At 47.2% G+C, this 143,486-nt stretch overlaps 2 protein-coding genes across 10 annotated transcripts in view; both read right to left on the bottom strand.

The window, feature by feature from the left end:
* Nucleotides 1-22,107: 22,107 nt before the first annotated feature.
* Nucleotides 22,108-78,563, bottom strand: LOC137419530 (15-hydroxyprostaglandin dehydrogenase [NAD(+)]-like). 9 transcript variants are annotated; one of them, XM_078769980.1, is made up of 7 exons: nt 78,347-78,563; nt 67,776-67,896; nt 56,854-56,959; nt 45,525-45,609; nt 39,468-39,548; nt 22,714-22,871; nt 22,110-22,434 (listed from the first exon to the last, which is right to left on the bottom strand). In XM_078769980.1, the coding sequence occupies exons 3-6, from the start codon at nt 56,893-56,895 to the stop codon at nt 22,741-22,743; spliced, it is 339 nt and encodes a 112-aa protein (XP_078626106.1). In that variant the 5' UTR covers nt 56,896-56,959; nt 67,776-67,896; nt 78,347-78,563; the 3' UTR covers nt 22,110-22,434; nt 22,714-22,740. The 9 variants fall into 9 exon arrangements, with proteins under 9 accessions (XP_078626104.1, XP_078626105.1, XP_067961656.2 ...); XM_078769981.1 differs by having other exon boundaries at nt 67,835-67,896; XM_078769984.1 differs by lacking the exon at nt 39,468-39,548 and having other exon boundaries at nt 22,111-22,434.
* Nucleotides 78,564-117,091: 38,528 nt separating this feature from the next.
* The window catches only part of LOC137416672 (15-hydroxyprostaglandin dehydrogenase [NAD(+)]), a 53,314-nt gene continuing 26,919 nt past the window's right edge, over nt 117,092-143,486 (bottom strand). Inside the window, exons 4-7 of the mRNA XM_068102304.2 lie at nt 138,036-138,120; nt 137,685-137,761; nt 118,207-118,367; nt 117,092-117,562 (exon numbers count right to left, since the gene is read on the bottom strand). Of these exons, the coding sequence (XP_067958405.2) occupies nt 117,439-117,562; nt 118,207-118,367; nt 137,685-137,761; nt 138,036-138,120 (447 nt within the window). The 3' untranslated portion in view covers nt 117,092-117,438. The remainder of the gene's footprint in view (nt 117,563-118,206; nt 118,368-137,684; nt 137,762-138,035; nt 138,121-143,486) is intronic.

Genomic DNA, 143,486 nt, shown 5'->3' with positions numbered 1-143,486 from the left:
GTCTTTTCGGAGAGACATCGTAAGGGTGTGAGATTTGTCAGGATTGAAAGACATGTTCCACTTGTTTGACCAGTCTGATTTTGTCCAGGTCTGCAGAGAGTGAGGAGGCTGCAAACTGCCGATCTGAGGGATGAGGAATGGAGCGGCAGAGAGTGGAGTCATCAGCAAAGAGATAGAGGATTTTCCAGAGAGTCGGGGAGATCATTGATGAAGACAAGAAATAACACAGGGCCCAGAACACTACCTTGGGGAACTCCAGCCAGAACAAGAAGGGGAGATGAGAGAAATCCATTCAGGGCCACAGTTGACTACGACCAGAGAGGAAGTCCGCAAGCCATGAGTGGAGATTTCCATGGATACCATAGGAGGAGAGTTTGGAGAGCAGAGCTGTATGCCAGACCGTATCGAAGGCACGTGATATGTCAAGGGAGACAGCTCTGATTTCCTGTTTGGCATTGAGGACCTCCATCCATTGTTGAGACAGCAGAAGCAACATGTCCAGAGTAGAATGACCTGGTCTGAATCCAAATTGATGATCGGAGATCAAGCCATTGGAGAAGAGGAAGGATTTGATATCCGAAGCAATGATGGATTCCATGACTTTGCTTATAATTGGGAGCAGGCTGATTGGTCTGTAGTTGCAAGGATCTGTTTTCGCACCTTTTTTGTGTAAAGCGGTAATGTTTGCCGATTTCCAAGATGCTGGCAGATGACCATGAGCAAAAGAGAGGGTGAAAATAACAGAGAGAGGGTGAGATAGAGCGGTAGAGCAGGAATTTAGGACCCGCGGGCTGATGCCGCCTGGTCTAGTTGCAGAATCAGAGTCAGAGTCGAGGTTTGACAAAAACTTCTCCACCTTGTCAGGAGAGGACACATCTGGGCGCAGAAGGGCTTTACATTTTGAGATGCTTTCCAGTTTTGTTTTGTAATATATTTAGGATTTAAAAGTGATCAGATTTAATTTTTTGCAATTTCCCTGTCAATCAACCCCAATTTAAAATGCACGGTGCCATGTGGGTGTCAGAGCTCGGGGTCACACACAAAAGCGAAGGGGTGGGACATAGCACGCCAGAGCTCTTGAATACTAGAGTTTGGCAAACTCTGTTTGAGCAAAAACAATCGTGATTGGAGAATATGTAATCACTTGACCACAAGGCGCCATCTTGTTATTCATCTTCGCAGAGCGAAGCGCTAAATCGTGTGCATCTGTGTGGACTCTGTCTTATTTACATCTTGTCATCGTAATTTTTCATCCTGAAGTCTGTTTTTGGGTGTAAAAGACGTTGCTGTTCAGTTCCAATCAATCAGACAGTGGAAGGACGATGCATTTTTATCCTCGTGATCGAGAAAGGAGTAAAATATGGTAAAGTAAAAGTTTGTCGTGTGGAATGGAGAGAGCCAACAATGACTCGTTTCTTTGTGTGGTGATGAGAATAATTCTGTTTCTGTTAAAACAAGTCAAGTATAAAATCAGGACTAATAAGAAGTAAATAAAGTAAATGTTGATGGAGCCGTGGAGAGAGAGAGGGATTCCCCGTTAGATTTCCCTTCTCTCACGGCAGATCAATTACCTGTGAAAGTATTTACTTCTTATTTGTTTTAACTCCTCTTCCCACCCAAACAGTTCGCTAATTTTGTGCCTAAATTATCGATTACACACCAAGTAGAATCATGAGTTGTACCCTGTGATATCCAAAGTAATGACAGTATGATCTTATAATGGACAATCTCTTCTGTTATGAATGGCCTCTCACTCACTCACCACAGGCAGGTTTGGTGGTCTTTCCGTCTTTTACCGACTCCTCTCTGGCCTTGCCCCCCCCAGCTCTCTCTGGGCTCTGTCCCGCAAATATTCCTACAGGTCGCACAAGATCTGCCTGCAACCCTCTTATGGTTAAACTGCCAAAATCAAGACTCTCTGCTCACCTTCACTCCTTCATTCCTCTTTTCTCCCGCCTCTGGAACAAACTCCCTCACTCTCTTCAATCCCACTCCACCCTCCAGGTCTTTAAAACAGCTGTTCACCACCATCTCTTATCCTCCCCCATACAAAACCTTGATCTTTTCTACCCCCGCTAATTTCACCCAATTCCACTTTTTTGAATACCAACTTCTGTCCTGGAAGTCCTTGGTGTCCTTGTGTTTTATACTTCTCCCCCCCCCCCCCCCCCACCCCCGTTCCCACGCCTCCTCCCCCCAAGGCCCTCTCCTCCCACACATCTCCCTGCTCTCAAATGTTGTGTTTGTGTGCTCCCCTTCTCTCCCCATCTTGTCTTCCGCTCCCTCTTTTTATATATTTTGTTTGTCTGGTTGATTTGTTTGTGAAGTAAATGTTAGCTCTTTCACGAGCCTCGATTCAGTATACCAAAAAAATAAAAAAAATACAGGTTGGGGTCCAGATAATTAAATTATCTGTACGTGCCGACATACATGTGTCATTTAACAATAAATGTTATTAATTATGTATATGGGACCAAACAGAATCACGAGTGGATCATATATTACATGCATGAAATCAATATTAGCACGCACTATAGAAACCATGAAACGTCACGGAATGTGACGTGTCACTGTGATGTTTTGTCTCAATAAAGGCAAGTCGAAATATGAATAAACCTTGTCTGTGACCTGGCATGCCTGGTGCATTCAAAGTGTTCATCGTAAGTTATGAAACTAGGGTCATAGCAAAGGGTCTTGAGGGTATAATGTGGTCTTAAGGGTCGTGGAGTTATGGTGTAAAGTCTAACAGAATTGAGGGTATTGCAGAGTTAATGGGTCTGCAGGGGTCTTTCAATAAGCGTCTAAAGTTAAAGCTTTGAGTGTTTAAGGGGTCTAAAATGTGTTGGGTCTGAGGATGTAAAGTCAAAGGTCTGTAAAAGGTCTGGGCCTCGAAGGTATCTTAAAGGTCTCAAAGTTACGTTACAATAGCAGATGTATTAATGCAACCCGCATGTGAGGAGTAACAATATGGTGCCTAATTGTTAAGATTGCCAAACTCCAGCATTCTATTATGAAGGCGGGTGAGCATCGCATGCAAAAGCGAAGAGGGGGAGAGGGGGGGTGGGGGGGATCGCACACAAAAGTGAACAGGGGGGGGGGGGGTGTCGCATGCAAAAGTGTGAAAGCAGGGGGAAGGGGTCACATGTTTAAGCGAAGAGGGGGTGGGTGGGCATCATGCAAAAGCAAAGGGGGTGGGTGGGCATCATGCAAAAGCGAAGGGGGGGGGGCATCATGCAAAAGCGAAGGCTGCATCATGCAAAAGCCCCATGCAAAAGTGAAGGGGGGAGGGTGGCATCATGCAAAAGCGAAGGGGGGGGGGTGGGCATCATGCAAAAGCGAAGGGAGGGCGTGGGTGAGTGGGCATCATGCAAAAGCGAAGGGGGGGTGGGTGAGTGGGCATCATGCAAAAGCGAAAGGGGGGGTGGGTGAGTGGGCATCATGCAAAAGCGAAGGGGGGGTGGGTGAGTGGGCATCATGCAAAAGCGAAGGGGGGGTGGGTGGGCATCATGCAAAAGCGAAGGGGGGGTGGGTGGGCATCATGCAAAAGCGAAGGGGGGGTGGGTGGGCATCATGCAAAAGCGAAGGGGGGGTGGGTGGGCATCATGCAAAAGCGAAGGGGGGGGTGGTGGGCATCATGCAAAAGCGAAGGGGGGGTGGGTGGGCATCATGCAAAAGCGAAGGGGGGGCGGGTGGGCATCATGCAAAAGCGAAGGGGGGGTGGGTGGGCATCATGCAAAAGCGAAGGGGGGGTGGGTGGGCATCATGCAAAAGCGAAGGGGGGGTGGGTGGGCATCATGCAAAAGCGAAGGGGGGTGGGTGGGCATCATGCAAAAGCGAAGGGGGGGGTGGGTGGGCATCATGCAAAAGCGAAGGGGGGGTGGGTGGGCATCATGCAAAAGCGAAGGGGGGGTGGGTGGGCATCATGCAAAAGCGAAGGGGGGTGGGTGGGCATCATGCAAAAGCGAAGGGGGGTGGGTGGGCATCATGCAAAAGCGAAGGGGGGGTGGGTGGGCATCATGCAAAAGCGAAGGGGGGGGGTGGGTGGGCATCATGCAAAAGCGAAGGGGGGGGTGGGTGGGCATCATGCAAAAGCGAAGGGGAGGTGGGTGGGCATCATGCAAAAGCGAAGGGGGGTGGGTGGGGCATCATGTCAAAAGCGAAGGGGGGGTGGGTGGGCATCATGCAAAAGCGAAGGGGGGGTGGGTGGGCATCATGCAAAAGCGAAGGGGGGGGTGGGTGGGCATCATGCAAAAGCGAAGGGGGGGTGGGTGGGCATCATGCAAAAGCGAAGGGGGGGTGGGTGGGCATCATGCAAAAGTGAAGGGGGGTGGGTGTGCATCATGCAAAAGCAAGGGGGGGGTGGGTGGGCATCATGCAAAAGCGAAGGTGGGTGGGCATCATGCAAAAGCGAAGGGGGGTGGGTGGGCATCATGCAAAAGCGAAGGGGGGGGTGGGTGGGCATCATGCAAAAGCGAAGGGGGGGGTGGGTGGGCATCATGCAAAAGCGAAGGGGGGTGGGTGGGCATCATGCAAAAGCGAAGGGGGGGGTGGGTGGGCATCATGCAAAAGTGAAGGGAGGGCATGGGTGAGTGGGCATCATGCAAAAGCGAAGGGGGGGGTGGGTGAGTGGGCATCATGCAAAAGCGAAAGGGGGGGTGGGTGAGTGGGCATCATGCAAAAGCGAAGGGGGGGTGGGTGAGTGGGCATCATGCAAAAGCGAAGGGGGGGGTGGGTGGGCATCATGCAAAAGCGAAGGGGGGGTGGGTGGGCATCATGCAAAAGCGAAGGGGGGGTGGGTGGGCATCATGAAAAAGCGAAGGGGGGGTGGGTGGGCATCATGCAAAAGCGAAGGGTGGGTGGGCATCATGAAAAAGCGAAGGGGGGTGTGGGTGGGCATCATGCAAAAGTGAAGGGGGGGTGGGTGGGCATCATGCAAAAGCGAAGGGGGGGTGGGTGGGCATCATGCAAAAGCGAAGGGGGGGGTGGGTGGGCATCATGCAAAAGCGAAGGGGGGGGTGGGTGGGCATCATGCAAAAGTGAAGGGAGGGCATGGGTGAGTGGGCATCATGCAAAAGCGAAGGGGGGTGGGTGAGTGGGCATCATGCAAAAGCGAAAGGGGGGGTGGGTGAGTGGGCATCATGCAAAAGCGAAGGGGGGTGGGTGAGTGGGCATCATGCAAAAGCGAAGGGGGGGTGGTGGGCATCATGAAAAAGCGAAGGGGGGTGGGTGGGCATCATGCAAAAGCGAAGGGTGGGTGGGCATCATGCAAAAGCGAAGGGGGGGTGGGTGGGCATCATGCAAAAGCGAAGGGGGGGTGGGTGGGCATCATGCAAAAGCGAAGGGGGGGTGGGTGGGCATCATGCAAAAGCGAAGGGGGGGTGGGTGGGCATCATGCAAAAGCGAAGGGGGGGGTGGGTGGGCATCATGCAAAAGCGAAGGGGGGGTGGGTGGGCATCATGCAAAAGCGAAGGGGGGTGGGTGGGCATCATGCAAAAGCGAAGGGGGGGTGGGTGGGCATCATGCAAAAGCGAAGGGGGGGTGGGTGGGCATCATGCAAAAGCGAAGGGGGGGTGGGTGGGCATCATGCAAAAGCGAAGGGGGGGTGGGTGGGCATCATGCAAAAGCGAAGGGGGGGTGGGTGGGCATCATGCAAAAGCGAAGGGGGGGTGGGTGGGCATCATGCAAAAGCGAAGGGGGGGTGGGTGGGCATCATGCAAAAGCGAAGGGGGGGTGGGTGGGCATCATGCAAAAGCGAAGGGGGGGTGGGTGGGCATCATGCAAAAGCGAAGGGGGGGTGGGTGGGCATCATGCAAAAGCGAAGGGGGGGTGGGTGGGCATCATGCAAAAGCGAAGGGGGGGTGGGTGGGCATCATGCAAAAGCGAAGGGGGGGTGGGTGGGCATCATGCAAAAGCGAAGGGGGGTGGGTGGGCATCATGCAAAAGCGAAGGGGGGGTGGGTGGGCATCATGCAAAAGCGAAGGGGGGGTGGGTGGGCATCATGCAAAAGCGAAGGGGAGGGGTGGGCATCATGCAAAAGCGAAGGGGAGGGGTGGGCATCATGCAAAAGCGAAGGGGAGGGGTGGGCATCATGCAAAAGGGAAGGGAGGGTGGGCAGCACACGCAAAAGCAAGGGGGCGGGGGTGACGTCACGTGGGGGGAAGCGGCATTCAAAAAGAAGGGGAGGGGGCAGGGGGTCACGTGCAAAAGTGTAGGAGGTGGTCGCACACAGGGGCAACATGGAATGCAGGAGCGAGTTTTGGTCTCGAACTCGCTCATCGCTACCCGGGAGCTGGTTTGCTGTCTGGTCCTCCCGACATTTCCAACACTCACAAAGCACTTGAACATCAATGCATTTATATTCATTTATTTCCCAAATATCTCTAACTTGTGAATAAAACTGTCGAACATTCCTTCGTCCTTTCACAATCATAATAAACCCAACACATACACACTGCACCTGCAATTTACGCTCGAAGAACCGGAAGAGATGGTGATTGGTGAATGACGTCACATCCGACACATTTTCTTTCATCACAGTTTTAACATCTATTATTCAATTGCCTCATAAGTTACAATGGTTTATGTCCTAAATTTATATCGTTACATTTCTAATATTACAAACGATGGCAGATTTGCGTTCGATGCGACCTACCATAAACAAATATACAGTCATTACACCGCCCAATAGGCCATTTTTTGTTGTCGAAGATTCGTTTACGCTTTCAATTAGCAATTCACTTCAGCCAAATCGTTCTATTTTTAACATAGATTTTTTTTTTGACGAACAGCTCAGCAGATATGTCAATGAAAGATACACGAGTACAAATTGGGATTACAAGACACAAAAATAAACCTCCCAGGCTGCGAGGGATCTCCACAGGGGTACGTATATTTATTACGTACGCAAGTAGAATGTGGTGAAATTGAGAATTTTAAAATAGAGAAAAAGATCAGCAAAGAAGGAAAGAAAGACGAGGTTGAGGCAGTGTGAAAAGAGAAAGCAGTGTGGCAGGAGTCGAGAGAAAAAGGAGAAAACTGTAGGAGAAAGGGGAGGAAAGGGTTTTGAACAAACAGGGGTGAGGTGGGGTGGGGGCAGAATTCCAATATTGTCAATTTTCCAAAATTTGGGGGCAGAATTCAAGGATTGTCAATAATTCTGCCCAAATACCCAAAAAGGGCAGAATTCCAAATGAACAAATCAATTTTACTAAAAGGAAATATAATAATGTGGCGGACACATTGTTAATGGGCAATAATCCGCGCACCAGTGGGTGGCGCGAGCGTCCGGGCGTGGAAGCGCAGCTCGGGCCACGCCCGGAGCGAAGGCGTCACGAGGCGCAGGGTGGAACTGAGGACATGCCCCGCCTTTCGGCCGACCGGCAACGCCTGGGGGCAGGGCGTGGCCTCGGGACATATATGCGGGCTCGATAGTCGAGCCCGCTCAGTGCTTACGTGTGAGCTGTTAATAAAGCATTTCAGCCTGGTGGCCTACCTTCTTGGCAAACGAATCGTGTGTGCACAGCACCACACTGGCGAACCCGACTGGTTCAGCCGTAGCTGACCCCCGAACGCGCCATGGCTACCAACGCTGTCGCCGTCAAACTCCCGGAGTTCTGGGAAGTGCAAGCCGACATTTGGTTTGTGCAGGCCGAAGCTCAATTCCAGCTCCGGGGCATCACGGCAGACGAGACCATGTACTACCATGTGGTCGCCGCCCTCGGGCCCGGCACTGCTGCCCGCGTCGTGTCCATCCTTCGGCGCCCGCCGGGCGACCACAAGTACGCGGCGCTCAAACGTCTCCTCCTCGCCACGTTCGGGCTCACGGAGGTCGAACGCGCTGACCACCTCCTGGACCTTCCCGCCCTCGGCGACACACGACCGTCCGTTCGGATGGATTTTATGCTGTCCCTTCTTGGATACCAGCGCCCGGATTTCCTGTCCCGAGTGCTTTTCCTCCGCCAGCTACCTGTGCAGGTGCGGCTCGCGCTGGCCGGTTCTAAATTAACGGAACCCCGCCACCTGGCCGGAGAGGCCGAAAAAATTTTCGCGGCCTGCGACACGCGGTCGGTGTATGGTGCTGCCGTAGTGGATCCCAGTGCAGAGGCTACAGCACCCCCTGCTTCCCTCGTGGCCACTGATACGCCCCACCCACTACTGCCGCCGCCACCACCACCGCCGCCGGCATGGCCGATGCGGCCTCCACCACCGCAAACCTGGTGCTACTATCATGCCAGGTTCGGCCGCAAGGCTAGAACATGCCGCCCGCCGTGTTCTTTCGACGGGTCGGGAAACGACCAGGCCGGCGCTCACTTGCGGCCATGAGCGTCGGCCATTCCGGCAGCCTCCTGTTCATCACGGACACCTCGTCTGGTCGTCGTTTTCTGTGCGACACGGGAGCGCAGGTAAGCGTCCTCCCTGCCTCCGCGTACGACAAGCAAGCCGCGGGCCGGGGCCCCGCTTTGCTCGCCGCCAACGGAACACCCATCCGCACATTCGGGAAGCGTTACCTCTCACTGCGGTTCGGAGGGCAGCGCTTCCAATGGTCTTTCGTCACCGCCAGCGTGCCAATGGCCCTGCTCGGTGCGGACTTCCTTTGTGCGCATGGGCTGTTGGTGGACATTAAGCGTTGACGTCTCATCCAGGCCGAAACCTTCACCTCGCTCCCTTGTTCGCTGAACGGCTCGTTGAGCAGCTCGCTGAGCGGCTCACCGAGCGGCTTGCCAAGCGGCTTGCTGAGTGGTTCCATCCCGGCGAGGTTAGTCTGTACGCTTCCGGCAGCGGACGAGTTTACCCGCCTCCTCGACAGTTTCCCGGCACTCACGCAGCCCACCTTTTCAGCGGTGGCCGTCAAACATGGGGTGGAGCACCATATCCCCACTGTCGGACCACCGGTCTACGCCCGGGCGCGCCGCCTCGACCCCACGAAGCTCGCCGTGGCGAAAGCGGAGTTCGCCATGCTGGAGCGGCTGGGCATCGTACGGCACTCCAACAGCGCATGGGCCTCTCCTCTGCACATTGTGCCCAAGCCAGGCGGCGGATGGCGGCCGTGCGGTGACTACTGCCGGCTCAACGATGCCACCACCCCCAACCGCTACCCGGTCCCGCATATTCAGGACTTTTCCACCCGGTTGGCAAACACGACCATTTTCTCCAAGGTGGACCTCATCCGGGGCTACCACCAGGTCCCCGTACAACCGGACAATGTACCAAAGACGGTCGTCATCACCCCTTTCAGCCTCTTTGAGTTCCTGCGGATGCCTTTTGGGTTGAAAAATGCGGCCCAGGCGTTCCAGCGGCTCATGGACAGCGTCTTGCGCGACTTACCTTTCATCTACGTCTACCTGGACGACATCCTAGTCACGAGCGTGTCCCGGGAGGAGCACCTGCTCCACCTCCGCGCGCTCTTCGAACGCCTGGGCCAGCATGGCCTGATAATCAACCCCGCGAAGTGCCATTTCGGCGTCACCGCCATCGACTTCTTGGGGCACCGCATCACCAGGCACGGGGCCATCCCTTTGCCGGCCAAGGTGGAGGCGGTCAGGAGTTTCCCGCACCCCCGCACGATCAAGGGGCTCCAGGAATTCCTGGGCATGGTGAATTTTTATCACCGCTTCGTGCCCCGCGTCGCCCAGCTCTTCCGCCCCTTGCACGACGCCCTCCGGGGGAAGCCGGGCAAAGGTGACATCGCCTGGACGGAGCCGATGGCCATGGCATTTGCGAGCGCAAAGCTGGCCTTGGCCAACGCCACCATGCTGGCGCACCCGGCGCCCGATGCACCAATCGCCCTCACCACCGACGCGTCGGACTACGCGGTGGGCGCGGTGCACGAGCAGTGGGTGAGTGGTGCTTGGCAGCCGCTGGCGTTTTTTAGCCGGCAGCTTCGCCCGCACGAACGCCGCTACAGCACCTTCGACAGCGAGCTGCTCGGGCTCCACCTGGCGGTCCGACACTTCCGCCATCTGCTCGAGGGCCGCCTGTTCACGGCTTTCGTCGATCACAAGCCCCTTGTGTTCGCGATGGCCAAGGTCACCGAGCCATGGTCGGCCCGGCAGCAATGTCACCTCTCTGCCGTGTCCGAGTACACGACGGACATCCATCACGTCGCGGGTAAGGACAACCCGATGGCGGATTGCCTTTCCCGGTCCGTCGCACTCGCGGTCCACCTCGGGATCGACTATGCCCGGATGGCAGAGGACCAGACCGCCGGGCCCGACGTCCAGGCCTTGCGGACCGCCGTCACGGGCCTCCGAGTCACCGAGGTGCCGTTCGACGTCGCGGGCACTGCCCTCTTGTGCGACGTCTCCCTCGGCCGGCCTTGCCCCATCGTGCCCACTGGTTGGCAGCGCCCGGTGTTTGACGCCATCCACGGCCTGTCCCACCCGGGCATGAAGGCCTTCCAGAAGCTCGTCACGGCGAAGTTCGTCTGGCATGGCCTCAGGAAGAACGTCCGTGACTGGGCCAGGACGTGCCTCGCGTGCCAGCGCGCAAAGGTCCACCGCCACACCCAGGCCCAGTTGGCCCCGTTTACGGTGCCCGAGTGTCGGTTCGACCACGTCCACGTCGACTTGGTGGGACCTCTGCCCGCCTCGCGGGGTTTCACCCACCTCCTCACCATGGTGGACCGCACCACCCGGTGGCTGGAGGCCGTGCCATTGGCGGCTGCGGCAGACGTCGCGCAGGCGTTCATCGCCACCTGGGTCGCCCGGTTCGGCGCCCCCTCGGACATCTCGTCCGACCGCGGCCCCCAGTTCACCTCGGAGGTCTGGGGAGCGGTGGCACAAGGGCTCGGCGTCAAGCTGTACCGCACCACGGCCTACCACCCCCAGGCCAACGGCCAGTGCGAGTGCTTTCATCGCTCAATGAAGGCCGCGCTCCGGGCCAGCCTCCGCGACGGCAGCTGGGCCGACAGGCTCCCCTGGGTCCTGCTGGGCCTCAGGACGGCGCCCAAAGACGACCTGCGCACGTTCTCAGCGGAACTGGTCTTCGGACAACCGCTGCGGGTACCGGGCGAATTTATCCCCGACTCCACGGCTCCTTGGTCCGCGGCACAACAGCGCTCCACCCTGCAGGAGACCGCCAGGAGGTTCGCCCCGGTGCCGACGGCACACCACGGTTTCCCGTCCTCCCACGTCGCCCCGGAGCTTCGCACGGCGGAGTACGTTTTCGTCCGGCACGACGCCCACCGGGCACCGCTGCGGCCCCCGTACGACGGGCCCTTCCACGTGCTGGAGACCGGGACAAACATTTCACTGTGGACATCGCCGGTACTCCGGATCGTATCTCCGTGGACCGCCTCAAGCCGGCCCACCTCGATCTGGACCACCCCCCGCAAGCAGCTCTGCCTCCGCGTCGAAGCCGCCCCCCGGCGGTCAGACCCCCGGCACCCCTCAGCCCCGCCGTCCCGCTACCCCCCAGCCCTGCACGCATCGCCAGAGGGCGTTTCAGCCGGGTCATCCGGCTTCCCCGCAAGCTCACCCTTCAGGTGCACGGGAATTCTGGGAGGGGCGTGTGTGGCGGACACATTGTCAATGGGAAATAATTCCGCGCACCAGTGGGTGGCGCGAGCGTCCGGGCGTGGAAGCGCAGCTCGGGCCACGCCCGGAGCGAAGGCGTCACGAGGCGCAGGGTGGAACTGAAGACATGCCCCGCCTTTCGGCCGACCGGCCACGCCCGGGGGCAAGGCGTGGCTTCGGGACATATATGCGGGCTCGATAGTCGAGCCCGCTCAGTGCTTACGTGCGAGCTGTTAATAAAGCATTTCAGTTTGTACAATGCGTGGGGGCCTACCTTCTTGGTAAACGAATCGTGTATGCGCAGCACCACAATAACCTTCTCTGGAATGTTTCTGGTAGCTGGTATCCCCACCCAAGTCATACTCTCCTCTTCAACTACAGTATCAAACAAGCCCAGAGACGCCGTTTAGTGGGGCAACTTAGCATAACAATTGTGCATTTTATGAGGAAAGCACCAAATTTGGCACACTAGTAGACGATCCTATTATGAACAGATTTGGATATTGGGCCATCTCACATTCAGACCCTGATGGCTGTGGCAGCCATTTTCCAAAATGACACCTTCAGCTTGTTCCGACGAATTGCATCATCAATTGGCTTGGTCCTTTCCACCAGGCATTCTCTGGTGAAAGCCTGGAACTGCTCTTGGCCAATCTTCTTCACATTCCTGACAGTCTCAACTGCAGCAGGACCTGCAATTTCCTTTGTGTCAAGGACAACCAGATCCATGCTCTCTTCCTCAAAGGAGTTGCAAAGCTCTTCTATGACGCTGACAAGGGCGTGGACATCCTTGGCGAAAGAGGTCTGCACACTTGGTGTCTGGTCGTGATGACGTGTGTCCTCTCGCCTCCCCCAGTGTTGATGGCCATCTTGGAACTCTTCTATGGCCCTGGCAACTTCTGGCCCGGCAATCATCCAACGCCGCAGGGCACTTGGGTTGTCAGTGAGGCCGACTGCTCCACCATCTCCTTTGATGCAGGCGTTATTCTGTTCATGTGCCGTGTCGATTGGGATCGAAGAGAACACCTTCTTCGTCTTCTGTGCAGTGAAGTTGCCAGCCCTGAATTATCTGGCTACATCTGGGTGCTTCATTGGGAGTGCAACCATGTCCCTCAGGTGAACAGGGACCCACCTGGCATAGTGTGTGTGGTCTAAGGCATGGAACCATGGGACAAGTTCCGTCAGGGCATCAAGGTACATCGTGAATGAAGCCTGCTGCAGAGAACGCACGTAGACCAGTACCAACATCTCTTGTTCCAGCACAGTTGCCCAGTACTGAAAGTTGGGAATGTCTTCTCCTCTCTGGTGACACCAGTCTTCGAACTCAGGCAGGTCTTCTGCATCATCAGCATATGTCATACAGTGGCGTTCATACGCACGGTGTTGCAGGATGTGCAGTGCCACTGCAGTGATTTGATGAGCTCCTCTTGTGCGGGTGATGTGGGCAGCTCGCAGGAAGGAGTCAGCCGTCCCTGGCGTTGCAATCTCAGCTTGCAAATCTGCAAAATCTGCAAATCTTGCAAAAATCAAATCTCTGAATCTGAGATGGCCCAATATCCAGATCTTTTCATAATATGATCGTCTACTAGTGTGCCAAATTTCGTGCTTTCCTCACAAAATGCACAATTGTTATGCTATATTTAGCTTAGCTGCCGGACTAGTTGTTAGACTGTCGGTCTTGTTTTTGTATGCATAGTCAAGGCTCGTCTAAGAGCTAGAATTAGTACACTAAACGGAGCAGGACACAACAGGACAAAAGGCACAGTTTAGAGAGGGGGAGGGGGGGAGGACACCAATGGCAGAGGTGAAGGGCAACATAGAGGAAGCCTTGGACAAACAATGGGTGTGGGGAGGAATGGGGGCAGGAGGATGCACAGGGTGGACAAGATGGATACAGAAGGAACTGGATATAAGAATGAGATTGAAGAGAATGTGGAAGTTGGCTCCACTACTGGGTGAAAGAGGAAAAAAACGAGTGGAGGTGAGCAGTGATTCTGGATTTAGGTAGTTTAACCAGAAGGTGCTTGATGATAAAGGTGTGCATCCTGCAGAAACCTGGGGGGAGGGGAGAGACAAAGCATGGAAAGAGCAGAGGGTGAAAGACCAGACATGAGGCGGTAGAAGACAGAGACCACCTATGTGTCTGTGATGGTGTAGTGATAGACCCATAGACTCAGCTTCATGGTGGGAGATTCCAATAATCTGGAAGGCCTTGGTTTCCACGACGTCAAGCTGAGCAAGTTGTGAGGCAGTGGGGCCAGGACAGAAGGGAGAGCAGTACTCCATGAAGCTGTGGATGAAAGGTTGGATTTTGAGGACCTTTTCATGGATGTACTCACTGATGGCAGAGACAGTGACCTTGAATGAACACCGACAGGATTCATCGGTGAGATCCTGGTGAACTTTAAACTGAACTCAGTTCTAGGCCTCAAAGGGTTGTGGGCCTCTTATGTCCTGTTACCTTCTCATGGTGCTCCGGAGTTCAACCGAGTGTTGTACGCAGCCCAGCAGGCCTTATCAAATTGTAAGCCAAGCGGTCTCCAACCTGTGCGTTCTAGTCACCGGCAGGACCTCTCCATGGTTAGCCAAGGCTCGTGCAATATTGAGGCCATGTGGGCTCGTTCCCGACCAAGACCATTACCAGTTGTGGAGGGAGTCACCGGCCTCCCCTTCTTTTTCTCGCTTTCTCTATCTTTCAGTGCCTTCTATCCATAGGAAAAGGGTGTTATACAAATGAAATTAGTTTTATTATTATCATTGTAACATTGTTCCCAATGCAAGTTGCAACATATTATATTTTGGGTTGCATTTGCTTGTTTGACAAATTTCACACAACTGACTGACAAATTGGACAAACAATGATTGACAACAAATGACAAGTTTAAAATGATTGTCAGTCACAACTGACAAAATCCGGTAACAGGATTTCTGGATTTCTCTGATTGAAAATTGAAAATGTTGAAAATTGAAAATCAAATTGAAAAATTTGAAATAATAAAAAAAAAAGAAAAAAAATTTGAAAAACCGAAATGGATTTCTCTCATCTCCCCTTCTTGTTCAGGCTGGAGTTCCCCAAGGTAGTGTTCTGGGCCCTGTGCTTTTTCTGGTCTTCATCAATGATCTCTCCGACTCTCTGGAAAATCCACTCTATCTCTTTGCTGATGACTCCACTCTCTGCTGCTCCGTACCTCGTCCCTCAGATCGGCAGTCTGCAGCCTCCTCACTCTCTGCAGACCTGGATAAAATCGGACTGGTCAAACAAGTGGAACATGTCTTTCAATCCTGACAAATCTCACACTCTCACCATGTCTCTTCGAAAAGACCATCTGGACAACCCTCCCATCTACTTTCTCAACAATCCTCTCCAAGAAGTTCTGTCACTCAAGCTTTTGGGTCTCACTATTTGCCATGATCTTTTCTGGGAAAAACACATTTCCAAGCTGGCCTCCAAAGCCAGTCGCCGACTGGGCATCCTCCGTCGTGCGAAGCCCTTCCTTGGCACACCTGAGTTCCTCACCGCTTACAAGGGTTTCATCTGCAGCTCAATGGACTACTGCTCTCCCCTCTGGGCTGGTGCTCCTGCCTCACACCTCGCTCGGCTTCACGCTGTTGAAACCAAAGCTTTCAGAATCATTGGAATGTCCTGCGATGAAGCCGATTGTGAGGCCTTTCACTCACTCACCACAGGCAGGTTGGTGGTCTTTCTGTCTTCTACCGACTCCTCTCTGGCCTAGCCCCCCTAGTCCTGTCTGTGCTCTGTCCCCCAAGTATTCCTACAGGTCGCACAAGATCTGCCTGCAACCCTCTTATGGTTAAACTGCCAAAATCAAAACTCATTGCTCACCTTCACTCTTTCATTCCTCTTTTCTCTCGCCTCTGGAACAAACTCCCTCACTCTCTTCAATCCCACTCATCCCCCCAGGTCTTTAAAACAGCTGTTCACCACCATCTCTTATCTTCCCCCATCCAAAACCTTGATCTTTTCTACCCCCGTTAATTCACCCCAGATCCACTTTTCTGAAATACCGACTTCTTTCCTGGAAGTCCTAGCAGTGTCCATGTGTTTTTTTTCCTCTACCACCCCCACCCTCCTTCCCACACCTCCTCCCCCCAAGCCCTCTACCTCCCACAGATCTCCCGATGTCCCTGCTCTCAAATGTTGTACTTGTGTGCTTCCTCCTCTCTCCCCATCTTGTCTCCCGCTCCCTTTATTTCCTATTATGTGCCCGTTTTTTTTGTTTTTGTTTTTTTGTCATTAATGTTAGCTCTTAAACGAGCCTCGATATTGTATACAAAAAATAATAATAACAGGCCAATTTGAAAACGGGCATTTAAAGCAACTGCACGATTGGGAAACGCACATTTAATGTTCTATTAAAAGATTAACTCGACACCTCTCATTCATGACAGCCTCTTCCATAGTTATATCAGAACCAGCTGATTTGTCGCACAGCCAGTGATTGTTTAACCCCAATATGGGTGTAGGTAAATTGTACTCAAGTAACGACCCAGGAGTAATTGCATTCATTGTCCACTGCACGGCGTCTATAAGATTCTGGACGCGGAGCTTCGTAGGGCAGGCCTGTGATATTCATTGCGTGTGTTATTCATGCTAATGCTTAGAATGGTAAGGAGAATCGCATCATATATTGCTTGCTTGCCTGCTTGGATGGCACATCTATTCCTGCTTGTACGATTGTATTGTACTGACATCATGCTTGCTTATTTCCTCCTAGATCCTACTGGAGATTTATTTTGATAAAACTCACGATTGAGACATTGTTGTAGTCTCATTTCTACAACACTTAATCAAAAGCCTCTTCTGTCATCATTCGAGATCGAGATGTCTCACAAAATCCTGCAGCTTCCCACCTTCGGAGGGGACTCGCAATACGCGGACATGCTGAGCCAGCTCAAGCACTGGTTGAGCCTGCTCACGAGCTACCTGAGTAATCACGCCGACACTGAGGATGAGATGACATGAGCTGTTCTCCATTCCCACCTGACTCACACTGTTCATGATTACATTTCTCATTGTGAGACATATGACGCAGCCATATACATCAAACATTGGAGCATTATCTACTCTCGGTACCAGCTCGCCACACGACGACAGGATGCTTCGGAATCCCTCGAGCACTTTGCCCACGAGCTACCTGGCCTAAGCAAGGAATGCTCATCCGAGGTCCGAACTCACAAACAGGTGTGTGATGACCTCTTGCGAGACGCGTTCGTTTCTGGCGTTCATTCCCCATCAATTCGGCAATGATCGCTGGAAGAAACGACTGACTTTCACGCAGGCATACGATAAAGCTCTTGTACTTCAACGTGCTCAGATGCAATCAGAAGCGTACGGACGCCCTTATGCCACTCCTTATGTCACGGCCGGTCTCGCTGGGGAGAGACGCCTCGAAAACGATGCTACTGAGGAGCGTCCTGATGCTGAAAATCCGCCAGAGTCGACGGAGACTCTTGGAGCCGAAGGTACGAGCCTAGCTGCAACTGTCTCAGTTGCGAGTAACACTAAGTGCTTCTTCTGCGGGAACCGGCACCATTCCCGATCGGCGTGCCCAGCACGCAAAGCGACATGTCATTCCTGTGCACGGAAAGGCCATTTTGCAAAATTATGTCGGGCCTCACGAGGGCGACGTTCCCGCACCACTCTGGCGAGCATTTCCTCCACACGCGAGGCTCGCCCGCCACCTCGCCCGGCACCCCGAGAGGTCCCGACCCGGCCCGGACCGCACGGCTTGTCCAATGCTGCCATCCCAGTACTGATTGAAGGACAACCATTGAACGCACTCATCGACACGGGATCGACGGAGAGCTACGTTGACATGGACCTCGTTCGCCGACATGGCTGGCCGATCCTAGGACCTTCGCGCTGGATTTTCATGGTATCGCAAGCACTTTGGATGCGCACTAAGGGCGAATGCCATGTAAAGCTAGTGATTAATGGCACATTCTATCCGGATGTTCACCTAATGATCTTGCCTACATTATGCGCTGAAGTACTGTGGGGGGGCACGATTTTCTCCGACGCCATGGCCGTGTAGAGCTGATGTTCAGGGGAGACGCGACACTCTCAGTCTGTGCCTTGGCGGGAATGCTATTTGAACCGTTGTCCCTATTTCCGAATCTAACTCCGAATTGCGCCCCGGTGGCAATTAAATCGTGACGCTATTCCAGGGCTGATGCGCAATTCATTGCGGAGGAAACGAGCCGACTCATCAAAGAGGGCATAATCGAGCCCAGCCGATCGCCTTGGAGTGCGCAGGTTCTGGTCGTCCGGACAGAAAATCATCGCAAGCGCATGGTAATCGATTACTCACAGACCATAAATAGATTTATGCAATTGGACGCCTACCCACTTCCGGGTTTGGATGCTTTGGTCCGGAAGGTTGCTCAGTATGCGGCGTCTAGCACTCTCGATTTGCACAGCGCTTATCATCAGATCCCGATATGTGCAGCAGACCGAATCTACACAGGGTTCGAATCCGGTCAACGACTGTACCAATTCACGCATCTGCCATTCGGCATCACAAATGGCGTCGCATGTTTTCAAAGAGCCATTGATGACATAATCACCAGGGAAGGTTTAACTGATGTTTTCGTTTACCTCGATAATTTAACGGTTTGTGGGTATGATCAAGCCCATCATGATGTTAACTTGCGACACTTCCTCCAAGTTGCGCGAAAATACAGCTCGACTCTCAACGAGGCCAAATGAGGTTACTCTGCCAGGACAATAGACCTTCTAGGGTACACAGTGACCCAGGGTACGATAACCCCGGACAAGGAACGTCTGCACCCCTTGCTCGACATGGCGCCGCCGCACGATCATGCATCCTTGAAGAGGGCACTCGGCTTGTTCGCACATTATTCGAGGTGGGTGAAAATTATTCTGCGAAGATTCGTCCCCTCGTTGAGTGCAACACATTCCCTATGTCTAACGCCATCAACGTCGCCTTCCACTGGCTGAAGTCGGACATCGCTGGCGCCGCTGTGGCATCCATTGATGAAAACATCCCTTTTGTTTTGGAAAGCGATGCGTCACATCACTCCATCGCTGCGACTCTCTCTCAAGGGGGGAAACCTGTGGCCTTCTTCTCAAGGACTCTCTTCTCCTCGGAGAAGCATCATTCTTCTGTCGAAAAAGAAGCGTATGCAATAGTCGAGTGGATTAGGCGATGGCAGCCCTACTTGCTTGGCAAACAGTTTGAAGTCAACACTTATCAGCAGAGTGTCGCTTTCATGTACGATACGCGCCATGCGCAGCGTATTAAGAACGAGAAAATCACTCGGTGGCGCATAGAATTAGCTGATTACAGCTACAAGATCACGTACCGCCCGGGATGGGAAAATCTAGCTGCGGATGCTCTGTCCTGCCCGGGAGTATGCGCGAGTCTCACCTCCCACGAGGAGGATCTCCGCGTTCTTCATGAGACATTATGTCACCCCGGCGTGACTCGCCTGGCTCATTACATGCGTTGCCGCAATTTGCTTTACTCGGCCGAGGACGTCCGTCGTCTGTGCCGTGCTTGTCCCGTTTGCGCTGAACTCAAGCCGTGCTTCTATAAACCGAACATGGGTACTCTGATTCAGGCTACCAGGCCGTGGGAGAGATTGGCTATGGACTTTAAAGGACCTCTACCGGGCAGCCCCGATCGTTACCTCCTCACGATTGTGGATGAGTTCTCGAGATTCCCGTTCGCCTTTCCGTGTAGGGACATGACCGCTGCCTCGGTTATACATTGTTTGCAGCTCTTGCTCGCCATGTTCGGGAATCCGGGTTACGTGCACACTGACAGAGGAGCGGTATTCTTGTCCCAGGATGTGCGAGCATTTCTGCTACAGCGCAACATTGCCTCTAGCTACACTACTCCGTACAGCCCACAGGCGAACGGGAAGGTGGAGAGATTTAATGGTATCATATGGAAGGCCATTACTCTGGGCCTTAAGACCCAGGGACTAGGACCAGACAAATGGACCTGGATGGTGCAGGTGCTCTAAACTCGATCCATTCCCTGCTGTGCACCGCAACAAATGAAATTTCTCATGATCGTTTGTTTCGCTACTCGCGTCGTTCCGGTGCTGCTCGGCTTCTGCCTGGATGGCTCACTGAGCCCGGCCCGGTCTTTCTCAAACGAGCGGGCCGCCCAAGTAAATATGATTCGCTCATTGACAAGGTCCGCATTCTCCAAACTAATCCCGAACATGCTCGGGTTCAGCTGCCGGACGGACGCGATTCCACGGTATCAGTGCGTCATCTCGCTCCATGCAGGGATTCCGCTGGGGCCGAGCTTAACTTGGGGGATCTGACTATGGGGATTCCACCGACGGTCTCGCCCTCTCGCTTGCCGGATTTGATCGGTATTGCTGAGCCGCCTCCATCTCCTGGGATGGAAGATGGCCTCTCTGCTGAGGATGTTTTGGAATCCACTGATGATGCCCCGATGTGTATAGAACTCACACAGGGAGGGCAATCCACCGCCCTGATCGTTATGGCTGGTCTTGAGATGAATTTCTGACCCTTGCATCTCTTGTAACCATCTGTTTAATATAGATGCACGCTTACCGCTGTCTTGCATGTTAGCCCGGCTTAGTTAGGGTTTAAACCTGGGGAGAAATGTAGTGAAATTGTACTCAAGTAACGACCCAGGAGTAATTGCATCCATTGTCCACTGCACGGCGTCTATAAGATTCTGGACGCGGAGCTTCGTAGGGTAGTCCTGTGATATTCATTGCGTGTGTTATTCATGCTAATGCTTAGAACGGTAAGGAGAATCGCATCATATATTGCTTGCTTGTTTGCTTGGTTGGCACATCTATTCCTGCTTGTATGATTGTATTGTACTGATATCATGCTTGCTTATTTCCTCCTCGATCCTACTGGAGATTGATTTTGATTAAACTCACGATTGAGATATTGTTGTGGTCTTATTTCTACAACAATGGAGCCGTTCAAAAATGATACAATGCTATTTTTTAGGGAGGCGCATCCTGTGTATGCTGACGGGCTTAATTAAACCTTACAAATAATTTTATTCGACATGTGATTAGATATTTCAGGGTCCCTCATCCTGAATAACACTTGACCCAAACAAAGCCAAAGGAAATCTGACGTAACAAAGCCGGGCAGTGTATAATTAGCAAAGAACTAGAGGCCTGATGTCTTAGGTTCACCAGAAAACCAAGATGGCGGCCATATTTCATCTGGGTGCCATGATAGGTGAAGTCAAGCGATAAATGTGGGTGGGGTCCGACAGCTGTTTGACCAATGGGTGCACATTTCAAAAATCGACCCCAAACAAGATCCCCAACAACAGCAACAACAACCACCCATAGCTTTTATAGACCTGTGACACGTTGCAGGCAAAAACATTTCTTTATTGTGATAATAATAAAAATAATTATTTAAAATATCATTTTGTTTTGCATGTATATGGCAACTACCCATTCTGGTAGTTGCCAGATTCCCCCCCCCCCCCCCCCCCACCAAATGTGATTTGGACTGTGGCCTGAGTGATTTGTTTGATTTGGTGTTGGTGTAGCACAGGTATGATAGACCGAATGGCTTCCTCCTGTCTCAAAGTTCCTTTTTGTGTTTTGCCTCATAGAGAAACGTAGGCCCAATTGCTCAACTTTGTGGGATTCAAAGCCTATAACACACTCAGTTCGACTCGGGTTATTATGACTGAAATCATCCTAATGTATACAATCATTTCCGTACTTCCCTATGAACAGGCCCTGGACAGAAAGTCGAAGCAACCAGGAAGAAGAAAACATTGGCTCAAATAACAACCAAGTACAACTCAAGAGAGTGAAACAATTTCACTCGTAAAGGAAACAGAAAAACAAGAACAAAGAAAGCTTCCACTCCTGTGAGGCATAAAACTTCTGGCCGAGAACCTGCATCGTGGGATGATGACAAAAGCCAATATGTAATCAGCTTGTTCTTCTCACATAATCAACTCATCCACCAAGTTTTGTTATAATCCATCTACAACTTTTTGAGATATCATGCTATATATTGTTTTTGGCCCCATCTCTCTTTCCCCCACCTTGCATACATTATAAGTAACAAGAAACACCTACTCCCTTCAGGAGCAGCCTAGGGGAGCGAAGAAGGAGAGTGCGGGCAGGGTGGCAGGGATAGTGTAATAATAGGTGGGGCAAATATATTTTGGGTCAGTGACTAATAATCCACCCTGTTTGCAAAAATTGCAACTCATCTAACTCCCCCCACCCCCTTGGGGGATCTTCTGTCCCCATGAACTGACCCTGGGTGCTTCCAACATGTATGCAATTTATTTGATTATGTTATAGCAAAGAACACAAACAACAAAGATAAATGCTATCAATGGTGTCGTTAGTGGCTGGGCATAGATACACTTGTTCCAATATATATTGTTATGAATTTGGGGTAGAGGAATATCTAGATCCAGGTAGATCTGCATAGGTAGGTATCCAGCTGTCATGTTAGCGAATCTAGATGTAATAAGTTCTGTAGCCCGAATGTCGGATAGTCTTGTATCTTTGTCCCCACCACCCCCCCCCCCCCACCCCTTCCCACGCCTCCTCCCCCCAAGCCCTCTCCCTCCCACACATCTCCCTGCTCTTAAATGTTGTGTGCTCTCAAGTGTTTGTGTGCTTCCCCTTCTCTTGTCTTCTGCTCCCTCTTTTTATATATTTTGTTTGTCATGTTTGTTTTTGTCAAAAATAAAAATAAAATAAAAATCATGTTGTTATTGTGAATCAACTATGTAGAAATAAAGCTTTCACTCTCAGGAGTCATGTGGATTAAAAGTCAGGGAATTGCACCAACTCGGCTCTTGTGGAGACCTCCACCTTCAAAGCAGATCCATTCAGGCTCTTATCCTCGACTAACCTCATGCAGGCCTCAGCTACTGTTCTTGGCCTGTCAGAAACATGTGGATATTAAATAGCCAGCAATGTCACACATTGGTTATCCATCACACTCTGGCAAATTCCAAATTATTGTGCTACGTCTCAGAAATAAAGGAATGGATTGATTCTCGAATTCCTGGTCCAATATGCATACAAAAACGACGACGAGGCAATAATTTGTTACCAGATGTCTGCTTTAGACGTGAATAACAAATACTTCCAAATTCATAAATAACAGCAGTCTTTTGCATAACAGTCATTGCACTCCATGGAACAATTGGTTCCTTACTCAAGTTTTTTATTCCTGAGAAATTGTTCAAAGCTGGGCAGAATGCCGAAAGTAAATCCAAGCCTCTCGGCTGTGAAAGAGTTTATCATGGGGGTTTCTGCCAGTGAGGGGCAGATCACGTTGACACGCACTTTGACGCCTTGCTCCTTGTTTAAGGCCTGCAAACAAAGCATTCAAGTTAACAACAATTTTAATGTAAAACATTAAAAAATAGGGGCAATACTTCTGGGCACTCACCTGGTGGAATAAAGCAGTACACTACACTGACTAAAGGTATTTTAAACAGTATCAAGTATTTCAAAACAATTTCAATGGTTGCTAGAAGACAGGGAACATGTAGCGTTAGTATACTAACGCAAACAAACCCCCCAAAAATACCTATTTTGGGGGGGCAACTGTCCCCCCCCCCTCATAAACCCATTCAGACCCCAATTTTTCTGATGCCTTGAACAAATATTGATACATCAGCAGTGATGAAGCTTGTGGTCAAGTTTCATCGAAATTGTGTGTGTAGTTTCTGAGAAGAAAGCAAATACCTATTTTGGGGGAGTGGGGGTGAACCTGGACCCACTTTGACCCCCCGGTGAACCCCCTTAGACCCAGATTCTTTAATGCCATAAACAAATTTGAGTTGCAACATACCAAATATCATTTTAGACAAGTTTGGTCACAATCCTATCAGCAGTTTCCGAGAAGGCATTACATTTTTTTTTATGGACTGACGAATTGATGACGCGCATTCCCATAAGCTCCCCGAAACTACATTCCAGGTGAGCTAAAAACAAGACCGATAGTCTGCAAAACTACAAATGGGGAATCCGCGAATGTTATGGATGGAAACCCTTACATCATTTTCTCATTCTGCTTTAAACTCAATATCTCGATATTTTCATTCCAAACAGCATCATTTATCATTCCAATCACAAATGAATACGATGGTATAAATATATCAAAATACAATGTTAAATCACGATTGTATTGAGATATTTATCAAACCAGCGAACCGTCGTCATCTATTCACTTCTGGATGCAGGAGCAGGGTCTGTGTCGATCGCATTTCAAAATCATAATTGGATTGAGGAATTTCTGAAACCTCCTAGCTACCTTACGACACCCGTTGGGACCCCAAAACGTTCCATCTATTTAAAATTGATCTTGTGAAAAATGCCAAGGGCATAGAAAAGGCCCCTTTATATGGGATGTGCCATGTGGCAAACTATAGAAAAGAAGGGATATTCTTGGGTAAAATGCCAGGGGCATAGAAAAGGACCCTTTATACAGACTTGGCATTTAATATGGAATATTTTTTTTTTCTTGACTTGGGTTTCCTTTCTGAACTCAGAATATCAATCTGGTGAGTTTCTTTTACGCTTCGGTGATTTCTTTGTTAAAAGAACCATGTCACTGATTGTCTGTCACAGCAAGAAGTCAATAACAGGATTATATCACAGGTGGCGTGACAAAATGTACGGACAGGTACATTTGACGATTGGCTTCACAATCGGGTATATAAGGGTTGTTGCGTTCTGTATTAGTGGAAAACAACTGCTGAACGTCTACAAAAGTTATTGCCGCTTCCTCTGGAGATGGTCCGTCAACTCGACAATGCTGTTTGTCATGGAGGGGTGGCTTTACGAAATTCCGGCATGAAACAGTGTGCTATTGCTTGGCAGTATGGCATCACTCAAGGTCAGGTGTCAAAGATCCCGAAACGAAATGCTCAGAGGGGTGTCCCTCCTACAATATCGAGGCCAGGACGTCCCCGCAGAACCACAAGGAGGGATGATCGCCAGCTGCATCTGTTAGTCCGCAATGGCCGTACCAAGTCAGCTAATCGGCTTAGGGCTGAGTGGCAGCAACTGACAAATGTGCCTGTATCCAGAAGGCTCGTCAACCAACGACTGGTTCAAGCAGGCTATCGTGCCAGGCGTCCCCTGAGAAAGCCACGCCTGACAAGACAACACCGCCAGCGCCGATTGCAGTGGGCCAGAGAGCACCGTCAATGGCAGCCAGGACACTGGAATCACGTGATCTTCAGTGACGAGTCTTGATTTCTGGTCTATCGTCAAGATGGCCATGTCCGAGTGCGCAGACAAGTGCATGAAGCCTACAATGAAGATTGTATAGTGCCAAGAGTCCAAGCTGGAGGTGGTGGGGTGACCGTTTGGGCTGCTTTTAATGCAGGGGGTAAAACTGACCTGGTTGTTCTGAATGGAAACCTGAACCAGTTCAAGTACAGGGCCATTCTGGAAGAAACATTGCTTCCATTTGCTCGTGTAGCCTTTCGAGGAAACTTTGTCTTCCAAGAGGACAATGCATGGCCTCATCGTGCTCGCGTGATCCAACACTTTCTTGCTGACCGTGGTGTAGAGCATATGGAGTGGCCTGCCATGTCCCCGGATATGAATCCGATAGAGAACTTGTGGGCAGAATTAACGCGTCAAATCGACAACTTGGACCAGCAGCCTACCTCTGTGCGTGAATTGCAGCAGGCTATTGTCACTGCATGGCAAGCGATTCCTGTCCAAACCTTGGCAAATCTCGTGAACAGCATGCCTCAACATGTACGTGCTCTCCTGAATGCTCGTGGGGGTTACACGACGTACTGAACTGTAATTTTACTGTCCGTAATCCCAGTTGTAATTTAACTTTTGTTTTTGTTAAAAAATTTTTTGGCTGATGTGCAAAATAAAGAAATACTTCTGGAAAACGTACAGAAGTTTAACACAGTACTGTCCATGAATTGAGTTCAATATCAGTTTACATCACTTTCAAGGATCAATATATTTGCTTTGAAATGTCAAATGTCCACGGAAATCCATGGAAGTCCATGGAAATCTCCACGCATGGCTGGCGGACTTCCTCTCTAGTCGTAGTCAACGTGTGGCCCTGAATGGGTTTCTCTCATCTCCTCTTCCTGTTCAGGCTGGAGTTCCCCAAGGCAGTGTTCTGGGCCCTGTGCTTTTTCTGGTCTTCATCAATGATCTCTCTGACTCTCTTGAAAATCCTCTCTATCTCTTTGCTGACGATTCTACTCTCTGTCGCTCCATTCTTCATCCCTCAGATCGGCAGTCTGCAGCCTCCTCACTATCTGCAGACCTTGACAAAATCACAGACTGGGCAAACAAGTGGAACATGTCTTTCAATCCTGACAAATCTCACACTCTTACAATGTCTCTCCGAAAAGACCGACTGGACAACCCTCCCATCCACTTTCTGAATAATCCTCTCCAAGAAGTTCTGTCACTCAAGCTTTTGGGTCTCACTATCTGCCATGATCTTTCCTGGAAAAACCACATTTCAAATCTGGCCTCCAAAGCCAGTCGCCGACTGGGCATCCTCCGTCGTGCGAAGTCCTTCCTTGGCACACCTGAGCTCCTCACCACATACAAGGCTTTCATCCGCAGCTCAATGGAATACTGCTCTCCCCTCTGGGCTGGTGCTCCTGCCTCACACCTAGCTCGCCTTCGCGCTGTTGAAACCAAAGCATTCAGAATCATTGGAATCTCCCGCGATGAAGCTAACTCCAAGGGCCTCTCACTCACTCACCGCAGGCAGGTTGGTGGTCTTTCCGTCTTCTACCGACTCCTCTCTGGCCTTGCCCCCCCAGCTCTCTCTGGGCTCTGTCCCGCAAATATTCCTACAGGTCGCACAAGATCTGCCTGCAACCCTCTTTTGGTTAAACTGCCAAAATCAAGACTCTCTGCTCACCTTCACTCCTTCATTCCTCTTTTCTCCCACCTCTGGAACAAACTCCCTCACTCTCTTCAATCCCACTCCACCCTCCAAGTCTTTAAAACAGCTGTTCACCACCATCTCTTATCTTCCCCCATCCAAAACCTTGATCTTTTCTACCCCCGCTAATTTCACCCCAATTCCCCTTTTTGAAATACCAACTTCTGTCCTGGAAGTCCTTGGTGTCCTTGTGCTTTGTACTTCTCCCTCCCCCCCGCCCCCCCCTTCCCATGCCTCCTCCCCCCGGGCCCTCTCCCTTCCACACATCTCCCTGCTCTCGGATGTTGTGTTTGTGTGCTTCCCCTTTTCTCCCCATCTTGTCTTCCGCTCCCTCTTTTTGTGTATTTTGTTTGTCTGGTCGATTTGTTTGTGAAGTAAATGTTAGCTCTTTCACGAGCCTCGATTCAGTATACCAAAAAAAAAAAAAAAAAAAAAAAAACAATATGTGGTTTTTGTTTCTTTTAAAGGTCACATTAACAAAATCTAGAATAATTTCAACATAATTCCAATGAACTTTTGGTTCTAAGTCAACTTGAAAAGTAAGTTCACCCCCACAAAAAAAAAATTCCATATTAAATGCCAAATCTGTATAAGGGTATGTGCCATGTGGCAAGGTAGAGAAAAGAAGGGACATTCCATAGCTTTTTTTTTTTTTTTTTTTTTTTTGTATACAAGATCGAGGCTCGTGAAAGAGCGAACATTAATCACACAGAAAGACAAACCGACACATAAAACATATAACATCGGGAGCGGTAGACAAGATGGGGAGAGAGGGGCAAGGACACAAACACAACATTTGAGAGCAGGGACCGAGAGACATGGAGACATCGAGAGATCTGAGAGAGGGCGAGGGCTTTGGGGGGGGTGGGGCATGGGAAGGGGGCGGTGGGAGAGGTATAAAACATATGGACACTGCCAGGACTTCCAGGAAAGAAGTTGGAATTTCAAACAAGGTGGATCTGGGGTGAATTAGCGGGGGTAGAAAAGATCAAGGTTTTGGATGGGGGAAGATAAGAGATAGTGGTGAACAGCTGTTTTAAAGACCTGGAGGGAGGAGTGGGATTGAAGGGAGTGAGGGAGTTTGTTCCAGAGGCGGGAGAAAAGAGGAATGAAAGAGTGAAGGTGAGCAGAGAGCCGAGATTTCGGCAGTTTAACCATCAGAGGGTTGCTGGCAGATCTTGTGCGACCTGTAGGAATATTTGGGGGACAGAGCACAGAGAGAGCTGGGGGTGCAAGGCCGGAGAGGAGTCGGTAGAAGACAGAAAGACCACCTACCTGCCTGCGGTGAGTGAGTGAAAGGCCCTCAGAGATAGCTTCATCGCGGGAGATTCCAATAATTCTGAAAGCTTTGGTTTCAACAGCGTGAAGCCGAGCTAGGTGTGAGGCAGGAGCACCGGCCCATAGGGGAGAACAGTATTCCATTGAGCTGTGGATGAAAGCCTTGTATGTGGTGAGGAGCTCAGGTGTGCCGAGGAAGGACTTCGCACGACGGAGGATGCCCAGTCGGCGACTGGCTTTGGAGGCCAGCTTGGAAATATGGTTTTCCCAAGAAAGATCATGGCAGATAGTGAGACCCAAAATCTTGAGCGACAGAACTTCTTAGAGAGGATTGTTGAGAAAGTAGATGGGAGGGTTGTCCAGTCGATCTTTTCGGAGAGACATAGTAAGAGTGTGAGATTTGTCAGGATTGAAAGACATGTTCCACTTGTTTGACCAGTCTGTGATTTTGTCCAGGTCTTCAGAGAGTGAGGAGGCAGCAGACTGCCGATCTGAGGGAAGAGGCATGGAGCGGCAGAGAGTGGAGTCATCAGCAAAGAGATAGAGAGGATTTTCGAGAGAGTCAGAGAGATCATTGATGAAGACCAGAAAAAGCACGGGGCCCAGAACACTGCCTTGGGGAACTCCAGCCTGAACAGGAAGAGGAGATGAGAGAAACCCATTCAGGGCCACACGTTGACGACGACTAGAGAGGAAGTCCGCCAGCCATGCGTGGAGATTTCCATGGATACCAAAGGAGGAGAGTTTGGTGAGCAGAGCGGGGTGCCAGACCGTGTCGAAGGCACGTGATATGTCGAGGGAGACAGCTCTAATTTCCTGTTTGGCATTGAGGACCTCCATCCATTGTTGAGACAGCAGAAGCAGCATGTCCAGAGTAGAGTGACCTGGTCTGAAACCAAATTGATGATCAGAGATCAAGCCATTGGAGAAGAGGAAAGATTTCATATCCGAAGCAATGATGGATTCCATGACTTTGCTGATAATTGGGAGAAGGCTGATTGGTCTGTAGTTGCTAGGATCTGTTTTTGCACCTTTTTTGTGCAAAGCGGTGATGTTGGCTGATTTCCAAGCAGATGGCAGTTGACCTTGAGCAAAAGAGAGGGTGAAGAGAACAGAGAGAGGGTGAGATAGAGCAGCAGAGCAGGCTTTTAGGACCCGTGGGCTGATGCCGTCGGGTCCAGTTGCAGAATCAGAGTCGAGGGTTGACAGAAACTTTTCCACCTTGTCAGGAGGAAAGGACACGGAGTCCAGGAGCAGCAGGGTACGACTGGGTATGGTGGGTACAGAGAGGGATGGGTTTGGGACACAAGATTTAGAGGCAAACACAGAGTTGAGGCATTCAGCTTTTTCACGTGCGGAGTCAGCAGTGTAGCCGTTTGAGGTAAGGGAGGGGATGGAGGGGGAACAAACACCAGAAACGGATTTGACCAGACGCCACCAGGATTTGGAAGAGGGAGACAGATAAGAGAGTTCGGTCTTGAGAACGGAGAGATATTGTTTCCTGGCTCTCCTGAGGGTGGACACACACTTGTTTCGGGCTTTGTGAAAGGAAATGAGATTTCCTTCCGTTGGATTTGCTTTCCAGGAGACAAAGGCAAGTTGTTTCTGGGCAACAGCCTCACCACAAGATTCCGTGTACTATGGACGGGAGGAAGGGTATGACAACTGAAGACGAGATGGGATAAATCTGTGCATGAGAGAGAGCAATTTACTTTGGAAGAATTCCCAGGATGAGTTGATGTCAGAGGTGGTAGAGATGGGAGACCAGTCCAGATGATTGATGGCTGCTTGAAGACCGTGCCAGTTGGCCTGAGTGAAATGCCAGACTCGTCGACGCTGAGCAGGCTCCCTGAGGATGGTCAGAGAGATGTCCACTTTAACAAGGACATGATCAGATGATCCGATCGGAGCAGAAGAAGAGCAGCAGACATTTTCAGGGAAGTTAGTCATAACCAAGTCCAGAAGAGAAGATGTTCCGTTGACTGAGATCCGGGTCGGGAAATTGACAGATTGTGTCAGTCCCAGTGAGTCGCAGAAGTCCTTTGCTGAGGAGCCATGGCTGGTGAGAGAGGTACCCACACCCAGCCAACTGGCATGATGACAGTTGAAATCACCACATATGAGGAAGAGAGAGTTGGGATGAGTAGATAGAAGTTGGTCCATATCATCAGACAGCGAGATGTAGATGGAGTCATCAATGTTTGGTGGACGGTACAACACACATATGAACAAGAGGTGAGAGCGAAGGGGAAGCCGTAGCCAGAGGTGTTCCTGGGGGTGAGGTGGAGAGAGTGCAGTGCAGGGCGAGTGAGGAAGAGAGTTTTTGATAAAGATAGCAACCCCGCCTCCAGGACGAGGCTCAGGTCTATCATACCGGAGGAGGGAGTAGCCCGGGAGAGATACTATGGAATCAGAGACATCATAAAGGAGGAAAGTTTCTGTTAAGCAGATCACGTCTGGTTTGACAGAAGCAACCTGTATGGAGAGATCAGTTAAGTTTGAACGAAGGCCCCGGATGTTTGAGGTCCATACCGTTAATGAAGAGGAAGGGGGAGCATCAGATACAGAACAGGGGGGAGGAGGGGTAGGGTAAGATGTGGAAGAGGTGGAAGAGGTAGGGAGAGCTGTTGAAGGTGTGTCAGAGATTTCAGAATAGCTCGGAGAAAGGGAAGGATGGGGCGGACAAAAGGTTTGATGGTGATTGGGTGAGCCACAATGAGGTGTTATTTGAGGAGGGGGAAGAGCGAGGCAGAAGGTTGGGGGAGATGGAGTTGAGAGTTTGAAGGGGGAAGAAGCGGGGAGGACGCTTTGAGGAGGGGGAGTGAGAGGGGGGAAATTGAGAAGCAATGAGGGTGGGGAGATTTGAAGGGGAGGGGTGAGGGGGGTGTTTGGGAGGGAAGGGACAAGGGGAGGGATTTGAAAGGGATGGGATATGGGGGAGATTTGGAGGGGAGGGGTGAGGCAGGAGTCTAGGAGGGGAGGGGCGAGGGGGCGTCTTGGCGGGGAGGTGGTGAGGGGGTAGTTTAGGAGGGAGGGGGCAAGGGGGGAGATTTGAAAGGGATGGGTGATGGGGAAGATTTGGAGGGGAGGGGTGATGGGGAAGATTTGGAGGGGAGGGGTTATGGGGAAGATTTGGAGGGGAGGGGTGAGATTGGATTTTTGAAAGTGTACGATTTATGGGAAACGAACATTTATTGCAAAATGAGTTTCTTGTGACCTTCGAGTTAAAAATACGTTTTAGGACGCTGGATGGAGGATGGAGTGCAGGAGAGTTTAGCGAATGTAGAAAAAAGGCACTATAGGAGATGGATATTTTTTTTGGGATGAATTGATTTGGTGAGCAAGTCGAAAGCAGCCTTTTAAAGAAGAAGAAGAAAAAGGTGTTATAAAATATGACGGAATACATAACTTGAGGGGAAAGTGTAAACATTGAAGGTTAATGAGTGAAAACTATCTGGGGAAATGGGGGAGAAACACGTGGTCGAAGAACGAACGAACGAATAAGAATGAATAAACGAATGAGAACAGAGAAGGATTTTTTTTTTTTTTTTTTTTTGAGTTGAGATTTACACAAGGAAGTAGGCTATGGGTGAAAAGACTGGGAATACAGAGAACGAAAGTTATTGGATCACAAACGACGGACCGCTGAGAGAAAAACAAAGCCTCAAGGTTGTACAGTGCACACTGTACAAGGCCTCAAGACACGACACGAATTAACACGATTTTCAATACAGGTATGAAAGATTTGCACCGAAAAATCTTCGTCGGGACACAATATACGTACAACACTATAAATAAATACAGTTTTAACGAAAATACAAATGGGAACAATCACTTAACTTCGATTTCAAATCGTTCGCGACGCGGCAAAGGCCTTGCTCGCGACACGGCAAACAGACGATCAATTTATGAAAGATAAACACCGAGAAACAACCAAAGTTGCACACAATAACTTCACACACCGAAAGATAACAATGTCGTGTAGACAATGTCGAACAATAGAAAAGAAGGGACATTCAAAAAATCTCGTTTGCATGCCGGACTACCTTTGTGTTCTTAGAAGGAACCAGGTAATGCTCTAGAAAAGTTAACACAATATTTTTTTGAATGCCCCTTATTTTCAGATTTTTTTGAATGCCCCTTATTTTCTATTGTTTGGCATTTTCTACAAGCTATGGAATGCCCCTTCTCTTCTATACTTTGCCACATGTCACATACCCTTATATAAAGGGGCCTTTTCTATGCCCTTGGCATTTTTCACAAGATCAATTTTAAATACGAACAAAATGCATTTGTTCATCATACACGACTTTATTCAAGACGATATAAAAGACTTGAAAAGGTAAGGAGAATAAAATATATTCAACCCAGGCAGGATTTAGAACCCACAATCCCCCAGCTTGGGAGTCTGATGCTTTATCCAATAGGCCATTGATCCAGCACATTAGAATAAAAAAAAAAAAAATTTAAAGGGGTATAAAGTGTGTACATACACTACAGGACCAAAGGTATGTGGACACCCGAACATCGAACATCTCATTCCAAAATCATGGGCATTAATATGGAGTTGGTCCCCCTTTTATTGCTATAACAGCCTCCACTCTTCTGGGAAGGCTTCCCACTAGATATTGAAACATTGCTGTGGGGATTTGCTTCCATTCAGCCACAAGAGCATTCGTGAGGTCGGGCACTGATGTTGGGCGATTAGGCCTGGCTCGCAGTCAGCATTACAATTCATCCCAAAGGTGTTCGATGGGGTTGAGGTCAGGGCTCTGTGCAGGTCAGTCAAGTTCTTCCACACCGATCTCGACAAACCATGGACCTCGCTTTGTGCACGAGGGCATTGTCATGCTGAAACAGGAAAGGGCCTTCCCGAAACTGTTGCCACAAAGTTGGAAGCACACAATCGTCTCGAATGTCATTGTATGCTGTAGCATTAAGATTTCCATTCACTGGAACTAAGTGGCCTAGCCCAAACCATGAAAAACAGCCCCAGACCATTATTCCTCCTCCACTAAACTTTACAGTTGCCACTATGCATTCGGGCAGGTAGCGTTCTCCTGGCATCCACCAAAACCCTGATTCATCCGTCGGATTGCCAGATGGTGAAGCGTGATTCATCACTCCAGAGAATGCATTTCCACTGCGCCAGAGTCCAATGGCGGCGAGCTTCACACCACTCCAGCTGACGCTTGGCATTGAGCATGGTGATCTTAGGCTTGTGTGCGGCTGCTCGGCCATGGAAACCCATTTCATGAAGCTCCCGACGAACAGTTGTTGTGTGACGTTGCTTTCAGAGGCAGTTTAGAACTCCGTGGCGAGTAGCAACAAAGGACAGATGGTTTTTATGTGCTACGTGCTTCAGCACCCGGTGGTCCCGTTCTGTGAGCTTGTGTGCTTGTGTGGCCAACCACTTCGCAGCTGAGCTGTTGTTGTTCCTAGACATTTCTACTTCACAATAACATCACTTAGCAGGGCAGAAATTTAACGAACTGACTGGTTGTAAAGGTTGCATCCTATGACGGTGCACATTGAAAGTCACTGAGCTCTTCAGTAGGGCCCATTCTACTGCCAATGTTTGTCTATGGAGATTGCATGGCTGTGTGCTTGGTTTGATATATTCCTGTCAGCAATGGGTGTGGCTGAAACAGCCGAATCCACTAATTCGGTGTGTCCGCATACTTTTGGTCATGTATTGTATGTATATTTATCAAAGGGAGGTGCAAAGTGCCCCTCCCTTTATATAAGGGATCGTTACTATGAATGCAGCTTTTACATGGGGACTGAAAATGCATTTCTCGGCTTCTACTGGACAAAATCGGCTGCAAATTTCAGAAGTAAATGCTTTGTACGTTGAGGCAATATGTTCCAAATTTCAGCAACGTTCGTTTATGCATTCTTGAGTTCTATTTAGAAAACCCTTGAAATCACGTTGGTGTCTGTCCATCGCAGCCGATTTCGTCCACTAGAAGCCGAGAAACCCATTTTCAGCCCCCATGTTAAAGCTGCATACAGAGAAATGATCCCATATAAAGCGAGAGGCTCCTTGCGCCTCCCTTTGATTTCTTTTTACTAAAATATGCAACTGTAATGGTTACGAAATACTGTCCCCCTGTCATGTGACCAGATCCTCAACTCTGATTGGTGAATGTTTGTGACATGTACAACTGTTCCTACATTATCATTTTCCAGGTTTTTAGGAAATAAACGGTGTCCATCTCCTCACATTACTTACGTCAACCGTTTTACTCAGACCTACAGAACTTTTAAGACCTCTTAGACAATTTGAGACCCTTTGTACATTCAAATAACCTTTGGAAACTTTAGATCCCATTTTCACTTTTGCCCTTAGAGCCCTTTAGACCATTAAAGAGCCCTTCGACATTTTAGACCTCTTTAGTGTAAAACCCTTGAGACAGTTTAGACCCGTTAGACCTTTATTTACACCCTTTATAAACTTTTTAGACCTTTGGAGAACCTTAAGACACACCTCTTAGAAAATCGAAAAAGAAAAAACCCTGAAAATCGTTGTTGATGACTTCTTTCATGCAACATTTGCTTCGCACCACAAGTTGTCAACTGATATCCCAAAGTGAAACTGATGTTGAAAAGTGAAACTGAAACTACTGACCTCTCTTACCAAGGCCATTCTCTCCCGATTGCCAGTTTGGCCGGGTGACCAGCTCTAGGAAGAGTCCTGGTTGTTCCAAACTTCTTCCATTTAAGAATTATGGAGGCCACTGTGCTCTTGGGAACCTTCAATGCAGCAGAAATTTTTTTTGTAGGCTTCCCCAGATCTGTCTCTCGACACAATCCTGTCTCTGAGCTCTGCAGGCAGTTCCTTCGACCTCATGGCTTGGTTTTTGCTCCGATATGCATTGTCAGCTGTGAGACCTTATATAGACAGGTGTGTGCCTTTCCAAATCATGTCCAATCAATTGAACTTAACACAGGTGGACTCCAATCAAGGTGTAGAAACATCTCAAAGATGATCAAGAGAAGTGGGAGGCACCTGAGCTAAATTTCTAGTGTCATAGCAAAGGGTATGAATACTTTTGTAAATGTGATATTTCAGTTTTTTCTTTTTAATAAATTTTGCAAAACTTTCTAAAATCCTGTTTACTGTTTGTCTTTATGGGGAATTGAGTGTAGATTGATGAGGGGAAAAATGAATTTAAACGATTTCAGCAAAAGGCTGCAACATAACAAAATGTGAAAAAGTGAAGGGGGTCTGAATACTTTCTGAATGCACTGTAATTAGTAATCTGACCACCCATTGGTTCACTCAGTCACCACTATCTCTGGCTCCAATTGGCCGGAGCGGAGTTGAGCGTGTTGACTCACCATTTGCACCAATGCCTTGGAGGGAGGGGAATGGAGTTCCCTCAAAGCGGAGGACTCATTATTTGCAGACATACCATGGACAGGGGTCAGGCAATACCTTTAATCTTTCCATGTTGAAAGAGAATGAGAGAATGTATAAATTCCTTTTGACGACACAATATAATATTTGACACTTTTGACATAAGGTGTCAAAATGTTGAAGTTTTGACGACACAGACGACACAATGAGGCCAGCCATGGCTTATTTTCCTGCAGGAAGAACATAAAATAAATTTTATTTTCTTCAGTGATTAAGATCATGAAACTTACCTTCAATAATATGAAATGATAATAAAGTTGATCCAATAAGGTGATGCCGATGTTGATGATGGTGACAATAAAGACGAGCTGATGGAGATGATGTTACACAAGGCCATTAAGAACAAATACATGCCTTGCCCTCTAACACTATATATCGATATATTGCATGGTTCCTGAAAGTATTATGAAGGTGATTTGTTTATACAGTAATCAATTATATAATTCCATTTAAATAAAGGATTAAAGGCGTATAATAAATTCATTCTGTTTTACCCAGTGTCTATTACACCACCTTATTTAACACGTTGCATTCGTTATTCATGCCTGTTGTACGTGTCCATTATGACGTCATTGAAAACAGTAAGTTTCCTGTTTGGAATCATGTTCAATTTTGTTTGGCTACCAGGCAGGTAGAGTAAAAAATATTATCTCACTCATCTCTACGCATGTGCAATCAGGATGAATTCAAAGACAAAGTACGTTAAAACTAAAGACCCATCTTCATATGCAATATTCATGTTACAATTCGTGTTCAAAATATAACATTCGATTACACAATAAAGAGCAATCAGAGATTGCAGACCCTCGCCAAGACGTGTTTGTGTGGTGTATTTTGTGTGGTGTTTATTAGCTGCTGTGTTTGTGTGGTTTATTGATGATGCAGATGCATGTTCAATCCAATATGGCTGCCGAACCACGTGACCGATGACGTCATTCATTTAATTCCCCCATACAATTTTTTGTGTACATCATGCTCAATAAATTTTAAACTCATCAGATCAAGCATTCTACTTGTATAATTATGACGTCATCACGAATGCACTGATGACAGCATCATTAATATATGTTCTTCCCCATGGGGTGTACTTGATGATGAGGCATGTTTCAATTTTTTCCATGGAGCGGTTTTGGAGATAGAGGGGCAAGGTTTTTCGGTTTTTCCAAGATGGCGCTTGTACCACATGACCTATGACGTCATAATTATCATTAAAAAATTCTACAGGAGGAGGCGCTCCAATAGAGAAAAATTATTGGCAATTAGACCAACGTTTGCAGAGAAAAGCACACACGTTCTGTGCGGACAAATAGACAGATCGATAGACAAACAAACAAATGTACCCAGATGCAATAACCTCTCCTCTGACGAAGGTAATAAGTTGTTCCTCGATCATAAACTGATGATCATCATACTAAAATACACCATTTGTGTCTGTCCATCTGTCTGATGAAATTTTGATGCCAATACATTCCGTCCTTACATATCTAATCTCAACCAAACTTGACAGGGTGATGAAGGGTTACATAATGAAGGTTGTAGCGCATTCATTTGCCCCCCTCCCCAAGGGGGGTTTTCTCCCCCCGAGCGAGTTTGCCTGATATTGCCGTCAATGGGGTTGCACGTTGAGGTGTATATAAATGTTAAATCAGCTTTATCATGGCATTTTTCCAAAGCCGCTTTTAATAACAAAATTAATGATAATCGCATATTGTTAATGTTATTACAAAACAATATTAATACTAATAATGTCCCACTTTCCCAATGCGTTTTTCCTGCAGTGATAACGTGTATAAATAGCTTACAGTTATAATGGCGTTTCCGTGGGAGCAACGGCTTCTACAGGAAGTTAAAATATTATGAACCACAAAGACGTATGATTAGCTTTTTAAACAGTCGCTAATGCTCTTTATAACACTAAATGAAGAAATTTGGAGGAATCCTGACATCCGTGAAGTAAGGTTTACTTACAGAACTGAGCAAAGATCTACTGTACTCTATACTAGTACCCGACTGCAAAGCCGCAATGAGCCGGCGAAGCCAAAACCTCTTGCCACTATTTTACCCATCACGATGGCATCAGTGGGTTAGGTAGTTGGTAGTAGGTACGTGTAGTAGGTACCGCACCAAGTTCAAAATGACACCATTTGCATTCTGGATGAGATTAAAATTGCTAAAATTTACTTCTTGATTAATTCGGTGAATTCGGTCTCAACTTCGGATATTTCCGGCCGTGAAAAACTATGTCCTACGGCCGCGAGATTTCTAAAAAATAATTCTTCGTCAATTTTAGAATATTTGACGCCGTTTTCACCCTCCGAAACGCGTAATAAGCTTTTTTGAAATAATTTTTGAAATGCTTGAATCTCATTGGCTCTGGTGTTTGGTGACGATTTTCGTTGAAGACAACTAGGTTGGTTTTAAAGTATTTTAATTACACATTAGAGGTGCATCAGATTGTGAATCAAACAAAGACGGGTGATACAAACTCCTATTGAACGTTTTCTCAATTTTTTTAATGCAAACTTCCGCATCCGGACGATGGCAGCCTCCATTGAGTGATTTGGTTTCTGAAATATTTTTTCAAATGCTCGCATCTCATTGGTTCCGGTGTTTGGTGACGATTTTCGTTGAAGATAACCAGGCTCGTGCGGGCCGAGGTTGGTCCTAAAGTATTTTAATTACAAATTAGAGGTGCATAAGATTGTGAATCAAACAAAGACGGGTGAAACAAACTCCTATTGAACGTTTTCTCAATTTTTTTAATGCAAACTTCCGCATCCGGACGATGGCAGCCTCCATTGAGTGATTTGGTTTCTGAAATATTTTTTCAAATGCTCGCATCTCATTGGTTCCGGTGTTTGGTGACGATTTTCGTTGAAGATAACCAGGCTCGTGCGGGCCGAGGTTGGTCCTAAAGTATTTTAATTACAAATTAGAGGTGCATAAGATTGTGAATCAAACAAAGACGAGTGAAACAAACTCCTATTGAACGTTTTTCAATTTGTTATGCATACTTCCGCATCCGCAAAATGGCGGCCTCCATTGAGCGATTTGGTGCGTCACAGCTTCGGAATTCTCAAGCCAAGGGATACAGCATAATCTGGTTTTCGACATAATACGTCCGCGTTTATTCATAACACCGGCTTCGCCGGCTATAACCCACAAATGTTGAGTTAATAACATGGCCCTTTCTGCCGCTACCATGGCATTTTTTGTTGCGAACTTTTGAAACTCGCTCCTGCTGTTTGATACAAAACTGAAAGGGAGAAGCTCGGGTTGTGCTCCTTTACTAAGCAGCCAGCTAGCGCTTGCCAAGCCAGCCGTTCCTTAACGGTTTTGAATGGAGTGCTTGCTCAAATGCTAAAAGCACTTGGCGAACTCTCCACAAGAAACTTGGTAAATGAACACACATCCAATGTTCTTGAGATCCGACCATAGATCGACTGTAATCTATAAACCCCAAAGGGGAATGACCCTTTTTTCCGCTCCCCTCGTGAGCGGGTGTACTCGTAAACTGAAAAGAAGGATGGACGGACATGACCCTTTTGATAGACAGACATAAACCTGCCTCATGGTCGGGTTGTTGGAAACTAAACCAACACCCCTTGCTGGCTTACTAGGGTGATTGTGAAACCCTGCCAGAGCTAAAAACAACACCTGAAAAAGGGCCGATGAGCTCCCTGCGGGAGCCAATATCCATTTCGTTGAGAAATGGTGTCTCCTAAAAAACAGCCATCCGAATTGGACCGGTTTGTGGCAACTCAGGTAGCCGACAGAGGTAGTGGAACCCTTGATGTGAGGTGGATGAGCTAGTATATTTAGCCAACGGCAACCACAAAACTACACCCGTGGGGAAGAGGGTATAGTGTTGTTGTGTACGAGCGAACGCCTGTGGATACACAGTGTCACTGAAACCATGGAAGGTATGTTCCTCATCAGGTGACACTGCAGTCGAAATCTTCCCCAAACCTCTTTTGTACCATTTTCATGGTACTGGTACAAGTGGGCGCTGATTTTTGTTGTCAGTGCCTATTCGTAAAATAAATAAATAAAGGAACATCAACACAGGAGGAGGCTATGAGGCCTATCAAAGTCCAAGCTCGTATTACCAACTTATGGTTATTGGTTCATGCCCTATCCATTCAAATGCTGAAGATCAAGCATGGAAAAACAGCACGTACCATTTTAAAAGTCTTTGGTATGACACTGTTCAATCCGACGACCTCGCAGACTCCGAGGGGACACTCGAACCACAACGCCATCATTACGCCACTGATGCATTGAACAATAAAAAGTATTCAGAGAATTCAAGACTCACCGCCAGAGCACGAGTGAAGCCCACAACACCATGCTTGGCAGCCGTATAACCAGGACAAAAAGGAAGTACGTATGTTAATACCTGAAATTAAAAGATTGAATGAAATAAGGAATTAGCTGAAATAAGTTTTGCTGAAATAAGGCAATTTTTAAGGCAAAGAAAGAACCTGAAGGCAATCACGGCCTTTACTTAAAGGGAATTCTTTTCTTTTTTTGCCAATCATAAAATGTCTAAAAAAACAACCTCTCTCTCTTCTGCTTACTCGTGGGGATGGCATACTCTCTCAATCATGGCGGATAACCACAATATCCAGCCATCTCCGTTGTTTCATAACATTGCTCTGTAAAATGTTCCAAGCACAAAAGCCAAGATTTTGTAGGCCTGATCCACACTCAGGTATTTTGGATAAACCTCGTCCAATTTCTGGCAAACTTAGGGTCTTTAGGCCATTGGTCTAGCATGAAACCATCGCGGTTTGTATTACGACAACCACCAAGGATAACGCATCCCTTTTTTAAAGGCCATTTTCCCTGCTAGATCGGGGGTAAGCCTTACAGGCCCCATGACAATCATCATGATTCCCTTTTTGAGCAGTTTTTATGGCCAGATGCCAATCCTGACGCCAATCCTTTAGTCGCCTATTACGACACGCAGGGATACTGCGTACCTATTCTAAACCGGGGCGCACACCGGCACGTTCATCCCAGCCGGCTGGTACTCAATTTGCCGACCTCGGAAGGATGACAGGCCGAGTCAACCCCCCTGGCGTTAATTCAACGATCGAACGGGATTCAAACTCAAGATTCTAAGATCCCAAGCCAGCACCCTAACCGCTAAGCCAACACCCTAACCGCTAAGCCAACACACTAACCGCTAAGCCAACACCCTAACCGCTAAGCCAACACCCTAACCGCTAAGCCAACAGCCTAACCGCGAAGCCAACACCCTAACCGCTAAGCCAACACCCTAACCGCTAAGCCAACACCCTAACCGCTAAGCCAACACCCTAACCGCTAAGCCAACACCCTAACCGCTAAGCCAACACACTAACCGCGAAGCCAGCACCCTAACCGCTAAGCCAACACCCTAACCGCTAAGCCAACACACTAACCGCTAAGCCAACACACTAACCGCTAAGCCAACACACTAACCGCTAAGCCAACACCCTAACCGCTAAGCCAACACCCTAACCGCTAAGCCAACACCCTAACCGCTAAGCCAACACCCTAACCGCTAAGCCAACACCCTAACCGCTAAGCCAACACCCTAACCGCTAAGCCAACACCCTAACCGCGAAGCCAACACCCTAACCGCTAAGCAAACACCCTAACCGCTAAGCCAACACCCTAACCGCTAAGCCAACAACCTAACCGCTAAGCCAACACCCTAACCGCTAAGCCAACACCCTAACCGCTAAGGCAACGCCCTAACCGCTAAGCCAACGCCCTAACCGCTAAGCCAACACCCTAACCCCTAAGCCAACACCCTAACCGCTAAGCCAACACCCTAACCGCTAAGCCAACACCCTAACCGCTAAGCCAACACCCTAACCGCTAAGCCAACACCCTAACCGCTAAGCCAACACCCTAACCGCTAAGCCAACACCCTAACCCCTAAGCCAACAGCCTAACCGCTAAGCCAACACCCTAACCGCTAAGCCAACACCCTAACCGCTAAGCCAACACCCTAACCGCTAAGCCAACACCCTAACCGCTAAGCCAACACCAAGCTTCAAAGACGACGCATCGACTCAGCGTATTTGTGGAAAAACAAAAATTATTCTCCGCTCGAGTTAAGTCATACCGCGATGTAACCCGTAGACAATACGAATATGGCGGTCGACTTCTGAGAGTAACAGCACTCCAAAGTGTGAAGAAGATTTCGACTTTTAATCGCAAAATTGCCGCGTCCTTCCAATTCAAAATTTCGTGTAGTGTCGAGATGGTCTGAGCATTTGGATTCCCTTTTAAAGTGACTAGATCAGTGGTTCTCAAACTTTTTTGGACTACCGCCCCCTACTGCCCTCTTGGACCGGCCCAATGCCCCCCTTGTCCTATCGTTCGTGGTCGGACACCCAGAATTTATGTAGATAGGAAGCAAAAATAACAGAAGCCAAATATTTTCTGAATAATATTTTACTTTATTTTACTTTACTTTTTATTTTATTTTGCACGACCTACAATGTTTCAGCAGAACAGGCCCAGGTGAGGCAAACTGGGATTCTGTTATCACAGGCCCAAATACCGTTAGTGTGCAGGGTGGGCCTGGTGACTCGCTGCGAGATTACGAACGTCTGGCTCCATCTCAGTGAGGTAGAGACGCAGATCGCCCCTCTTGGTAATGTCAAGGCGGTTTCGATACTTGGTCAGCAGCACCATCATGGTGCTGAACACTCTTTCAACGAGGTATGATTTGGGGAACGCCATCAGCAGCAGTTCTGCCTCTGTGCACATTGCGGGGTATTCGCCCCGCTCCAGAATCCAGAATTTGCCGTATTCATGCTGCGCGAATCTTGCCTTCGCCGCATCATCATTGTGGAGGTTGATAATTTCGTCCTGTAATTCGCGCTTCACATCTTGAATGTCACATTTGAATGGGTTGATCACCCATGCTGGCACCGACAGTTCTCGCACGTCTCTGAAACACTGCTCCATATCTCCACGAATCTTCTCAAGGTGATTGCAATAAACGAGCAGCTCTTCATCAGAAACAGCAGTTTCCTTTGCCATCCGGGGAAAGTGGTACATATCTCTGCGGCCGAGGGTTTCCCTGTGCAGAGTCGCCTTGGTTACGAACGCGCCGATCACTTTCTTTGCTTTAATCAGCGTCATAAGGTCACCCTGGAGTTGTTTGTTGACATCATTCAGGATACTGAATATGTCCGTGAGGTAAGCCACATCATGCTCAATCGCATTCACTTTCTCCGATAGCTCCGTATCGATTTCCGACAGAAACTCGACCACTGCTGAGAGCTTTGGCTACAAGATGCTGGCGGTGCACGACACAGTGAATGGCGAACACGGACGGTACCTGGTTCTTCAGAAGGGCAATAAAACCACGCTGGCGGCCAACCATCGCTGGTGCCCACCAACCAACGGATGAAGCGAACGTAGCAAAGTAACAGAGCTTCACTGTCACGCAAAGTGGACTCATGCAGCTGGATGGCGAAGTGTGTGCTTCTCAGCTCACTACACAGCTTATCTTCTACATCTGATGACATTTCATCAATCCGCCTGGCCACGGAATCATTGCTGAGCGCAATCGACGAGAGAACTGGATTCGGATCCTGGCCCATAACGGTTTTTATCACTTCCCCAACATCTGGTTTGATCAACTGTTCGTCGATCGAATACGGTTTTCCAGATCTGGCGATGAGCAATGACAGCTTATACGACGCTTCCAGTCCTTTATCCACGAGCTTTTGGCTGGCATTGAACATCGTCGTTACCGTGGCTCGCTTCTCAAATTTCTCTTTCAGCGATTGGAAACAGCTGACCTCTGCGCGAGCCTTATCACTGTGCTTTTTACTTAGGTGCTCGCTCAGTCGAGATGGTTTCATTGCTTCATTGGACAGCGCGCTACCACACAACAAACACATCGGTAACTGTTGTTCGTCGGAGATGGAATGAATCCATACTTGATGTATTCAACGGAATACTGACGACACTTTTTCTTTGATGCCGACATCTTGAAGCCGACTGGACGTGAAGCTTTTTTGAATAACGAAATCAACACGCCAAAATGTCGAAAGACTAACACCAGCGCTAACACTGACTGTTCGTACCTTGCCCAATGTCTGTGCTGGCCAGGCCAGGCTGTAAAGTTGAACCAGGCACGTTGAATAGTCCAGCACGAATAGAGTGTATTATATCCCGCATAAAAAGATTCTTGCAAGCCGATTGGTTGAAATGGCACCATGTGACAAAAATTAGTGTTGTACCGCATTGGTGGCCGCATTGGTGGCCAATAGTATTTCGCTGGTGTCATACACTATCATGTTTGTTGCATGAGCATGTATTGACAAGAAAATACCTACATGAATATGTGATCATAAAAACCATGCGAAGGGGGAAAGAATGTGGTCGTTGATTGGATGGCCAATTTGCCGAATGGCGCCGGGTAACCTGTTCAGACTGCAGGAAGCCCAATGAGCGCTCCAAATTGCCGCTGCTCCTCTAAATCGCCAGTGCCCCCCAAATCATTGCCTGCGCCCCCCTACTAGTGGGGCAACTTAGCATAACAATTGTGCATTTTGTGAGGAAAGCACCAAATTTGGCACACTAGTAGACTATCCTATTATGAACACATTTGGATATTGGGCCATCTCAAATTCAGCCCCTGATGGCTGTGGCAGCCATTTTCCAAAATGACACCTTCAGCTTGTTCCGACGAATTGCATCATCAATTGGCTTGGTCCTTTCCACCAGGCATTCTCTGGTGAAAGCCTGGAACTGCTCTTGGCCAATCTTCTTCACATTCCTGACAGTCTCAACTGCAGCAGGACCTGCAATTTCCTTTGTGTCAAGGACAACCAGATCCATGCTCTCTTCCTCAAAGGGGTTGCCAAGCTCTTCTATGACGCTGACAAGGGCGCGGACATCCTTGGCGAAAGAGGTCTGCACCCTTGGTGTCTGGTCGTGATGACGTGTGTCCTCTCGCCTCCCCCAGTGTTGATGGCCATCTTGGAACTCTTCTATGGCCCTGGCAACTTCTGGCCCGGCAATCATCCAACGCCGCAGGGCACTTGGGTTGTCAGTGAGGCCGACTGCTCCACCATCTCCTTTGATGCAGGCATTATTCTGTTCATGTGCCTGGTCGATTGGGATCGAAGAGAACACCTTCTTCGTCTTCTGTACAGGGAAGTTGCCAGCCTTGAATTCTCTGGCTACATCTGGGTGCTTCATTGGGAGTGCAACCATGTCCCTCAGGTCAACAGGGACCCACCTGGCATAGTGTGTGTGGTCTAAGGCATGGAACCATGGGACCAGTTCCGTCAGGGCATCAAGGTACATCGTGAATGAAGCCTGCCGCAGAGAACGCACGTAGACCAGTACCAACATCTCTAGTTCCAGCACAGTTGCCCAGTACTGAAAGTTGGGAATGTCTTCTCCTCTCTGGTGACACCAGTCTTCGAACTCAGGCAGGGCTTCTGCATCATCAGCATATGTCATACAGTGGCGTTCATGCGCACGGTGTTGCAGGATGTGCAGTGCCGCTGCAGTGATTTGATGAGCTCTTCTTGTGCGGGTGACGTTGGCAGCTCGCAGGAAGGAGTCGGCCGTCCCTGGCGTTGCAATCTCAGCTTGCAAATCTGCAAAATCTGCAAATCTTGCAAAAATCAAATCTCTTAATCTGAGATGGCCCAATATCCAGATCTTTTCATAATATGATAGTCTACTAGTGTGCCAAATTTGGTGCTTTCCTCACAAAATGCCAATTGTTATGCTATATTTAGCTTAGCTGCCGGACTATACCGCCCGTGGACTCTCGAGCGCCCCCCTGAAAGTTCCCAGCGCCCACTGGGGGGGGGGCGGTAGGGACCACTTTGAGAACCTATAGACTAGATCATCATCTGACAATGATCCATCCGATTCAGTTTGGACATCCGAAGGGCGTTTGAAGCGTTGTTTGCATATTGAAGCATATTGCAAATGCTTCAATATGCAATATGCGTTTGAAGCATATTGCAAATGTGATACTCACAACAGTCCAAGATATGCCAACTTTTTGTAATTTTAAATCTTCTCATACATTGTTAAAAGCCCCTCTTAATCCCTCTTTTATGGGGTTAGAGAAGGGGGAAAGCTTGGCAAAAAATCTCTCAGGCCTGATATTGGACTGGAGGTACCTCAGGATGATCCTGTGAGACATTGATTTTGCAATATATAAGTACATAGATGTATTTTGTGGATTTGAAAAAGAAAAGGTAAAAATAATGTACGAGCCTTAAATAAACAAAGAGGACTTTTTTTGACATTTCTTTTACTATTGTGTCAATTGTTGATCTTCCCAAGTTTGCTTTGTATGCGCAGCACAGGAGAAACATTGAATATTTACCCAAAATGGAAGAGACGTTCACCACCACACCGCCATCCTTCTCCATGTGTTTGACTGCCAGCTTTGTTCCATTTATAACAGCCAACTGAGAGAGGATAAAAAAAAACAATTTGTAGAAAGTCAAGGCTCAAGAACTAATAAATACGCTGAATGGATCAGGATGCAACAGGACATAAGGAAGATTAGAGAGAGAGGGGGACACACCACCCCTTGCATTCTCCCCTAACCCTCATCGTTACCTGTATCCCTTGTTTGTCCGTCTCCATCTACCCTCTCCCTCTGCCCTACTATTAGCGTTTCCCCTTTCTCCTGCTGTTCCCTTTGTTATGTTGTGTCCTGGTCTGTTCTGTTTGCGAGCTCTCCCATTAGCCTATACCATGTATAAAAACATAGGGGCAATACCACTGGCGCTCACCTGGTAGAATGAACGGTATACTACACTCACTAAAGGTATTTTAAACCAATTTAAACGGTTTATAGAAGACAGGGCAGCATGTAGAATCATACTAACATAATCATAAGATTTTAAACAAACAAAAAAACCACCTATTTTGGGGGGCAACCCATACACCCCTCCAACCCCCCCCCCTCCCATCCTGTATACCTCATCAGACCCCAATATTTCTAATGCGTTGAACAAACATTGGTACACTATGGGTGATTAAGGTTGTGGTCAAGTTTCATCAGAATTGCGGGTGTATATTCTGAGAAAAAAGCAATGGGGAGACTTGAAGTGGAGTGATGCTAAAGAGGGGGACACGTATGAGGAATGGGGTTTGAAGGACGCAGGCTTGAAGGAGATGTGGGGGGAGGCTACTGACACGGAGGGCCGTGCCGTGCTGTGTCCCACCGTTTTACAGTGTTGTGTCCCACCGTCATGGCCATGCCGTGTCCGTGCCGTGTCGATGTCCCACCCCAGTGGTGGGAGAAGGGGAGGTGTAGGGTGGTGGTGAGGTGAGATCGGTTGCCAGCAGGCCAACGAACACAGGTGTTTGATTCACTGCTCAAATCACCTGTGTACATGTGCTGGTAGCTGGGTAGAGATGGTCTTACAGTTTCGAGTGACGGCTGTTTCTTCTGCTAAATCATGGGGATGGCATCCTCTCTCAATCGTGGTGGATAACCACAAAATATATTGTCATCTCTGTTGTTTCATAACAGTTCTCTGTAAAATGTTCCAAGCACAAAAGCGACCATTTTGTAGGCCCGATCCACACTCGGGTATTTCTGACAAACCTCGTCCAATTTCAGGCAAACTTAGGGTCTTTACGCTATTGGTGTAGCATGACACCATCTCGGTTTGCATTACTACAACCATTGGTGTAGTGCCAAATTTTGAGGTGCCAGAGCCCTACAAAAATGTGTCGGCCGTGACATAATCGGCAGATCTTATCTACCGTCACATCAAATCTTAACATGACACTAACCATTTGAGTCCCCAAAATGAGTTATAAATGAAATATGTACCTTTTACCATGATAAATAAAAGATACGCCCTTTTACCACAAACACACACAAACACACACACACACACACACACACACACACACACAAAAGAATCCCCTTTTTAATGAAAAGTCACCGTGTTTCAACAAAACTATGTATTTTAAGAAATAGAGAAGTTTTTCAAATTTCCATTTAGTACGCTGTGGTAAGGGCTTGTATAATTGTCTACAGGTACACACACTCACTATTAACCTGTCTCGTCCAGGCCCACGGTTAAGCTGGGTGTCCGGTGTGCTAGCATTATTTGTTTAGTTCCTTTTTTTCTTGGAAATGACGAAAGAAGATAACATTTTGGGGCCGGGTAAGTATCCGAGAGTAATGAAGGAGATGTCAGGGCAGATAAGGATGATGTTAGTATCTACTATATAAGAGAGACGTTGGTCTGTCTGTCTGTCTGTGTGTCGCCATTTTTCTCAGAGATGGCTGAACGGATCTTCGTCAAACTTTCAGAGGTTCATCAGTGACTGCTTGAGAGTGTTTTAGGCAATATATATTTATATATATATATTTTTTTCCACCCTATTTTTTTTTTCGTTTTCGTTGGTTTTTTTGTTTATAATATATATATAATATATATATAATATATAAGTTCGTTTTTTTGTTTATATAATAGATATATATATATATATATATATATATGTTCGTTTTTTGGATTTAAAAAAAATCGCTCTATAGTGCCGAAGCCTTTTTGATTAATGGCAGTTATATACAAGTACATATTCGCATACTGACATACACATCACGGTACATATTCACTGAGGAGAGGCTTCCGTCTGGCCACTCTGCCATAAAGCCCAGATCGGTGGAGTGTTGCAGTGATGGTTGTCCTTCTGGAAGTTTCTCCCATCTCCACACAGGATCTCTGGAGCTCAGCCAGAGTGACCATCGGGTTCTTGGTCACCTCTCTTACCAAGACCCTTCTCCCCCGATTGCTCAGTTTGGCCGGCGGCCAGCTCTAGGAAGAGTCCTGGTTGTTCCAAACTTCTTCCATTTAAGAATTATGGAGGCCACTGTGCCCTTGGGAACGTTCAATGCAGCAGAAAATTTTTTGTAGGCTTCCCCAGATCTGTGCCTCGACACAATCCTGTCTCTGAGCTCTGCAGGCAGTTCCTTCGACCTCATGGTTTGGTTTTTGCTCTGATATGCATCGTCAGCTGTGAGACCTTATATAGACAGGTGTGTGCCTTTCCAAATCATGTCCAATCAATTGAATTTACCACAGGCGGACTCCAATCAAGGTGTAGAAACATCTCAAAGATGATCAAGAGAAATGGGAGGCACCTGAGCTAAATTTCAAGTGTCATCGCAAAGGGTCTGAATACTTATGTAAATGTGATATTTCAGTTGTTTTTTAAAAATAAATTTGCAAAACTTTCTAAAATCCTGTTTTCTCTTTGTCATTATGGAATATCGAGTGTAGATTGATGAGGGGGAAAAAAGGAATGTAAACTATTTCAGCATAAGGCTGCAACATAACAAAATGTGAAAAAAGTGAAGGGGTCTGAATACTTTCTGAATGCACTGTATATAACAAAATGTTGATATAACAAAGTGTCCAAGGTATCGACATACGCAAGGTTTGATCCTATTCAATTATTTGCCCATGAAAGCACACAAAGCACAATAACTCAACCAATCTGAACGTGGGTGTTTATTATTATATATATTTTTAACTGTTGCAGGGCTAAGCTCCACCTCTGATGGACTGACGTGCCAGAGCTCCGCCCCGGTGCACTCCGGCTGGACTACACCCGTGAGTACAACCACCAAGGACATTATACTGTAAAATAATGTGAAGCGGATTTAGAGCAGTGGCTTGGGAGCTTTTCCAAGGCGATGTGAAGCAGACTGTGCAAGATTCCATGGCACATATATTTCGCAAGAGTGTACCTGGGAGCCTTTTCCATGACAGTAGATTAAATTGAATCCATGTAAGTAGCAGACACAAGGATACACAAGGAACTTTGGTGAAGGACGAGGCCATTTGGCACATCATGCCTGTGCTGCACCAACACTAGCATCGTCAATGATCCACACACAAGCTAATTACCATCCGGCGAATTACAAGCCAATGTCTCCGTAATCCTCCATCTCCAATGCATCCAAGTACTTATCTAATTCCCATTGTAACTTATCCACTCCCTCTGCTGTTACTACCTTTCGGGGAAGACCATTCCATGCATTAACTACTCTCCGACTAAAAGACCACTGGCTTAAAACTGTCATAATTCTCATATTCTTTACCATCAAGCTATGACCCCTGGTCCTAGCCCTATCCACTCTACTGAAAACCTCCATTTGTCTTGTCCACACTCTTACTTATTTTAAACATCTCTACCAGATCCCCTCCCGATCACCTCCTTTCCAATGTATAAAGTCCAGTCTCCTTCAAACAATGGTGCACCTCAGAGTCTCGAGAGGGAATGCGGCAGAATGATTTGTTATCTTGCATGTTCTAATAACCATGGTAAAACCACATCAATGCAATTGTAGAACAAAACAAGTAATTGTATTTAAGAACTCTCACATACACAACAAGAAAGAGCAATCAGAGATTGCAAATCTAAAACCAAGTCTAAAACCATCTGATTCAAATCCCACCATTCACAATACTCAAAAGTACTGATAAATATCACAGTAAGAAGTTGAAGAACGATTTGGAAAACATATACCGATTGATTGTGGGTGACGGCAATATAGTAGACGTGAGGAAGTGAAGTGCTCCAGCTCCTGGAATCCTGGAGGGTGGCGATGTGGCCTTCGGTTGGCTAAAGTTGGTGACGCCGCACAGCCAATATATTAGACCTTACATATCATGCTGGAGGTTGCTACATCTCTGCCAGTCTATGCATGAATAATTGCGAGTGGAATGGAAGTGAAACGTTGCGTTTTTGAAATTGATCATATTTTCCATCCAATATGAGTTTTGATTATATTATAATGGGCACATGCGTTTTTAGTAGTGAAGCAGGCTAAACCCGTGTAATGCGGGTCAGTTGCCAACCTATCTTTTATGTAAAAATGGGGAAATGTTATCATAATTTGACACCCGTCTGATAAGCCTGGTGTTGGCTTAATGGTTAAGGTGGCCTACTTAAGATATTAGAATCTTGAGTTTGAGCCCTGTCTTGCTCTTCAAGTAACATCAGGTGGGTTGACTCAGCCTGTCATCCGTCTAAGGTCGGCAAAATGAGTATCAGCCAACTTACTGCTAACGAGTGGCACTGCATCAGCGACGCAGTCACACTTCCAGAAACGGTGTTTCAAACAGCCACATGCTGCATATGAAATAATCATGCACCTGTTTCATTCTTTGTTTTGTTTGACTTAAATTAACTCTTGCACTGCTGGTCGGAATGTCTTGAAACGTTGAGCTTGTGCAGTATAACACAAAATAATGTTGCCCCACTCTCTTGCCGCTCTCGTAGGGAGCGGGTGTTTCTAGTAGGATAATAATTTTAGTAAATTCGCACATTTTTAGCCATTTCGATTTGGTTAACTTGAAAGCTTCATGTGCCAGTGAATTTAAAAAATAGAGTCCTCGAAGCAGTGAGGAGGGTGAATATGCTTGTTGCTTTGCCTGACGGATCTTTATTGCTGAACTTGTAAAGAACACTGCCGAAATCTCGGCTCTCTGCTCACCTTCACTCTTTCATTCCTCTTTTCTCCCGCCTCTGGAACAAACTCCCACACTCCCTTCAATCCCACTCCTCCCTCCAGGTCTTTAAAACAGCTGTTCACCACCATCTCTTATCTTCCCCCATCCAAAACCTTGATCTTTTCTACTCCTGCTAATTCACCCCAGATCCACCCTGTTTGAAATTCCAACTTCTTTCCTGGAAGTCCTGGCAGTGTCCATATGTTTTATACCTCTCCCACCCCCCCCCCCTTCCCATGCCTCCCCTCCCCCCCCCCAAAGCCCTCTCCCTCCCACTGATCTCTCGATGTCCCTGCTCTCAGATGTTGTGTTTGTGTTCCTCCCCCTCTCGCCCCATCGTGTCTACCGCTCCCCATGTTATGTTTTATGTGTCGGTTTGTCTTTCTGTGTGATTAATGTTAGCTCTTTCACGAGCCTCGATCTTGTATACAAAAAAAAAAAAAAAAAAAAAAAAAAAAAAAACCCTTGCCAGGATGTATTTTCAGTGGTTTTTAAGGCTTTTGTGTTAAAACTAATATGGCGGCCGAACCACGTGACTGATGATGTCATCATTATTTTTATTATAAACTAATTTATTCCTAGATTATGCTCAATAAATTTCATCTTCATCGTATGAAGTTTTGTACTTGTCAAATTATGATGTCATAATGGCAGCACATATGACATCATCATTAACATATTTTATTCCCCATGGAGAGTTCTTTACAATGAGCCAAGTCTCAATTTTTCTATTCAGCGCTTTCGGAGATATAGAGGTGCAAAGTTTTTCGATTTTCCAAGATGGCGGCCAAACCACGTGACCTATGACATCATAATTATCATAAATCATTTTCTACAGGTGGAGTTGCAGCTATGGTGAAAATTTCCTGTCAATCGGACCAACAGTTGCAGAGAAAATCATATTTATTCTGTTTGAAAACAAACAGACAAACGGACTCAAATGCAATACTGTCTCCTCAGGCGAGGGTAATAATAACACTATAAAAGAAAGTACAATGAAAATGTCACTTGCATCAAACAAACAATACATGTGATGGTACCATCATTCCCCCAATGCTCTCAAAGCAATAAACTCACGATACGACAAACGTGAGTGGAATGTAACATTCCCCAAAGTCTGCGCACTAATAGTAAGGGCATTTTATGAGATATTTCACAAATCTGTTAACTAAATTGTTACCAAAAAATTTCTTCACCAATATGTTTGTAAAGGTGTGTAATAACATGTGTTAAAATGTTGAAGTTCAACTCCTGTGGGAAACCCAGAAAAAAAGCTGTTGAATTCGGGTGCCGAAAAATTATTTTCGAGAATTTTTATTTTTTAAAATCGGCCCTTAAGTAACTTATGAGGGGTCAAATAAGGGTTTTTCATGATTCTGAGTTGATTGTTAACATTTATATTTTCACTTTTACATTTACACACAAAGTGGCTTTTATTTCACATACATATATAATACTCAAGAGTTATTTCTCATTCACAATGTCAGAAGTTTCAACAGTCATTGTCTATGTCTTCTTCAGACTCAACAACATCATGACTGCAGTTTCTGCATGTAATGCCATTACAGACTCCACAGGCCGAGATGCACGTGACCCCATTCTTCTTGCAGCTGCATCGCCGGTTGCTGCAATCTCCATGACAATTACAGCTCGTGAACTGCAATAGCTCCTCAGGAGCCGTGGGGTCCAGTGTTGGAACTGGCTCATACCCATGCACACCTATTGTCCATCCATAGTCACTGGGGTTCAGAGACATGCTCTGTAGAAGGATCCAGTCCCGGGTCTGCAGGTAGGCACGGAGTGAATTTTGTGCAGCTGCACCCTCTGTTGGAGGTAGAGTCTCTGGTTTGATCACTCCTGCCGCTGCCTTCCTTGAGAACATGTTCGGAACAGGGAGAGGTGACTTCGATCCAACCCATTGAGTGAAAGTGAGTGTTTCCGTGAATAGAGACAATGTTTAAATCTATATTGTCTCCAACAAACTGAGTGACTGCATTGTTTGTTTCCCCAACCTCCATAAAGACCACCTGATCATTACTTGACAATTCACTTTCACTGGCTGGCACTTTGGCTGTCATCACTGATTGATCCTCAAGTGCAGCATCAACCGCAACCTCATCATTGATCTGTTCATCGGTTTCCTCCACAATGGTGTCAAGAGTGCCAGAAGTATCTGGAACATCATCTCCACTCCTACTATTAAGGAAGCAGTATTTGTAGTTTTGTGTCTCCGTGTAAGACTCAGTGTATCCCAGCCGGTGGAACTTGTTGAACATCCATTTTGACCCAAATCTATGATCAAGTTGTATGGCAAGCCCCATTTGGTGTGGCAATACTCCAGACCGAGGTCGACAGGCCTTAATAAAATTCTGCCCCCAAACGGCAACTCTTTCGTCTGTCTTGACAATCGGTCTCAAGAACATCTGAAGGCTTGCAGGAACAAGTGTCAGCTGACTATCGATCTCAGTCATACTGTGTGTGGTGGGGTATGACTTTGGACCTAAATCAATCAAGGCAATATCATTGGATATGAACTTGAGTGCCGTCTTTATGATCTGAGTCTTCTCATCTCCATGGTCAAGATTAGCATGATGCCCTCGCAGAATATTGTCGGTGCCATCTTTGAGACAGAGTACATCTGCCCTTCTTTCCTGTGTTGTGAAATACAAGGTGTCTTCGTATTTCTCTAGAAGTTTTATCTTTAGCCAATGCTTTGAATAAGAAAGGCTCTTCTCTGGTGACTGATCAAACTCCTGCAGCTTTTCATGGACTTGGTCCATGTTCATTACCCCATGCTCTAATTCTGAGTCTAACCATTCGCAGAATTCAATAAAAACTGCCTCTCGCTCCTCATCAATACCCCTCTGTCCTCTCTTCCTTTTTCCTTCCTCATCAGTCTTGGACAAACTGTCAGCTCTCGCAAACATAAGTTTGCATCGCAAATGGTACAGCGTTTCTTCTGCTACCAAGTCGTTGATCCCTTCCAGGCGTCCAGTGACTTCAGTGCCCCAGTCATCCCCGCGACTCAGTGCTGTCTTCAGCAAGCTTGCCTTCAGTGTATCTGCAGTCAAATTATCTGGCACTCTGTATTTCTTTCTAGCTTGTGCTGGATTATTTTTGTAGAGCTGGGCTGGTTGGTTGCAAAGAATGCATACATCCTTATACAGGAGGTCAACTGACTGTGATCTTCTAGAACTGCAGCCAGTTGATGAACTGAACTCACAAGTAGTGCGTCTTCTCTTCAACTTTGATGACTCTTTCTCTGCCTTTGATGCTTGAGCTGACTTCTTGGTGGTTGCAACAAAGTTGTTGTACAGATCATTTTTACACTTCTGGTGGTACCTCAGTTTTCCTTCCTTTTGAGCCTCCTTCATACGTTCCACAACAGTAACATTTTCGACAGTTTCTGCTTGTTTCAATAAAGTTGAGTATCTCTTTGGAGTTGCGTGTATGAGCCTTTCAGCTGGTGTATCCGATCGTGCACAGATGAAGCAATTGAGCACAGGTGGAGTAACGTCTTCATCCATATTGCTAGACTCCATGTCCTGCAAAGTAGAAAATGAGATATATTTAGAAATTATTTTTCCACAAAGGAGTGTCTGTGGTGAAATATAAATGTTAACAATCAACTCAGAATCATGAAAAACCCTTATTTGACCCCTCATAAGTTACTTAAGGGCCGATTAAAAAAAATAAAAATTCTCGAAAATAATTTTTCGGTACCCGAATTCAACAGCTTTTTTTCTGTGTTTCCCACGGGATTTGACCTTCAACATTTTAACACATGTTATTACACACCTTTACAAACATATTGGTGAATAAATTTTTTGGTAACAATTTAGTTAACAGATTTTCATATGTTTCCCTTACTATAATCCCCACGCTGGTTGAAGCCGTGCAGAACGACGAGAACAGGCAGACATCGGCACAGCGGCGGACGAGGAGTTACGAGGTGAGAGGTCGATATGGGAATTGAGCCGATATGGCCCAACGGCGATCAACACAATGATGTCGATATGGGAATCCCAACGACAAAACAAGATGCACCAAGCGGACAGCCTTTTCGAGGAAAAAAAATGGCGTATTTTTTTTCCTGTAATGGAGGCACTTGATTTCTCTCCAACAACAACTCACGTTTGGTAATAAAACCTGAGACGCAGGTTTAATTGCAATCACAATATAGGACGATGCCGCGGGCATTCCCTTTCATGGGAAGCCTCAACTCATCACGACCAATATCAAAAAACGTCCGCTCGCTGCCTCGACGGCTGTATCTCTCTCATGGCCATCTCCTCCTCTCTCCTCTCTTCCGGTTCCTTTGCCGCGTTTTCCTTTTTCCTTCACAAACATTCATTTTTACCTTCTACTAAAGTGATCTCCATTTCACACAAAAATCTTAACAACAATATTAACTGAAACTAAAAATCCTACAAGTACAAAAAACAACAAAGGTGGAAGTGACCGATCCGGAACACTCCCCACCTTCAAGGAAGAAAGTTTGAAGACGGTGAAAACTTTCTTTCAATACAAAAAGTATCTTCAACAACCAAAAGTAATATTCACACCCATAAAACTACAAATCAAAACTATGGCTGATGAAATACCATAAGCCAAAAAAATAGCAAACAACACATAGGAATCCTCAAGGTTAATTCAATCTGGATGAACCTCCTGCCGGAGATATTTCATCTTAACAGGGTTCATCTGGTAGGGATGTTGTTTCACAGGAATGGCCTACCCCACATCAATATCATGACATACCAGATCGGTACGACCAGGTACATCTGTGAACAAATGCACAAACTCAGAAATTAGGTTGGATAATTGTCCTTGTTGTTCCCTCGTCAAATGACCTAATTTCTGGTCTAGGTTCCTTAACACTTCAGTGTTCATCAATCTGGGGCAAGCCTGGTCATCAATGCTGTCAAACTTCATACTGGCCTCAAACTCTGGATTATCTTGCACACTGACTACAGGTACGACAGGTGAGACAGAAGCCATTTTTTCCACAGGCTTCCTCTCATAATATTTCTTCAGTCGGTTAACGTGACACAGCTGCTGCTTTTTCAGTCGGTCTGGAGTGGTTACCACATAATCTGTTTCATTACCCCTCTTTTCGAAGGCATAGGGACCAAAATACCTAGCCTGTAGCGGCTGACCTGGAACTGGAAGCAACATCAGCACTCGGTCCTCAGAACTGAAATTTCTTATCTGAGAAGACTTGTCATGTCTCACTTTCATTTTGTCCTGTGCTGCTTTCAAGTTTCCTCTCGCTACTTCACAGGCCTTAGGCAATCTGTGCCTGACAGTTGTCACATACTCTGACACAGTTGACTGTGACTCCTCTTGTAGCCACTGTTCCTTCACTAGTTTCAAAGGTCCTGGAACTGTGTGTCCAAACACGAGTTCAAAAGGACTGAATCCCAATGTCTACTGAACAGACTCCCTCATAGCAAACAGCAATAAGAATATTCCCTCGTCCCAATCCTTGTCACATTCAGAGCAGTAAGTTCTGATCATATTATTTAATGTCTGGTGAAACCTTTCCAAGACCCCTCGGCTCTCAGGATGGTAAGTACTTGACCTCACTTGCTTTACTCCCAACAGGTGTACGAAATACTTGCTGGTTGAATTTAGTGACCAGATATGCAAATACTCTTCAAATTTCAAGTCAATCTGAGGAAAATTGAGCATTTGAGAAATCTGGCTTATGTTGACTTCAAAAATACTTGGGGGTTGAATTCAGTGACCAGATGTGCAAATCACCTTAAAATTTCAAGTCAATCGGATGAAAATTGAGGATTTTAGAAATTTGACAAAGGTGGTGACCTTTTGCCTCTGTTGACCTATTGAACTTTTGACCCCAAAAACAATAGGCTTCTTGCTTATGACCAACTCTACAATTTATTGAAGTTTGGTGAAGATCAGTTGAAAATTTTGACCTGTAGGCGACTGACATAGAGACAGACAGACAAACAGACAGACAGAATAACGCACAAGACCAACCAATATTCTTGAAAAATCTTCGATTTTCGCAAGTAACAAACAGACAAACAGACAAGCAAAGACTTAAATGCAATACCCTCTCCTCTGGCGAGGGTAATCATCGACTGACTTGAAATATGAATCATGAATATTATATATAATTAAGAGGCCAAAGCTTACCAGATTGATGGCAATCATTTTCTCCCATTCGCCCTCGTTCATAATTCCTGCATTGTTGATTACGATAGTCAATGAACCAAATGTTCTTTGACCTTTTCAAAAGACTCTGCGAGAAAGAGGGAGATCACTCAATAATTGCAATTTGTATTGCTAAATGAGACTCCAATGGCATTATCCAAATTTGGAATCTCATGGAGAACTTTGGTTATACTCCCATCATGAACTCAATGTTAAGTTGTGAACATTCAGCAAGATGTCCCAGTTGAGTTGACAACTGGAAATATGACCCGTTTCAATTCTGCTATTGGCTACAACTGCCATCATAGACTGACAGTCCAGTCGGTAGTGGCATCCTTCTGTACATAAAGTCCCAGCAAAATCCAGTTCTCCTTCCTTGTCAATCTGAATCTTCACTCTTCAACTCCATCACATGTAAAATTGGAAATTGTAACTCCTGTGGCTCGTTTGTAATAATCTTCCCAGGTATGGTTTTTAAGATCTCCATGAGGTTCTTATTCATCATTCCCGTTGCTCCAATTATCACTGTTACATTGTCGACACTCTTCAGCTTTCAGGATCTTTTGACTTAATTTTTGAGATCCTGATGTTTGGTCATTTTCTTGATTTCTGCATTGTTTAGGCCCGTGGTTCTTAACCTGGGTTCGACCGAACCCCAGGCGTTCAGTGAGCCAGTCTCAGGGGTTCGGCGGAGGTCCTCCGAAACGCATTGCAATTTTTTTTTGGGGGGGTTTTGTATCAATTTTGAATCTATGTGTAATTACGCTTATTATTAATATTATTATTATTTTGCTATGTATGTTACGAACGAATGGAAATGTTATTTGTAATTGTATTCCCATCCCATTCATGCTTTCTCTGGTCTGTGTTTAAGATAAGTTGTTTCACACTGACTGTAGTAAGTTGAATCAATGAGCAATTTGCTAATTATTCTGTTGATGGTGCTTACTTGCTTACTTACTTACTGGATTTTGGACTTTGCAGGTGTTCGGAAATTCCAGTGAATAGCCTCGATTAGCTTGCCGTGTGCCATGCGTCATTGGTCGCGCCTTGCTTTGGAGTTCCTGATTAATTGAAAAGTAAGTTGGAAATGTTTGTGGATATGCAGGGCGGGTTCAGAGTGATATTAAAGTCAAAAGTGGATGGTGATTATAAAATATGATTGAATTACTCAGAAAATTAGGTGGAGGTGATATAACTCCTTTGGTCGCAATTCAAAACTAACAATTCGCAGTTTTCTATGTAATATTATAATGGGATTTGAGGTGACATAGAGTTGAGTAGATAATAAATCCCATCATCCTAACTATAAGTTATGTTTTCTTCGTTAAAATTTCTCAGCTTTCAGAGGGGTACTGATTATATTTAAGCATGTTCCTTTTTAAATTTTTGTCATATAATTATTTGCCCGAACTCAATTAAGATCAGTTTGTTACTTCTTTTTTTTTTTTTGCAGTATGTCGAGCAAAAAATGGAAGTGGTCGGAGGATTACGTGCGGCACGGGTTCACGTGTTTGACAGAATGGGACGGAAGTCAGCGTCCTCAATGCATGCTTTGCAATGTCAAGTTGAGCAACTCCAGCCTAGCACCAGCAAAACTACAGGAACACTTCAAAAAACTGCACGGCGAGGGGCAGTACAAAGACGCAACGCTGGATGAATTCAAATTGAAGAGAGTCCGATTCGACGCAAATGCTACCTTGCCCACTCTCGGCTTCGTTCCAATTGACAAACCGATCCTCACCGCATCGTATGAAGTTGCATACCTGATCGTAAAGCAGGGCAAACCGCACACCGTTGGCGAGACACTCATCAAACCGGACGCGTTGAAGATGGCCAACATCATGCTGGGAAAAGCTGCTGAAAACAAGTTGTCTCTCGTTCCACTCTCAAATGACACCATCAGATGCAGAATCGACGACATGAGCGACGACATCCTCGCCCAGGTAGTTGCAGATTTAGTCGCGAGCCCGACAAAATTCAGCCTTCAACTCGACGAGACCACCGACGTTTCAAATTTGAGCCAGCTCATCTTATTTGTGCATTATGTCAAAGGAGACAAGATCAAGGAAGACTTTTTGTTCTGCAAGCCTCTCACAACAACGATGAAGGCAGCTGACATGAAGAAGCTTGTGGACGACTTCTTCAGAAGCAACGGCCTCTCGTGGAACATGGTGTCTGCAGATTGCTTGGATGGAGCTCCAGCCATGCTGGGATGCAACTCTGGGTTTGGAGTGCTGGTGAAGGCCGATGCATCACACATCATCGTCACGCACTGCGTCCTGCACAGACACGCGCTGGCATCAAAAGCCCTGCCTCCAAAACTGGCCAATGTTCTGAAAATCGTCGTTGAATCTGTGAATTACGTGTGAAGCCGTGCTCTGAATCATCGCATCTTCAAAGAGCTGTGCAATGAAATCGGCTCTGAATTCGAAGTCCTTCTCTACCACTCTAACGTTCGATGGTTATCACGAGGGAAGGTGGTGAGCCGTGTTTTTGCCTTGCATGTAGAATTAGCCCTGTTTTTGCGAGAACACCAGCATTGCCATGCAACGCACTTCCCAGAGTCAGAGTTCATCCTCACCTTGGCGTACTTGGCTGACATCTTCGACGCACTCAATCATCTCAATTGCCAGATGCAGGGCGGTGGAGTGAATGTCATCGAATCTGAAGAAAAGCTGAGCGCTTTCCGAAAGAATTTACCGTTGTGGAGGCGGCGAACAGAAAACGACAACTTTGCGAACTTTTCGCTGCTGGACCAGTGCGTGAGCGGGATCGAAGAAGAGTCTGAAGTTGGAGGCACTGCTGTACCGGGGGAGCTGAAGCAAGCGATTGCCATGCACTTGGATGAGCTGGGAAAGTCATTCGACGGCTACTGCCCTGACCGAGAGCAATACCCAGCATGGGTGCGGCATTTCCCAGATCGCCTCCCGAAAAGAAGAACAGAAAACGCATTAAGATGCAATTCTTCTTAATTTTTTTGTCAAACTTGAGAGGTTCCGCGAGTGTTCGGTGGGTTTCATTAGGGTTCGGCGCTTTAAAAATGTCAAGAACCACTGGTTTAGGCCAAAATATCTGAGGAATAACACTTCAATTAGCAATACCTTCTTTTTTTGTACCTCAGTCCTACATCCGGCCGCAATGCTTTGTTTTCTATGTTCACGCTCGATGGTATCATCAGGTGGTAAGTGAGCATTAGTTCCTTGTTTTCAATGATTGATTTTGGCTTTGATCGAGTTTCCTGTAACTGGGATGTTGATGTTTTTTTTAGATGTGCCAGTGAATTACTCTACATACTTTGCTGTGCCTTTGTGTGTAGAGCTGTCCTGACATGAGGTTTTTTTTTTTTTTTACATCCCAGAAGGAGGTAACCCATACTTTTTGTTTCTACCTTGCAGAACCTACACCGATCCTATTTACTCAGGCCTTCCATTTTCTTAAAGCCATTTTGTGTTGTGTCATTGGGCATTCATTATGATTCGTTCTCCATCCCAGTTGAGCTGCCCTCTTCTTAGCCATTCCAATGAGCCTTCTTTGTCTATGCCAAGTCTGTCCAACTCTTTCTTGTATCTCCCTGCTCTCTTATTGCTCTCCCAGTAAGTTGTTATTTCGCTTTATATTTTCCTCTCTGTTTTGCAATCATTGGGGCTGTATTCGTTGCTGTTTTGGTTGCATGTGTGACATCTTCACTTCGCACCTGTCTTTGGAAAAATTATGTAAGGTGGGTTAGGAATACATTTTCTGCCTCTTGCTTGCGTACAAATTGGGTTCGGTAGTCTGTTGAAGTTTTCACGTACTAATCCAACCCTGCAGCTGTCACTCTGTGCACTTGGTTGAGCTCAATTAGGCCGCTGCTTCCTTATCCTCTCGGTAAGTATATTCTCAGAATGCATTTGTTTTTGTAGAACATTTTGTGGATAGTGAGGAGTTTCCTTGTTACTTGCAAAATCGAAGATTTTTCAAGTATATTGGTCGGGTGCGTTTGTGGTTCTGTCTGTCTGTCTGTTTGTTTGTTACTTGCAAAATCGAAGATTTTTCAAGTATATTGGTCGGTTGCGTTTGTGGTTCCGTCTGTTTGTTACTTTCAAAATCGAAGATTTTTCAAGTTTATTGATCGGTTGCGTTTGTGGTTCTGTCTGTCTGTTTGTTTGTTACTTGCAAAATCGAAGATTTTTCAAGTATATTGGTCGGTTGCGTTTGTGGTTCCGTCTGTTTGTTACTTGCAAAATCGAAGATTTTTCAAGTTTATTGATCGGTTGCGTTTGTGGTTCTGTCTGCCTGTTTGTTTATTACTTGCAAAATCGAAGATTTTCAAGTATATTGGTCGGTTGCGTTTGTGGTTCCGTCTGTTTGTTAATTGCAAAATCGAAGATTTTTCAAATATATTGGTCGGTTGCGTTTGTGGTTCTGTCTGTCTGTTTGTCTGTTTGTCTGTTTGTTTGTCACCGGCCTACAGGTCACAATTCGAAACCGATCGTCACGAAACTTCACCAAGTTGTATAGGTCGTCCCAATTGAGAAGCCTATTGTTTTTGGGGTGAAAAGGTCAAAAGGTCAACATAGGCCAAAGGTCACCAACTTTGCCAGATTTCTAAAATCCTCAATTTTCATCCGATTGACTTGAAATTTGAAGAAGACTTGCATATCTGGTCACTGAATTCAATCGCCAAGTTTTTGAGGTCAACATAGGTCAAAAGGTCAACAGAGGTCAAAAGGTCAACATAGGCCAAATTTCTAAAATCCTCAATTTTCATCCGATTGACTTGAAATTTGAAGAGAACTTGCATATCTGGTCACTGAATTCAACCGCCAAGTTTTTGAGGTCAACATAGGTCAAAAGGTCAACATAGGTCAAAAGGTCAACATAGGCCAAATTTCTAAAATCCTCAATTTTCATCCGATTGACTTGAAATTTGAAGAGAACTTGACTCGTGGTGGTCCCTCTCGGCTCTTCCCCCGTTGGTATTTTTGTGCACATAAGATTGTTCACGGTTCTGTTTAAATATTATTTAAATATGTATAACCTTTCCCCTTCAGTGTTTTACTCAGTGGTATTTTACAACACGCTGTTTTTCTTCCTATTTAAAAGGCTTTTCTCAATTTCCTCTCCAACTCATTCCACCTCAAAAAAAAGAAATTCAATATCTTATACGTCTCCCTCACTACTTGGTCTAAATTCACATTCATTCCATCCCTCCTCCATCATTCTGAGCCGGATTGCTAACTTGAAAATCACAACAAACCCAATTTGTTTTCAATGTTCGTCTTTCATTAATCATCCACTTTCTAAACTCCCCTCTTGCCCCTCCCATCCAAATCCCTCCCCTTGCACCTACACTCCTAAACTCCCCTCCTGCCCCTCCACTCCTGAACTCCCCCCTTGCCCTTCCTCTCCTGAACTCCCCCCATGCCCTTCCCCTCCTAAACTCCCCCCTCACTCCTCCCCTTCAAAACTCCCCCCCATACCATTCCTCTCCAATTCTCCCTCCTCCCCCCTCCTCCTCAAAGCTGCCTCCTCCCCACTTCGTCTCCCTTCTATCTCATACCTCCACCCCCCCCCCCAACCATCTTCTTTCCTCTGCCCCCCCTCAAACAACCCCTCACTGTGCCTCATCCCTTCACCTTCAAACCTTTCATCCTCCTCATCCTTCCCTTTCTTGGAACTCTTCTGCAATCGCTGACACACAAACAACTGCTCTCCCTACCTCCCCCTCTCATCCTTCATCTTACCCTACTCCTCCCCTCCCCTGTCCTGTACCCGATGCTCCCCCTCTCTCTTCATTAACGGTATGGACCTCAAACATCCGGGGCCTTCGCTCAAACCTGACTGATCTCTCCATACAGGTTGCTTCTGACAATCCAGACTTGATCTGCTTAACAGAGACTTTCCTCCTTCAAGATGTCTCTGATTCCTTAATATCTCCTCCTGGTTACTCCCTCCTCCGGTATGATAGACCTGAGCCTCGGCCTGGTGGTGGGGTGGCTATCTTTATCAAAAACTCTCTTCCTCACTCTCCTTGCACTGCCCTCTCTCCTCCTCACCCCCAGGAGTACCTCTGGCTAAGGCTTCCTCTCCGCTCCCACCTTTTGTTCATATGTGTTTTGTACCGTCCCCCAAACAGTGATGACTCCATCTACATTTCACTGTCTGACAACATGGACCAACTTCTATCCACTCATCCCAACTCTCTCTTCCTCATATGTGGTGACTTCAATTGTCATCATGCCACCTGGTTGGGTGTGGGTTCCTCTCTCACCAGTCATGGCACCTCAGCAAAGGACTTCTGTGACTCACTGGGATTGACACAATCTGTCAATTTCCCGACCCGGATCTCAGCCAATGGAGTATCTTCTCTTCTAGACTTGGTTATGACTAACTTCCCTGCTAATGTCTGCTGCTCTTCTTCTGCTCCAATCGGTTCTTCTGATCATGTACTTGTCAAAGTGGACATCTCTCTGGCCATTCTCAGAGAGCCTCCTCAGCGTCGACGAGTCTGGCATTTCACTCAGGCCGACTGGGACGGTCTTCAAGCGCAGCCATCAATCGTCTGGATTGGTCTCCCATCTCCACTGCCTCTGACATCAATTCTTCCTGGGAATACTTCCAAAGCAAACTGATCTCTCTCATGCACAGATTTATCCCATCTCGCCTTCAGTTGTCTTACCCTTCCTCCCGTCCATGGTACACTGAATCTTGTGGTGAGGCAGTTGCCCTGAAACAACTTGCCTTTGCCTCTTGGAAGGCTAATCCAACTGAAGGAAATCTCAGTTCCTTCCACCAAGCTCGGAACAAGTGTGTGTCTACCCTCAGGAGTGCCAGGAAGCACTATCTCTCCTCACTCAAGAATGAACTCTCAAACCTGTCTCCTTCCTCCAAATCCTGGTGGCGTCTGGTCAAGTCCGTTTCTGGTGTTTGTTCCCCCTCCATCCCCTCACTTACCTCAAATGGCCACACAGTTGACATCGCACGTGACAAAGCCGAATGCCTCAACTCTGTGTTTGCCTCAAAATCCTTAGTCCCAAACCCATCTCTCTCTGTTCCCACCTTTCCCAGTCGAACCAAACTGCTCCTGGACTCTGTGACCTTCTCTCCTGACAAGGTGGAGGAGTTTTTGTCAAACCTCGACTCTGATTCTGCAACTGGACCAGATGGCATCAGCCCACGGGTCCTAAAATCCTGCTCTGCCGCTCTATCTCACCCTCTCTCTGTTCTTTTCACCCTATCTTTTGCTCAAGGTCATCTGCCAGCATCCTGGAAATCAGCAAACATTACCGCTTTACACAAAAAAGGTGCAAAAACAGATCCTTGCAACTACAGACCAATCAGCCTGCTCCCAATTATCAGCAAAGTCATGGAATCCATCATTGCTTCGGATATGAAATCTTTCCTCTTCTCCAATGGCTTGATCTCTGATCATCAATTTGGTTTCAGACCACGTCACTCTACTCTGGACATGCTGCTTCTGCTGTCTCAACAATGGATGGAGGTCCTCAATGCCAAACAGGAAATCAGAGCTGTCTCCCTTGACATATCACGTGCCTTCGATACGGTCTGGCACCCAGCTCTGCTCACCAAACTCTCCTCCTATGGTATCCATGGAAATCTCCATGCATGGCTTGCGGACTTCCTCTCTGGTCGTAGTCAACGTGTGGACCTGAATGGATTTCTCTCATCTCCCCTTCCCGTTCAGGCTGGAGTTCCCCAAGGCAGTGTGCTGGGCCCTGTGCTTTTTCTGGTCTTTATCAATGATCTCTCCAACTCTCTGGAAAATCCTCTGTATCTCTTTGCTGATGACTCCACTCTCTGCCGCTCCAATCCTCTTCCCTCAGATCGGCAGTCTGCAGCCTCCTCACTCTCTGAAGACCTGAACAAAATCACAGACTGGTCAAACATGTGGAACATGTCTTTCAATCCTGACAAATCTCACACTCTTACTATGTCTCTCCGAAAAGATCGACTGGACAACCCTCCCATCTACTTTCTCAACAATCCTCTCCAAGAAGTTCTGTCGCTCAAGCTTTTGGGTCTCACCATCTGCCATGATCTTTCTTGGGAAAACCACATTTCCAAGCTGGCCTCCAAAGCCAGTCGCCGACTGGGCATCCTCCGTCGTGCGAAGTCCTTCCTAGGCACACCTGAGCTCCTCACCACATACAAGGCTTTCATCCGCAGCTCAATGGAATACTGTTCTCCCCTATGGGCTGGTGCTCCTGCCTCACACCTGGCTCGGCTTCACGCTGTTGAATCCAAAGCTTTCAGAATCATTGGAATCTCCCGCGATGAAGCTATCTCTGAGGGCCTTTCACTCACTCACCACAGGCAGGTAGGTGGTCTTTCTGTCTTCTACCGACTCCTCTCCGGCCTTGCTCCCCCAGCTCTCTCTGTGCTCTGTCCCCCAAATATTCCTACAGGTCGCACAAGATCTGCCAGCCACCCTCTGATGGTTAAACTGCCGAAATCTCGGCTCTCTGCTCACCTTCACTCTTTCATTCCTCTTTTCTCCGCCTCTGGAACAAACTCCCACACTCACTTCAATCACACTCCTCCCTCCAGGTCTTCAAAACAGCTGTTCACCACCATCTCTTATCTTCCCCCATCCAAAACCTTGATCTTTTCTACCCCCACTAATTCACCCCAGATCCACCTTGTTTGAAATTCCAACTTCTTTCCTGGAAGTCTTGGCAGTGTCCATATGTTTTATACCTCTCCCACCCCCCCCCCCCCTTCCCATGCCTCCCCCCCAAAGCCCTCTCCCTCCCACAGTTCTCTCGATGTCTCCATGTCTCTCGGTCCCTGATCTCAAATGTTGTGTTTGTGTCCTTCCCCCTCTCTCCCCATCTTGTCTACCGCTCCCGATATTATTTGTTTTGTGTGTCTGTTTGTCTTTCTGTGTGATTAATGTTCGGTCTTTCACGAGCCTCGATCTTGTATACAAAAAAATAAAAAAATAAAAAATAAAAAACATCTGGTCACTGAATTCAACCGCCAAGTGTTTGAGGTCAACATAGGCCAAATTTCTATAATCCTCAATTTTCATCCAATTGACTTGAAAGTTGAAGCGGACTTGCATATCTGGTCACTGAATTCAACCACACATTATATTTTTGGTAAACATAGGCCAAAAGGTCAACATAGGCCGAATTCCTAAAATCACCAATTTTCATTTGATTGACTTGAAATTCTAAGATGATTTACATATATGGTCACTGAATTCAACCACCAACTATTTTTGAGGTCATCATAGGCCAAAAGTTCAACATAGGCCAAGTTTTTTAAATCCTCAATTTTTATCCGATTGACTTGAAAATTTAACAGCATTTGCACATTGAGTCCATAAATAGGGAAACTATTTGAGGTCAAAAGGTCAAAGGTCAACTCAAGGTCAACCTTCCAAAATAATTTTTCATCTGAAAAATCATCACTTTTCTTCCTGTTGACCCAAGCTTTGATCAAGATTGTCAATTTTAATCTTGATGAAATGGACAATTTGCTGTATCAATGGAGTTTTTTTTCTTGGGGGTGAGGGGCGGATTTTTCAAGTATCATGCTCCGCATGACGTCTTCTTGTTTGTTTGTCTGTTTGTTTGTCTGTTTGTTTGTCTGTTTGTTTGTCTGTTTGTTTGTCTGTTTGTTTGTCTGTTTGTCTGTCTGTTTGTCTGTCTGTTTGTCACTGGCCTACAGGTCACAATTCTAAACCGATCATCATGAAACTTCACCAAGTTGTAGAGGTCCTCACAATTGAGAAGCATTTTGATTTTGAGGTGAAAGGTGAAAGGTCACCTGGAGGTCAAATTTCTAAAATCACCATTTTAAATCCGATTGACTTGAAAATTGAACAGCATTTGTATATTGAGCCACTAAATTTGGAAACCAACTATTTAAGGTCAATAGGTCAAAGGTCAACTCAAGGTAAAATTTCCAAAATCATCAATTTTCATCTGAAAAATCGTTAATTTTCATCCAATTGACACAAGATTTGATGAAGATCATCAATTTTAATCTTAATGAAATGGACAATTTGCCTTTTGGTCTGGAAGGGGTGGGGGGGGGGGGGGGGGTGGGAGTGAATTTGCAAGTATCCTGCTGTGCATGACGTCTTCTTGCTTTGATATCTGTTTTGTTGATTTTGATTGTGGCCAGTTTATTATTCCACAACTGCATGTAACTGCGGCTTGGTTTCTGGTTTACAAATTTGGGGAGGGGGGGGGGGGGGGGTCAAGATATGTTTTCAGGATCAACCTGTTCGAGGTACGTAATCTTTCGTTGTTTTGCACATTTGTTTGGGACATATTTGAAATTCGCTCTTTTCCACTATGAGTTATTTTTATGATGCTTTGTTGTTCAGCCTGGCAGAGATATGCACTCTCCTGAGTGTCGTTCTCGTTGATCTGTCACCTCGTTCCTCCATGAGCCTCAATCTTGCAAAGAATAAAAAAGTTCCAGGGTTCAAGCACACAACAGCCTATGTATTCGTTTCAAATTTTCTCATTGGTTCTTCAAAACACAAGTGAGAGTTAGCAATTGGAAACACTGGCTTAGCAATCACTCTGAAAGGACGGCGTACTCCGTGCAGCATGACAAAATATGAAATTTGATGTTGAATGTTCAATGGAACAAAATTTAAAAATCACACTGATTTTAAAGTGCATGGACTGATTGCATATGTTAAAGCTTGTGTGTTTTTTTAATAATGTTTTTTTTAAATAATGCCTAAAATTTAGAACTTCCAAAGCAAAATAAATTAATTATTAACAAGGTGGACTATGGATCCCGAAACGTTGATGAAAAACACGATAATCCAACTGGCACAACAAATAAAGTTGTTGACAGCCAGGATAAGGTGAATGTTACAAACTGTACAAAATCCCAGAGGGGAATTAAGGGGTAAAATGAAGAGGACTTGCTCTCAACATCAGAAGAGGTCAAGTCGCAGTGAATGGCGAGTGTGCGCCCAGCTCCATACATTTCCTCCAGCTCCGCCGCCTTTGACTTCACCTCGTCTTCCAAAATATCCAGTAGTGCAACCTGATAGGATTCGCAAAACGTGATTTGCCTCGTGTTTTTTTTTTTGTTTTTTTTTTGTTTTTTTTTACAGATGAGGTCACATAAAACTGATAAAGGCAACACTGCTCCTTTGAGTTCGGGGAGGATATATTGGGGTGATTTCTATACAAAGGCAGCCATAAGGCCCACTTCCCGATGCACTTTGATAGACACCCCTTTAAAAACCCGAAGATCAAAACCTCCCTTTTGAAACGCTTTTCTGTAAAACACTTTGAGGCTTCTAATATAAATGGATGAGTTCTGTGTGTGTGTGTATGTGTGTGTGTGTATGTGTGTGTGTGTGTGTGTGTGTGTGTGTGTGTGTGTGTGTGTGTGTAACGTGTGTGTGTGTGTGTGTGTGTGTGTGTGTGTGTGTGTGTGTGTGTGTGTGTGTGTGTGTGTAACGTGTGTGTGTGTGTGTGTGTGTGTGTGTGTGTGTGTGTGTGTGTGTGTGTGTGTGTCTGTGTCTGGCATACTTTTTGTGTCTATTAATTAATTACGTATTATGTACTATTGAAATGTACCCTTTAAGACCCCTAAGATCCTGAAGATGCCTAAAGACCCAGAGGACCCAAAAGTCTCCAAGGACCCAAAAGTCTCTCAGTACCCAAAAGACCAAAAAGTCCCAGTGGACCCTAAAGTCCCCAAGGACCCAAAAGACCCAAAAGTTCCCGAGCACCCAAAGACACAGAAGACCCAGAAGACCCAAAAGTTCCCAAGTACACAAAATTCTCTGAAGATGCAAAAGACCCAAAAGTTCCCGAGCACCCAAAGACCCAGAAGACCCAAAAGTTCCCAAGTACACAAAATTCTCTGAAGATGCAAAAGACCCAAAAGTTCCCGAGCACCCAAAGACCCAGAAGACCCAAAAGTTCCCGAGGACCCAAAAGTTCCTAAGGACCCAAAAGACCCAGATGACCCAAAAGACCCTGAAGACCCACAAGTCCCAAAAATCCAAAAGACCCAAAAGTCGCAGAGGACTCAAATGTCCCGGAGGATCCAAAAGACCCAAAAGTTCCCAAGGTCCCAAAAGACCCCGAAGACCCAAAAGACCTAAGTCCGGCAGGCAGGAATGCCACAAGGCGGTAAAGGCCAATTAAAATTTGCTCCACTGGACCAATGGGCCCCCCTAGTATGACTGTTTTACTTTCTGAAACTCGTATATAGAGATAACAAGCAACGACACACGCGCACCTACCAACCCTATCGATTCGCGCGGTAGCCTACCGATTTTCTATAGCTCCCAACGCATACCGATTTTATTAGTCAGACATACCGCATTTGGAAATTGTTATTGGAAAAAAATTAATAGTTGTGTTTTTTCAGTTTTCCGTTCGTTTCTCACTGCCAAGATCGTATTACACGCGGCTGCTTCTACATTCTACAAAACCCGTGCCTGACCTTGATTTCTTATCTCGCCAGCGAGTGGTTATTGCTTCCAAACTAAGCATGACCAATGGGACGACAGGAAACGGCGGACATTCATTTCAAGACAACGCGCCATTTTCCATTCATGATCAAAGACTGCAGTTAACAGAGAGTACTCATGGCTTCAGTGCACGACAACAATGCAAACACCAGAAAAGAAAAAACCACCCCCACGCTGGGTCAACAAGTTTAAGCCAAGTAGAACAACAGAGTTCAAGTCTATCAAGGCTTCGCGTAAGGGAGACGGACATGCCTTCTGTGATATGTGTCGATCAGACTTCTCCATCAGTCATGGGGGGTACAATGACTTGAGTCGCCACATCAGCACGGGGAAACACATGAGCAACTCCCGCGCGGTGGCAACCACATCAAAAATAGCCTTCCAGCCAGTGCGACAGATGCCGACGTCAATCAACGCCGAGGTTTTATTTCAAGGACTGTTGATGGAGCACAATTTGCCTCTGGCCCTAATAGTCCAAGCCATTTAGCATTTGACGGGGAAAAAACTGCAACACTACCGATCTCATTAGTATTGATTACCCTCAAGGTACCTTTATAACATACTAAAAGTATAAAGGTCTAAAAATATGGGGTGACTCTCAAATAATGCAATCAAGTTTTCTCCATTTAGCCCCATGTTAAAAGACGTACATATGCCGCATGCTATGATTATTGTCGCTCTCTGAACTTCTATTGCTTATTTTATACACTGGACCTAATCACTAGCACGATATAATAAATAAAGGATATCATACTGTACAATATTGTATATATATAAGTGAAGTTTTTACTGTTTTAGTGTCTTATTTAACCACACCCCCTTTTACAAAGACTGCTCACTCCACAGCAAGCGACGGTACATCATTATTTGTTTGTGAACCATATATATCTTAGATTTAATCCCATCAATGACATGTATTTAGTATGTTTAGGTCTATTGGCAATAACATACAGTAATAGTATATTCAACTTTTCTATATTTGCAGGTAATCCAACCCTGAAGAATGGCGGCCAATTCGTGTGTGTTCTGCAATGAATCTGTCCTGTTTCTCCCAATGATTGATTTGAGCTCGAGCGACACTACATGCATCTACTCCACTCTCAACGACATTGCGCAACATGCTAAACAACATGATGTACCTACCATCATCACCTTTGATCAGCCACTATGGTGGAAGGCATTGTCGATCATTCTCTCGGAGCCAGATGGAAGCCCCCATGCGACGTATTGTGGTAAGGCTAGGTGCCTTTCATATGGAAATGAGCTTCCTTGGCAGCATAGGGCACCTCATGGGTGGTTCTGGGTTGAAGGAGCTGCTAGAACTCATATACGCACCAAATGCAGTGGATCACATCCTAACAGGAAAAGCAATTTCCAGGGCTGTACGGGCACACATCCTCCTGGATGCTGTCCTGAATGCACTCCTCCTGTCTGATCCTCTTGGAGGAACACAATACAGAACTGCAGAAGACTTGCCAGTTCGGGATGAAGATGCAATGAGTGGCTTGGCCGATGATGATGTGATTCATCCAGATGTGAGTAAAGCAAGGACTCTGTATGATGCGTTGATGAAAGGCACACGATCTTCCAACGATGTAGCAAGTGATCCAATCCTTGACAAGATCAGCAAAGTCTTTCAAACACAGACAGAATCATTGACCAAAGACCGAACAGCGAAACTGTGGTTACAGTATATGGATATGGTGAAGATCTTAAGAAAATTCATCAAAGCCGAGCGTATGGGAAACTGGTCCCTGCACCTCGAAGCTGTATCTGATATGTTACCATATGTAGCAGCCTCAGGTCATTCACTCTATGCTAAGTCTGCCAGGATTTACCTGCAAATAATGCACAGCTTAGAACAGGACGATCCAGATGTGCACCGTAAGTTTACTCAGGGCTTCCATGTCGCCCGAAGAAGTAGTAGAGCTTGGGCTGGAATTTCCTCAGACCTGATGATTGAGCAAGTACTCATGAGAAGTATGAAGACCAGCGGGGGGTTAACAAGAGGAAGAGGAATGACAGAGCAACAACGGTTAACGTGGCTTTTGTCCATGCCGGCTTGTTCGGAGACGAACAGATCGATGCAAGAGCTCACTGGAGTGAAGTACAGCACAGGTGAACAGAACAAAGAGATGGGCAAAACCAGGCAGCATCGCGACATGCAAGATACAAGTACACTACAGGTCGCTCTAGTTGACAGAAATCCTTTCAAGTGTCATCCATCCCTCAGGAACATAATGACTGGTGTCAACGCTGGCAGTAAGGTTGATGTCGACAATGCCAAGCTCATTGGAGACAAGATCATGCACTCCATGACAAATCAGTCAGTTGTCCACTACACGTTCAAGCGCAAAGACCAAGCCACCACATTTCTGAAGGCCAGATCATCTGTGCGAGTTGGTAAAGACCAGGTACAGATAGACCCAGAACTGCTATTCCAGCGTCTCATCATCATCTCAAAATCTGCTGAAGATAAGGAAGAGATGTTTCGCTTTGAGTTATGCCCTCATCCACCTGCACTGTTTGATGAAAAGCTGATGCTACGTGAAGCCCAGAAGTCCGTACTCGGAGATGCTATCTGGTCTAAACTTGAACCAGGTACCATAGAGTCAATCAGCGAAATCCAGTATGTCTTGGATGGTGGAAGTCTGCTGCACCGTATACCATGGCCACGTGGTTCACCAACATATCGAGAGATCTGCATGCTCCACTGTGACTATGTTACATTGTTACAAGAAAGTACGGAAAGGCCATCGTAATATTTGATGGATATCTTGGTCAATCAACCAAGCACATGACCCACCAGAGGCGAGCAGCAGGTAGAGGTGGACCAGAAGTGACTTTCACTGATGACATGAAGTTGACCATGAAGAAAGACATCTTCCTGGGAAACCTCAACAACAAACAGAACTTCATCAACATGTTGAGCAGATACCTCCGGCTTTCTGGATGCCAGACCCATCATTCCCAGAAAGATGCTGACCTGCTAATCGTCCAGACCGCAGTCAGTTCGGCGAACATGAGGAACACAGCCCTTATAGGAGAAGACACAGATCTGATCGTCCTACTCTGCTTCTACGCAAACCTAGAAGCACACGACTTGTTTATGTATAGTCAGGCAAAATCCACTACAAAACCAAACCACATCTGGAATGTGAAGTCCATGAAACGTCAGCTTGGTGCAGCTGTGTGTGAAAGCATCCTATTCATACACGCAGTATTGGGATGTGACACGACGTCTCGACTGTACGGCCTTGGCAAAGGAGCATCACTGAAGAAATTCATGATGAGCACACTTTTCCAAACTCAATCCCAACAGTTCTTGGCTGAGGATGCATCACCAGATGTGGTCGAGGCTGCAGGAGAGATAGCACTCGTGTGTCTCTACAAGGGTAAACCTGATGAAAGTTTGGATTCCCTCAGGTACAAGCGGTTTTGTGAACAGGTCGCAGTCAAGACTTCGAAGATACTCCCACAGACCTTACCGCCCACATCTGCTGCAGCGAGATATCACAGCAGACGGGTGTATCTGCAAATACAGCAGTCTAAAGGAAACAACAGCCTACAACCAGTGGATTGGGGCTGGAGAATGAGCGACGGCAATCTTGTTCCTGTTATGACCGACCTCCCTCCAGCACCTCAGGATTTGTTGAATGTTATCCGGTGCAACTGTTCGACCGATTGTGGTTCCGCACGGTGTACATGCCGCAAGAACAACTTGGAGTGTTCTCCTGCTTGTGGTCAGTGCCGTGGATCTGGCTGCACCAACTCCGTCCTGGACAGTTTCAGCGACGACGATGACGAGGAAAATGATGATTAGGTAGTGGACTGTTGTTATAGACTGTTACATGCAGCTGAATTAGTTAATTGTGGACATTTTTTTTACTTTTAAGCGAATCCTTGACTTCCGACAGTATTTTATGAGTCAGTATTATTAGTTTCTCTATATGTGATTTTATTATGAGTTTCTGATTTTAATCAACAAAATGTGCCATAATTCTGAAACAGTCATGACAAGTGATTCATGTATTTGCATATCAGTGATCAGTATTTAGCTATTGGGAATTTTTTTTACGTGCTTATTTTTTTGTTCCGTACGGGCCGTACTGGGGCTGTAACATGCTGTAATTCCTGATATTAAAAGTATAATTATATACCATGTGCTCGGAATGTATCGCAAAATGTGAACAAATCGTACCGCAAAAGGATGAAAAGGGGGGTCCATGTACCAGTGATTTTGACAGACACCCCATATTTTTAGAGCTTTAGACTTTTGATATGTTATCTGGTATATATTACTGCATACAATTTCGCACCGATATGTAGTGTTGCCGTTTTTTCCTATCTGGCCCCATATTTGGGCTAAATGGCTTGGACTATAAATGACCATTTCTCCAAGCTGGTCCCGCGGATGTTCCCCGACAGCGAGATCGCGCGTCAGTACGCAAGTGGTCGTACCAAGGCGACTCATATTACGTGCACCATCGCGGGTCAGAAAGGCGCACCGCCGGGGGGCGGCCCCGACGAGGGGGCTGAGCCACTGGCGGGGGGTGGTCCACATCGAGGTGGGCCGGTTTGAGGCGGTCCACTGAAACGCAGTCAGGAGTACCGCCGATGTCCAGGGTGAAGTGCTTCGCCCCGGTCTCCAGCACGCGGAAGGGCCCGTCGTACGGGGGCCGCAGCAGTGTCCGGTGGGCATCGTGTCGGACGAACACGTACTCCGCCGTGCGAAGCTCCGGGGCGACGTGCGTTGGCGGGTGCCAGTGGTGCGCCGTCGGCACCAGGGCGAACCCCCGGGAGGTCTCGTGCAGCGCGAAGCGCTGCTGCGCCACGGACCATGGTGCCGTGGAGTTGGAGAGGAACTCACCCGGCACCGCAGCGGTTGTCCGAAGACCAACTCCGCCGCGGATGCGCGCAGGTCGTCCTTGGGCGCCGTCCGGAGGCCCAGCAGGACCCAGGGGAGCCTGTCGACCCAGCCGCCGTCGCGGAGGGTGGCCCGGAGCACGGCCTTTAAGGAGCGGTGGAACCACTCGCACAGGCCATTGGCCTGGGGGTGATAGGCCGTGGTACGGTACAGCTGGACACCGAGCCCCCGCGCGACCGCCCCCCAGAGCTCTGAGGTGAACTGGGGGCCGCGGTCAGACGAGATGTCCGAGGGGGCGCCGAACTGGGCAACCCAGGTGGCGATGAATGCCTGCGCGACGTCCGCCGCCGTCGTCGCCGCCAAAGGCACGGCCTCCGGCCACCGGGTGGTGCAGTCCACCATGGTGAGGACGTGGGTGAAACCCCGCGAGGGGGGCAGAGGTCCCACCAAGTCCACGTGAACGTGGTCGAACCGACGTTCGGGCACCGTAAACGGGACCAACGGGGACTGGGTGTGGCGGTGCACCTTTGCGCGCTGGCACGCGAGGCACGTCCTGTTCCAATCGCGGACGACCTTCCGGAGGCCATGCCAGACAAACTTGTCGGCGACCAGCCTCTGGGAGGCCTTCGTGCCCGGGTGGGACAGGCCGTGGATGGCGTCAAAAACCTGGCGCTGCCAGCCCGCGGCACGATGGGGCGAGTCCGCCCGAGAGAGACGTCGCACAAGAGGGCCGTGCCCGCGCCGTCGAACAGCACCTCGGTGACGCGGAGGCCCGTGACGGCGGTCTGCAAGGCCTGGACGTCGGGGTCGGTGGTCTGGCCTGCCGCCATCCGGGCATAGTCGATGCCGAGGTGGACCGCGTGGGCGACGGACCGGGAAAGGCAATCCGCCACCGGGTTGTCCTTCCCCGCGACGTGCCGGATGCCCGTCGTGTACTCCGACATGGCCGAGAGGTGGCGCTGCTGCCGGGCCGACCACAGCTCGGCGACCTTGGCCATCGCGAAGACCAGGGGCTTGTGGTCGACGAAGGCCGTGAACGAACGGCCCTCGAGCAGATGGCGAAAGTGCCTGACCGCCAGGTGGAGCCCGAGCAACTCGCGGTCGAAGGTACTGCACTGGCGTTCGTGCCGGTGAAGCTGCCGGCTGAAGAACGTCAGCGGTTGCCAAGCTCCACGCACCCATTGCTCGTGCACCGCGCCCACCGCGTAGTCCGACGCTCGGTGGTGAGGGCGATCGGTGCATCGAGCGCCGGGTGCGCGAGCATGGTGGCGTTAAACAGGGCGAGCTTCGCGCCCGCGAACGCCGCGTCCATCTGCTCGGTCCAAACGACGTCACCTTTGCCCGGCGACCCCCGGAGGGCCTCGTGCAGGGGGCGCAGGAGCTGGGCGATGCGGGGCAGGAAACGGTGGTAAAAGTTCACGATGCCCAGGAACTCCTGGAGCCCCCTGATCATGCGGGGGCGCGGAAACCCCTTGACCGCCTCCACCTTTGCTGGTAAGGGGGTGGCCCCGTGCCTGGTGATGCGGTGCCCCAAGAAGTCGATCTCGGCGACGCCGAACCGGCACTTGGCAGGGTTCACGATCAGGCCATGCTGGACCAGGCATTCGAAGAGCGTGCGGAGATGGTGGAGGTGCTCTTCACGGGTCGCACTTACGACGAGGATGTCATCCAGGTAGACATAGACGAAATCCAGGTCACGCAAGACGCTGTCAATCAGACGTTGGAACGCCTGAGCCGCATTCTTCAAACCGAAGGGCATCCGAAGGAACTCGAAAAGGCCGAATGGCGTAATGACGGCCGTCTTCGGGATGTCCTCCGGCCGGACGGGGACCTGGTGGTAGCCGCGTATGAGGTCCACCTTCGAAAAGCAGGACATTTTCGCCAACCGGGCGGAAAAGTCCTGGATGTGAGGGACCGGGTAACGGTTGGGGGTGGTGGCATCGTTGAGACGGCGGTAGTCCCCGCACGGCCGCCATCCCCCGCCAGGCTTCGGCACGATGTGTAGCAGCGACGCCCAAGCACTCTTGGAGCGCCGCACGATGCCCAGCCGCTCCAGCGTAGCGAACTCCGCTCTCGCCACCGCGAGCTTCGTCGGTTCGAGGCGGCGGGCCCGGGCGTAGACCGGCGGCCCGACGGTGGGTATGTGATGTTCCACACCGTGCTTTACGGCCACCGCCGAGAAGGTGGGCCGCGTGAGGGCCGGGAAGCTTGCGAGGAGGCGGGTGAACTCGTCCGCTGCCGGGAGCGTACAAACCAACCTCGCCGGGATCGGACCGCTCAGCAAGCCGCTTGGCGAGCCGCTCGGTGAGCCGCTCAGGGAGCTGCCCAACGAACTGCTCAACGTGCAAGCCAGCGAGCTGAACGTTTCCGCCTGGACGAGGCGCCTGGTCTTAACATCCACCAACAGCCCATTTGCACACAGGAAATCCGCGCCGAGGAATGCCATGGGCACGCTGGCGGTCACGAAAATCCATTGAAAGCATTGCCCTCCGAACCGCAGGGAGAGGCAGCGCTTCCCGAAGGTGCGTATGGGCGTACCGTTGGGTGCAAGCAGTGCGGGGCCCCGACCCGCGGCTCGCTTGTCGGATGTGGAGGCGGGGATAACGCTCACCTGTGCTCCCGTGTCGCAGAGGAAGCGACGCCCGGACAAGGTGTCCGTGACAAACAGGAGGCTGCCGGAATGGCCGACACTCAGGGCCGCTACCGAGCGCCAGCTTTGTAGTTTCCCGACTTGCCGAAGGAGCACGTCGGGCAACAATTCCTCGCCTTGTGGCCAAACCTCGCGTGGAAATGGCACCAGGTTTGCGGAGAAGGCGGGGGCCGCGGTTTTCGCGGTGGTGGTGGGCGGGGCGTGGCGGCGGCCACGCGGTGTGCATCAGCCTCGAGATCCACGAGGTGTGGTGCATCAGCATCAGGGTCAGCCCCGGGATCCGCGACGGCCGCACCGAAGCTCGCCTGCGTGTCACACGTCGCGAAAAACTTGTCGGCCTCAACGGCCAGCGCTCGGGGTTCTTTTATCTTTGAACCGGCCAACGCGAGGCATACCTGGGCCGGAAGCTTGCGTAAAAAGAGTGCCCGGAATAAAAAATCCGGTGCTTTGTCTCCCAGTAGCGACAGCATATGGTCCATTCGGACCGATGGTCGCGTGTCGCCGAGGTCAGGAAAGTCCAGGAGACGGTCGGCCCGTTCGTCCTCTGTGAGGCCAAACGTGGCGATGAGGCGACACTTGAGCGCCTCATATCTGTGGTCGGCCGGTGGGTTTCGCAGGACGGACACGACGCGGGTGGCTGTGCCGGGCCCGAGGGCGGCGATGACGTGGAAGTAGCGCGTCTCGTCCGCCGTTATGCCACGAAGCTGAAACTGGGCTTCTGCCTGCATAAACCATATCTCCGCCTGAGCTTCCCAGAACTCGGGGAGTTTCACCGCGACCGCGTTGCTGCTCGTCATGGCGCGTTCTGTAGTTCAGCGTCGGCGGAACTACTCGAGGTCACCAATGTAGTGCGGTGCTACGTGCACGACTTGTCTTGCCAATGAAGGAAGCAACAACGAACGGAATCAAAAGAGTCTTTATTCTAAGGATCACACTGTAGCACTGCCGTGCTCGGGGCTGTGTGCCCCGTGTATATCCCGAGGCCACGCCTACCCCTCGGGCGTGGCCGACACCCTCCTGGTGCGCGGAATGATGTCATCGCGCCAGCGAGCCATCGTGTCCGCCACAGCATCAAGCAAAATGTCGGCCGGAACGATCTGATGTTTACCCTAGCAACGGATGGAAGCAGTGATGATGAGGACAAGTTTTTCCCAGTCTTGATCACCCATGAAGATCAGATAACGGGCCTAATCACAACATCATTTCTCGACATGCCAGTAGTCAATTCCGCGACTGGTGAGAATATTGCCACGGCATTAAAGGACTCTCTACGAAAGTGTGACTTAAGCCTGAAACAATGCATTGCTTTCTCGTCGGACAATGCCCCCGGACCCCCCTAGGGACGCGTGCGACGCCAGCCTACCGCTTTTCTTTCAAAAAAGGTTGGCATGTATGCACACGAACACACAGCACACACACACAGCACACAGTACCGGTACCGCGAACAGTGCACACATGAGGTCTGACACGTGGTGCGTGAGCACACCTTGGCACCCCTACGGAGCAGCGAGTCCGCCATAGCTGCCCCCAAACCTCCAGCCGCATCGGTGATCAACGCCGTGGATCCGGAGAGCGACATCGCGCACACTTGATCTGAGTGGGACAAAACTCCCACCGAGTGAGTGTTCCGTTCCACCGGCTCCGATGAAGATCCTTTATAACCAGTACCGGGTCCTCCCACAAACATTTCGGTCACACCCAGGCCCAGCACACGCTATACACTTTCAGTTTGACATCCATTCGTGATCACTGCAAAGCTATATATTTATTACGTCCGCAAAATGGCAAAATATTTAACCTGTACTGTGCATACCCCACTGCTGGCACCCCACCGCCATTCGGGAAAGTGGGGAGATTTTCTCAATTTGAATTCAAGATTTGAATTCTTGGAATGTTTTAATTGTAGGACATAATGTTGCTGTGATCTTTCAGTGTCTGGGATTTTCATCTGGTCCATTTAATTCCTCTGGAGTGCAATCATATCATTATCATGGACGTAATATGTGAACCAACTGCGAGGACCTTTCAGCTGCTATTTCACCTGCCTGGGCGACTTCCTCCCTGAGTTAGTGCAGTCACATTCTTCTGTCCAGCGTTTAACAGCGTCTTTCACGAAGGTGTAGTGCCAAATGTTGAGGTTCCGGGGCCCTTCAAAAATGTGTCGGTCGTGACGTCATCGCCATATCTCATCCAATGCAATACGTACCTTTTACCGTACCTTATGTAAAAGGTACGGTAAAATACGTACCTTATGTAAATACGTACCTTATGTAAAAGACACGCCCTTTTTACCACGCATGCACACACACACACACACACACACACACACACACACACACACACACACACACACACACACACACACACACACACACACACACACACACACACACACACAATCCCCTTTGAAATAAAAAGTCACCGTTGTTGGACAAAACTATGTATTTTATTATAATAGGGCAAACGTATATGGTTATGTATTGTTGTGGATTTGAGAATTGTGTTTTTTTTGTGTGTAAATATCACCCTCCGTGTTGTGTGTAAAGGTCAAAGGTCGTCCCTTAGTTAGTCCATATACATACACGTAGCCAATCATATACCTTCTTAAGTAGTTATCTCCTTATTCTATGTAGTTGAAGGCTCTGTTCCCACTAGTTGACACTGCATTGCATCAGATGACATAAGGTAGCTCCCTTCCATTCCCAAAGCCCCCATTCCCAAAGCCTCCATTGCCAACTGCATTGGGCGGTTTTCAGCATTTGCCGCCATTGGCCATGTGCTCCGTCTCGGGGAAGAAGGGCGTTGCCCTCCACTCGTCATGAAGGTGGAGCCCAGCGAGCCCCCACCAGCCAATCAGGGCTGGTGAGACACCATCACGGGCGTGGCGTGGCTTGATCGTGACGCGCCTTATAAAAGGGTGTGGGGAAGGATTGCGAGCAGAGATGCATCAGAAAGAGAACCCGTCATGCAACGCCCCCACATCAGATGCGGCAGAGACAGCAGCTTGAACCAACGGAGCTTTGAATCCACCACGCAGCTTTGGAACCATCGCAGCTTTGAACGACCGCAGCTTCGGGGCTTCGACGGCAGTTTCGACTGTGGCCGCGAAGGAACGGCGGCTGCTGAACGCGCCGATCGAGAAAGGGCGGCGGCTGCTCACTCCCGCCCCGACCGTGCTCCGGTTCCAGCTGAACCTGCCTCTCCCTCCAGCCATCCACCTCCTGTCATCATCCCCCGTGTAAGTGTGCTTGTAGTCTGTCTTTTGTCTTGTCCCTGGGTTTAAGTAAGACTGCAATAGGTAAGCTAATATTTGCACTGTGTCCTTCTGGTTCCTCCATCCTTTCTGTAATTATTTTCTTATTCTTCCTTCTCCTTGGTTTTTTTATTGTGTAAATAATAGCTAGTAATAAATTATATTTGTATATCCTACCTTTGTTCTTCTTTCCTTTACATCCATTTCGTCCTTGTCTTTTCCCTCATTGAATACCTGTGGCACGATTTGGCCAATGTTACGAATCAAGTCAGTGCTTGTTAATAGTTCGTGCCGCGGTTGCTAAACCGCTCGGCAATTACCATCTGTCCGTGGTCGCGAACGGGGTTGCGCACCTACCTCTCCGGAGGGAGCTGTGCAGCGTCAGGACTCACGTCGGTCAGTCACAAACAAGGGGACTAATCCCCCCCTTCTTAAGGGGAAGAAGGCCGACGTAGAGATCCGTAACAATTGGTGTCAGGAGTGGGATTCGGACCTGAAGCGCGAATAGTGCGCTCAAAATTTCGAGTGGCCCAAAATTTTATTTTATAACATCCTAAATTTAAAATCGTGCCATGGATGGTCAAGGCGATCGGGTGCCGGTGGGGGAGATAGAAGGGTTAGAGTCGACCCAGGACGCCAGGGAAATGTATGTGGGAGAAATGGAGGAGGAGAGCAATGAGGATGTGGTTGAGAGGGTATCAGGTGTGCAAGATGGCGCCCTCGCGCATGTGGTTGCAGAGGCACAAAATGGCGGCGCTGCGGCAGCCGAGTCCGCGGCACTGGTGAAATTGGACCTCTTTATGGCGCAAATCAGGGCATGCTTCGTGGTGCAAAGTAAAGAAATAGATGAAAAGATGGACAAATCAAGGGCAGAGATGGAAGGGATGGAAAGCAGAATGAGTGACGAAGCGCGGGGTACCAGTGAGCAATTAAGAGACGTGTTAAACAATATGAACAATAAATTTGAGGGTTTAGACAATAAATTTTAGGGGTTAGACAATGGGATAAAAGGGGTGAAGAATGGGTTAACGGGGCTAGAAGACAGGATGGAAGGCAAATTGCGGGAAATAGGAGAGCAATCCACCCGGGAAATTCAGCAGATGGGAGATCAGATAGAGCAGGTGAAAATCGGGTTGGAAACCAAATTGGATGCTCAAAGTAATGAACTGGAACAGATGATGGCGGCATCTACCAAAGAGATGGGAGAAATGGGGGAGGAGATCAGACGAGGTGTGGGCGAGGATGTCTCGAGGGTACGCGAGGAGGTAAAGCGAGGTGAGGAGCGTATGGAGAAAGAGGTGAGAAAGGGGACGGCAAAGTTACAAGGGGGCATAGAGGAGTTGACGCAGGGGGTGGGGCAGCTGACAGTGGGACAAAGGGAGTTGAAGGAACAGGTAAAAAAGAATACGGCTGTGATCGAGAGGTTGAAGGCGACCCAGAAGGAAATAAAGAGGGACGTAGCAGTCATAAAGAAGGAGTGTCAGACGGTACATGAGGGACTGACCACGAGGTTGGACGAGGTGACAGAGGCAGTGGAGACGAAGGACCGGGAGGTGAGGACGCATATAGAAACGGTCAAGGTGGCATTAGAGGAAGAGATTGAGGGGGCGCACCGGGAAATGAAGGAGGTAAAGGAGAAATTAGAGGAAGTGGAAGAGAGGGTGAGTGAAATTAAGAAGAGACGGAGGGAAACTAAGAAGGAGATAAAGGAGGAAGTGATGGAATATGTACAAGGTCTGTGCTCAAATCCTGAATATGTGCTCACTAACCAAATAAAGAGTTTGCAGGTGGCGGTGGAGAAGTGGTGACGAGGTGCCAAGGTGAGTGGTGGTGTACTAGGAAATGTATATGGTGTGAGGGGAGATTCAGTCAGCTTGGGGGTTGATTTAGACCCGGGTGTTCGTGAGAGGCCGCTGGTGAAGTGTGTGACAGGTACAGAGTGTGAAGGAGGAGGTGTGCGAGGATGCCCGACTATCGGGTGTGTGAGGAAAAAGTGTGCGCAAGAGGATGCGTGAAAAAGGTGTGTAACAGGGGAGTGCATGGTTACAGAGTGCTCTGTCGAGAGTAAGGGTGAATGCGCGACCGAGTGTGGTGGTGAGAGTAGTGAGAGTGACACGGAGCATGAGTTGGTTGTAGCAGGTGAGGAAGGATGTACACCTGGAACGAAAGGATGCACATCTGGAATGGTCGGGCGCGTGTGGGAATGCACGCTTGAGTTGGTAGTGGAGCACGTGATTGGGTGTGCGGAGGAGAGCACACCCGTGGTTGTCACAGAGGATGTGACCGAGGAGTGGGCGTGAAGAGGTGTGTTGGTGAGGTGTGCGAACGACGAGTGTGTGCTAAGGTGTGTGGTGGTCAGGTGTGTGACGAAGTCTATGAGTGTACAGGGGGGGTGTGTAAAAGAAGGTGCAATGACAGGGAGTATGGAGGCAGCTGGATGTGTGAGCAGGGAACGGAACGCGGGGTGTGAGCATGCAAGTGGAGCATCGACGCTAAACGGGTTAGCGGTTAGATCGACTTATCGCCGGAGCGAGCCCTCGGTTCGTGCCGGGCTTTGTGTGCAGCGTGAACCAGCGGGGATCGTAACCGCGGCGGTTCCGAAAGAACCGCCGTGCGGGACCCACGCCGGGCCTCGCTCCGAACGGTCGCGTCCGTGCTCCGCTCAGTGGAGCGGGCGGCCCGGTAGGAAGGGTTGGCACGGCGACCCCTTGTGGTTGAGGCGTTCCGGCAGGGCGAGATCGGGTCATCAGGCGGGAGACAGAAAGGCTCCGCGCCGAGGGGGACCTTGGGATCTCGGCCTGGGCGAACCCCCTTCCCTGCACCGAATGCCGGACGGATCCAACCGCCGGCAACGAACCACCCGCATTCATTGCTCGACTTGGCGAAGCCAAGTTCTGAGCATGTAAAGACGCACCGAGGCTCCAGTTAAAGGACATTTTGTAGGGATAGAGAATTTGTGATTGGAAATTTTTGATTGGTTGAAATTTGAGAGCAAAATTTATAGTGGAAGATACCCGATGTGTTGGGATGGCAACTCTGCCATCTCACACACGGGGGCAAAGGAGCTATAGGTTTATGGGGTTTGGCAGTGAAAACTAGCTCGGGAGGGTTAGGATAAAATGATAGGGATCTAGAGAAGATGACCATAGGTAACGGTAAGGTTAAGTAGCAGCATTGGACAGGTAGTGGGGACATAGAGAGGGTAGTTGGATTATAATGACGAGGGAGCACAATAGTTTAAAGGGGCGACGGGGAAGCGTGAGTTTCAGAGGGGAGTAGTTCGATCAGATGATGCCGAGTGTTTGAGGATCAAAGGTGTATGGAGCAGTGTATGACTGAGTAGTGGTGATTGTGTGTTGTGTTGACCAAATGGTCCAGGGAGGAAGGAGGGTGCAGGAAGCACCAGGAGTAATGGCACAGGTGTGCAAATACAGGTGTATGGAGAATGGTTGTGGGGAATACATGGAATATGGAATATATGGAGTATGGAATGGATGGTATGGAGTGAGTATGACGGAAAATGTGGAGTGGAGTGGATGGTGCGAAGGTGTGGACGGGGAGGATGGACCCCATCACGAATACCCGGGGAGGGTAGTTTAAGAGTTAGGTAGAGGGTACAGGTAAATTGTGGTTGGATATTGGCATCTGTGGTGCGTGGTGGAAGAATGGTGTTTGGATGGGTGCATTAGTGACGTGGAAATGGCTGGGCGTGTGGCCTGTTAGTATGTGTAGTTGAATGGGCACTCCACCACTGTGAGGATGTCAGCCAGGTGAGGCCGCAGGTGGGCTCTGGGAGCCGGTAGAGTTGTGGATGGGGCCCGAGGATCCGGAGGACGGACCCGGGTAGCCCAGTGCCAGAGAGGGCACAGAGTGGGGAGAGCACCAGAGGGCCTTCCCCAGTTAGATAGGTTAGGGTAAGGAGCAGGTAAGCTCGGAGGCAACTACAGTGGTGGAGGTGTGCAGGTGGGTAGACCTGCTGGGAGAGCCACACGACCCAGTCCTGAAATTGTGCAAGGGCACAGGGAGTTGAATCGGGGGAGTGAGACCCCAAATTGATGAAGCACCACAGTTTGGTCAATGGGAATTTGGTTCTTAAAACCACATAGAGTAAGATTGCCAATGGTTTGGCAGGGAAAGACCCCGGGTAGTGTAAAGTGTATTAAAGTCATTTAGAGGATAGTCAGGATTAAGAATCTCCTCGCACCATCTACATCCACTCACCTGAGGTAACAGGACTCCACACCACGCCATGTTGTTGTGATTTTTCTGTGCAAACATTTGGAATGTGGGACGCATCATGACGTGGGTGTGACATTGAGCTTTGTTGTTCCATCTCTCCCTCCTTATGAGGATTGATGATGAATTGGGTGATGGCAAATTTGGTTAGAGGGATTGTGGTGACGAATTTGGTATAGGGGAGGTATGGGGAAGACGTGACGGTTGTGACGAATTTGTAAATGTGTAGATTTTTTTGTGTACATATGGGGTAAGGGCAAGGGTAGTGTAGGTCACATGTGGGGGGCGTACGGTAGGGACGAGCTTTCTCACTTCGCTCTCTGTACGCACCTCGTTCTGCATTACCTGTTTTGATGTGTACCCTTGTGACCTTACCCCTCACTCACCTGTCTTCTATCCCCCTGTCTCCCACCCGAGGACTGTGCTCTCTGGGCACCGAGGGGAGCATGCGGGAGTCCGCCATTGTGTGCCCGAACTCTCGCAACCACAGCTGCCTGCATCGATGCACCACTAATGGACCACATGTCTGTGGCTGAGCACCACTCATGGACCCCACGGGTTGGGGCATGGCCCCTCTGCTGGAACCTGCCATGATGGCCCAAGATCTTGCTGACGGACCTCGGTAACATGGCACCTATGCCATACAGGTGAACCACCCCTAGTCAGTCCCTGTGGGCCATAAATAAAAAGTGGACACGTTTGGTGCTTTTTATTATGTCCAAATAGGCCGCCAGTAAGAAGAACATGAAGAAAGACAACATCAGGAAGAACCATGGCCAGCAGAGGGAGCCTAAGAGGAAGACCAGCACCAGGGGTTTTGTTTATCTTTTATTTGAACTGTGATAACTGTGCACTGACTGGTGCATTTATGGTGCTCGTTATTGGTGCTGGGGCGTCGATGCAGGGCAGGCTGTCTCCCCCCCCCCCAAAAAGAACAATCACAGGTCCTGGGTTAATTTTGTAAATACCAGCGTCAATTGTAAATAATGCTCCCCACCCTAAATGTGTAGTTTGAAGACAATTCTGCAATTCGGTTAGCTGTGGGCGCAAATCTGTTAGGCAGGGTGCAATGCAGCAGAGGGACATACTTATTTGTATTTTAAAACTGTCACACTCAGGGTCAGGTTAAATGTAGAGGGAACTACACCTACGTGCCACACTAAAGGTAAAGGTTTAATAGGCCCGGGACGTGGCTAGGAGGATGAGGGTGCAGTGTTGTGGATTTGAGAATTGTGTTTTTTTTGTGTGTAAATATCACTCTCCGTGTTGTGTGTAAAGGTCAACGGTCGTCCCTTAGTTAGTCCATATACATACACATAGCCAATCATATACCCTCTTAAGTAGTTATCTCCTTATTCTATGTAGTTGAAGGCTCTGTTCCCACTAGTTGACACTGCATTGCATCAGATGACACAAGGTAGCTCCCTTCGATTCCCAAAGCCCCCATTCCAAAAGTCTCCATTGCCAACTGCATTGGGCGGTTTTCAGCATTTGCCGCCATTGGCCATGTGCTCCATCTCGGGGAAGAAGGGCGTTTCCCTCCACTCGTCATGAGAAGGTGGAGCCCAGCGAGCCCCCACCAGTCAATCAGGGCTGGTGAGACACCATCACGGGCGTGGCGCGGCTTGATCGCGACGCGCCTTACAAAAGTGTGTGGGGAAGGATTGCGAGCAGAGATGCGTCAGAAAGAGAACCCGTCACGCAACGCCCCCACATCAGATGCGGCAGAGACAGCAGCTTGAACCAACGGAGCTTTGAATCCACCACGCAGCTTTGGAACCATCGCAGCTTTGAACGACCGCAGCTTCAGGGCTTCGACAGCAGTTTCGACCGTGGCCGCGAAGGAACGGCGGCTGCTGAATGCGCCGATCGAGGAAGGGCGGCGGCTGCTCACTCCCGCTCCGACCGTGCTCCGGTTCCAGCTGAACCTGCCTCTCCCTCCAGCCATCCACCTCCTGCCATTCCTGTCATCATCCCCCGTGTAAGTGTGCTTGTAGTCTGTCTTTTGTCTTGTCCCTGGGTTTAAGTAAGACTGCAATAGGTAAGCTAATATTTGCACTGTGTCCTTCTCGTTCCTCCATCCTTTCTGTAATTATTTTCTTATTCTTCCTTCTCCTTGGTTTTTTTTATTGTGTAAATAATAGCTAGTAATAAATTATATTTGTATTTCCTACCTTTGTTCTTCTTTCCTTTACATCCATTTCGTCCTTGTCGTTTCCCTCATTGAATACCTGTGGCACGATTTGGCCCACGTTACGAATCGGGTCAGTGCTTGTTAATAGTTCGTGCCGCGGTTGCTAAACCGCTCGGCAATTACCATCTGTCCGCGGTCGTGAATGGGGTTGCGCACCTACCTCTCCGGAGGGAGCTGTGCAGCGTCAGGACTCACGTCAGTCAGTCACAAACAAGGGGACTAATCCTCCCTTCTTAAGGGGAAGACGGCCGACGTAGAGATCCGTAACAGTATGTATGTTTGTTTGTTTGTTTGCAGTGGCGTCACTAGGGTTGGTGTCACCCAGTGCGGTAACTCATGGTGTCACCCCCGTCAAGGACCTCCTCCCATACCAGACCATACACACATACAGAATCCTTGGTAATGTTTTTTGTACTAATGTTACTCGTAAATCGTAATTCCCGTATATCACTGAATGTAATGGCAATAGTAGTGACATAAACAACTAGCAAAATTAAAATTACACCTTTAAATTACAATATCATACGCACAGCCTAAATGTATTTACATTTACATAGTTTCATGTGGTTAAAGTGAAAATTCGGTAAGAAAACAATAGAATTGGAAGTAAAAACGTTTAAGAACTACATCAAAATTATGTCGATTTTAACGTTAAACTTTATTGTTACATGAGATACATTAATAGATTAGGTTTGCATAATCAATAACGGCCCAAATAATGTAGAACTTGTAGACAAATGCATATGGAAATATACTCATAAATGAAACAAGCATTCTGAGTATTGCTCTGCAATACATGTCCCCTACCAAAGTTCAAAGTGCCATAACTTTGTCAAAAATGATCGAATATGCAAATTTATGCACGGTTGATGCTGGTTTTCAGACTTGATCTGAGGTATGCTGAGACACGTGTGTCACGCCTCGCCTCGTTGATAAGCCCGCAAGGTCGCTCTGTGGAGCAGCCTGCACGTATTGCACTGTGTGAATTATATAATTACCAACTCACGGTCTGAGGTACTAGCGATTCAAGAGATATCCATTTTTAAAAAATATTTTCGTTTAATTAACGATATCTGCCAAACCACGTGCCCTATCGCAAATTCCAAAAGGACATTTTAGTAGACTGACATGCTGAACAGATCTGTGAAGTTTCCCCTCGATTGGATCAAAAATGAGGGAGGAGCTCCGTTTTAAAGGTTCATGCTTAAAAACGTCATAACTCTGAAACCATGTGACACATGACGTCATGCGCGCTGACTTTTTTGTTCGTCATTGGTATGTGATTCTGCAGTTTGGCCTCGATCTGTTCAGCCGTTGCAGAGAAAAAGGGGTTTTGTGGCGGCCGAACAATATGGCGGCCGAACCACGTAACCTGTGACGTCATAATTACCATTAAAATATTCTGCAGACCGAGTCCCCTCTACGGTGAAAATTTGATCTCAATCGGTCCTATTATTGCAGAGAAAATCTTTTTTAAAGGAAATTAAAACTTAAAATGGCACTGAGTTAAGACGGAGGGACGGCGTGCAAACCTATAGTCCCCTCTGGTGTACACCGGTAGGGGACTAATAATACCATAAAAACAAGTCCAAGTACTGCTAAACTGGAGGTTATTGGAAGTGACAAGAAGCCGATTTGTGTTCTACAGTCTTCAAGTATATAATTCAATTTAATTAACAAAGATTTTAAAAGTTGTATAAATAAATTCATCAATTTACTGCTGTTTTCGCAGTGGCGTTTCCACCACCCGATCTAACATGTTACATTAGTTATTTGTGCCTGGCTTTTTGTATCCTTTATGACGTCCTTAAAAACAACAAGCATTCTGAGTATTTCGCTGCAATACATGTCCCCTACCGGCATTGGGTATCACTGTCATAGAAGACAGTATTATGACTTACCGCACTCCAAATTATAGTCCGGAAAACTGTTGGAGAAATTCCCAAAGTTCAAAGTGCCATAACTTTGTCAAAAATGATCGAAACGTCGTGAAGTTCGAACTTGATCTCTTATGAGGAAACCATGTACCAAGTTTGAAATCATTAGCATTAAGAGTTTAGAAAAAAAAAGTCCGGAAAGCTGTTCTTTGCGTGACGGACGGACGGACGGACTGACGGACTGACAGACGGATGGACGGAGTGCAAACCTATAGTCCCCTACGGTGTATACCGGTAGGGGACTAATAAACAGGAACAAATACACAAGCATTTCAGCACTTGGTGAACATCTCGACTAATTCAGAACTTTCCTTTCCTGGCCTTCAAAGCTGCGAACTTGTGAATCACTTCATCGAAATCAATGCTTTTCGCCAACTCACTTTCAATTGATAATATCGCAAGATCGAAAAGCCTCGACTGTCCCATGGTAGATCGCAAAAAGTTCTTTATAAGTTTCAGCTTTGAAAAGCTCCTCTCACATGAAGCCACAGACACACAGATCGTCAGAAATAATTTTAGGCTTAGTGAAAGGGTTGGGAGAGATTCTACGAAGTCCCATTCAGCTATGAATGTCAAAACGTCTAATGTTACCCAAACTTTGGCTTCTTCCAGATCAATCTCTGCTGCTTTCAGGTGCCTTCTCAGCCTTGGTATTTCTATTAAAAGCTCACTCTCGGATACCTCATCATAGAAAGTGGTCAATTTTGGAATGGACACCTTTAACTCTTCTTCAGTGGCAGATATGAGACTCTTCACTTGAACAGCCTCAAACATGGCTGCTACTTCCTTGATGGCTCTTGATCTGATCTGGAGTTCAGAATGAAAGCGGTCAATGCACTCAAGCATCGCCCTCTTATTTTCTTCTTGCAGAGTGCGTCCAGCATCGCTTGCCTGCTCCCCTGCCATCCTCTTCTTGAACCTGGCTCTTCTCTCTACTGCAATTCCATATTCGTCTGATTTTAAAAGTGCATGTTCAATTGCATGCTCCACTAGGTAACTGCGCTCCTCGTGCAGAAATAGTCTTAGCGCCTCTAGCTTTGTCACCACCTTGTCGAGAGTCAAGCCCTTAGTCTGCAGGTACTGCTGTGTAAGATGAACTTCCTGAAGTACATCACACCATACATACTGTCACACCATACATGTCACACCATACATACTGTACATCACACCATACATCACACCATCACACCATATGTCACCATACATACTAGTACTAGTAGGCTTAGGCTACCGTCTCTGACCTTGTGGTTTTGTTTTCTCTCAGCGGTTCGTCGAATGCGCTGCAATTACTTTCGTTCGCTGTTTCGTCCCATTCGTTCACCCATACTTCCTTGTTTAATATCTCAACTAAAAAAAAAACCTCCAAAAAATATTTCCCTTTCAGTTCTTATTCGTTTATTTGTTGTTCTTATTTGTTCGTTCGTTCTTTGTTCACGTTGTTCGTGATCACGCGATTACGTGGTTCGAAATGTTTAATCTTTCCCCTGAAGAACTGTATTCTGTCGTATATTATAACACCTTTTTCTTCTTCTGCTATAAAAGGATGCTTTCGTCTTGCTCACCAAATCTATTCATTCCAAAAAAAAATTCCATCTCTTACAGTTCCTCTTTTCTACATTCCGAAACTCTCCAGCCCTCCACCCCTCCTTCAGCATCCTCAAACGTATTTTTGACTCGAAGGTCTCAAACTCATTTTGCAAATGTTCGTTTCCCATGAATCGTACACTTTTCAAAATCCAATCTCACCCCTCCCCTCCAAATCTTCCCCATTCCCCCTTCCCTCCAAAACTTCCCCATCCCCCCTCCCCTCCAAAACTTCCCCATCACCCCTCCCCTCCAAATCTACCCCTTTCCCCTCCCCTCCAAATCTTCCCCATCACCCATCCCTTTCAAATCTTCCCCCTTGCCCTTCCCCTCCAAATCTTCCCCATCACCCCTTCCCTCCAAAACTTCCCCATCACCCCTACCCTCCAATACTTCCCCATCTCCCCTCCCCTCCAAATCTACACCCTGCCCCCTCCCCTCCAAATCTTCCCCATCACCCATCTCTTTCAATTCTTCCCCCTTGCCCCTCCCCTCCAAATCTTCCCCATCACCCATCCCTTTCAAATCTTCCCCCTAGCCCCTCCCCTCCAAATCTTCCCCATCATCCCTTCCCTCCAAAACTTCCCCATCACCCCTCCCCTCCAAAACTTCCCCATCACCCTTCCCCTCCAAATCTACCCCCTTGCCCCTTCCCTCCCCTCCCTCCTAAACTCCCCTCACACCCCTCCCCTCCGAGACTCTCCCTCACCCCTCCTCCTCAAAGCATCCTCCCTGCTTCTTCCCCCTTCCAACTTTCACCTTCATCTCCCCCAACCTTCTGCCTCGCTCTTCCCCCTCCTCAAATAACACCTCACTGTGCCTCACCCAATCTCCATCAAACCTTTTGTCCGCCCCATTCTTCCCTTTCTCCAAGCTATTCTGAAATCTCTGAAATCTCTGACACACCTTCAACAGCTCTCCCTACCTCTTCCTCCTCTTCCACATCTTACCCTACCGCTCCCCTCCCCCTGTTCTGTATCCGATGCTCCCCCTTCCTCTTCATTAACGGTATGGACCTCAAACATCCGGGGCCTTCGCTCAAACTTGACTGATCTCTCCATACAGGTTGCTTCTGACAAACCAGATGTGATCTGCTGAACAGAAACTTTCCTCCTTCATGATGTCTCTGATTACTTGGTATATCTCCCAAGTTACTCCCTCCTCCGGTATGATAGACCTGAGCCTCGTCCTGGAGGTGGGGTTGCTATCTTTATAAAAAACTCTCTTCCTCACTCGCCCTCCACTGCCCTCTCTCCACCTCACCCCCAGGAATACCTTTGGCTACGGCTTCCCCTTCGCTCCCACCTTTTGTTCATATGTGTGTTGTACCGTCCACCAAACAGTGATGACTCCATCTACATCTCGCTGTCTGATATGGACCAACTTCTATCTACCCATCCCAACTCTCTCTTCCTCATATGTGGTGATTTCAATTGTCACGATGCCAGTTGGCTGAGTGTGGATACCCCTCTCACCAGCCATTGCTCTTCAGCAAAGGACTTCTGCGACTCACTGGGACTGACACAATCTGTCAATTTCCCGACCCGGATCTCAGTCAACGGAGCATCTTCTCTTCTGGACTTGGTTATGACTAACTTCCCTGAAAATGTCTGCTGCTCTTCTTCTGGTCCAATCGGCTCATCTGATCATGTGCTTGTTAAAGTGGACATCTCTCTGACCATTCTCAGAGAGCCTCCTCAGCATCGACGAGTCTGGCATTTCACTCAGGCCAACTGGCACGGTCTTCAAGCAGCCATCAATCATCTGGACTGGTCTCCCATCTCTACCGCCTCTGACATCAACTCATCCTGGGAATTCTTCCAAAGTAAATTGCTCTCTCTCTCATGCACAGATTTATCCCATCTCGTCTTCAGTTGTCATACCCTTCCTCCCGTCCATGGTACACGGAATCTTGTGGTGAGGCTGTTGCCCAGAAACAACTTGCTTTCATCTCCTGGAAAGCAAATCCAATGGAAGGAAACCTCATTTCCTTTCACAAAGCCCGAAACAAGTGTGTGTTCACCCTCAGGAGAGCCAGGAAACAATATCTCTCCGTTCTCAAGACCGAATTCTCTTATCTGTCTCCCTCTTCCAAATCCTGGTGGTGTCTGGTCAAATCTGTTTCTGGTGTTTGTTCCCCCTCCATCCCCTCCCTCACCTCAAACGGCCACATGGCTGAGTCCGCACGTGAAAAAGCTGAATGCCTCAACTCTGTGTTTGCCTCTAAATCGTGTCCCAAACCCATACCTCTGTACCCACCGTACCCAGTCGTACCCAGCTGCTCCTGGACTCTGTGTCCTTTCCTCCTGACAAGGTGGAAAAGTTTCTGTCAACCCTCGACCCTGAGTCTGCAACTGGTCCTGACGGCATCAGCCCACAGGTCCTAAAATCATGTTCTTCCGCTCTTTCACTCCCTCTCTCTGCTCTCTTCACCCTCTCTTTTGCTCAAGGTCATCTGCCATCTGCTTGGAAATCAGCCAACATCACCGCTTTGCACAAAAAAGGTGCAAAAACAGATCCTAGCAATTACAGACCAATCAGCCTTCACCCAATTATCAGCAAAGTCATGGAAATCCATCATTGCTTCAGATATGAAATCTTTCCTCTTCTCCAATGGCTTGATGTCTGACCATCGATTTGGTTTCAGACCTGGTCACTCTACTCTGGACATGCTGCTTCTGCTTTCTCAACAATGGATGGAGGTCCTCAATGCCAAACAGGAAATTAGAGCTGTCTCCCTTGACATTTCACGTGCCTTCGATACGGTCTGGCACCCCGCTCTGCTCACCAAACTCTCCTCCTTTGGTATCCATGGAAATCTCCACGCATGGCTGGCGGACTTCCTCTCTAGTCAGTCAACGTGTGGCCCTGAATGGGTTTCTCTCATCTCCTCTTCCTGTTCAGGCTGGAGTTCCCCAAGGCAGTGTTCTGGGCCCTGTGCTTTTTCTGGTCTTCTTCAATGATCTTGCCAGGGTACACATCTTGCCAGCTTCTCATCGGAGAGGTCGTTTATGTATATGAGGAACAAGACTGACCGCAAGACACTCCAACATTAACAGTTCATCTTACCAGACAATGATCCCACGAGTATCAAGAGAAAAATGTTGAGACTACTTTACTTTGTACACTGCTCATAACGCATTCTCCACATTGTTCCATCAATTGTCCACAAGGCAGAATATACTTGGCAAGCACATTTCAGGCATGACTAAGCCACAGGCATTATTTGTACTCCCTTGACCATTTGGATATTGTTGGAATATGTTTAAACCGCAGCCGTGATGCTGACGCCCCCCCCACCCCCCCAGAATTTACATGTTTTAAACGTTTCCCAGTGTGTACCCTGGTCAGAATAGGTACACCGTATCCCTGCGTGTCGTAAGAGACGACTAAGAGGGTTGGCGTCAGGAAGGGCATCCGGCCATAAAAACATTGCCTCAAAAAAGAGAACCATGACAATCACAAGTACATATGGGCAGGGTGCAGCCCGAAGTGGAGATCGGTTTCTGAGGTTTGGGACATGGAATGTGGGGACAATGACAGGGAGATCAGGAGAAGTGGTGGAAGTATTGGTCAGAAGAAGAGTGGACATATGTTGTGTGCAAGAGACGAGATGGAAGGGAAGTGGTGTGAGAATGGTGAAGGAGGCAGGGACAGAAATACAAGTTTGTGTGGCAAAGGTGCCCGGAGGGCGTGAATGCTGTTGGTGTCCTGTTTTCTGAGGAGTTTGTAGACAGTGTGGTGAGTGTGACTAGAGTGAGTGATAGGTTGATGATGGTGAAAATGATGATTGGAAAGCTCTTGGTGAACGTCATCTCGGGATATGCTCCGCAGGTTGGTCGAAGCGATGAAGAGAAGGACAAGTTCTGGTGTGCGATAGAGAAGCTGATTGGAAAACGTGAAAGATGAGGAAGTTGTTGTGGTGGGAGGAGACCTGAATGGACATGTGGGAAGGAGTATGGATGGTTTTGAGGGAGTTCATGGGGGTTACGGATATGGTGTGAGAAATGGAGAAGGTGTAAGGATTTTGGAGTTTGCTGATGGAGCTGATTTGTTGATTTGTAATACTCAGTTCCAGAAAGAGGACAATAAGCTTGTTACATACATGTCAGGTGGGTCGACGACAACCGTTGACTACCTGATGGTGCATCGGCGAGATAGGGGGCACCTCCGGGACACAAAGGTGATACCGGGGGAGGAGGCTGTTTCACAGCACCACTTGGTTGTCTGCGACATAAGGGTGAAAGGTGCGAGGAGAGCTCGGCGGGTGAAGTACCAACCAAGAATGAAGGTGTGGAGGTTGAAAGAGGTGACAGTAAGGGAGGCATTAAAAGAGAGGCTGAGTAGGGTAGAGGATGATGTGGTTGATCTTGAAAGTGGTTGGATGTCAATGAAAGCTAGTCTGTTGGGAGCCGTTGGTGAGGTATGTGGATGGACAAAAGGACCACCGAGGCACTCGGAAACATGGTGGTGGGATGTTGAGGTTGGAAAGAGGATTGACGAGAAGAGGAAGAAGTTCAAAGAGTGGCACAAGGCGAAGGGTACGGGAGCAGAAACAGCAGAGCATGAAAGTTATAAGGCAGCCAGGAAGGCTGCAAAGAAAGAGGTAGCAAAGGCGCAGGAGGCATGTAGGAAAATGTTCGGAGAACGCTTGGATTCGGAAGAGGGTCAGAAAGCAGTATTCAGGATTGCAAAGCAGATAGCGAAAGAGAGGTGTGATGTGATGGGGGTGAGTTGCTTGAAGGATGAAGTGGGACAAATCGTTGTCGACCCAGATGGAATTAAAGGAAGATGGAAAAGATATATGGAAATGCTGTTGAATACAGAGATGAATGGGATGGCAACATAGAGAGTAACCCAGTTTTAGGACCGGCAGAGAAGATAACTGAGAAGGAAGTTGAGGAAGCGATAAAAGCAATGAAGAGTGGAAAAGCGGGAGGGCCGACGGGAGTTGTGGGAGATATGTTGAAGGCAGCAGGAAGTTGGGGTGTGAAGAGAATGACAGAGATCTGTAATCTGGTGGTGAAAGAAGGCCGCATTCCAGTGGATTGGGAACTGAGTACCCTCGTCCCTTTATACAAGGGGAAAGGTGACCCTCTGGAGTGTGGCTCGTACCGAGCGATAAAGTTATTGGAGCATGGAATGAAGGTATTGGAAAGGGTGTTGGAGAGGAGGATAAGGAAGAAAGTGAAGATCGACGAAATGCAGTTTGGATTTATGCCAGGAAGAGGAACGACAGATGCGCTTTTCATTGTGAGGCAGTTGCAGGAGAAGTACATGGATAAGAGGAAGAAGTTGTTTTTTGGGTTTGTTGATCTGGAGAAAGCATTCAATAGGGTTCCACGCAAAGTATTGACATGGGCATTGAGGAAGTTAGGAGTGGAGGAATTGTTGATCAGAGTAGTGATGGCAATGTACAAAAGAGCACGCACAGCTGTAAGGACGAAGGACGGGAACAGTGGTGAGTTTGAGGTGAAGGTGGGAGTGCATCAGGGGTCGGTACTAAGTCCACTACTATTTGTAGCTGTGATGGAGGTGCTGGCTCAGACCGTAAAGGAGGGTTTACCGTGGGAGTTGTTGTATGCAGATGATCTGGTGTTGATTGCGGAAAGTATGGATGGACTGAAGGAAAAGATGAACAAGTGGAAGGAATGTATGGAGACAAAAGGTCTGAAGGTGAATATCGGAAAGACAAAGGTGATGGCAAGTGGTAAAGCATGTGGTGAGGTGGAAAGAACTGGGAAGTGGCCGTGTGCTGTGTGCAGGAAGGGTGTCGGAGTGAACTCCATTCAATGTACAATGTGTGCTGAGTGGGTTCATCAAAAATGTAGTGGTCTGAGAGGGTCATTAACCAGTGTGGCAGCTACATTCAAATGTAAGGTGTGCACAGAGGGAGCTGCAGATGGAGGAAATGTTGAGTTGGATCTTGGAGACGGCGTGAAGCTGGAAGGTGTGAAAACATTTTGCTACCTCGGAGACGTGCTGAATGGAGAAGGTGGATCAGACTCGGCAACGGTTGCTCGAGTGAGATGTGCATGGAAGAAGTTTCGGGAACTGAGTGGCGTGCTGATGAGGAGGAGATTGTCGCTGAAGCTGAAGGGAAAGGTGTATGCTGCATGTGTGAGAAGTGTTATGATTTATGGGAGTGAGACATGGGTAATGAACGTAGAGCAGCAACGAAGGCTGGAAAGGGTGGAAATGCGAATGGTTCGATGGATGTGCGGAGTATCGTTGAGAGAGAGGAAGACAAATGATGAATTGCGAAAGATGATGGGAATATTGCCTGTGATTGATGCTGTGAAGAGGCACAGGTTGAGATGGTTTGGTCATGTATTGAGGAAGGATGAAAGTGACTGGTTGAGAAGAGTGATGGAAGTTAATGTAGAAGGAAGTAGAGGATGGGGAAGACCGAGAAAGACTTAGCTAAAGATGGTGGAAGAAGAAATGCGGGCAAGGGGGTTAACAAGGAGAGATGCAGAAAATAGGGCAAAATGGAGAAGATTGTCATGGGGACCGCAAGGCTAACCCCCGTTCTAGCAGGGAACATGGCCTTAAAATGCATGTTGTTGTGTGTTGTTGTTTAATGATCTCTCTGCCTCTCTTGAAAATCCTCTCTATCTCTTTGCTGACGACTCTACTCTCTGTCGCTCCATTCCTCATCCCTCAGATCGGCAGTCTGCAGCCTCCTCACTCTCTGCAGACCTGGACAAAATCACAGACTGGGCAAACAAGTGGAACATGTCTTCCAATCCTGACAAATTTCACACTCTTATGATGTCTCTCCGAAAAGACCGACTGGACAACCCTCCCATCCACTTTCTGAATAATCCTCTCCAAGAAGATCTGTCACTCAAGCTTTTGGGTCTCACTATCTGCCATGATGTTTCCTGGGAAAACCACATTTCAAATCTGGCCTCCAAAGCCAGTCGCCGACTGGGCATCCTCCGTCATGTGAAGTCCTTCCTTGGCACACCTGAGCTCCTCACCACATGCAAGGCTTTCATCCGCAGCTCAATGGAATACTGCTCTCCCCTCTGGGCTGGTGCTCCTGCCTCACACCTAGCTCGCCTTCACGCTGTTGAAACCAAAGCATTCAGAATCATTGGAATCTCCCGCGATGAAGCTAACTCCAAGGGCCTCTCACTCACTCAACGCAGGCAGGTTTGGTGGTCTTTCCGTCTTCTACCGACTCCTCTCTGGCCTTGCCCCCCCAGCTCTCTCTGAGCTCTGTCCCGCAAATATTCCTACAGGTCGCACAAGATCTGCCTGCAACCCTCTTATGATTAAACTGCCAAAATCAAGAGACTCTGCTCACCTTCACTCCTTCATTCCTCTTTTCTCCCGCCCCTGGAACAAACTCCCTCACTCTCTTCAATCCCACTCCACCCTCCAAGTCTTTAAAACAGCTGTTCACCACCATCTCTTATCTTCCCCTTCCAAAACCTTGATCTTTTCTACCCCCGCTAATTTCACCCCAATTACACTTTTTTGAAATACCAACTTCTGTCCAGGAAGTCCTTGGTGTCCTTGTGTTTTATACTTCTCCCTCCCCTCCCCCTCCCCCCCTTCCCATGCCTCCTCCCCCCGGGCCCTCTCTTTTCCACACATCTCCCTGCTCTCGGATGTTGTGTTTGTGTGCTTCCCCTTCTCTCCCCATCTTGTCTTCCGCTCCCTCTTTTTGGGTATTTTGTTTGTCTGGTTGATTTGTTTGTGAAGTAAATGTTAGCTCTTTCACGAGCCTCGATTCAGTATCCAAAAAAATAAAATAAAAAAAATAAATAAAAATTCCCAAAAGACCCTGAAGACCCAAAACGCCCTGAAGACCCAAAGACTCAAAACATCCCAAAGATCCAAGAGACCCATAAAGACTCCAAAGACCCAAAATACCACAAAGACCCAGAACAACCAAAATACCCTGAAGACCCAAAATACACAGAAGACCCAAAGACCCTTAAAGACCCAGAGTACAAAAATCACACTGAAGACCCAAAACACCCAGAAGACCCAAAATAACCCAAAGACTTAAAACACCCCCAAAGACCCAAAAACCTTTTTTTGTTTGTCAATAGATGTTTTCAGGTTTCAATAGTGTTACAGATTCGTCACTTCCGCCTTTGTTGTTATTATTATATACTTGTAGGATTCTAGTTTCAGGTAATATTGTTAAGATTTCTGTGTGAAATGGAGATTACTTTAGTAAAAGGTAAAAGGAAATGTTTGTGGAGGAAAAAGAAAAACGTGGCAAAGAAACCGGAAGAGGTGAGAGGAGAAAGATCAGCAGGGGAAAGAGACAGTTGTGAATCACAGAGGTTGCTGGCGGACTTCCTCGATATTGGTCGCGAATGAATTGAGGCTTCCCGTGAAAGGGATTGCCTGCGACATCGTCCAATATTACGATTGCAATTAGACCTGCGCCTCAGGTTTTGGTACCACTCGTGAGATATTGTTGGCGGGAAAGCAAGCGCCTTCATTTCAAGCCAATCCGCCATTTTTTGTTGAGGAGACCGTCCTCCTGGTGCATCGTGTTTTGTCTTTGGAATTCCCATATCGACATCATCGTGTTGATCGCCGTTGGTTTCCATACCGGCTTAATCGTTGGGGGATGTGGGGCTTGGATTGCACTCACGTTTTGCGGGATCGTTACCCCGTGCTGCCATCGGCCCGAACTCTCACCTCGTAACTTCTCGTCCACAGCCACGCCGATACCTGCCTGTTGTTCTTGCCGTTCTGCATGACTTCGACCTTCACCCAGCATGGGGATTTGTGCACGGACTTTGGGATTGCTACATTCCACTCACGTTTGGCGTATCGTGAGTTTATTGCTTTGAGAGCATTGGGGAATGATGGTACCATCATATGTATTGTTCATGAGATGCAAGTGATATTTTCATGGTACTTTCTTTAAGAGTGTTATTATTATGTATGTGAGAGTTCTTAATACAATTACTTATCTTGTTCTAGACAATTGCATTGGTGTGGTTTTACCATGGTTTATTAGAACACTCAAAATAACAAATCTTTCTGCTGCGTTCCCTCTCGAGACTCTGAGGGGCACTGTAACCGGGGTTTGGCGAGGTAACGCATAACAATAGTATGTAATTAATACACATACTCATGTTTCAAAAGTATGTAATTAATAGACGTCTTCAAGCTTCAATGGTATCTTTTTATTATAATGGAGCAAATGGATGTAATTATGTATGTATATTTGTGACCAAAACGACTTCTTCTTCTTCAAATATTCTTTAATTCCATCATTTTGTTTATATATTTAAAGCTAACGAAAGAAACACATTCGTGACTTACCCGTACTCATGAGCGCTACTTGTTTTTGTTACTTTGACTTGATTACTCGAGATTGAGATCGTAATATGCGCAAAATAAAATATACGTCGTAAAAACTCGGCCTGAAGTCTAAGGACCAGTCCTCTCTGACCAGCCAGAGACCAGTCCTCTCTGACCATTCTCAGAGAGCCTCCTCAGCGTCGACGAGTCTGGCATTTCACTCAGGCCAACTGGCACGGTCTTCAAGCAGCCATCAATCATCTGGACTGGTCTCCCATCTCTACCACCTCTGACATCAACTCATCCTGGGAATTCTTCCAAAGTAAATTGCTCTCTCTCATGCACAGATTTATCCCATCTCGTCTTCAGTTGTCATACCCTTCCTCCCGTCCATGGTACACGGAATCTTGTGGTGAGGCTGTTGCCCAGAAACAACTTGCCTTCGTCTCCTGGAAAGCAAATCCAACGGAAGGAAATCTCATTTCCTTTCACAAAGCCCGAAACAAGTGTGCGTCCACCCTCAGGAGAGCCAGGAAACAATATCTCTCCGTTCTCAAGACCGAACTCTCTTATCTGTCTCCCTCTTCCAAATCCTGGTGGCGTCTGGTCAAATCCGTTTCTGGTGTTTGTTCCCCCTCCATCCCCTCCCTTACCTCAAACGGCTACACAGCTGACTCCGCACGTGAAAAAGCTGAATGCCTCAACTCTGTGTTTGCCTCTAAATCTTGTGTCCCAAACCCATCCCTCTCTGTACCCACCATACCCAGTCGTACCCTGCTGCTCCTGGACTCCGTGTCCTTTCCTCCTGACAAGGTGGAAAAGTTTCTGTCAACCCTCGACTCTGATTCTGCAACTGGTCCTGACGGCATCAGCCCACGGGTCCTAAAATCATGTTCTTCTGCTCTTTCACTCCCTCTTTCTGTTCTCTTCACCCTGTCATTTGCTCAAGGTCATCTGCCATCTGCTTGGAAATCAGCCAACATCACCGCTTTGCACAAAAAAGGTGCAAAAACAGATCCCAGCAACTACAGACCAATCAGCCTTCTCCCAATTATCAGCAAAGTCATGGAATCCATCATTGCTTCAGATATTAAATCTTTCCTCTTCTCCAATGGCTTGATCTCTGATCATCAATTTGGTTTCAGACCTGGTTATTCTACTCTGGACATGCTGCTTCTGCTTTCTCAACAATGGATGGAGGTCCACAACGCCAAACAGGAAATTAGAGCTGTCTCCCTTGACATTTCACGTGCCTTCGATACGGTCTGGCACCCTGCTCTGCTCTCCAAACTCTCCTCCTTTGGTATCCATGGAAATCTCCACGCATGGCTGGCGGACTTCCTCTCTGGTCGTAGTCAACGTGTGGCCCTGAATGGGTTTCTCTCATCTCCTCTTCCTGTTCAGGCTGGAGTTCCCCAAGGTAGTGTTCTGGGCCCTGTGCTTTTTCTGGTCTTCATCAATGATCTCTTTGACTCTCTTGAAAATCCTCTCTATCTCTTTGCTGACGACTCTACTCTCTGTCGCTCCATTCCTCATCCCTCAGATCGGCAGTCTGCAGCCTCCTTACTCTCTGCAGACCTGGACAAAATCACAGACTGGTCAAACAAGTGGAACATGTCTTTCAATCCTGACAAATCTCACACTCTTACAATGTCTCTCCGAAAGGACCGACTGGACAACCCTCCCATCTACTTTCTCAACAATCCTCTCCAAGAAGTTTTGTCGCTCAAGCTTTTGGGTCTCACTATCTGCCATGATCTTTCTTGGGAAAACCACATTTCCAAGCTGGCCTCCAAAGCCAGTCGCCGACTGGGCATCCTCCGTCGTGCGAAGTCCTTCCTTGGCACACCTGAGCTCCTCACCACATACAAGGCTTTCATCCACAGCTCAATGGAATACTGTTCCCCCCTCTGGGCTGGTGCTCCTGCCTCACACCTTGCTCGGCTTCACGCTGTTGAGGCCAAAGCTTTCAGAATCATTGGAATCTCCTGCGATGTAGTCAACGCCGAGGGCCTTTCACTCACTCACCGCAGGCAGGTTGGTGGTCTTTCTGTCTTCTACCGACTCCTCTCCGGCCTTGCTCCCCCAGCTCTCTCTGTGCTCTGTCCCCCCAATATTCCTTCAGGTCGCACAAGATCTGCCTGCAACCCTCTTATGGTTAAATTGCCAAAGTCTAGGCTCTCTGCTCACCTTCACTCTTTCATTCCCCTTTTCTCCCGCCTCTGGAACAAACTCCCCCACTCCCTTCAATCCCACTCCTCCCTCCAGGTCTTTAAAACAGCTGTTCGCCACCATCTCTTATCTTCCCCCATCGAAAACCTTGATCTTTCTACCCCCGGTAATTCACCCCAGAGTCCTTGCAGTATTCATATGTTTTAATCCTCTCCCACCTCCCCCCAAGTCCTCCCGATGTCCCTGCTCTCAAATGTTGTGTTTGTGTCTTTCCCCCTCTCTTTTGTGTCCTTCCCCCTCTCTCCCCATCTTGTCTGCCGCTCCCCTTGTTTTTTGTGTTTTGTGTGTCGGTTTGTCTTTTTGTGTGATTAATGTTAGCTCTTTCACGAGCCTCGGTCTTGTATACAAAAAAAGAAAAAAAAAAGGGAGGTGGTGTATTGTGGGCACGTCTGCTCTATGAGGCTGGAAGTTCAACTTTCCCAACCAGTTTTTGATAAATTTGTATTGACCTCCCCATCCAGCTGTAACCGATAATTTAAAATAAATATAAATTTGTGCTCAGTTCCTTTTTATTTATACGTGTTGGGTTCTGATTTCTGATTTACAGTATATGTTCCTCCATCCACATCACCTCCCCTCCCCCCCCCCATCACCACCACTAACCCACAGCCAGTGGCGGATTAACACACGGGCACACTGGGCACGTGCCCAGGGTCATGCAACCAATGCAACCGAAGATCACGAGAGATGAGAGATAATGAGATATCACCAATGGTGGTTCATAATCTTTCGAGATGAGACCGAGGGTGGGTGTCACTTTGCTGACAAAACAATCACCTTGTGAGTGGTGATAAACACAGCACAAAGGGAGTACTCCATCTCGAGGAACGAAAGCATTGTCACGTGATGAATCGATGAAAAAACGTTTTCCCTGATGTTTACCGAGACAGGACTATTACAAAATTAGGGGATGAGGTTAGTATGAGTAGAAAAAGCAGGTTAAGTAAAATAATAACTCCGTTTAATGTATGCAAGTACAACAATAATCACAATAAAAATTGTTTAATTCATAATGTTAATACATATCGATATTGTTTAGCAAATCCACACGATAATATATTGTTCGTTGTATCTTAACTTGACACCTTGTCAAATGTCAAGATATACTACATCCACAACACTTTTTTCATTCACCCAATCAGAAACTGCTTCGTAGAACTTTAAAAGATTTGTGAGACAAAACTTACCTTTGGTAAACCCAAGCTTATAGTTACCCTCGCCAGAGGAGAGAGCATTGCATTTGAGTCAGTTTGTTTGTTTGTCTGTTTGTCTGTCTGTTTGTCTGTCTGTTTGTTTGTCTGTCTGTTTGTTTGTCTGTTTGTTTGTCCGCACAGAATAAATACGATTTTCTCTGCAACCGTTGGTCCGATTGACAGGAAATATTCACCATAGGTGAAACTCCACCTGTATATATTTTTTTCATGATAATTATGACGTCATAGGGCACATGGTACTGGCGCCATCTTGGAAAAAGCAAACATTTTGCACCTCCATATCTCCGAAAGCGCTGCATAGAAAAAATAGAGACATGGCTCATTGTAAAGAACTCTCCATGTGGAATAACACATGTTAACTAGAACGCCACTCAGTAGAGCGCATACTCCCGCCGTGGATCAAGTTGGAATAGTACGATTTCACAAAAGTTTGAGGGAGTAGTTCAGTGACAACACAAGACAAGACAACACAAGACAGACACTGCACAGATATATATTTAGAATATATACAGTCACTTGAAAAAGTACGTACACCCCATGTAAAGTTTTGACTTTTTCAACATATTTCAACATGCAGCTATTTGATCTGCATTTCAACAATATTGACAGATAAAGGTGATATAATATAACAAATATAATGAAACATTTACATTTTGTACTCCATTGTATAATTTAAATAAACATAAATGCAAATTTCGCATGTGGAAAAAGTAAGTACACCCCTACATTTATCACTACTTCAAATACCTAAAATTAGAATCAGGTGCCCCAGCTCAGGTGCAAATGATTAGAACATCTTTAGAGAGGATCTTGGAGGAACCTGTCTTATTTAAACCTCAGACATTTCGTTTGGTTTGCTCTTTGTTGTTGAAGTGTGTGGCGTCACAATGCCGAGATCAAAAGAGCTCTCTGAAGCCTTCAGAAAGAAGGTTATAGATGCCTACGTGTCTGGGAGGGATTTAAAAAGATCTCCAAACAATTTGAAATAAATCATTCGACTGTCCGGAAGATCATCTACAAGTGGAGAAGATCCCAAACAACTACCAACTTGTTCAGGCCAGGCCGCCCCAGCAAGTTCAGACCGCAAGTTCGAGAGCAGACCGCAAGATGCTGAAAGAAGTCTCTAAGAACCCCAGAATGTCATCACGGGACCTACAGGTAGCTCTTGCCACTGTTGATGTCAAAGTGCACAAGTCTACCATCAGAAAGAGTCTGCACAAATTTGATCTACATGGGAGGTGTGCAAGGAGGAAACCTTTGCTGTCCAGAAAGAACATCAGGGCAAGACTAAAGTTTGCCTATGAACACCTCGGCAAAGACGAGCACTTCTGGAACAATGTGCTCAGTCTGCTCTGGACAGATGAGTCAAAGGTCAAGTTATTTGGCCACACTAACAGAAGACATGTTTGGCGAAAACCAAAGACAGCATTTGACCACAATAACCTGATACCAACTGTAAAGCATGGTGGTGGAAATATTATGGTTTGGGGCAGCTTTGCTGCATCCGGGCCTGGGCAGCTCACCATCATATAATCCACTATGAATTCTTCATTGTACCAGAGGGTGCTTGAGGATAATGTTCGGACATCTGTCGGAAAGTTGAAGCTCAACCGAAGATGGACCTTGCAACATGACAATGACCCTAAAAATACCAGTAAATCCACCAAGGAATGGCTGAAAAGAAAGAAATGGAGGGTTCTGGAATGGCCAAGTCAAAGCGCGGATCTAAATCCCATCGAGATGTTGTGAGATTTGAAACGAGCTGTGCATGCAAGAAACCCCTCAAACATCGCACAGCTGAAAGAATTCTGCGTGGAGGAATGGGCAAAAATTTCTCCCAGTCGATGCCAGAGACTGGTAGACAGTTATAAGAAACGCCGACTTGAGGTTGTTTCTGCCAAAGGGGGCAATACCACCTATTAGAGCCAAGGGTGTACTTACTTTTTCCACATGCGAAATTTGCATTTATGTTTATTTAAATTATACAATGGACTACAAAATGTAAATGTTTCATGATATTTGTTATATTATATCACCTTTATCGATCAATATTGTTGAAATGAAGATCAAATAGCTGTATGTTGAAATATGTTGAAAAAGTCAAAACTTTACATGGGGTGTACTTACTTTTATTTTTCACGTGACTGTAGAAGATAATGTTAAAAAAAAACAAGGCAATTTCACTTACATTTTCGGATTCAGCGTTCAATTCTATATAAGTGAGTGTATTTTGAGGCATGTGTGACTTCAAATAAAATTGTAAGCCAGGAAAAAACGTTCGTTTCATTCCTTAGGGATACAACATGTAAAACTGGCCCAAACGTGAAAATAAAACTCGCTCATTTTAAGTCGTACAAGCTAATGCGACCACTCATTCTTCTAGGAAGAATCCCGTGCACATGCTGGTCACACTTATAAGTCACCCAAGTCTTTATAAGTTCATCAAATACTGACACCGCGAATGACATTGGCTGAGGTACCTGATTTCTGTTGATATCTCTTCTGAGGTAACAAAAAAAAACAAAAACGTTTTAAAGCATTGTATGTATCAAACGATACAATTTATGAAACGGGGAAACCTAATACACACTTTGGTGGTTTAAAAATGACAGAATATGTCTTTATTAGAAAAAAAAAGAACCTTGAAGACGACGCTGCTAACAAAATACACCGCTCTAACGCATAACCACGAGTTTAAACTACATTTACAACAAATATGAAAACTCTTTTCATATCACAATGTTAAATATAGAATATATAGAAGATAATGTTGAAAAAAAAATGAGCCGTATCTTCCAATGGTAAACAATCCTTCAAAAAATTCCTGGATCTGGAATAATATCCTGAGCTTCACCAAAAATTAATCAATTCTTCCTTATCCAAAGGGCAATCATCCCACCAACTTTCATCCAAATCCGTTCAGAACTTTTCCAGATATCTTGTTCACAAACACACGAACACACACACACACACACACACACACACACACACACACACACACACACACACACACACACACACGATCGAATGCATTACTCCCTGGCGGAGTAATGATGATGTCATCGGCGCCTCCATTATGACGTCATAATTCGACAAGTACAAAACTTCATCCGATCAAGATGAAATTTCTTGAGCATCATCTCGGGATAAATTGGTGGAGAAAAAAATGATGACGTCATCTGGCACATGGTTCGGCCGCCAGATTCGTTTTACTATAAAAGCCTTCAAAACCACTGAAAACACGTCCTGGCGAGGGTCTGTAATCTCTGATCGCTCTTTATTATTATTTAATGGTTCCTTATCCGGTCCATAATTAGTATCTCAAACACCTTCCCCACATCTGAAGCCACACTAACAGGTTTATAGTTCCACAATTCCTCTCTGGTAGTATGGTCGCCAAATTGCATATTTGGGTGGAAACTAGCAAGTCAGTATTGTTACGTGCTCCTTCCCAAACCCCGGTCACGGTGTACCTCTGAGCCCCAAAAGGAGTCACGGCAGAAAGATGTGTTATTATGTGTGCCAATGACCAATGGTGAAACCACACCAATCAATCGATAACAAACACCAAGTATTGTATTAATATCACACAATAATAACAACTTGCACAAGTACAATAAAACTTCAATTACACAACAAACACCATATAATTCCTATGATGGTACCACCAGTTTCTTAACTCAATAACTCACGGAACTCCACGTGAGCGAACTGTAACACCCCCAAAGTCACTGTCACGACACCAGGTCGAAGTCGATCCACGCTCCGGGGATCACAAGAAAAAAGGTCGCACCGAGACCTGAACCCAGGACGGCCGACAGTCGACGCTGCCGCAGAGCCGCTTGGTGAGGTGTCGGGCCGACGTCGGTCAGGCAAAAGTTCACCCCAAAAGGCGACTGGGAATTCACACCTTCGGTTCACCAGAACACCTTCGTTCACACCTTCGCTTCACCAGAACACCTTCGTTCACACCTTCGCTTCACACCTTCGGTTCCCAGTGTGTACCCTGGATTAGAATTAGGTACACCGTATCCCTGCATGTCGTAAAAGGCGACTAAGGGGTTGGCGTCAGGAAGGGCATCCGGCCATAAAAACATTGCCTCAAAAAGAGAACCATGACAATTACAACTACATATGGGCAGAGTACAGCCCGAAGTGGAGATCGGTTTCTGAGGTTTGGGACATGGAATGTAGGGACAATGACAGGGAGATCAGGAGAAGTGGTGGAAGTATTGGTCAGAAGAAGAGTGGACATATGTTGTGTGCAAGAAACGAGATGGAAGGGAAGTGGTGTGAGAATGGTGAAGGGGAGGCAGTGACAGAAATACAAGTTTGTGTGGCAAGGGTGCCTGGAGGGCATGAATGGTGTTGGTGTCCTGTTTTCTGAGGAGTTTGTAGACAGTGTGGTGAGTGTGACGAGAGTGAGTGATAGGTTGATGATGGTGAAAATGATGATTGGAAAGTTCTTGGTGAACGGCATCTCGGGATATGCTCCGCAGGTTGGTCGGAGCGATGAAGAGAAGGACAAGTTCTGGTGTGCGATAGAGAAGCTGATGGAAAACATGAAAGATGAGGAGGTAGGAGGAGACCTAAATGGACATGTGGAAAGGAGTATGGACGGTTTTGAGGGAGTTCATGGGGGTTACGGATATGGTGTGAAAAATGGAGAAGGTGAAAGGATTTTGGAGTTTGCTGATGGAGCTGATTTGTTGATTTGTAATACTCAATTCCAGAAAGAGGATAATAAGCTTGTTACATACACGTAAGGTGGGTCGACGACAACCGTTGACTACCTGATGGTGTGTAGGCGAGATAGGGGGCACCTCCGGGACACAAAGGTGATACCGGGGGAGGAGGCTGTTTCACAGCACCACTTGGTTGTCTGCGACATAAGGGTGAAAGGTGCGAGGAGAGCTCGGCGGGTGAAGTACCAACCAAGAATGAAGGTGTGGAGGTTGAAAGAGGTGACAGTAAGGGAGGCATTAAAAGAGAGGCTGAGTAGGGTAGAGGATGATGTGGTTGAGCTTGAATCTGGTTGGATGTCAATGAAAGATCGTCTGTTGGGAGCCGTTGGTGAGGTATGTGGATGGACAAAAGGACCACCGAGGCACTCGGAAACATGGTGGTGGGATGATGAAGTTGGAAAGAGGATTGACGAGAAGAGGAAGAAGTTCAAAGAGTGGCAGAAGGCGAAGGGTACGGGAGCAGAAACAGCAGAGCATGAAAGTTATAAGGCAGCCAGGAAGGCTGCAAAGAAAGAGGTAGCAAAGGCGCAGGAGGCATGTAGGAAAATGTTCGGAGAACGCTTGGATTCGGAAGAGGGTCAGAGAGCAGTATTCAGGATTGCAAAGCAGATAGCGAAAGAGAGGTGTGATGTGATGGGGGTGAGTTGCTTGAAGGATGAAGTGGGACAAATCGTTGTGGACCCAGATGGAATTAAAGGAAGATGGAAAAGATATATGGAAATGCTGTTGAATACAGAGAATGAATGGGATGGCAACATAGAGAGTAACCCAGTTTTAGGACCGGCAGAGAAGATAACTGAGAAGGAAGTTGAGGAAGCCATAAAAGCAATGAAGAGTAGAAAAGCGGGAGGGCCAACGGGAGTTGTGGGAGATATGTTGAAGGCAGCAGGAAATTGGGGTGTGAAGAGAATGACAGAGATCTGTAATCTGGTGGTGAAAGAAGGCCACATTCCATTGGTTTGGAACAGAGTACCCTCGTCCCTCTATACAAGTGGAAAGGTGACCCTCTGGAGTGTGGCTCGTACCGAGCGATAAAGTTATTGGAGCATGGAATGAAGGTATTGGAAAGGGTGTTGGAGAGGAGGATAAGGAAGAAAGTGAAGATCGACGAAATGCAGTTTGGATTTATGCCAGGAAGAGGAATGACAGACGCGCTTTTCATTGTGAGGCAGTTGCAGGAGAAGTACATGGAGAAAAGGAAGAAGTTGTTTCTTGGGTTTGTTCATCTGGAGAAAGCATTCGATAGGGTTCCACGCAAAGTATTGACATGGGCATTGAGGAAGTTCGGAGTGGAGGAATGGTTGATAAGATTAGTGATGGCAATGTACAAAAGAGCGCGCACAGCTGTAAGGACGAAGGACGGGAACAGTGGTGAGTTTGAGGTGAAGGTGGGAGTGCATCAGGGGTCGGTACTAAGTCCACTACTATTTGTAGCTGTGATGGAGGTGCTGGCTCAGAACGTAAAGGAGGGTTTACCATGGGAGTTGTTGTATGCAGATGATCTGGTGTTGATTGCGGAAAGTATGGATGGACTGAAGGAAAAGCTGAACAAGTGGAAGGAATGTATGGAGACAAAAGGTCTGAAGGTGAATATCAGAAAGACAAAGGTGATGGCAAGTGGTAAAGCATGTGGTGAGGTGGAAAGAACTGGGAAGTGGCCATGTGCTGTGTGCAGGAAGGGTGTCGGAGTGAACTCCATTCAATGTACAATGTGCGCTGAGTGGGTTCATCAAAAATGTAGTGGTCTGAGAGGGTCATTAACCAGTGTGGCAGCTACATTCAAATGCAAGGTGTGCACAGAGGGAGCTGCAGATGGAGGAAATGTTGAGTTGGATCTTGGAGACGGCGTGAAGCTGGAAGGTGTGAAAACATTTTGCTACCTCGGAGACATGCTGAATGGAGAAGGTGGATCAGACTCGGCAACGGTTGCTTGAGTGAGATGTGCATGGAAGAAGTTTCGGGAACTGAGTGGCGTGCTGATGAGGAGGGGAGTGTCGTTGAAGCTGAAGGGAAAGGTGTATGCTGCATGTGTGAGAAGTGTTGTGATTTATGGGAGCGAGACATGGGTAATGAACGTAGAGCAGCAACGAAGGCTGGAAAGGGTGGAAATGCGAATGGTTCGATGGATGTGCGGAGTATCGTTGAGAGAGAGGAAGACAAATGATGAATTGCGAAAGATGATGGGAATAGAGCCTGTGATTGATGCTGTGAAGAGGAACAGGTTGAGATGGTTTGGTCATGTGTTGAGGAAGGATGAAAGTGACTGGTTGAGAAGAGTGATGAAAATGAATGTAGAAGGAAGTAGAGGACGGGGAAGACCGGCCGTAAAATGCATGTTGTTGTGTTGTTGGTTCACCAGACAATGACGCTGACATGAATGAGCAGCAGTTCCCAAACGGAGAACCATGAATTCCCAAGCGAAATCCAGGACACACATGAGAACCAGGCCAACGGCTGGTGCGAGGTGAAAATGGCTGGTGTGAGGTGAAATGGCGGGCGGGCCCGTAGTGGAGGCGTACCGGCTCTCCCGCGATGATTCACTTTCGAAACCAACAGCAAAACCCGTCATGCAGGTTTATCTGCCCCAGCAATAACGACACTGTCACAGGAATCCCTTTCCCGGGGAAACCAATATTCGCTCGTGACCAACATCCACCAGCGTCCGCTCAACACCTCGAAGCAGATCGGCCTTTCTTTCCCGATCTCACTTGATCCGCTCCAGCCTCTTCTTCTTCTTCTTCTTCCGGGTTCTCCCGATCGATTTCATTTTTCTTTTGAAACACGAATTTTTACCTTTGAAGACAATTATCTCCATTTCACTCAAACTGTAACAATAATAGTACATGAAACTAAAAATGCTTCAAGTGGATGACAACCACAAAGACGGAAGTGACGAATCCGTAACACTCCCCACCCTCAAGAAAGAAAGTTTGAACATTGTGAAAACTTTCTTTTCATGCAAAAACCCTCTTTAACAAACAAAAGTAAAACTCACACCCAAAACTACCAATCAACCTATGGCTGATCAACTCACGTGAGCAACAATAACTAATATTCCCCAGAAGAAAGCAACAAAACTTCCAACCAACCTACAGGAATTTTCAAACTTAGTTCACTCTGGATAAAGCATCGGCAACGACATTGTCCCTGCCCTTTACATGTTCAATTTCCAAGTTGAACTCCTGCAAAGACAAAATCCATCTCATCAACCTCTGATTTTTATTTTTCATTTTTTAAATGAAGGTTAAGGGGTTGTGATCAGTGAAGACTTTTAACTCTGGATTCTCTTGCACTCCGACTACAGGCACGACAGGTGAGACAGGACCCAATTTTTTCCCGGGCTTCCTCATAATATTTTTTTCAGTCGGTTGACATGACACAGCTGCTGCTTTTTCCGTCGGTCGGGAGTTGTCACCACGTAATCTGTTTCATTAACCCTCCTTTCGATTGCATTGGGACCAAAATACCTAGCCTGTAGTGGCTGACCTAGAACAGGAAGCAACACTAACACCCGGTCCTCAGGACTGAAATTTCTTGTCATGTCTCACTTTCATTTTATCCTGTGTCACTTTCAAGTTTCCTCTCGCAACTTCACAAGCCTTTGCCAATCTGTGCCTAACCGTTGACACATACTCTACCACTGTTGACTGCGACTCCTCCTGTAGCCACTGTTCTTTCACCAATTTCAGTGGTCCTCGAACAGTGTGTCCAAACACATGTTCAAAAGGACTGAATCCCCATGACTCCTGAACAGATTCCCTCGTAGCAAACAACAATAAGGGTATTCCCTCATCCCAATCCTTGTCACATTCAAAACAGTACGTTCTGATCATATTCTTCAATGTCTGGTGAAACCTTTCGAAGGCCCCTTGGCTCTCGGGATGGTAAGTACTTGATCTTACTTGCTCCACTCCCAAAAGGTGTACCACTTGCTGAAAAAGCATTGACGTGAAATTGGAACCCTGATCAGAGTGGATGACCTTAGGTAGGCCAACCAAAGTGAAAAATTTAATCAAGGCCTTCGCAATAATTGCCGCAGTAATTTTCCTAAGAGGCACTGCTTCTGGGAACCTCATGAAAGCGCACATGATGGTCAGCAAATACTGATGTCCAGCCTTAGTTTTAGGTAAAGGGCCTACACAGTCAATAATGACACGGCTGAATGGCTCTTCAAAAGCTGGAATTGGTTTTAAAGGTGTGGATGGGACTTTCTGATTAGGTTTTCCCATCAGCTGGCAAGAATGGCAAGATGTACAGAACTCCGCCACATCACGTCGCAATCCTGGCCAGAAAAAATGTACCAAAATTCTGTCACATGTCTTGTTCACTCGAAGGTGCCCGGCCAAAGGTGTCTCATGTGCCAAACTCAATATCTCCTTCCGGTACGGCTGTGGCAGCACAATTTGGTAATGAACTTTCCACTCGTCATTTGCTGGCACCTCCGGTGGTCTCCATTTTCTCATGAGTATTTCCCCTTTCATGAAGTAACCAACAGGTATCTTCATCGCCTCTTCCTCTGTAATGGTTTTACCAATCAAACTCCGGAGCTCCGAATCTCTGTGTTGTTCTTCAACAAGTCTCTTTCGGACAAGCACCGTTTGTTCAGCCTCGCTCCCAGATGTCTCCGACGGACACTCCATTTTCTCTTTTGGTCCAGATGCCACCTTTTCCTTAGGTTCATTGATGTCACTCCCTTGCCTTTTACCTCTTCCAGACTTTTCCTCCAATATCTCTATGGAACCCAAATCCACATCACCTTCCTTCTCCTTCTCTTCAGAGCACTTCCTACCCATAGCACGAGTCACTGCACAGGATTGAAAGATACCCGGAATCTCCTGCTCTAACTGTGCTGTGTTATTTTCCATACTGGGCTTTTCAACCAACATCGGATTACCAGAAACTCGACCCCCGGCCAAATCATTCCCAATAATAAAAGAAATTCCCTCTACAGGAAGAGTGGCTTGTAACCCCACAGTGACTGGTCCTGACACCAACTCAGACTTTAAATGGATGACATGAAGAGGAGCTTTAACATAGCCACCAACCCCCTGTAAGAGAACACTAACCCCCGTTGCAGTCTTCTCCGACAATGGCAAAATGCCCTCAAGCATCAAAGATTGATGTGCTCCTGTGTCCCTCAATACCCTAACAGGTCTCTGGTTCGTTAAGTCCCCATCCAGTGACACAAACCCCTCAGAAATAAAAGGTTTGTAACCCTCTTGGACAAGGTCATTCTGTGATGCCGTAACTTTGGCACGGGAACCTTCACAAGGCACTGTCCTCCAAGGACGATTTATCGCATTGGCCAACGCATTCGGAGTTGCACTAGTCTGACTCCGATCCTGATTTTTCCTTTTCAGGGCGTAACATTGGGACATCAAATTCCCAGGTTTCTTGCAAAAAGCGCAAGTAGGCCCGGAGGAAAAACTCGTGGTCTGCCTTGGGCCCCCCGGAAGATAGGTCTGCCTTGGAACTGTCGTCTTCTGATCCCTAAAAGTCGCGGTATCAGATTTTTTCCCCATAGTCCTCTCGGCCGCCTCCATGAAAATTTGTTCTCTGAACCTGATTTACCGTAACTCCCCAGGCTAACTCTAGACGGGAAGTTAGGTTTGTGGAACCCCATCTGGTGTGTCAAGGCATAGTCATCTGCCACTGTTGCTGCCTCATACAACTCCGGTACCTTTTTTCATCCAGATGCACTTTAATGTCCACGTGGACACACTGTTTGAATTCCTCCACCAAGATCAATTGTCGTAAACGGTTGAAGTCTTTCCAAATCTCCTTCGAGTCACACCACCTATCAAACATAGTTTCCTTCATTCTGGCAAACTACACATGGGTCTCACTCTCCCTCTTCCTGGCATTCCTAATTTTTTGTCGGTAAGCTTCAGGGACCAATTCATAGGCTTTGATAATGGCTTTCTTCACTATCTCATAATCTGCACATTGGTCAATCGGTAAAGCCGAATAGATATCTTGAGCTTTACCCACCAGAACACTTTGTACTAAAATAGTCCAGGACCCCACAGGCCATTTAAACATTTGAGCCACCTTCTCAAAGTGTAAAAAGAACTTGGCTACCTCCTTTTCATTGAAGGGTGGAACCAGCCTCACATGCCTACCAACATCCCAAGAGTTCTGACTGGTTGTCGAACTAGCCGGCATGGATACTACTTCTCTCCGTTCCCCCAGTAATTCAAGCTCCTTGAGTTTAAGTTCCCTCTGATACTCCATGTCCCGTTCTTCAATTCCCTTTCGGCTCTCCTTTCCTCTCCTCTTTCCTCGGCTCTTCTCTCCTCGAGTTCGAGTTCCTGTTCTGCTCTTTCTTTTTCGGCTCTCCTTTCCTCTGCTCTTTCCTTTTCTGCTTTCCATTCACACTCTTTTAAACTTTCCTGGCTCTGCAGTTGCATCTCCATTTTCCAGAGCTCCAGATTTCCTTTTTCCTCTGGTAACCAATCCAAGGCTACCTCTTCCCATGTTCCTTGGCCCACTAGAGATTCTACCACCAATGTCTGAATCTCTGCTTTCTTCAGACTAACTCGGACCTCCAAGTTACAATATTTGGCCAATATCACGAGTTCTGATCTTTTTAACACCTGGAACTGTGCCTCATTAGGGGACGTCGCAAAATTTTCTACGTCAAACACCATGGTGACTATTAGTTAGCACTTGTTAACCTTCTCACAAAAGAATTACAAATTTTTCAGAAATACAAATTTGGGAATGTTAGAAAATTCCAAATTTGGGAATTTGGGGAATGTTAGGGAATTCTATCCTGGATGAGCCCCCAATTTCTGTTACGTGCTCCTCCCCAAACCCCTGTCACGGTGTACCTTCGAGCCCCGAAAGGAGTCACGGCAGAAAGATGTGTTATTATGTGTGCCAATGACCAATGGTGAAACCACACCAATCAATCGATACCAAAAACCAAGTATTGTATTAATATCACACAATAATAACAACTTGCACAAGTACAATAAAACTTCAATTGCACAACAAACACCATATAATTCCAATGATGGTACCACCAGTTTATTAACTCAATAACTCACGGTACTCCACGTGAGCGAACTGTAACACCCCCAAAGTCACTGTCACGACACCAGGTCGAAGTAGATCCACGCACTGGGGATCACAAGAAAAAAGGTCGCACCGAGACCTGAACCCAGGACGGCCGACAGTCGACGCTGCAGAAGAGCCGCTTGGTGAGGTGTCGGGCCGACGTCGGTCAGGCAAAAGTTCACCCAAAAGGCGACTGGGAATTCACACCTTCGGCTCACCAGACAATGGCGCTGACATGAATGAGCAGCAGTTCCCAAGCGGAGAATCGCGAATTCCCAAGCGAAATCCACGACACACACGAGAACCAGGCTAACGGCTGGTGCGAGGTGAAAATGGCTTGTGTTCGGTGAAATTGCGGGCGGACCCAAAATGGAGGCGTTCCGGCTCTCCCGCGATGATTCACTTTCGGAACCAACAGCAAAACCCGTCACGCAGGTTTATCTGCCCCAACAATAACGACACTTTCACAGGAATCCCTTTCCCAGGGAAACCAATATTCGCTCGTGACCAACGTCCACCAGCATCCTCTCGACACCTCGAAGCAGATCGGCCTTTCTTTCCCGATCTCACTTGATCCGCTCCAGCCTCTTCTTCTTCTTCTTCTTCCGGTTTCTCCCGATCCATTTCGTTTTTCTTTTGAAACACTAATTTTTACCTTTGAAGACAGTTATCTCCATTTCACTCAAACTGTAACAATAATAGTACATGAAACTAAAAATGCTTCAAGTGGATGACAACCACAATGACGGAAGTGACGAATCCGTAACAGTACATACAAACTTTTTTGGGATTATTGATCTATGGGATGTCTAGAACGATATAAGAGAGGGTGTCAGACAGGTACTGGTACCAGACTTTGAAAATCCAAGATGGCCACCACTGAATCGCACAAATCTACTTATTCTCATATCTTCACAATTACATATGATAAAATTATGAATGAAAAGTCTTTTTACATGTTTTCAGGCATACGGATTCCAATGCTATCATTATTTAGTCAATAAATTACAAATACATTAAGATGTTGGCCATGTGACAAACTGTAGTTTCCTAATACCTTTTTTGGCCTTATTAGATTATGGTATCAGTTTAATGAATGTGTTTTTATGGCGTAGTCCATAGGGCATTGCCGTCTAGAACAGCGTTTGTCTGTCCGTATGTATTGCCCACAAAGTACACCAGTCAGCTGAGGATCTGGTCACATGACAGGGGCACAGCGTTTAGTAACCATTACAGTTGCATATTTTACTAAAAGGAAATATAATAACCTTATGTGGAACTGATGGGGTCCCAGCAGGTGTCATAATGTAGGTAGAAGGTTTCATAAATTCCTCAATACAATTATAATTTTGAAATGCGATTGACACGGACCTTGCTCCCAAATCCGGAAGTGAACGGTTGATGACGATTCGCTGGTTTGATAGTATCTCACTACAATCACGATTTAACATTATATTTTGATATATTAATACTATAGCATTAATTTGTGATTGGAATGACGATGATGCTGTTTGGAATGAAAATATCGAGAACGTGCTGTCATTGCCTGGTCTTGGTTCTTTTACATAGGCAATAGTTGAAGACAGTGATGTCTCGGCACCTCAATGCTACTTCTTCAAAACATACAACAAAGGTGATCAGGTATCAGATACAATCGTCCAGAGCAAACGGATTCACAGAATCATTGACGCAAGTAAGAAGAAGGGTGATTCTCCACACATTGAATTAGAACAACTACAGCAGAATGAGAAATTAACAATATAATGTCACAGGTCATGTGTATCGACATACACATCCTGCCAACATGTAAGAAGATCACTGAAAAAGCATTGGATCAGTGATCAACTCCGTCGGTCTCACAGCGAACCTCACATTACAAGGAATAAATTGGACTTGAGTGGGACATTTGACATCAAGAGGAACTGTTTGATTTGTGGTGCTGCATGTCTGGAGAAGAACCCAAAGAATCTTGCACACTGGAAAAAGTCGTTCTGTGCCGGACAGCAGATCGACCTGGACAGAAAACTTGCAACGTGTACTGAGTATAGTGATCGATTAGAAAATGAGGTGAGAACAAGAGTTTCTGCCACACAATCAGATCTGGATTGAATGTATCACCAGCACTGTTGCACATCATTCATAAGCAAATGAAACATCCAATCCAAACTGCCAAGTCAAGTACAGCCACTGCAGCCAATACCCAGGATGAATCATTTCTGCATGTTGTTTCCGAAATTATTGATAACCTCGGTCGTATGTGGACATCCGTTGAAACACACTTTATCAAGATGTGAGCTTGCTGCAAAACTTATAGGACATGAGCCAGAGAAAATTTGAGTATCAACTTGGGGGACTAATTCCCACCATGATTTTTAGTTACACCCCTGTATGTGTATGAAAATGAATGATGGACGTTTCAAATGAGTCGTTTAATGACATTTTGGAAGCCATCTTTAAAAATGGAAGTGTGGAAAAAAAACAAGAAGAGGAAGTGTGACAGCGAGTCAGAACAACTCTTTTATTTTTCAGATGTACAAGTATAATTTCAAGGTCACAGAAGACCTGTCACCAGGCCCAGATGTGTTTGGGGCAGGGCGTGCAATCCGTGCATTATACGTTCATTATGTCTCACACTTCACAAAAAACATGACACACACACACACACACACACACACACACACACACACACACACACACACACACACACACACACACACACACACACACACACACACACACACACACACACACACACACACACACACACACACACACACACACACACACACACACACACACACACACACACACACACACACACACACACACAATCCATTTATAGTAGAAGCTCAGGGAATTGCACCAACTCCGCTCCTGTGGAGGCCACCACCTTCAAAGCAGATCCATTCAGGCTCTTATCCTCCACTAACCTCATGCAGGCCTCAGCTACTGTTCTTGGCCTGTCAGAAACACGGTTGGACAGGGGATGTTATCCATTCATGGGAACAGGATTGAACAAAACAACTACAGGCTAGGCTATTGATCACAAAATAAATGTGTTCATATTCTTGTTGTGGAGGATCATCACATTGGTCGAAATGTGAGATAACAAACACAAGGTCAGTGAAAGGACACTATTGAAATAATAGGCTGGCAGGAAGGCCTAGTGGTATGTGTACTCGCCACTGAGATATATTGTCTGCATTTGAATTTGGACCCAGCTATAAACTGTCATCCTCGTGTTTTGCACGCAAGGCAAAAAACCGACATGTGAGCCATCGCTCATTTGGATGAGAAACAAGGTGTCCCATCTGGACATTAAATAGCCTGCAGTGTCGCACATTGTGGGGAGTTATCCGTTGCACTCTGGCAAATTTCAAATTATTGTGCCATGTCTCAGAGATGATGCAACGAAGTAATCTCAGAAATGATGCAGGCTGAACTGAAAATTGAATTCCTGGTCCAATATGCATACAATAACGATAACAACACAATAATGACATGAGATATCTGCCTTAGATGTGAATAACAAACATTTCCAAACCAATGAACAGCAGTCTTTTGCATAACATTCATTGCACTCCAGGATCAATTGGTTGCTCACTCAAGTTTCTCATCCCCAAAAAATTGGTTGAAGACTTGCAGATTGCCCAGAGCACATCCAGAGCCCTTGGCTGACATAGAGGTTTGAAGCAATGCGGTGTCTGTCACCGAGGGGCAGAGCAGGTTTACACGCACTTTGACCCCTTCTTCCTTATTGAAGGCCTGTAAATAAAGTATTTGAGTTAAAAACAATATACTCTAGTAGCTCATGGTGGTGTTGTATGCAATTGTATGGCCAGAGCTAAACTCTTCAGGAATCCACTAATTGAAGGTCCAGGAACAATATTTGATTGGTTACACATTTCCCATTGCGGGCGAAATGGGTGAAATGACCACGCCCTTTTTGCGCGAAGTACTACCATCCGCCGTGACTGTATCTCCAGAACGGTTGGACATAGGAGGTTGCCTGACCACTCAAAATGTGCGGAATGGCCACATTATGGGGGGTCAGTAATACATTGTCATATCCAAAAGTCAATGGTTTTTAAGATAATTGCCAAAAACCGATTTCAGCATGTTACGCACCACAATTATTCCTATTGTTCCTGTTCCTATTGTTCAATTACTTGATTCCTGAATAGAAAAGTCTAGCAACAATCTGCATAAAAAACTACAATGAACCCTAATTTAGATGTTTATTGTTTGTTTCATGGCAAGACAAAATTACACAGATCGCGAGTAGGGCTCTTTTCCTAGCTTCACAGCAACAATGAGTGCACTCCAGGATCCACTGAAGTTTGATGTTACAAAGAAGTCATTTGTACCCATCCTTCCATATGTCGCAACCGAAATGGACACAATATTTACATCCATGATTAACTTTCAGGATGTCTTGAAACAAAAGAATGCCGTGTCAGGGGCATTGTGGTCTGATGAAGGGGTGTATACAATCGCCAAGGAAATCCAGCTGTTGAAGCCAGATCAGTTTGGTAACATATTCCTTGGAATGGGACCTTTTCACATGGAGAAGATTGTCATCGCTTGCCTTGGGAAGTTTTTAGGCTGTATCGGTATTGATCTGGCTTTGATTGAGACTGAAGCCTTTGGCAAGCTTGTTGTAGAGAATAGTGTCATGACTGGAGGTCACTATTGCAAAGGCAAGGAGGCAATGAGTCAGATTCTCAGTCAGTCAGTCAGATGAGTCAGATTATCAGAGGTGATGACAGTTCTTATGTTTGAGCAGTTTCAAGCTGACCAGGACAGTACTAGTTGTGAATTAGACCAGCAAATAGAGACCATGGAAACTAAGATGCAGAAGGCTTTAGATGTTGACCATGCAGAGTTCAGAGAGATTTGGGAAGAAAGCAAGATCTTACACGCAGACTTGAAGAAGTCTTTCACAGAATGGAAAGAAACGGCCTGTACTGAGAATGTGAGGTACTGGAGCTTGTTTCTGGATGAGCTGTATCCTATCCTGAGAGATCTGACACACTCTATTCGGCAAGGCATTTAGCATCTTTTCGTTTCAGCTGTGCGGATGTGCATGCCTTTGTTCTTCGGGTTTGGCCGGACAAACTATTGCAAATGGGGTACGCTGTTCCTTGAAGATTGCCTAGACATACAAAGGAAGTTCCCGGGTATCTACCGATGCTTTACAGATGGTGGATGGGTGATGTACCACACTCTCCGACAAGGCAGTGCAGTAGGATTTGACATGGCACTCGAGAAGTGTTACAATAAACCCGCCAAGGTTGCTGGAGGTATCATTGGGATGACTAGACAGAAAGAAGCAGTAGCCTTATGGAATCTCCTAAAGCATGAGAAAGATCTTCATGTGGCACAGCTGCTGGAATGGTGTAACTTGGGAGACAAAGATGACAGTGAACTGAGCCTACACCATGAGTTCAATCCAAATTCTACGAAGATTGGCCATGATCGTGCGAAGACGCTTCTGGATTACATAAAATCCATCAACAATCCGTTCGGCGCTGGAATCAGACTTCAGAACATCTCTACTGAAGCTGACATACCCCAGGAGGTTGTTGACGGATTACTTAAATGCCTGGAAATTGGTGAGAAGAGTTATCAAGAGTTTGTTGAGACCAGATTTCAGGATAAGGAGAAGCACCTACATGATACAATCCCTACCAACCGCAAGACTGTTTTCGTGAAACATACTCCACCCACAGCGAAGAAATCGATGGCGAAAAAGGATGCTGCAGAAACGATTAGGTACATTGACTATGCTAGAGAAAGAGGGTACAGCATGCTAGAACTCCTGAAGTATGAATTGACCAGCACATCCCAGTTCCTCACCACTGAATGTAAAGATGGCATCAAATTGAAGAAGCCCGATAAAGCCTCCTTAACCAGGGAACTTGTCAGTCAACTTCCACAGGAGACGAGGAATGTAAAGAGTGACGCTCAGATGACAATAGTGGACTTCATGGCACTTGTGCGTAAACTAGCGATGAAAAAGATGGGCCTTCACACATTCGGGGAATTGGCTGAGAGTCTTTCCAACAGCATTCTTGCTACAGGCTCCAAGCCCACAAGAATAGACATTATATTTGATGTTTATCTAAAATTAATCCCCAAAAAAATATCCATCAACTATAGTGCCTTTTTTCTACATTCCCTAAACTCTCCTGCACTCCAGCCTCCATCCAGCGTCCTTAAACGTATTTTTAACTCGAAGGTCACAAGAAACTCATTTTGCAATAAATGTTCGTTTCCCATAAATCGCACACTTTCAAAAATCCAATCTCACCCCTCCCCTCCAAATCTTCCCCATAACCCCTCCCCTCCAAATCTTCCCCATCACCCCTCCCCTCCAAATCTTCCCCATCACCCATCCCTTTCAAATCTCCCCCCTTGCCCCCTCCCTCCTAAACTACCCCCTCACCCCTCCCCGCCAAGACGCCCCCTCGCCCCTCCCCTCCTAGACTCCTGCCTCACCCCTCCCCTCCAAATCTCCCCCATATCCCATCCCTTTCAAATCCCTCCCCTTGTCCCTTCCCTCCCAAACTCCCCCATCACCCCTCCCCTTCAAATCTCCCCACCCTCATTGCTTCTCAATTTCCCCCCTCTCACTCCCCCTCCTCAAAGCGTCCTCCCCGCTTCTTCCCCCTTCAAACTCTCACCTCCATCTCCCCAAACCTTCTGCCTCGCTCTTCCCCCTCCTCAAATAACACCTCATTGTGGCTCACCCAATCACCATCAAACCTTTTGTCCGCCCCATCCTTCCCTTTCTCCGAGCTATTCTGAAATCTCTGACACACCTTCAACAGCTCTCCCTATCTCTTCCACCTCTTCCACATCTTACCCTACCCCTCCTCCCCCCTGTTCTGTATCTGATGCTCCCCCTTCCTCTTCATTAACGGTATGGACCTCAAACATCCGGGGCCTTCGTTCAAACTTAACTGATCTCTCCATACAGGTTGCTTCTGTCAAACCAGACGTGATCTGCTGAACAGAAACTTTCCTCCTTTATGATGTCTCTGATTCCATAGTATCTCTCCCGGGCTACTCCCTCCTCCGGTATGATAGACCTGAGCCTCGTCCTGGAGGCGGGGTTGCTATCTTTATCAAAAACTCTCTTCCTCACTCGCCCTGCACTGCACTCTCTCCACCTCACCCCCAGGAATACCTCTGGCTACGGCTTCCCCTTCGCTCCCACCTCTTGTTCATATGTGTGTTGTACCATCCACCAAACAGTGATGACTCCATCTACATCTCGCTGTCTGATGATATGGACCAACTTCTATCTACTCATCCCAACTCTCTCTTCCTCATATGTGGTGATTTCAACTGTCATCATGCCAGTTGGCTGGGTGTGGGTACCTCTCTCACCAGCCATGGCTCCTCAGCAAAGGACTTCTGCGACTCACTGGGACTGACACAATCTGTCAATTTCCCGACCCGGATCTCAGTCAACGGAACATCTTCTCTTCTGGACTTGGTTATGACTAACTTCCCTGAAAATGTCTGCTGCTCTTCTTCTGCTCCGATCGGATCATCTGATCATGTCCTTGTTAAAGTGGACATCTCTCTGACCATCCTCAGGGAGCCTGCTCAGCGTCGACGAGTCTGGCATTTCACTCAGGCCAACTGGCACGGTCTTCAAGCAGCCATCAATCATCTGGACTGGTCTCCCATCTCTACCACCTCTGACATCAACTCATCCTGGGAATTCTTCCAAAGTAAATTGCTCTCTCTCATGCACAGATTTATCCCATCTCGTCTTCAGTTGTCATACCCTTCCTCCCGTCCATGGTACACGGAATCTTGTGGTGAGGCTGTTGCCCAGAAACAACTTGCCTTCGTCTCCTGGAAAGCAAATCCAACGGAAGGAAATCTCATTTCCTTTCACAAAGCCCGAAACAAGTGTGCGTCCACCCTCAGGAGAGCCAGGAAACAATATCTCTCCGTTCTCAAGACCGAACTCTCTTATCTGTCTCCCTCTTCCAAATCCTGGTGGCGTCTGGTCAAATCCGTTTCTGGTGTTTGTTCCCCCTCCATCCCCTCCCTTACCTCAAACGGCTACACAGCTGACTCCGCACGTGAAAAAGCTGAATGCCTCAACTCTGTGTTTGCCTCTAAATCTTGTGTCCCAAACCCATCCCTCTCTGTACCCACCATACCCAGTCGTACCCTGCTGCTCCTGGACTCCGTGTCCTTTCCTCCTGACAAGGTGGAAAAGTTTCTGTCAACCCTCGACTCTGATTCTGCAACTGGACCCGACGGCATCAGCCCACGGGTCCTAAAATCCTGCTCTGCTGCTCTATCTGACCCTCTCTCTGTTCTCTTCACCCTCTCTTTTGCTCAAGGTCAACTGCCATCTGCTTGGAAATCAGCCAACATCACCGCTTTGCACAAAAAAGGTGCAAAAACAGATCCTAGCAACTACAGACCAATCAGCCTTCTCCCAATTATCAGCAAAGTCATGGAATCCATCATTGCTTCGGATATGAAATCTTTCCTCTTCTCCAATGGCTTGATCTCTGATCATCAATTTGGTTTCAGACCAGGTCACTCTACTCTGGACATGCTGCTTCTGCTGTCTCAACAATGGATGGTGGTCCTCAATGCCAAACAGGAAATTAGAGCTGTCTCCCTCGACATATCACGTGCCTTCGACACGGTCTGGCACCCCGCTCTGCTCACCAAACTCTCCTCCTTTGGTATCCATGGAAATCTCCACGCATGGCTGGCGGACTTCCTCTCTAGTCGTCGTCAACGTGTGGCCCTGAATGGGTTTCTCTCATCTCCTCTTCCTGTTCAGGCTGGAGTTCCCCAAGGCAGTGTTCTGGGCCCCGTGCTTTTTCTGGTCTTCATCAATGATCTCTCTGACTCTCTCGAAAATCCTCTCTATCTCTTTGCTGATGACTCCACTCTCTGCCGCTCCATTCCTCTTCCCTCAGATCGGCAGTCTGCTGCCTCCTCACTCTCTGAAGACCTGGACAAAATCACAGACTGGTCAAACAAGTGGAACATGTCTTTCAATCCTGACAAATCTCACACTCTTACTATGTCTCTCCGAAAAGATCGACTGGACAACCCTCCCATCTACTTTCTCAACAATCCTCTCCAAGAAGTTCTGTCGCTCAAGATTTTGGGTCTCACTATCTGCCATGATCTTTCTTGGGAAAACCACATTTCCAAGCTGGCCTCCAAAGCCAGTCGCCGACTGGGCATCCTCCGTCGTGCGAAGTCCTTCCTCGGCACACCTGAGCTCCTCACCACATACAAGGCTTTCATCCGCAGCTCAATGGAATACGGTTCTCCCCTATGGGCCGGTGCTCCTGCCTCACACCTAGCTCGGCTTCACACTGTTGAAACCAAAGCTTTCAGAATTATTGGAATCTCCCGCGATGAAGCTATCTCTGAGGGCCTTTCACTCACTCACCGCAGGCAGGTAGGTGGTCTTTCTGTCTTCTACCGACTCCTCTCCGGCCTTGCACCCCCAGCTCTCTCTGTGCTCTGTCCCCCAAATATTCCTACAGGTCGCACAAGATCTGCCAGCAACCCTCTGATGGTTAAACTGCCGAAATCTCGGCTCTCTGCTCACCTTCAGTCTTTCATTCCTCTTTTCTCCCGCCTCTGGAACAAACTCCCTCACTCCCTTCAATCCCACTCCTCCCTCCAGGTCTTTAAAACAGCTGTTCACCACCATCTCTTATCTTCCCCCATCCAAAACCTTGATCTTTTCTACCCCCGCTAATTCACCCCAGATCCACCTTGTTTGAAATTCCAACTTCTTTCCTGGAAGTCCTGGCAGTGTCCATATGTTTTATACCTCTCCCACCGCCCCCTTCCCATGCCCCCCCCCCAAAGCCCTCGCCCTCTCTCAGATCTCTCGATGTCTCCATGTCTCTCGGTCCCTGCTCTCAAATGTTGTGTTTGTGTCCTTCCCCCTCTCTCCCCATCTTGTCTACCGCTCCCGATGTTATATGTTTTATGTGTCGGTTTGTCTTTCTGTGTGATTAATGTTCGCTCTTTCACGAGCCTCGATCTTGTATACAAACAAAAAAAAAAAACCAAAAAAAAAAACCATCAATCAAGCTAATGGAGCAGGCACAGAGAAGTTCTTCAGAACAAATCACTATCACCATTAGGTCTGACAATCAGAAACTCCCTGTCGATCTTGCTATGTTCTGGAGCTCAATGTTGAACAAAGTTCGGCTGCAGGAGTATGTCTTCAAGTGGATGCTGCAGAATGTCGAATCGGACAAGGAGATCTTCTTTGCAGGAGTATATGGGGGTGAATGCAGGAAACTGTTAGCTGGCATTGAAACACAGATCACAGAGCTCTCAAGCAACCAGGAAGAAGCCGACGACAGAATCATGTTCCATATTAATGATGGTGTTGTGAAACACGGGGTTCAATCAGTATTGGTTGACTCACCTGACACAGATGTCTTTATCAACCTCATCTTCCACTTCAACAAAACCTGGCAACTACAAAAGCTGTACGTGAAGCTTGGTAACCGGAAAACAAAGAAAACTGTACCAGTCCACCTGTTGGTTAATCAACTGGACAACGGTTTGGTGTCGTGTCTCCCAGCCATTCATGCTCTCAGCAGTTGCGACAGTACCAGCAAGGTGGGTCCAAAGCTGTCTGGCCTGAAAGCATCCATGGATCTCTCCCTACTGGAAGGGTTTGGTGAAGAAGAACTGTCACCACAGATGACAAGCAATGCTGAAAAGTTCCTTGTGTCTGGGTTAAAGAAGACCGACTGTTCCACTTTCGATGGGAGCAGTACCACAACTCCAAGAAAGAACTGGACTTCAACCAGCTTATGTGCTGTTCATCAACGATACAAGAACACATAAAGCGAGCATATTTGCAGTGTAAGATGTGGTTGCAAGCCCCAACTCCTGCAGTCACCAAACCAGATCCACTCCAGTATGGGTATGAAGCAACGGATGTTGGCATAACACCAGTGATTCTGCCAGTATCGTGCAGGCCCGATGACCTGCCCCCTCCATGCAAATGCCCAACATCATGTATGAGTACCAAAACGTGCACTTGCAGTGAAAGGAACATAAATTGTGTGACGTTTTGTGGCTGTAGTAAAGCCAAAAAGTGTAGAAATCCAAATAATTAAATTCCAAAATAGGAACAATATGCAAAAGGTACAACAGGGACAATATGATAAAGTGTCATACATATGTTGTGGCCTTGGTGGTATTGTATAATTGTGGTGCGTAACATGCTGAAAACGGTTTTTGGTAATTATCTTAAAAACCATTGACGTTTGGATATGACAATGTATTACTGACCCCCCATAATGTGGCCATTCCGCACATTTTGAGTGGTCAGGCAACCTCCTATGTCCAACGGTTCTGGAGATACAGTCGCGGCGGATGGTAGTACTTCGTGCAAAAAGGGCGTGGTCATTTCACCCATTTCGCCCGCAATGGGAAATGTGTAACCAACCAAAAATTGTTCCTGGACCTTCAATTAGTGGATTCCTGAAGAGTTTAGCTCTGGCCATACAATTGCATACAACACCCCCATGAGCTACTACAATAATATTAATGTAAACCAGTAAAACATTTAGAACAAGAAGGTCACTCGGTACAGCCCACAGCTCCACCAGGCTGAACAGTTTACATTTTGTATCCCACTGATAAGCTAGATATGCATTCAGTCCTATACCAAAATCTAATCAGCTCGTCACCGACACAATTCAACCACCAAATCTGTCCATATCCAGCTCACAGCTAGGATATTTTGAGATACCCAGCTCACAGCTAGGATATTTTGAGATACCCAGCTCACAGCTAGGATATTTTGAGATACCCAGCTCACAGCTAGGATATTTTGAGATACCCAGCTCACAGCTAGGATATTTTGAGATACCCAGCTCACAGCCAGGATATTTTGAGATATCCAGCTCACAGCTAGGATATTTTGAGATATCCAGCTCACAGCTAGGATATTTTGAGATACCCAGCTCATGGCTCGAATATTTTGACATACCCAGCTCACAGCCAGGATATTTTGAGATACCCAGCCCACAGCCAGGATATTTTGAGATACCCAGCTCACAGCCAGGATATTTTGAGATATAAAGCTCACAGCCAGGATGTTTTGAGATACCCAGCTCATGGCTCGAATATTTTGAGATACCCAGCTCACAGCCAGGATATTTTGAGATATCCAGCTCACAGCCAGGATATTTTGAGATATACAGCTCATAGTTAGGATATTTTGAGATACCCAGCTCAAAGCCAGGATATTCTGAGATACTGAGCTCACAGCCAGGATATTTTGAGATGTCCAGCTCACAGCCAAGATATTTGGAGATGTCCAGCTCACAGCCAGGATATTCTGAGATACCCAGCTCACAGCCAAGATATTCTGAGATACCCAGCTCACAGCCAGGATATTTTGAGATACCCTGCTCACAGCCAGGATATTTTGAGATACCCAGCTCACAGCCAGGATACTTTGAGATACCCAGCTCACAGCCAGGATATTTTGAGATAGCCAGCTCCCAGCCAGGATATTTTGAGATATCCAACGCACAGCCAGGATATTTTGAGATACCCAGCTCACAGCAAGGATACTTTGAGATACCCAGCTCACAGCCAGGATATTTTGAGATGCCCAGCTTACAGCCAGGATATTTTGAGATATCCAACGCACAGCCAGGATATTTTGAGATACCCAGCTCCCAGCCAGGATATTTTGAGATCTCCAGCTCATAGTTAGGATATTTTGCGATCTCCAGCTCACAGCCAGGATATTTTGAGATCTCCAGCTCACAGTTAGGATATTTTGAGATATCCAACTCACAGCCAGGATATTTCGAGATACCCAGCTCACAGCCAGGATATTTTGAGATCTCCAGCTCACAGTTAGGATATTTTGAGATATCCAACTCACAGCCAGGATATTTTGAGATACCCAGCTCACAGCCAGGATATTTTGAGATACCCAGCTCACAACCAGGATGTTTTGAGATACCCAACTCACAGCCAGGATATTTTGAGATACCCAGCTCACAGCCAGGATATATTGAGATACCCAGCTCACAGCCAGGATATTTTGAGATACCCAGCTCCCAGCCAGGATATTTTGAGATACCCAGCTCACAGCCAGGACATTTTGAGATACCCAGCTCACAGCCAGGATATTTTGAGATCTCCAGCTCACAGCCAGGATATTTTGAGATCTCCAGCTCACAGTTAGGATATTTTGAGATATCCAACTCACAGCCAGGATATTTTGAGATACCCAGCTCACAGCCAGGATGTTTTGAGATATCCAACTCACAACCAGGATATTTTGAGATACCCAGCTCCAAGCCAGGATATTTTGAGATATCCAACTCACAGCCAGGATATTTTGAGATATCCAGCTCACAGCCAGGATATTTTGAGATCTCCAGCTCACAGTTAGGATATTTTGAGATATCTAACTCACAGCCAGGATATTTTGAGATACCCAGCTCACAGCCAGGATGTTTTGAGATACCCAACTCACAGCCAGGATATTTTGAGATACCCAGCTCACAGCCCGGATATTTTGAGATATCCAACTCACAGCCAGGATATTTTGAGATACCCAGCTCACAGCCAGGATATTTTGAGATACCTAGCTCCAAGCCAGGATATTTTGAGATCTCCAGCTCACAGTCAGGATATTTTGAGATCTCCAGCTCACAGCCAGGATATTTTGAGATCTCCAGCTCACAGCCAGGATATTTTGAGATACCCAGCTCACAGCCACGATATTTTGAGATACCCAGCTCACAGCCAGGATGTTTTGAGATACCCATCTCACAGCCAGGATATTTTGAGATCTCCAGCTTACAGTTAGGATATTTTGAGATATCCAACTCACAGCCAGGATATTTTGAGATATAAAGCTCACAGCCAGGATGTTCTGAGATACCCAGCTCATGGCTCGAATATTTTGACATACCCAGCTCACAGCCAGGATATTTTGAGATATACAGCTCACAGTTAGGATATTCTGAGATACCCAGCTCACAGCCAGGATATTCTGAGATGTCCAGCTCACAGTTAGGATATTCTGAGATACCCAGCTCACAGCCAGGATATTTTGAGATATCCAGCTCCCAACCAGGATATTTTGAGATCTCCAGCTCCCAGCCTTGATATTTTGAGATCTCCAGCTCACAGTTAGGATATTTTGAGATATCCAACTCACAGCCAGGATATTTTGAGATACCCCGCTCACAGCCAGGATATTTTGAGATATCCAGCTCCCAGCCAGGATATTTTGAGATCTCCAGCTCCCACCCAGGATATTTTGAGATATCCAACTCACAGCCAGGATATTTTGAGGTCTCCAGCTCACAGTTAGGATATTTTGAGATACCCAGCACACAGCCAGGATATTTTGAGATCTCCAGCTCACAGTTAGGATATTTTGAGATACCCAGCTCACAGCCAGGATATTTTGAGATCTCCAGCTTACAGTTATGATATTTTGAGATCTCCAACTCACAGCCAGGATATTTTGAGATACCCAGCTCACAGGCAGGATGTTTTGAGATATCCAACTCACAGCCAGGATATTTAGAGATCTCCAGCTCCCAGCCAGGATGTTTTGAGATATCCAGCTCACAGCCAGGATATTTTGAGAAAAACCAGCTCACAGCCAGGGTATTTTGAGATACCCAGCTCACAGCCAGGATATTTTGAGATACCCAACTCACAGCCAGGATATTTTGAGATCTCCAACACACAGACAGGATATTTTGAGATACCCAGCTCACAGCCAGGATATTTTGAGATATCCAGTTCACAGCCAGGATATTTTGAGATATCCAACTCACAGCCAGGATATTTTTAGATATCCAGCTCACAGCCAGGATATCTTGAGATACCCAGCTCACAGCCAGGATATTTTGAGATATCCAGTTCACAGCCAGGATATTTTGAGATATCCAATTCACAGCCAGGATATTTTGAGATATCCAGCTCACAGCCAGGATATTTTGCGATACCCAGCTCACAGCCAGGATATTTTGAGATATCCAGCTCACAGCCAGGATATTTTGAGATCTCCAGCTCACAGCCAGGATATTTTGAGATCTCCAGCTCACAGTTAGGATATTTTGAGACACCCAGCTCACAGCCAGGATATTTTGAGATCTCCAGCTCACAGTTAGGATATTTTGAGATACCCAGCTCACAGCCAGGATATTTTGAGATCTCCAGCTTACAGTTAGGATATTTTGAGATATCCAACTCACAGCCAGGATATTTTGAGATACCCAGCTCACAGGCAGGATGTTTTGAGATATCCAACTCACAGCCAGGATATTTTGAGATCTCCAGCTCACAGCCAGGATGTTTTGAGATATCCAGCTCACAGCCAGGATATTTTGAGATACCCAGCTCACAGCCAGGATATTTTGAGATACCCAGCTCACAGCCAGGATATTTTGAGATCTCCAACACACAGACAGGATATTTTGAGATACCCAGCTCACTGCCAGGATATTTTGAGATATCCAGTTCACAGCCAGGATATTTTGAGATACCCAGCTCACAGTTGGGATATTTTGAGAAATCCAGCTCACAGCCAGGATATTTTGAGATCTCCAGCTTACAGTTAGGATATTTTGAGATCTCCAGCTTACAGTTAGGATATTTTGAGATCTCCAACTCACAGCCAGGATATTTTGAGATACCCAGCTCACAGGCAGGATGTTTTGAGATATCCAACTCACAGCCAGGATATTTTGAGATCTCCAGCTCACAGTCAGGATATTTTGAGATATCGAACTCACAGCCAGGATATTTTGAGATACCCAGCTCACAGCCAGGATATTTTGAGATATCCAGCCCACAGCCAGGATATTTTGAGATCTCCAGCTCACAGCCAGGATATTTTGAGAACTCCAGCTCACAGCCAGGATATTTTGAGATATCCAGCTCACAGCCAGGATATTTTGAGCTACCCAGCTCACAGCCAGGATTGTGTTATGTCTGGGGGTAAAGCAAAATCTAGAGCTTGGTAGATCTGTACAGGTAGATATTCGACTGTCGCGATAGGGAATCTACCTGTAATAAGTTCTTCATGTTTAGGCGTTTGTCGAGGTAAGATGTATGATTGTGGATCTACCAGGAGATTCGTGTGATAGTTAGATAGGGATTAAAAGATAACGCCCCTGTGAGTCTCACCTAGTAGTCATACCTTTGTCCATTATGGCACGGCAAACCATATAAACACTTAGTTAGGTCCCTAGCGCAACATTAAATAATTCCTCCCCCCTGACATGACTTTGGAAGAGAATAGACGGGAAATCGGGCTGGAACACCGCCACAATCGGCCACCACCGTTTACACCTCCGCAAGGCCTACGAACCTCGCATAGCATATGCTATGACCGGTGACCACGGAATCGGGGTACGGGAGCGGGAGTGAAGAGAGCGGCAGTGATGCAGAGGGTGTGACCTGGACGAGGCGGCGAGCCGGGGGAGGCTCTGATAGGCTGAGGGGTAGCCAATGTGACGTCATCGGCCAAGAGATATTAGTGAGCACCGGACGCCATTTTCGGCAGTTGGCTGCCAGGCGAGTTGAAGGAGTTGAGTTGAGCAGTCCCGCAGTGCAGTTCGGAGGTGCGCTGAACTAAGTTCAGTCCCGGTGTGAGTTCGGTCCAGTTCAGTTCGGAAGAGTCTGGAGAAAGCGAACTCGGATTTGAACCATAGTGTGCAGTCGCACCTGCGCTCTCTCTCCCCCTTTTCGCCATTCCTCTTGGTTCTGGAGTTTGTGCTCGCGTTGGAGATCGACGATGCGTTGAGCTTTTGGTGCATGGTGCTCGGCCTTGTGGGACTTGGAGCGAGGGACGTCGTGGTGTGCGATCGGGCCAGAAGGAGCGGTGTTGGACGGCAGCCACAAAGACGACGAAAGACCAGATAAGCCCGCATCCGCGTACATTTTGAACGACGTGACGTGTTCTTTTCGTAATTCATCTCCCTCGTTTTGTGTTTGATATCAGTCGTGTGGGGACGTCCCGATTTAGGATATTAGATTTACTGGCACGTGCTTTTTCCTGTCTTGCTTTTATATAATAAATCCTTATATTATTTTCTGTATATATCTGAACGCAGTTTCCTGGGTGTTTGATTTTCATAGCTAAGACTGCGGGGTTCTCGTCGTTTCCCTCCATCCTGCGCACTTTGATTAGAATCCGCTATTGAGGTTTCGCCTCAGGAGAGTAAAGCCTCGTAATCGGCTATCCGCAACTTTGATGTTAATCGGAGTTGTGTGACATTTGGTGTCAGGAGTGGGATTCGAACCCGTCGGACAAATTTTTTTGTCCACGGCGAGACATCGACACGGTCGGGCGTACATTGCGCCCGACGTTCGAACGCAAATTTTTTATAGGTGAGGCGGAGAAATTTAATACTAATAATAATCAATTGGGCATACGGAACGCGATATCGTGTCTTCGTCAAATTTAAATTGTGTTTTTGGAATTAAAATAAATACGCCCGCGGGAAACAATCTTCCGGAAGGCGGATGTCGGAGATTGACGAAATGGATGTACGCAGCGAGGCTTCCGTTAGTGAAGGGAGTGAGCTGGAAATAGGGGATTTGAAGTAGAGGTGAGCCTTGGACGTCCTGAGTACCAACCTACCCCCCTCCCCTACCGGGGAGTCGGGAGCAGTAGGAGCGGCCCCGACGAGCGACCAGATGTTGGGTCAATTGCTTCGGAAAATCAAAGGCATGGAAAAGAACAGTGAGCGATTGGGAAAGCAGATGGGAGACATGAACGCACAGAGTGAGCGAGCAAGTCGGGAATTGAATGACAAAATTCATGGGTTGGAAAATAAAAAGGAGGGAATGAGTAATGATATGGGAGAAATGAAAAGTGGGTTGGAAAATAAAATGGAGGGAATGAGTAAGGAGATGGGAGAAATGAAAAACAAAATGGAGTCCCAGGGGAATGAATGTAGGGAAGGAATGAAGGAAATGAGTGACCAAATTAATGAATTAAAAGGGGAAATGAATGATCAGAACGAGCAATTGGAGAACAAAATTAATGCCCAAACCAAAAAACATGGAGGGGCAAATGGACAAATTAAAGGGGGGATTGAAAGAACAGATTGAAGGGATGGACAGCAAAATTGAGGGATTGGAGGGAAAAATGAATGAACAAATGAAGGAAAGGATTTGAAAAATTGGAAGGCAAATTGGGAATTGCAGCGGGAGCGGCATGTGTAGAGGTGAATGTGGAGTGTCCACAGGTAAATGGGGAATGTGCACAGGTGAGTGTGGAGTGTGCACAGGTAAATGGGGAAGTCCTGATTGTGGCATGGGAACAGGTAGATGGGGAATGCCAACAGGTGAGCGTGGAGTGCCAAAATTGTAAGAGGGAGTGTTTCCCACATTCTGGCCTGGTTGTTTGTCGGGACCGGGTGGATGCCACAACACCTCAACAGGGGGATGAATTTGGAATTGTGCAGCACCAGGGCGATTGTGCGGAGCAAGAGGGGGTCGAGTTTTTGGGGGTCCGTGCAATGGAGCCGGACCGGGTATTTATTGGGGATATTGATCAATGGTGTCAGGAGTGGGATGTGTTATGTCTGGGGGTAAAGCAAAATCTAGAGCTTGGTAGATCTGTACAGGTAGGTCTTCGACTGTCGCGATAGGGAATCTACCTGTAATAAGTTCTTCATGTTTAGGCGTTTGTCGGGGTAAGATGTATGATTGTGGATCTACCAGGAGATTCGTGTGATAGTTAGATAGGGATTAAAAGATAATGCCCCTGTGAGTCTCACCTAGTAGTCAAACCTTTGTCCATTATGGCACTGCAAACCATATAAACACTTAGTTAGGTCCCTAGCGCAACATTAAATAATTCCTCCCCCCTGACATGACTTTGGAAGAGAATAGACGGGAAATCGGGCTGGAACACCGCCACAATCGGCCACCAACGTTTACACCTCCGCAAGGCCTACCAACCTCGCATAGCACATGCTATGACCGGTGACCACGGAGTCGGGGGATGGGAGCGGGAGTGAAGAGAGCGGCAGTGACGCAGAGGGCGTGACCTGGACGAGCCGGCGAGCCGGGGGAGGCTCTGATAGGCTGAGGGGTGCGGCAATGTGACGTCATTGGCCAAGAGATATTAGCGAGCACCGGACGCCATTTTCGGCAGTTGGCTGCCAGGCGAGTTGAGGGAATCGAGTTGAGCAGTCCCGCAGTGCAGTTCGGAGGTGCGCTGAACTAAGTTCAGTCCCGGTGTGAGTTCGGTCCAGTTCAGTTCGGAAGAGTCTGGAGAAAGCGAACTCGGATTTGAACCATAGCGTGCAGTTGCACCTGCGCTCTCTCTCCCCCTTTTCGCCATTCCTCTTGGTTCTGGAGTTTGGGCTCACATTGGAGATCGACGACGCGTGGTGCTTTTGGTGCGTGGTGCTCGGCCTTGTGGGACCTGGAGCGAGGGACCTCGTGGGACCTGGAGCGAGGGACCTCGTGGTGTGCGATCGGGCCGGAAGGAGCGGTGTTGGACGGCAGCCACAAAGACGACGAAAGACCAGATAAGCCCGCATCCGCTTACATTTTGCACGACGTGACATGTTCTTTTCGTAATTCATCTCCCTCGTTTTGTGTTTGATATCAGTCGTATGGGGACGTCCCGATTTAGGATATTAGATTTACTGGCGCGTGCTTTTTCCTGTCTTGCTTTTATATAATAAATCCTTATATTATTTTCTGTATATATCTGAACGCAGTTTCCTGAGTGTTTGATTTTTATAGCTAAGACTGAGGGGTTCTCGTCGTTTCCCTCCATCCTGCGCGCTTTGATTGGAATCCGCTATTGAGGTTTCGCCTCAGGAGAGTAAAGCCTCGTAATCGGCTATCCACAACTTTGATGTTAATCGGAGTTGCGTGACAATATTTTGAGATCTCCAACTCACAGCCAGAATATTTTGAGATATCCAGCTCACAGCCAGGATATTTTGAGATATCCAACTCACAGCCAGGATATTTTGAGATCTCCAACTCACAGCCAGAATATTTTGAGATATCCAACTCACAGCCAGGATATTTTGAGATCTCCAACTCACAGCCAGGATATTTTGAGATCTCCAACTCACAGCCAGGATATTTTGAGATATCCAACTCACAGCCAGGATATTTTGAGATATCCAACTCACAGCCAGGATATTTTGAGATACCCAACTCACAGCCAGAATATTTTGAGATACCCAACTCACAGCCAGAATATTTTGAGATAGCCAGCTCACAGCCAGGATATTTTGAGATCTCTACCTCACAGCCAGGATATTTTGAGATACCCAGCTCACAGCCAGGATATTTTGAGATACCCAACTCACAGCCAGAATATTTTGAGATAACCAGCTCACAGCCAGGATATTTTGAGATATTGAGATTTGAGATATCACAACCTGGTGTTGGCTTAGCGGTTAGGGTGCCGGCTTGAGATCCTAGGATCCTAGGTTCGAATCCCGGTCGATCGCTGAATTAACGCCAGGGGGGTTGACTCAGCCTGTCATCCTTCCGTGGTCGGCAAATTGAGTACCAGCTTGCTGGGATGAATGATCACGGTGTGTACCCTGATTTAGAATAAGTATACCGTATCCCTGCGCATCGTAAGAGCGTGACCAAGGGTTGGCGTCAGGAAGGGCATCCGGCCATAAAAACATTGCCTCAAACAGGGAACCATGATTGTCATGGGGCCCGCAAGGCTAACCCCAGCTCTAGCGGGGAAAAATGGCCTTAAAACGATCATTCATACATATTCAACTCACAGCCAGGATATTTTGAGATCTCCAACTCACAGCCAGGACATTTTGAGATACCCAACTCACAGCCAGGATGTTTTGAGATATCCAACTCCCAGCCAGGATATTTTGAGATACCCAGCTCACAGCCAGGATATTTTGAGATACCCAGCTCACAGCCAGGATATTTTGAGATACCCAGCTCACAGCCAGGATATTTTGAGATACCCAACTCACATCCAGGATGTTTTGAGATATCCAACTCCCAGCCAGGATATTTTGAGATACCCAGCTCACAGCCAGGATATTTTGAGATACCCAGCTCACAGCCAGGATATTTTGAGATACCCAGCTCACAGCCAGGATATTTTGAGATACCCAGCTCACAGCCAGGATATTTTGAGATACCCAGCTCACAGCCAGGATATTTTGAGATACCCAGCTCACAGCCAGGATATTTTGAGATACCCAGCTCACAGCCAGGATATTTTGAGATACCCAGCTCACAGCCAGGATATTTTGAGATACCCAGATCACAGCCAGGATATTTTGAGATACCCAGCTTACAGCCAGAATATTTTGAGATACCCAGCTCACAGCGAGGATATTTTGAGATACCCAGCTCACAGCCAGGATATTTTGAGATACCCAGCTCAAAGCCAGGATATTTTGAGATACCCAGCTCACAGCCAGGATATTTTGAGATACCCAGCTCACAGCCAGGATATTTTGAGATACCCAGCTCAAAGCCAGGATATTTTGAGATACCCAGCTCACAGCCAGGATATTTTGAGATACCCAGCTCACAGCCAGGATATTTTAAGATACCCAGCTCACAGCCAGGATATTTTGAGATCTCCAGCTCACAGCCAGGATATTTGATACCCAGCTTACAGCCAGGATATTTTGAGATACCCAGCTCACAGCCAGGATATTTTGAGATACCCAGCTCACAGCCAGGATATTTTGAGATACCCAGCTCACAGCCAGGATATTTTGAGATAACCAGCTCACAGCCAGGATATTTTGAGATACCCAGCTCACAGCCAGGATATTTTGAGATACCCAACTCACAGCCAGGATATTTTGAGATCTCCAGCTCACAGCCAGGATATTTTGAGATCTCCAGCTCACAGCCAGGATATTTTGAGATACCCAGCTCACAGCCAGGATATTTTGAGATACCCAGCTCACAGCCAGGATATTTTGAGATACCCAACTCACAGCCAGGATATTTTGAGATCTCCAGCTCACAGCCAGGATATTTTGAGATACCCAGCTTACAGCCAGGATATTTTGAGATACCCAGCTCACAACCAGGATATTTTGAGATACCCAGCTCACAACCAGGATATTTTGAGATACCCAGCTCACAGCCAGGATATTTTGAGATACCCAGCTGACAGCCAGGATATTTTGAGATACCCAGCTCACAGCCAGGATATTTTGAGATACCCACCTCACAGCCAGGATATTTTGAGATCTCCAACTCACAGCCAGGATATTTTGAGATACCCAGCTTACAGCCAGGATATTTTGAGATACCCAGCTCACAACCAGGATATTTTGGGATACCCAGCTCACAGCCAGGATATTTTGAGATACCCAGCTCACAGCCAGGATATTTTGAGATACCCAGCTCACAGCCAGGATATTTTGAGATACCCAACTCACAGCCAGGATATTTTGAGATCTCCAGCTCACAGCCAGGATATTTTGAGATACCCAGCTTACAGCCAGGATATTTTGAGATACCCAGCTCACAACCAGGATATTTTGAGATACCCAGCTCACAACCAGGATATTTTGAGATACCCAGCTCACAGCCAGGATATTTTGAGATACCCAGCTGACAGCCAGGATATTTTGAGATACCCAGCTCACAGCCAGGATATTTTGAGATACCCAGCTCACAGCCAGGATATTTTGAGATACCCACCTCACAGCCAGGATATTTTGAGATCTCCAACTCACAGCCAGGATATTTTGAGATACCCAGCTCACATCCAGGATATTTTGAGATCTCCAACTCACAGCCAGGATATTTTGAGATCTCCAACTCACAGCCAGGATATTTTGAGATATCCTGCTCACAGTCAGCTTTGTTGTTTATAACACCAACTGAGAGAGGATTTTTTTTTAGCATGCAGAGTCAAGGATCGTGGAAGAACTCGTACAATGAATAGATCAGAATATTACAAGACAAAATGAACAGTAAACAGGTGTGAAAATAACTCCCATCAATCTTAATAGGTGGCGGAGGTAATAAAAATTATTCAGAGAATTGAAGACTCACCGCAAGAGCACGACTGAAGCCCACAACACCATGCTTGGCAGCCGTATAACCAGGACACAAAGAAAATGCTTTAAATCCTGCAATTAAAAGATTGAATTAAAAAAAACAAAAAGTAATTAGATCATCATCTGACAATGATTCATCCGATTCAGTTTGGACATCCGTAATTAATTTAATTAATTTAATGATTCATGTAGTTTGTGGATGTGTAAAAGAAAGGCGAAAAATAATGTGCAATGAGGTACAAATAAACAGAGGACTTTTTTGACATTTCTTTCACTATTGTGTGAATTTTTGGTCTTCCCAAGTTTGCCTTGTACGCTCAGCACAGGAGAAACATTGAATATTTACCCAAAATGGAAGAGACGTTCACCACCACACCGCCATCCTTCTCCATGTGTTTGACTGCCAGCTTTGTTCCATTTATAACAGCCAACTGAGAGAGGATTAAAAAAAACTCAAGGCTCGTGGAAGAGCTCGTACACTGAACAGATCAGGATGAGGGGGGGGGGGGGAAGGGAGGTATGGGGGAATCACCAACAGCAGCGTTGAAGGACAAGATAGAGGGTGACTTGGACAAACAATGAGTGTGGGCAGGAATATGGGGGGGGGGGGGGGGGGGGAGGGACGTAGCAGGAAAGAACGTATTGGGTATGTAGACAACATAGATACAGAAGGAAACTCTTAATAGGGAAAACTGGAAATTTGTAAGGAGGAGGGCTTGGGGCGGAGTTGGTGAAGGTAGAAAAGATCATAGTTTTGGATTGGAGATGATCGAGATGGTGGTGAACAGTTGTCTCAAAAGTCCTGAAGGGAATAAATGATATTGAAGGAATGTGGAAGTTTGTTGAAAGGGGATGGGGGTTGGGGGAGGAGGGCACGGAAAGAACAGAGGGTGCACGACCAGAAAGGAGGTGGTGGAAGAAAGGGAGACAACCAACCTGTCTGTGATGTGAAAGTGATGGGCCAGGATCAGCGTCCTGGCAGCGTCCAGACAAATATTCCTCCAGGTCGCACAAGATCTGCCTGCAACCCTCTTATGGTCAAACTGCCAAAATCAAGACTCTCTGCTCACCTTCACTCCTTCATTCCTCTTTTCTCCCGCCTCTGGAACAAACTCCCTCACTCTCTTCAATCCCACTCCACCCTCCAGGTCTTTAAAACAGCTGTTCACCACCATCTCTCATCCCCCATCCAAAACCTTGATCTTTTCTATCCCTGCTAATTTCACCCCAATTCCACTTTTTTGAAATACCAACTTCTGTCCTGGAAGTCCTTGGTGTCCTTGTGTTTTATACTTCTCCCTCCCCCCTCCCCCTTCCCACGCCTCCTCCCCCCAAGCCCTCTCCCTTCCACACATCTCCCTGCTCTCAAATGTTGTGTTTGTGTGCTTCCCCTTCTCTCCCCATCTTGTCTTCCGCTCCCTCTTTTTATATATTTTGTTTGTCTGGTTGATTTGTTTGTGAAGTAAATGTTAGCTCTTTCACGAGCCTCGATTCAGTATACAAAAAAAAAAGAAAAAAAAAGAAGAAAAAAAAGCGTAATCACGTGAGATTCCAATAATGTTGAAGCCCTTGGATTCCACGACGTCAAGCTGAGCACAGTGTGGCAGGGCACCAGCCCAGAGAGGAGGGCAGTACTATGGCTGGCCATCTATCTGTGGATGAAGGTCTTAGGTGGTTTAGAGTTCAGGTGTGCCAAGGAAGGACTTTGCATGACAGAGGATGCCACGTTAGCAGCTGGTTTGGAGACCAAATTTGAAATGTGGATTTCCAGGAAAGACCATAGCTGATGTTGAGACCCCAAAGTTTGAGTGACTGAACTTCTTCAAGAGGATTGTTAAGGAAGTAGAATAGAGGGTTTGCCCAGGGGTCCTTTCAGAAAGAGAGCGTGAGTGTGAGATTTATCAGGATTGAAAGACATATTCCAAGTGGTTGACCATCTCACGCTTCAATCAAGGCCTGAAGAGAGGGAAGAGGCTACAGCCTGCCTGTCTGAAGGATGACGGATGTCACGGATGTCAGAGGGTGGAGTTATCATCAAATCGATAAAGGGGATTTTCCAGAGAGCCAGAGAGATCGTTAATGAAGATTATAAATAAGACGGGGCCCAGAACACAGCATTCAGGAACTCCAGCCTTAACAGGTTGTAAGGTATCTCGACAAACTGCGATCAATTGTCGTACGCGTTTATTCACTCTGCCGATCAAGGCCCGATTCACAGCAGCACCATCCGAGGTCTGGCGTAGGGCTCCAACCCGGTCCCGGTGTAGGGATACAACGGTGAATATTTGCACTGCATACATGACATCCTCCCCTTTAAGTCCAAAATTACCACGAGCAATACGTGCTAGATTTCCAGAATTGACATTTCAAAAGCAACATTTCCAAAACATGTGAAAATATGTGTGCAAACTGTTATGAGAATAATGAATAATCAACGTGAATGAAAATAATGAAAAATCATCATCAACGAATTACCACGAGCAATAAGTGCTAGATTTCCAGAATTGACATTTCAAAAGCAACATTTCCAAAACTTGTGAAAATATGTGTCAACGTGAAAAAAAAACATCTTCAAAGATTCAACCGGTCGGGTGCTTTTCTCTCACGCATTGAGCGTCACGGTGTACCAGTGGATACAGAGTCCGAGGTGATTCCTTTGGGTCGCGGTGTACCAGTGGATACAGAGTCCGAGGTGATTCCTTTGGTCTCCACGAAGGGTGTAGCGTTTGCAGAGGTTTTCGGGGCATCCGAGCCGGCTGGAGCGGCCACGACGATCTCCGGCAGTGGCGGGTCGAACTGTTGTCCTGACTGTGACGATGCTACAGGCTCCATCGACTCACAGTGACGGTAGGTTATGCGGTCCTGATGTCGACGAATTTCGCGGCCGTCCTGCAGGCGAATCACACAGGACAGTGGACCTGGCTTCTCGATGATGTCCCCCGGTAGCCACGTCGCACCTGCACCAAAATTTCGGGCAAACACTGGATCTCCAATGTTGATACATCGACTGTTGGACGTCTTATCGTGCACCAACTTTTGATTAAGCTGGCTCTGATAAACATTTGATGATATGTCTGGTTTGAGATTGTCAAGTGTCGATCTCAAGTGTCGTTTCATCAATAACTCAGACGGAGCTGCACCGGTTGTTGATTGTGGCGTGATACGGTATTTGAACAGGAGACGAGACAGCTTTGTTTCCAGGGTTCCCTCCTGAAGTTTCTGCAATCCGGATTTGATGATTCCTACGGATCGTTCGGCCAAGCCATTTGAAGCCTGGTGATGTGGGCTGACAAACTTATGTTTGATGCCGTTCCGACGTGTGAACTTGGCAAACTCGGTACTGGAAAAACATGAACCGTTATCACTCACGATCATCCTGGGCAGACCATGAGTGGCGAAACAGCGTCTGAGTCTTTCGATGACAATGGCTGACGTAGTACCACGCGTCACATAGGCATCAATCCATTTTGTGTGCGCGTCCATAATTATTAGAATCATGCTGCCGTTAATAGGCCCGGCATAATCAAGATGTAGGCGATGCCACGGTTCGCTGGGCCATTCCCAGGGATGCAGTGGCGCTTTCGCAGGTGTATTCCGGGTGCTCTGGCAGGGGTAACAATGTCGAACATGATGTTCGATATCAGCATCAAGATTCGACCACCACACATAGTTTCTGGCGAGTGACTTCATCTTCACAATCCCGGGGTGACAGTCATGGATTTCATCCATGACCCTGGAACGCAGATTTTTCGGGATCACGACACGGCATCCCCAGAGTAGGCAACCATTTTCCACGCTGAGTTCGTTTTTACGTGCTTTAAAAGCCGCAAAATCTGGGTCACCCTCAGGTAGCAAATGCCATCCAAGCTGTACAGCCTGGACAGTTCTGGACAGAACGGGGCTCGTCGAGTATGAGTGCGGATCTGGCCGGAATCGACAGCACAATCTTCCAGATGATCCATCAGTGCGATAATGGATCCTGGTGTAGGCGAATCATCAACGGATTCTGGAAGGGGTAACCGACTCATGGCATCTGCATTTGTGATAGACGAACCGGGCTTATAACATATGGTGTAGTCATAAGCAGCGAGAAACAGGGACCAGCGGATGATCCTGGGCGGTAGAGTGTCAGATGTCGCCTTAGTTGGACCAAACAGACTGATCAGCGGCTTGTGATCAGTGCGAATCATGAAATGATGTCCAAGAAGGTACTGGCGAAATTTGCCGACGCCAAAAACGATTCCCAATCCTTCCTTGTCAAGTTGGGAATAGTTTTTCTCTGCCGGGGACAACGTTCTGGATGCAAATGCAACCGGTCTTTCCGTACCGTCAGGCATCACGTGTGATAATACACTCCCCACTCCATACCGACAGGCATCGCATGTCAGCACAAGATCCTTCTCTGGATCAAAATGAACGAGAACATTGGACGATTTGAGCAGATCCTTAGAGGTCTGGAATGCTGATTGTTCAGTAAACCCCCAGCTCCAGGAGCCTCCTTTCCTCAAAAGCCGATAAAGGGGGCCCAAAACGTCGGTCACATTCGGGATGTAACGACCACAGAACTGAAGCAAACCGAGGTATGACTTCAATTCGGTCACATCTCGTGGAGCAGGAGCATCCTTGATAGCTCGGACTTTCTCATCTGTCGGGTGTAGACCCTCGGCATCAATCGTATGACCCAGGTACGTGACTGATGGCACCATAAACTTGCACTTGTCTCGACGCAAATGTAGGCCGGAGTCCGAAATCTTCTTCAGAACTCTCTCCAGGTTCTGTAGATGTTCCGTGTCCGTACGACCAGTAACCAGAATATCATCCTGGTAACAAACGACGTTGCGTTCGGCGGCAAACAAACTGTCCATGACACGCTGATAAATTCCAGGTGCAGATTTCACTCCAAAACTAAGTCGGTGGTACCTGTACAACCCACGATGCGTGTTGATGGTAAGATACTGTTTCGAATTCTCATCCAAGCAGAGCTGTAGATAGTCGGATTTGAGATCGAGTTTCGTAAAAGTCTTGCCTCCCATGAGACGAGCATAGAGGTCTTCGATCCTCGGGATTGGATATTTATCCAATGAAGAACACCTGTTCACGGTAATTTTATAATCTCCACATATGCGGATGGACTGGTCCGATTTTATGACCGGAACGATGGGCGCCGCCCATTCGGCATACTGGATTTGCTCGATGATCCCCAGATTTTCAAGATGATCCAGTTCCTTGTCAATCCGCTCACGCAGGGCGAAAGGGAATGGGCGAGCCCTGCAAAATATAGGATTGGCATCCCGGTCAACCCTGAGTTTAGCCGTATGTCCTTTCAAGGTTCCAAGCTCATCCTTGAAGACATCCGGGTACGTATCCAGCACATTTTTGAGTGTGTATGCTGCGGTAGGAGAAACGTTGGCTGCCCGGAGTTGATGAATGCTTTCCCACTTCAGTCGAATTATGCTCAACCAGTTCCTGCCGAGTAAGGAAGGGCCCTTTCCAGGAATGACGATCAGGGGTAGGTGAAACTCACGGTTATCGTAGCCCACCGTGACGTCACATGTACCGCAGGGAACAATCTTCTCACCTGTATAGGTGGAGAGTCCATAGGTAGTAGGTTTCAGATGGGGTCGGTCAGCATCACTCCACAGGTTTGTGAAAACAGCATGGCTGATGAGCGAGACGGCCGCACCAGTGTCGACCTCCATTTGCAATGGTCGATTGTTGACGACAACATTGGCAAGAAGAGGGTCCCACCTATGGTGAGAATCAATATGAAGCAGGTCATACGATTCTGAGTTGTCGG

The sequence above is a fragment of the Myxine glutinosa genome, chromosome 1 (assembly GCF_964187855.1).
Source record: "Myxine glutinosa chromosome 1, kmMyxGlut1.1, whole genome shotgun sequence".
Lineage (NCBI taxonomy): Eukaryota > Metazoa > Chordata > Myxini > Myxiniformes > Myxinidae > Myxine > Myxine glutinosa.
This window is presented reverse-complemented; position numbering and strand designations above follow the sequence as displayed.

Bases quoted from the DNA above. Each gene is read 5' to 3' on its own strand.
- LOC137419530 (XM_078769978.1), bottom strand. From the start codon at position 78,547: ATGTTTGTGGGAGGACCCGGTACTGGTTATAAAGGATCTTCATCGGAG. The intron at 45,610-78,346 runs GTGTGCTCACGC...ATCCTCTCTCAG, and splicing joins TGCTCCGTAGGGGTGCCAAG to TTGGCTGTTATAAATGGAAC. The intron at 39,549-45,524 runs GTAAATATTCAA...TTTTAATTTCAG, and splicing joins GAACGTCTCTTCCATTTTGG to GTATTAACATACGTACTTCC.